The sequence below is a fragment of the Dryas octopetala genome, chromosome 2 (assembly GCF_963921425.1).
Source record: "Dryas octopetala chromosome 2, drDryOcto1.1, whole genome shotgun sequence".
Taxonomy (NCBI): Eukaryota; Viridiplantae; Streptophyta; class Magnoliopsida; order Rosales; family Rosaceae; genus Dryas; species Dryas octopetala.
This window is the reverse complement of record NC_141367.1, coordinates 19,870,149-19,981,900: the sequence shown is the minus strand read 5'-3', so window position 1 is coordinate 19,981,900 and position 111,752 is coordinate 19,870,149. Positions and strand designations below refer to the sequence as shown.

The 111,752-nt window shown below is 34.5% G+C and overlaps 11 protein-coding genes, 1 long non-coding RNA gene and 3 pseudogenes across 15 annotated transcripts; 7 read left to right on the top strand and 8 right to left on the bottom strand.

Moving 5' to 3' along the window:
* Positions 1 to 404: 404 nt before the first annotated feature.
* On the top strand, positions 405 to 2,490 carry LOC147293872 (CASP-like protein 5B3). The gene is made up of 3 exons (XM_086233014.1): positions 405 to 917; positions 1,587 to 1,719; positions 1,831 to 2,490. Exons 1-3 carry the CDS (start codon positions 787 to 789, stop codon positions 2,023 to 2,025), a joined length of 459 nt encoding a protein of 152 aa, XP_086089140.1. The 5' UTR covers positions 405 to 786; the 3' UTR covers positions 2,026 to 2,490.
* Positions 2,491 to 5,602: 3,112 nt separating this feature from the next.
* LOC147293871 (WAT1-related protein At4g08300-like) lies at positions 5,603 to 7,758 on the top strand. The gene is made up of 7 exons (XM_086233170.1): positions 5,603 to 5,851; positions 6,051 to 6,113; positions 6,220 to 6,336; positions 6,426 to 6,657; positions 6,764 to 6,922; positions 7,005 to 7,156; positions 7,356 to 7,758. Exons 1-7 carry the CDS (start codon positions 5,643 to 5,645, stop codon positions 7,534 to 7,536), a joined length of 1,113 nt encoding a protein of 370 aa, XP_086089296.1. The 5' UTR covers positions 5,603 to 5,642; the 3' UTR covers positions 7,537 to 7,758.
* A 62-nt stretch (positions 7,759 to 7,820) lies between these two features.
* Positions 7,821 to 11,459, top strand: LOC147293870 (WAT1-related protein At4g08290-like). 3 transcript variants are annotated; one of them, XM_086233172.1, is made up of 7 exons: positions 7,821 to 7,945; positions 9,241 to 9,498; positions 9,735 to 9,797; positions 10,090 to 10,321; positions 10,455 to 10,617; positions 10,702 to 10,853; positions 11,085 to 11,459. In XM_086233172.1, exons 2-6 carry the CDS (start codon positions 9,290 to 9,292, stop codon positions 10,782 to 10,784), a joined length of 750 nt encoding a protein of 249 aa, XP_086089298.1. In that variant the 5' UTR covers positions 7,821 to 7,945; positions 9,241 to 9,289; the 3' UTR covers positions 10,785 to 10,853; positions 11,085 to 11,459. The 3 variants fall into 3 exon arrangements, with proteins under 3 accessions (XP_086089298.1, XP_086089297.1, XP_086089299.1); XM_086233171.1 differs by having other exon boundaries at positions 11,080 to 11,459; XM_086233173.1 differs by having other exon boundaries at positions 9,241 to 9,508; positions 11,080 to 11,459.
* A 436-nt stretch (positions 11,460 to 11,895) lies between these two features.
* On the bottom strand, positions 11,896 to 14,938 carry LOC147293869 (transcription factor bHLH104-like). The gene is made up of 4 exons (XM_086232061.1): positions 14,580 to 14,938; positions 14,395 to 14,472; positions 14,121 to 14,283; positions 11,896 to 12,291 (listed from the first exon to the last, which is right to left on the bottom strand). Exons 1-4 carry the CDS (start codon positions 14,855 to 14,857, stop codon positions 12,034 to 12,036), a joined length of 777 nt encoding a protein of 258 aa, XP_086088187.1. The 5' UTR covers positions 14,858 to 14,938; the 3' UTR covers positions 11,896 to 12,033.
* Positions 14,939 to 18,854: 3,916 nt separating this feature from the next.
* ETFBETA (electron transfer flavoprotein beta) lies at positions 18,855 to 23,516 on the bottom strand. Its single transcript, XM_086232620.1, has 5 exons — positions 23,314 to 23,516; positions 22,929 to 23,213; positions 22,648 to 22,728; positions 21,194 to 21,288; positions 18,855 to 19,247 (listed from the first exon to the last, which is right to left on the bottom strand). Exons 1-5 carry the CDS (start codon positions 23,380 to 23,382, stop codon positions 19,022 to 19,024), a joined length of 756 nt encoding a protein of 251 aa, XP_086088746.1. The 5' UTR covers positions 23,383 to 23,516; the 3' UTR covers positions 18,855 to 19,021.
* Positions 23,517 to 28,034: 4,518 nt separating this feature from the next.
* On the bottom strand, positions 28,035 to 29,310 carry LOC147293867 (RING-H2 finger protein ATL16-like). Its single transcript, XM_086234170.1, has one exon. It carries the CDS (start codon positions 29,108 to 29,110, stop codon positions 28,037 to 28,039), a length of 1,074 nt encoding a protein of 357 aa, XP_086090296.1. The 5' UTR covers positions 29,111 to 29,310; the 3' UTR covers positions 28,035 to 28,036.
* Positions 29,311 to 36,856: 7,546 nt separating this feature from the next.
* On the top strand, positions 36,857 to 37,471 carry LOC147293866 (ethylene-responsive transcription factor ERF096 pseudogene; annotated as a pseudogene).
* A 2,461-nt stretch (positions 37,472 to 39,932) lies between these two features.
* TDR1 (Integrase-type DNA-binding superfamily protein) lies at positions 39,933 to 40,457 on the bottom strand. Its single transcript, XM_086232386.1, has one exon. The coding sequence runs from the start codon at positions 40,455 to 40,457 to the stop codon at positions 39,954 to 39,956; it is 504 nt and encodes a 167-aa protein (XP_086088512.1). The 3' UTR covers positions 39,933 to 39,953.
* A 13,077-nt stretch (positions 40,458 to 53,534) lies between these two features.
* Positions 53,535 to 53,966, top strand: LOC147293864 (ethylene-responsive transcription factor ERF098 pseudogene; annotated as a pseudogene).
* A 7,601-nt stretch (positions 53,967 to 61,567) lies between these two features.
* On the top strand, positions 61,568 to 62,499 carry ERF1 (ethylene response factor 1). The gene has a single exon (XM_086230843.1). It carries the CDS (start codon positions 61,585 to 61,587, stop codon positions 62,344 to 62,346), a length of 762 nt encoding a protein of 253 aa, XP_086086969.1. The 5' UTR covers positions 61,568 to 61,584; the 3' UTR covers positions 62,347 to 62,499.
* Positions 62,500 to 69,707: 7,208 nt separating this feature from the next.
* On the bottom strand, positions 69,708 to 70,664 carry LOC147293862 (NDR1/HIN1-like protein 3; annotated as a pseudogene).
* Positions 70,665 to 71,879: 1,215 nt separating this feature from the next.
* Positions 71,880 to 72,521, bottom strand: LOC147293861 (NDR1/HIN1-like protein 10). Its single transcript, XM_086231139.1, has one exon. It carries the CDS (start codon positions 72,519 to 72,521, stop codon positions 71,880 to 71,882), a length of 642 nt encoding a protein of 213 aa, XP_086087265.1.
* A 2,312-nt stretch (positions 72,522 to 74,833) lies between these two features.
* Positions 74,834 to 79,778, bottom strand: LOC147293860 (uncharacterized). The gene is made up of 2 exons (XM_086231138.1): positions 78,429 to 79,778; positions 74,834 to 75,577 (listed from the first exon to the last, which is right to left on the bottom strand). The coding sequence occupies exons 1-2, from the start codon at positions 79,757 to 79,759 to the stop codon at positions 75,070 to 75,072; spliced, it is 1,839 nt and encodes a 612-aa protein (XP_086087264.1). The 5' UTR covers positions 79,760 to 79,778; the 3' UTR covers positions 74,834 to 75,069.
* Positions 79,779 to 82,875: 3,097 nt separating this feature from the next.
* On the bottom strand, positions 82,876 to 85,357 carry LOC147293859 (uncharacterized). Of its 2 annotated transcripts, none has more exons than XR_015120707.1 (5): positions 85,017 to 85,357; positions 84,228 to 84,278; positions 83,503 to 83,559; positions 83,285 to 83,394; positions 82,876 to 83,049 (listed from the first exon to the last, which is right to left on the bottom strand). It is a non-coding gene; the product is annotated as an uncharacterized LOC147293859 (long non-coding RNA). The 2 variants fall into 2 exon arrangements; XR_015120706.1 differs by having other exon boundaries at positions 83,503 to 83,576; positions 84,230 to 84,278.
* Positions 85,358 to 102,025: 16,668 nt separating this feature from the next.
* Positions 102,026 to 107,175, top strand: LOC147293858 (serine/threonine-protein phosphatase PP1 isozyme 2-like). The gene is made up of 4 exons (XM_086230740.1): positions 102,026 to 102,642; positions 104,774 to 105,333; positions 105,420 to 105,638; positions 106,558 to 107,175. Exons 1-4 carry the CDS (start codon positions 102,468 to 102,470, stop codon positions 106,579 to 106,581), a joined length of 978 nt encoding a protein of 325 aa, XP_086086866.1. The 5' UTR covers positions 102,026 to 102,467; the 3' UTR covers positions 106,582 to 107,175.
* Positions 107,176 to 111,752: the final 4,577 nt, after the last annotated feature.

Here is a 111,752-nt window from a genome sequence, read left to right as displayed (position 1 = left end):
GGCGATACCGCGATACACTAAACATTTGTTTCTTCTCTGATTTTGATAATTGAAACATAATATGTCACGTGATATAGCTAATTTTACACATTTAATATGGATAGAAGACGAATTTCTGATAATATACTAAATTTCTTTTAAAAAATGAAAATTATAAATTATGAAAATAGTCTCGAACTGGAAGTAAGCTAATGGGCTCATATTGCTGGTCCGTTGACTGTTTAATTCGGCGGGTTGGGTCGATGACTACGTGCTCGCAAGTCGCAAATTCGAAACCATGCGGCGACTGGACACACGTGCCAAGATGGCGCGTAGAGAGGAAGCAATCAATTTAATTATTCCTGTTGCACTTGCGGGTGGAGAGTCTGGAGACCGTGGAGCATGACCACGCTATTTGACTGTAGGCATGTTGGTTGAGTTTGAGAAATGAGAATCCCAGTTTGGTTTAGCTGTTCTGTTTGTCTTAATAATTTATTTAATTTAACTCTCTCTCTCTGTCTTCTCTCTCTGCTTTGTAGTCCAAGTTCTTATTTTTTTCACAATAATCAAATTTCCCAGTTGTAATTTACCACCATTTCTCTTCTGGGTATCAGATTTTTTGGTCTTCTGTGTACTCTTCTTGAATGCTATTCTGAAAGGAATGGTGGGTTAGAGAGCTTTTTTCTCATTAGTTTCTGGTTGATGTGATGTGGTATTAGTTTTTATGATCTGGGAAGATGGGTTTTTTCTCAGACCCATTAAGAATCTGACACTTTCTTGAATTTTGAGAGAGAAAAAGAAAGAGAAATGAAGGATTTTCCTGGGGCGCCTGGGACTTTGATTGGGCTTCTTCTCAGGATTTCACAATGCGTCTTTGCAGCTGGGTCTATTGCTTCCATGGCCACTACTACCAGCTTCTTCAATTTCACAGCTTTCTGGTATTGCTTCCTTTCCACCCCAGTGATTTCTTATTCAATTTTAATTACTAGATTAGGAAGATGGGCTAGCCTGTAGTTTTTATAGAGGATTTGAATGAAAGTGATTAAAAGAGATATGATTCATTCCTCTGCATGAAGGTGAAATTTGGTTGGATTGGTTTGTAACGTTTTTGAGAGGTTTTTTGAATTTTGACTGACTGACAATGACTGATTTTATGGTTTAGATTTCCTAAACATGACTTGACAATTCATTTAGATTTTAGCATTAGTCATTAGAACTTGGAAAGTGCCAAATTTTGTTCCGGGCAGTGCTCTTTATTGGCCTTGTTTGTTTAGAACATAGATGGTCCATTTGGACTCATTGTGCAACAGCAAAGATATCATTCTTGAAATGTTATAATTAGCAGCTCAATTTTGCATAACTTGATTCCATTAGCTAATGGATGAGGACAATATTATTTAGTTATCTCTACCTAGTTGTATATTTCTGCATCTTTTGGTGGATAGATTTAAGCAGTGATGAGTGATGACTTTGTAATTCCATAAAATTGATTCACTACCACTTTACTGCATTGTAATTTCTTCCAGTTATAATACACCACATGCCATTTATTGTCCTGAAAAAAAAAAAAAAAAAGTCCTTAGTTCAAGACAATGCTCATTTTGCAGCTACCTGATTGCTTCAATGGGTCTGCAAGTCATCTGGAGTTTTGTGCTGGCATTGTTTGATGCATATTCCTTGGTGAAAAAGAAGGTCCTCCACAATCCTGTATTGGTTAGCCTCTTTGTAGTTGGAGACTGGGTCAGCCTCTATAAATCTTGAACTTTCTTAATTGTCACATGAAATCTTCTGTGTTCATAGTGCTTGTCATTTAACAGCTTACTTTTTTTTTCCCCAATTTATTACCAATAGGTTACAGCAACACTGTCTCTTGCAGCAGCTTCTGCCTCAGCTGGCATAACTGTGTTGTACTTCAGTGACTTAAGTCACTGCAATTTTGGAGAGGAATGTCAAAAGTACCAGATGTCAGTTGCTTTAGCATACCTGAGCTGGGTAACAATTGCAATTTCTTCTCTAATAATGCTCTGGCTATTGGCAGCAGGTTAGACCGCTTGTTTGTATAGGCCATTTGGATTTGTTACATCTCATTGTGGCCCTTCTCTGTCATAGATATTTCATTTTTTGTAGAAAAAAAAATTGCAATGTCAATAAGAAAGGAAGCAAACATGATAGACAGTACCCAAAAATTACTCTCATTACCTTATCTGAATTATTTTTCCACTGGGGTGGTGGGATTAGATTTGGGAAACAGTTGTATAAAATGGAATTAGAAACTGGATACATGTACTTGCAGAGTTTATTAATGAGAAAAAAGAACTACTTATCATTTCTGTCGAATTTATCCACATTGATGATGATTATACCAATTGGTTAGTGGCCACAGAAGCTCAAACTCCAAGCAAAGTGCTTTCTATAATTTGGGTGGCTATGAGTCCTTACTGCCAACTGACTGAGTTGGTGGGCTACTGTGCTTTTGTAATATTATTAACTGGAGAGAGAGAGAGAGAGAGAGAGAGAGAGAGAGAGAGAGAGATTGTATGAAATTGTATGCTTTTTCCTTCTAGTCTTCCACTATAAATTAGCTAGCAATGATTTAGTATACACAAATCATATAAAAAAAAAAAAGAAGCCAAAATTATATATGTATTATTGGTGTGACATCTTGCTACTACATCTGTAAATTTCTAATGCAAAATCAATCCTTTTGTGTACATAAACTTGTATATGGAGCATTATTCTAGATTGGCAGAGTATCTAATCAGAGGTATGGGGTTTCTTTAGTTTCAAAATAGCAAGTTGCAATAATAAGCACATTGCCATCTGCGTTCAGTGGCCCTCATGTGTCTTCTTGATGCTCCTTTGGGCGAATCCCACTGGAAACATGCTATTTTATATATGAATCTGCAGGAACCAATGCCTCGCTGGAAAAGGCGTGTCTTTTTATATATTAAACTATTTTTCTTAAAGAAGTCTGGTTTAATCTTGCTTATATTAAGCAAAACACTTTGCTTTATGTTGTTGGTTGTTTGTAATATTTTAGTGGTATATTTGTGGGAAAAAAATTTCTTGTCACATTTGTACATACTTATGGTGTCTATTTTTCTTTTCACGTTATAAGTGTATGTATCACATCATAAGTATATATACATGTACATAATAAATGTATATACCTATTACATATGTATATGTCTGCACTCTGCAGAAAATCAACCTTTGTGTATTTCTTAAAGAAGTGTGCTCCGAAACTCATGGACAATATGATTATGGGTTAAGTGACAGCAAGAGAAGTGTCAATAGAATTATGTCAACAACAACAAATGGTTACCAACAGAAGTAAGTGGAATCAGAGCTGTTGGTCTAGTGGTTGGTTGGGGCCCCACTGGCAGGTGAAAGTCAGAGAATCCTAATATCCCATCAGTCACCACTGTAAAGACATTGTTATCTGTCACTTACCAAGTTACCATTACTACTTTATTAGAGTAAGAAAATAAACTCATTTATCTCTCTCTAAAAATAAATTTAGAAGCTATATATATCGATTCTGTATATATCATAATCTAATTCTATAGAGCATCTGCCTAAGAAACGAAACGATTCACACATGGGATAGAATTATTTTTGTAAATCTAAAAGAAGATGCATGTCTGTAGTGTTGTCTCTGTCCTGTGTGGTCCTTGAAAGAGTGAATAGGAATTGTGTCTGTGATACTAGATCCAGATATTAAGGGTTGGGTTGAGCTCAGCAGAAGCTATTCTTTCAAGGTGTGGTGGTGGCCCTGGTGGGGTTGCTTTATGGAGAGCATTCTTTAAGCATCCAATTTTCTGAGCCAAATATGCACACAGAAAACGTACACCAGGATGTCCCTAATCTTAGTCACAACATAAATCATGAGCCAAAAGGCCCAAAACAGGGGAAAATAGAGAGGGCATCTAAAAACATGTAAACCCAATTAGTTTGGAAAATTCTACAATATAAACACTGCATATGTGGATGTTTTTTATTTTAAATATTGACAGATTTACCCTTTTACTACTCGGATATGGATTCCCCCTCATTAGATTAGATGTATTTGTATGAAACGAAGTGACCGTATTATAAATGTTCCTTTATACTCCAAGCTAAATCCGAGCCACCACATTTTGCTCTGTGTAGACATGATGACTAACAGAACAGTCCCCAATTCATTTAATTTTGAAGCGTCCTTACCCTTTTTGATTTGCTGAAAACAATAGAGAGAGAGAGAGAGAGAGAGAGAGAGAGAGAGAGAGAGAGAGAGAATGGTTAAGAGCTCTGTATCAAAACCTAGCATGTTCTACACGTTTGGCCCATTGCGTGAACAAATTCAACCTGGCATCTTTCTAGCTAACCCATGAATAAGCTGTCAACCATGCAATACTTTAGCTATATTCCTCTTGACGCATTGATGAAGTATGTGTCACCAATATCCTTCTCATATGACCAGCAAATCACGTGTTTATAACCTTGAGTTTTCTTTCGCATTTAGTTGACACCTACTTGCCATGCAATGGCTTGGTCATGCTACATATATGTATTTCAATAGAGCTTCTATGTACTCGTATTCCTCTTTTCTTTTGCTGTTAGCTACAAATCTCATATCTTGGTGTAGTTTTCCTATTCAATCTTCTCCTCTTCTAAAATTGGTTGCCGTGAGTTAAAAGAGGAAATGAAGGTGAGTGGTTTATATAATGTATAATAAAATTTCTATATTTTGATAATAAAATTTCTATATTTTGAAATGAAGGTGAGTGGTTTATCATGGATTTTATTCTTTTTATATAACATCTCGTTATTTTTCTCACTGCTCATCTTATTATTTTTTTCAGATGAGTAACTAGATTTCTGATGAGCTGGATAAAAGGTTTGGCGAGGTGAGGTTGATAGGATGAACTTTATGCACATGGCGTGACACCTTAACTAGTAATGTTCAATGCATAAAGTATGAATGAAGAATGATTTATAATTAACCAAATTTATATACATGATAATTTTCAATCACATCAAATCTACCATGCAAAAATTATATTCCAAATGGATGTAATGACATGCACGATTCCTGTATTGTCAAGTAGAATAAAATCAGTGAGCAAACAAATTGCCTCCTTTCACAGAACAGAATACAAAAAATCTCAGAATGATGAAACCTTAAGTAAATTCTATATGATATGTTTATAAGTTTACAGGACAAATGGTAATGGATCAGTATTTAATAACATGTTAAAAGAAATTTTTTTTTTTTTTTTTTTAAAAGCCGCTATTGGCAATCCATTTTAGCTTCATGCCCTTCACCTTGCAAAATTATAAGATATTAAGTTTGGAGTGTAAGAAGCTCAATGAGAAGTGAGAAGTGCTAATACCCAAAAAAATATTCACTAATTATAAGTCAATTTTTAATCTTTAATCAGGGTTTGAGAATATTGGATTAATCGAGTCCTTTGAGCAAATATGCGGAATCTTTTCTTGTATTCCCCGTATCTATTCTGGCAATGAAGAATAGAAGAGGAACCTGATACTGACAACATGCAACAAAAATCAAGACTGAACTATTCCATCATCCTCTATATGAATACATGCATGATGTGCTCCTCCAGCTTGCCAATAACTGAATAGAAGAAGCAAGAAAGAGGAGCAGAGGAGGCTAGGCTATGGGACAGAAGGCATGTTCAAGCCTTTGGAGAATATACAGGAAGTTCAAGCCACACCTCCTCATGGTTTTAGCTCAAATGGGCTACACATTTCTATATTTTATCACAGAAGCTTCCTTTAATCATGGGATGAACCCTCATGTTTACATAACTTATCGCCATATTGTTGCTGGTGTAGTGATGTTGCCCTTTGCCTATGTTCTTGAAAGGTATATATGTGTACATGGAAATGTTCTCATGCCAGACAGTTTGACATGTTCTGTTGTAAGATTGTTAATTTAGACAACATAACATGCCATATACATGGCAGAAGAACATGACCCTATTTGTAAATTTTTGTTTTACACATATTTTCAATCATATATATGTCATGTGTATAACTGTTGATCTTTGATTCTCTTCCTGCAGAAAAGACAGACCAAAGCTAACATTTGCTCTTTTCTTGGAACTTTTTGTTCTTTCTCTTCTGGGGTAAGGATATATAGAGCACACATATATATATATATATATATATATTTATGCTTCTGATAAAGTAAAAAATGAAAGACTAATTAAGCATCTTTTTCAATGGTTGCAGGGTGGGTTTGACTTTAAACATGTACTTTGCAAGCTTAAGATACACCTCTCCGACCTTCCTTTCATCAATGGTCAACACCATAGCTTCCCTCACTTTTGTAATGGCAGTTCTACTCAGGTTAGTATATACCCTCTTAATCCATAAGTCCAAGCATTCCTGTATACCAACTATACTCTGTTATGCACAAGGAATTACTTAATTTTCAGGTTGGAGGTTCTTAATATTCGAAACCCTCGTGGTTTAGCAAAAGTTATGGGAACCCTGGTCTCTTTAGCTGGTGTAATGACCATGACACTGTACAAGGGACCTATTGTGAGAAATTTATGGCCTCCCCTAGTCCATGTTCAAGGAAAATCCTCCATCCATGAGAACTGGTTGAAGGGTTCAATTCTTACTGTTGCAAGCTGCATAACATGGTCTATATGGTACATTATGCAGGTTTGTAAAAGATAAACATGTATATGAATCATATCTGAGTAATTTAATTAGGCTAGAGATGGAGTTTCTGATATTTGATATAGTAATTCTCTGTATAAAATTGCAGGCAATCACATTGAAAAGATATCCTGCACAACTGTCACTGACTACATGGATGAGCTTTATCGGGGCAGCACAATCAGCTGTGTTCACAGTGTTTATAGAACATAGACGAGCTGCTTGGACAATTGGATTCAACATTGACCTCTGGTCCATATTATATGCTGTAAGTAATCAGGATTCTGAAAATGTGAAATGTTGTATTACAAATAGTTAATGGTAAGGTTCTTCTAATGTGGGCTGTGCAGGGAGTGGTGTGCTCTGGTCTAATAATCTTCATTCAGCTATGGTGCACAGAAGAGAAAGGACCAGTTTTTGTGACCATGTTTAATCCAGTTTCAACAATATTAGTGGCAGTTCTAGCATACTTTGTCCTCGGCGAAAGACTTTACATGGGCAGGTAATTTTTAATTTATCCAATCTTATATGCATATACAGGTGATAACACGTATCTGGGTTTTACCTTAGACTTATGCCTGATAAGGGAATGAGTTGTGAGGATTTACTCATTGTCCCTCTAGTTATAACTGCTAGAGTTGGTGAAAAGTGGAGGGAAGTAGTGGCTTGGAGTTCTAAATGTTCATCTGTGGTTTGTTCAGCATACTAGGGGCAGTTATTGTCATTGTTGGCCTATACTTGCTGTTGTGGGGAAAAGAAGGTGATGAAGTTTACATCATCAAGTCCCAAGAGTCATCTTATCAGACATATGAAGATCAGAAGGATAACAAGATACAGAAAATCACTTCAGTGGAAAAGGATGTGTTACATGGTGAACCGTAAAGATTGGATCATTCCCCTCAAATCCACTGAGAGAGGGACATCATGAATCAAGATTCAAAATCAATAAAATCTAAAAGAAGGAAGTAAATTCAACAAGAAATTGAGTGAGCAAAACATGGGAGTGAGAGGAAGAGATGGAATGTATACTTTATTAACTTCTGCTTCAGATTCCGAATTGATCAGGGATAAATATACCAAACTCTCCTTTCCACAAAAATTCAATCTTTTTGTTTGATTTATTTATTTATTTTAAATAAGTAAATAACTGTGAACTATTGAAGTTTGGAAGTTGTATCATTTTCTTTCACATTGCTGTTAGCTCCAAACCTCAGATCTAGCTTGGTGTAGTTTTCCCACTCAATCTTCTCATCTTTTGAAATTGGTTGCCGTGAGTGAACAGGAAATCAAGGTGAGCGGTTTATAATTTGTTATAAAATTTCTATATTTTGATATAAAGATGAAAACCATGATGTTATCATGAATTATAAAATATCTTTCTATTTGAAGTCATACATGTCTTTTTTGTGAAATGTATCTGTTGAGGTTGTTTCATGAAACAAGAGAACTTTAGTTGCACACAAGATGTATAAGACAACGAGGCAAATGAGGGGTTACGTAGGGGTCACCCTCTTAAATCTTAGATGAACCAAGATATGAAAAGACGATGGAATTTGATAGTGTGATTTATATTTTGATACAATTATGATATTTTATAGTGTGTGTAAAACGACATTGTTTGACTGATATATTACATAATCTACTCATTAAATTGTTGTTTGTTTATGTCTCACCTTATTATTTTTTCCAAATGAATAACTTGACTTCTTATAGGTAGGATGAGAGTTAGGCGATCTAAGGTTGATATGATAAATTTTATCTGCATGTATAGACACATGAGATTTATACAAGAAATTGATTTTTGTTTTGAAAAAGTTTTAGTAATCTCACTTCATTTTTTACTAGAATTCAAGAAATTTTATCTCCCGGTCTCAGACATATGTGACACCTTTACTATATAGGAATGTTTAATTCATAAAGTATGAACAATAAGTAACCGTATTTATATACATAGTCATTTTCAATCATATCATTTATAAAGTCTTCATCGCCAAAGAAGATTCTCCAATGGTTCCCAAAATCTACCATGCAAAAATTATATTCAAAGTAGATGTTATGGCATAAACGATTCTTATATTGAGTAAGTAAAATATTACCAGGAGCAAAGAACAGAACACAAAATCGCAGAGTGATGAATCCATAAGTGAAGTCATTATGATATGTCTATAAGTTTATAGGACAAAAGGTAATGGACCAAGTATGTAATAACATGTTTAAATAAAAAAACAAAAACAAAAGAAGTAGCACTATTGGTACTCCATTTTAGCATCATGGGCTCCACCTGAAAATTATAAAATGTTCAATTCAGAGTGTATAAGCTAAATGAGAAGTGCTAATGTCTACCCAAAAACTCTTCACTAATTATAAGTCAATTTATAATCTTCAATCAGGGTTTGAGAATATTGGTTGAATTGAGCCCTTTGACCAAACATGCAATGGAATCTCTTCTATTCCCATTATCTATTCTGGCAATAAAGAATAGAAGAAGAACCTGATACTGACAACATGCAAAAGAATCAAGACTAAATTATTAATTGATCATCCTATACAGCTCTATATGAATACATGCATGTTGTGCTTCTCCAGCTTGCCAAGAACTGAATAGGAGAAGCAAGAAAGAGGACCAGAGGAGGATATGGCACAGAAGGCATGCACCAGCCTTTGGGGAACATACAGGAAGTTTAAGCCACACCTCCTCATGGTTTTAGCTCAAATGTGCTTCACATTTCTATATTTTATCACAGAAGCTTCCTTCAATCATGGGATGAACCCTCATGTCTACATAACTTATCGACATATTGTGTCTGGTTTAGTGATGTTGCCTTTTGCCTATGTTCTTGAAAGGTATATACATGTACATAGAAATGTTCTCTCCCAGCATTGTGTTGTCAAACTGTGAAGTTAGATAATTGGTTTGACAAATTTGTATTCTAATATAAGGTGCCGGATTGACAATCTAACAATATAACATGTCATATGCCTAAAAAGTGAACATTACCCTTTATGTAAAGTTTTGTTTGTACGAATTTTCAATCATATATATGTCATTTAACTATTGATCTTTGATTCTCTTCCTGCAGAAAAGAAAGACCAAAGCTAACATTTGCTCTTTTCTTGGAACTTTTTGTTCTTTCTCTTCTGAGGTAAGGACATAAAGAACCCATATATATATATATGCTTCTGATAAGGCAAATTATATGGAAGGCTATTAAGCCAGTTTTTCTATGGTCGTAGTGTGGGTTTGACTTTAAACATGTACTTTGCGAGCTTAAGATACACCTCTCCAACCTTCATTGCATCAATGGTCAACACCATAGCTTCCCTCACTTTTGTAATAGCAGTTGTACTCAAGTATATACCCTCTTAATCCAGAAATCCAAAGCACTCTTGTACTTCCAACTATACTGTATGCTCAAGAAATAACTTAATTTTCAGGTTGGAGGTTCTTAATATTCGTAACCCTCGTGGTTTAGCAAAAGTTTTGGGAACCCTGGTCTCCTTAGCTGGTGTAATGACCATGACACTGTACAAGGGACCTATTCTGAAAAATCTATGGCGTCCAATTATCCATGTCCAAGGAAAATCCTCCATACATGAGAACTGGTTAAAGGGTTCAATTCTTACTGTTACCAGCTGCATAACATGGTCTATATGGTACATTATGCAGGTTTGTGAAACATAGATACTTACACATGAATCATATCTGAGTAATGTAGTGAGGCTAGAGATAGAGTTTCTGATGATTGATATAGATGATGTTGGTATATGATGTATGCAAATAATTCAGTGTAAAATTGCAGGCAATCACATTGAAAAGATATCCTGCACAACTGTCACTGACGACATGGATGAGCTTGATAGGAGCAGCACAATCAGCTGTCTTCACAGTGTGTGTAGAACATAAACGAGCTTCTTGGACAATTGGATTCAACATTGACCTCTGGTCCATATTATATGCTGCAAGTAATCAGGATTCTGAAAATGTGAAATGTTGTATTAAAAATAGTCAATGGTAAGGTTCTTCTAATGTGGGCAGGTGTTTGGCAGGGAGTGGTGTGCTCGGGTTTAATACTCTTCATTCAGCTTTGGTGTACAGAAGAGAAAGGACCAGTTTTTGTGACCATGTTTGATCCAGTTTCAACAATATTAGTGGCAATTCTAGCATACTTTGTCCTCAGCGAAAGACTTTACATGGGCAGGTAAATTTTAGGTTATTTTATATGCATTATACAAGTGATTGCACGTATCCGGGTTTACCTTAAGACCTTATACCAGATAAGGGAATGGGTTGTGAGGGTTTGTTCGTTTTCAGTTTCAACTTTCAAGCAGTAGTTTTCATGCATATCCAATTTTTAACTGCTGGAGTTGGTGAAAAGAAGAAGTAATGGCTTGGATGCTCTAAAATTTCATCTGTGGTTTGTTCAGCATAGTAGGGGCAGTGATTGTCATTGTTGGCCTATACTAGCTGTTGTGGGGAAAAGAAGGTGATGAAGTTTGCAGCACCAAGTCGCAAAAGTTATCTTATCAGACATATGAAGAGCAGAAGGATAACAAGATACACAAAATCATTCCAGACACGAAGTATGTGTTACATGGTGAACCATAAATATTGGATCATTCCCCTGAAATCCATTGAGAGAGGGACATCATGTATCAAGATTCAAAATCAATAAAACCTAATAAGAGAAGGAAATGAAGTTAACAAGAAAAATGGAGTGAGAGGAAGAGATGGAAGGTATACTGTTTTAACTTCTTCAGAATCCAAATTCATTAAGTACAAATATAACAAACTCACCTTTAATCGACTTTTGTTTGATTTTTTTATTTAATTATTTGGCTCTCATTTATCCAAGTAGTCCTCAGATTTCATCAACTTCAATATATGCACAATGCAGTTAAAAAAATTGCAAACTTATAAACGTATATTGGATCAACTTCATATATGAACCCAACATATCGAAACCTGTAATTTGTCAAATCGCTAACTATATAATTTAGATAATGGCACTGGCATTTGGATTTTATCATATGCCAATATATTTCGAGGCCACAAATTGCATTATCAAAGGCAAATGCCAATGACATAATCTAAATTACGGTCATGTGCATACAAATTCCCTACGTAAAAACCTCAAACATTTTATTAACCAAATAGAAATAAATTCAGGAAATATGGTAAAGACTGCGCATGCATTACTAATTTATTCCCAAAAAGAGAGCCTTCTGGCTATATTTAACAAATCTGCCAAAAATTGCCACCATTTAAATTAAAATCCGGCAGATTGAAATAGTACTGACAAACACCATTGTCAACAATTAATAAAATTGTCTTTAAATGTAAAAGAAAACATCTAAAATTATCCAAATACTTGATAAAATCTAAGCAGCAGGGGGCCTGTCCTCATGATCACGAGATGTATCAAGGACCGATGGATGTAAATAATAACACATTGGGAACATGTTATAGCCAGGATAGCCTGCCATCTTGCCTGCTCCAGTACGATATGCAGCTGGAAATTGTGGGTGGGTTGGCACAAATCCAGAAGGTGAAATTGCCATACCTTTCAACTGCTGGTCCAGCCTTTCTTTGTCTGCTTTCAGTACAAGTTTTTCTTCACGAAGTTCATTCTTCTCTGCCTGTCAAACACAAGAGAAGTAAATGAGTACTCAAAATTTCTCGAGTAAATCTGAAATATGAGAAGTTCGAACCATCCAATCCATCACCTTGATTATTAATTCCAACATAAACCCAAAGAGTTCAAATTAACCAAAAATAACCGTATGCTTCAATTGAAAATTGCGAAGTTTAGCAAATATTCAAAATTGTTTCAATCAAATCCTACCAACACATTAATATTTGAATCTGTATGGTACGAATGAGAATAAAAGAAAGTTTCTTTTTTTTTTCTCCAATAAGTATATTTATACATGGATTTCAAATGATACATTGTACCTAGTATTTCAAATTCAAAATGTTACATTATATCTACCCATTCCCAATACATTGTATTTAGTATTTTTATGATTGTTTCAATCAATGTAGACTTAATATCAAAATTCAAATCTTTTCTCTTCATCAACCAATGGAGAAGATGTCAAAGTCAATGTAAGAACCTGACATAATGTTATATTGAATGAACAAAGCGTACAAGACAATGTAAATTATCAAAATAATGCATTTTTCTGGTAGAATCAGCTTTCGGATGGTGCAAATCAGATCATTGTTGAAATTGATAGATTGTATGAAAACCTTATCTCCCAGGTATCAAATTAAGCAAAATGGATGCTTGGAGTTTCACCCAAGTTTACAACAATCCACATGGAAACAAATAAAACATTAAAATCAATCATCAAAGCCTATCTTGGCTTTAAGATCATCTAAAGCAATATTCTTTCCTTTCAGATCATTTAAATCGATAACACAGATAAGATCTTATAAGTTTAATTGAGGTACTAGATTGAGGAGATGGAAATTCAAAAGGATTAGCTGAAATGAAAAGAATACTGCTTTCAAAATCAGTGTGATTGGTCTTCTCCAGCAATATAATTAGTTGAGTTATGTTTAAAATTCTGTAAGATATGATTTACGTTTGATAGTAAATTCCACCTATATTTTCTGAGCCTACCATCATTACATGCTTATGCTAGAGCCTATAAGTAACACACTCACAGCACATGCTGCTTAAAATTTAATTAATTCAACTGAAAACTATTAATTTTCTGAGAATATAGACTAATTTTTCGCTTATGGAGGTGATTCGTTAATGGACCCATTTAACTGACCCAAGCAGCAAGCAGGAACGGAGGAAATAAAGCTTGCATAGCTGAACCTACATAAACTGACGAATCACTAAAATAATAAACCACCACTAAGAATCCAAGTTTTCATAAAAAAGAAAGCAATTCAACAAGTACAATGCAAAACATGCTAGAATTACGAATAAAGCTACATCACTAGTTCCAGGACCTCAATGGATGGTATCTGTATGTTTAATGCAATGGGGATTGAACTGGTAAGTTCTTATTAAACTCTTTGGTAATGATTCAGACCACAAAGAGTTGATATATCCAGCAAAAGACTTTACACTGGAAGCCGCAAGGGGTACCTGTTGTTTGAAGTTTCTATATGAAATTCTAAACATATGAGCCTTCGCATAGAATTACAGCAGTCCTTTTCAGTAAGGTTTTCATCCAGATTCCAGAGTAATGAAACACAAGCATACAACTAGTCACAAGATTCTGCTGATAACTACAGTCATGAAGTCTCATGCCTGATATATCCATTTCATGGTCAAAAACAATGTGATTCTGCTGATCATCTAAAGCCTATCATGGCTACTTCAGCGTTATTGTGGAGGTTCATACCCTCATCTAAACTATATATATGAACATGTCCATAACACTCATAATAAATCTTTCATATTAAAAATTTAAAAATTACTTGAAGTAAATGAGATATAATGAACCTTTAAGCTTTTAATTTCTTCAAGTAACTTTTGATTGGTTTGTTTGAGCTCCTGAGCTTCATCTCTTATATGAGTCAAAACCCTGATGGCATCCTCAATTATAGCCTGTTTGTCTGTTTTGGGCGGTCTTCCAGGCTCCAAAACATTGCTCAAATCAACAAACCTGCAAACAATCGAGACCAAGACGAACCCAATTCTCAAAATTATTATTTAAAAAAAAAAACCCATTAATTTTTGATTGACACAAAAAATGAGATTAAATCAGATGCCATGCCTTTCGTTCAATCGCTCCCTCCTCTGTTTCTCGCGGCAAGCTTTGGCACCTGACACAACCGAAGAACTGCTTCGCCCCCTATTCATGTATCGAATTTCAACAACCAAATAATGGAGCTTTCGTAACACAGAACGCATTACACTGCTGGAAGATTCACGAAAATAAATAAATTACAAGAAAAATACCTCTTGCGGGTGCTCTCTATTTCCAGCGAGGCAGCAACATCACCACCACCACCACCACCAGACAATTCGAAATTGGGCAAAACGAAATTGCTGGAATGGGTTTCGTCGATGAAGCTGTGTTCATGTGAGGCAGCAACAACGACAGGAGGACCACCGCACAAATCGAAAGGAGGGCTGAGATTGGGCAAAGGGAAAGCAGCTGCTAAGGATTGTGGTTCGTCGATCAAGTCGAAAAGCTCATCTGTATACCATCCCCCCTCTTCTATATTCCATTCCATTGGAGAATGCAGAAAGACTCAGTACTGATTCTATTAATATGAAGATGATGATGACGATGATTCAGATGGCCTTCAGTGTAATTTTCTTTTGTTTTTGCAGGGGTTGTTGACTTGTTGAAGAAGGAATGGGTGAGGAATATGGTAAAAGAAGGTCCAATAAGATATGGCCACGTAACAAATCAAATGGGGGCATCCCGGTTTTTTTTTTTTTTTTCCCTTCTCTGTACCACAAGGTCTCATGTTTTGTATAGAACTGAACTCATGGTCATGGTGGTCCCTGGCCGGAAAAAAAAAAAACAGAACTCATGGTGTCATGTTTTATATAAAATTCAAAGTCTTTACAATTATCTAAATAATATCAGCTTAAATAATTACATCAGATAAAATATTCAAGTATGATAAATTGATAATTATGTCACTCTAGAGCCTGGACTGGTAGCCAATGACAAAGATATTTTCAATAATTAATATGATATGCACATAAAAAATAGAACAAAAACCAGCTACCATGACCCGAACCAAATAAGAGAACATTGGTGGCCGAAAAAAAAAATAGTGCCTAATTTTAAAACTCCTAATCACCTAAAAAATTTGCCTAAATCCCCACCCATCTAGAAACTCTTTCAAAACTCCCTATAACTTATAATCCTAAATTACCCTTCTGACGCGCGCTGACGCACGCTGACATCACTGTAACTGAATTTTGGTGAAACTGTTTTTTTTTTTTTTTTTTTTTTTCTGGAATTGAAGTTTTTGCTAAAACTCAATATTTCGCTAAAACTAAAATCAAACACTGAAATTGAATTTTTGAAATTCAGTTACACTGAAACTAAATTTCAGAAATTCAGTTACACTAAATTGAAGAATTCAGTTATAAATTCACTTACTGAAACTGAATTAAGTGATGAAACAATTACACATTGACTAAAAGACAATTACACCTTAATTAAAAAACAATTACACCTTCATTAAAACAATTACACTTCACTAAAACAGTTACACCTTTACTGAATTCTGTTTCACTAAAAAGAACACAGCAACCTTATAAAAAAAAAAAAAAAAAAACAACAATACAACAAGCCATCGAGATGAGAGAAGTAGCCAACACAACAAGCCATCGATGTGAGCCTATCAAACAACTACAGACTAAATTCAGTTTCAGTCTGAATTCAATTTCAGTGTATTCAGTTTTATTACATTTATTAAATTCAAATTCAGTTCACTGAATGCACTGAAACTGAATTTAGTGAAATTGAATTTAGTGAAACTGAAAACCTAGACAACATTGTCCGATCACCTCACACGCGACGAGTACATGACAGTCATTACTGCCTCGATCTGTTTCTACCTGCAAATTTGATTCATCATATTTCAGAACTATAATTTCATTCAAAATTTATTTAAAACTCATGTTTCACGAACTGAAACTGTTTAATCAATAAAGGAAGTAAATTTGTATATACTTATAAATCAATTAAAAAACCCACATTTCTATCCGATTAATAACAAATTCAATTAAAACAGATTCACAAATTATACATTTCACAAACAATTTCACAAATCAATTTCAAATTAGGGTTTTCAAATTAGGGCTTTTGAAATTCAATGCAATTGAACCAAAATTTGTATACCAGTAGAGAGAGGCTGTCAAGGGGAGAAGAATGAGACCGGAACCACTTCAATCCGCCGCCGGAATCGCCAGCAACGACGGTGATAAGTCTCAGACCTTCTCGGCGTCGATTCGCCGTCCACGGTGGTCAGTTGGAGAATCAGAGACCACCATCACACTCACCATGTCGAGAGGAAGCTTTCTGGAAGTGGAGAGTGGCTGCGACGTCGCCGGAATCGTGATGTCACCGCCAGAGATGACGATCGGACTTCGGGGTGCATTTGGGTTTCTGTGGATTTTATGGGAAAGAAAAGGCCATGGATAGATAGAGGAGGAAGAGGCGAGAAGAACCCAACCGGTCTGACACCTCGTCGTCGCCGGAATTGACGGATCGCCGGCGAGGGAGCTCAGGTTTTCCTAGACCGATCCGGCGTCGATGTTATATTTCGCGGAGAGTGGAGGGCAAGGAGAGGAAGAGGAAGGAGAGGCGAGTGTGATGAGACCGGTCTCGCCGACAACCGTCGCCAGACGGCGGCGCATGCGCCGGCGACAGCAGCAGGGAGAGAGAGAACGCGGAGGGGAGAGAGGCACCAGATGGGAGAGAGAGAGAGCACCCATAAATTAAAAATGAAAAAAAAAAAAGGGTAAAACTAGTAAATTAAAAGATGGGGAGTCAAACTTGGCTGGGTATTAGTTGACTAGGGGGTTTAGGAAAATATTAAGTGTAAGATTGGGGGTTATTGGAGAGGTAGATTTTGGGTGGAGGTTATGAGAGATTTTATTTCTAACTAAGGGGTTTATAATTATTAACATAAAAAAAAAAAAAAAAGAACATTGAAAGTTTGAAACCAAACAGTGTTTTCAATATTTTCGTCAAGACAAAAAATATATATTCTTTTTTGTTTTATACAATAGCAGAATAGCTAGATTAATGGTGCGTTTGGATGAAGTAATTTGAAATTACTAAGGAATTCACAAATGACGGAATTAAAAATGACGTGATTTAAAATTCTAGAATTTGTAAATTCTCTTGTTTGGATAAATGTAATCAGAATGGAATTTAAATACGAAAGTTATAGTAGCTTTATAAAAGAGTGATGGTGATGGTGATGGTGATGGTGGCAACAATAAAAATGATGTTCGTGGTAAGTTGATGATGGTAGTAGGGGTGATGGCCCACGACGACATTGACAGTGATGGTGATGGTGGTGGTGACGGCAACGGCGATGGTGGTGGTGATGGCACTGGTGATGGAGGCGGCGGCGGCTGTGTCAATGTCGGTGATGGTGGTGTTAGTGGTGGTGACGATGCCGGCGATGGTAATGGTAATAGTGGCGGATGTGGTGGTGGTGGCAGCGGGTAGTGGTAATGATGGTGGCAATGTCGGTGGTGGTGGTGGTAACGGTGGCGGCAGTGGTGGTCGTAGTGGTGGTGGCAAAGGTGGCGGCGGTGGTGGTCGTAGTGGTGGCAAAGGTGGTGGTGGCGGTGGAGGTGGTGTTGGTGGTTGCGGTGGTGATGGTGGCGGCAGAGGTGGCGGTGGCGGTGGCAGTGGTGGTAACGATGGTGGTGGTGGTAGCGGCGACATGGTGGTAGTGGTGGTGGTATTGTAATTAATTGGCAAGGTGATGGGTGGACACAGCTTTTTTTATTTTATAAAAATTGGAATTTTGAAAATGACACCAATTTAGGTGGAATTTAAACTTGGAATTTACAGCCTTCAAATCCCAAGTTTTTTTCCATATAAAATTTACGAAATTCTATATTTATGGACCCAAACAAAGAAATTAGAGTATGTAATTTCTTAAATGCTGAGTTTTGTTTAAATTTCAAGTTTTTTTTCTCCATCCAAACACACTATAAGGGTTTGAGTAAGAAAACATTTCTCCTTATGTAAATAAATTCTACGTATCTCCATTCAATTATTTACATGCAATAATGGATCAAGAATAGTCCATCTTGAACAACACCTCCTGCAAAGTAATTGGTACTGCTGATTGGCTCAATTTAGGAGAACCACATACAATATTAAGGCTTAATCTGTCCAATGAGAGCCTGGGCAGGTATCAGGATGAGCCACCAAAATTGCATTACTTGGTTCACAACTTTGTACGAGAATTAGTGAAGTGGTCGGTCTGCAGAGTACACCTTCAAGAAGGTTCTGTTATGGGTTCATCTAAAAAGACAAATACATAGCAACAGAAGCCTTGTTACAAACTTGAATTTCTTTAAAACAATTAGCAACCTGCTCACCTGAACAACTTAAAATATAAGTTCAAACTTCAAACTAAACCACTCACAGAATATGCTTATGCAGAGATTCGTAGATGCTCAAGTATGGTCATTTTCAGTGGGCCATAGAATGATTATGATCTTATTAAGCTTTGGATTAAAAAAAAAAAAAGATACATATATTATTAGACTTGAAGATTACTTTCGCAGTTGACAATTTTCAATCATCTATAGTTCCCAGACCATGGCTGTTACAGTGTTACCATTAGGGGAATCCAATAGCTTGATCAGTACAAAGCTTTTAAGCAAAAAAACTGGAAGAAAAATCAAATGACATGGGCTTCGTTCTTAAGCTTGTCAATCAGCTCGTCCACCGAAGAAACAATAACCCCTGCCTTTCTCTTGGGAGGTTCTGTGACTTGAACCTCCTCTATATCAGATTTGATTTCCACATTCAGCTCTTGTGGAGTGAATTTCTTTATGGCCTTTGATTTCGCCTTCATTATGTTGGGGAGTGTTGCATATCTAGGTTGGTTTAGCCTCAAATCAGTGCTGCAAGAGGATCACAGAAACTAGTATTAACTTAAAACTTTCACCAGAGATCAAGTTCAGCCAAGCTCCCTCCTTCCCTGCCTTCATGTGTGTATGTGCTGATCTATTGGCTGGTTTTCAGTCCATCAGATTAAAAACATTCCAATTTTTCTAATAGAATATGTATAATGATATGTAGTTCTAGTTGCATCACAAAGTAACAAGTGTTCTTAAAATATTAACAAAATTATGTAGTTAAGACACTTCTTTCACATATGTTATTTTAAAGATAAGACCCACAACTATTAAAAATGTTCTTCCATTTTAGTATCATTTTATGCGGTAAGACTAAGACCACTTGCCCCAATCATTTTATGCGCCCAAGTCCCTTCAGAAATTCATTTCCTCATCTCCTTTGTCATGGCTCGGGGGCGGTATAATATTAGTGTGGTGACTTTGGTGCAATAGAGCTTTGTCAAAATTGGGTTTGCTTCTTAATTGAAACCAATTCAAGAACCACTGTTGCTTCTTAATTAATGCACGTTAGTCCTATGTGGGTAGAAGTTTTATAAAGGCTTATTATTTGGTTTACTCCCTGAAAGTAATTCGAATTCTCACATTACCCCCTGATGTTTTTTTCGTCTCACTTTACCCCTTGAAACTGAGACTAATTTTCCTGTATCACTTTACCCCCTATCCAATTTTTATAAATTTTGAAAGTTAATTAAAAATAGCTCCTGACTCAGAAAAATATACGGAAAATTCCTACGGACTCGTCTTGACTAGTACTAATTTACTATGGAGTCAAATTATCAATTTTCCCTCCAACTATATTAAAATTTTAAGACTTAACATTTTGACCCCACAAATTTTCTAGAAACATTCGGAGGGAAAATTTGTAATTTGACCTCATAATAAATTTGTACTAGTCAAGATGAGTCCGTAAGAATTTTCCGTATATTTTTCTAAGTTCGGAGCTATTTTTAATTAATTTCTAAAATTTTTAAAAATAAGAAAATAGTAAACATGGGGTAAAGTGATACACGGAAATTAGTTTTAGGGGGTAAAGTGAGACGGAAAAAACATCAGGGGGTAATGTGAGAATTTGAATTACTTTTGGCGGGTAAACCAAATAATAAGCCTTTTATAAATAAGTCAAGTAATTGGGGAAGCTTTTCTACGTCCGAACCATTCATCTTTTTAAATTTGATGATTTTTTTCCATTCAAATAATCAAATGCATCTGTACAAATAAGCATGGTTCAGCAAATTCGTGCAACTCCACTGGAAGATGTTCTCTACTTTTCAATAATGAAATCATTTTAGGAGTTAATTTATTTAACATGCCAGAGATATATGGTAAGGGTTAGATGAGAAAGAAAATTGAGCAGAGAAAATTTAGAACCACCAACTGGAGATATATGATGGGATTAGATGAAAGGTCTTTCAAGTGTGCTGACATTTGGGTGGCAGGCCATTCCTCCACCAAGCCACAACAAGGGAAATGAGAAAATGACTTTGTGCAGAGAAGGGTTGAGGATAAAGGAAGTGAAGACACACTCCAGTTTCTTTTTTCTGCTAGGAACCACACACAGGGGGTGGATCCTTGTCCATTAGTCTTTTTGAGGTTTATAATGCCATGGAAGCAGAAATTGCTTCTCAGGCTATGCTTGCTAAATGATTTTCCCTTTTCAATACAAAGAAAAAGAATGACAGTCATCTTTTCTTTATAGAGATAACTAATACTTACTTTAAACTCAACTACTTCCCCAATTCAGAAAATAATTTTGAACTTTTTATATCAAGTAAATAACTTTGAACTATTGAAGTTTGAAAGTTGTATCATTTTAGGTTTCCAAAGTTCCAATTACTTAATCATATCAGTATAATTCATTTGAAGGTGAAAAGGAGATGCATAAAGAGTCCTAAGTGTCTGAACATGAATACATGAGAAGATCTGATACTTACGTGATCACTGCTGGTAAATCTAGACACAAAGTCTCGAGACCACCGTCTACCTCTCTGTCCACTGTCACTACCTGCTTCTCCTTATCCAGCACAACCTACTGGAAACATTTAAGTCATAGGAATAAATTCATAAAATATGTTTTATGACAATCAGATTAGAACAAATCCATTATCAATGCATCTCATTCTCTGTGAAGTCTTGGTCAAATGTTAGCTCAAGGAGACAATTAAGCACGCACAAAGAAGTAACAGTAAAGACAAACACATCAGTTCTACCCAACATGTACAATTGTATGTATGTATCTTTACATACAGATTTTAAAATGGACACGCACTTAGGAAAACAAAAGATGATATCTTTGTTGTGGAGTAGAGAGATTTGACATAAGAATTTTTTTTTTTTCAGGAAAAAAAAAAAGCAATTTAGGAATGAAAGGGAAGGATAGATGAGACACAGAAGAAACAGAACCACATCACTCCATTTAATCCACGTACTCGTACTTCAAATACCTAAGTTCCCTGATCCATTAAATTATCGGATCTTATTGAATTTAAATGAAGACTGACCATAAAGAAAATAAATTTTAAATAAGTATATTGACTGAGAGAGAAACTAGATTCTCAGATTGTCAATACACAAGGTGAGTAACATATGGTAACTGGGAATTAACAGCTTACAATTATATGCCTCCAAATATACGCTCACCACCTCAATTAATGTTCTCTACAAACTTGTTCCACTTTTAGAGCCTTTCATCCGCAATTCCACACTGTGACATGCCTAACTAATGCTGACAAAATTCACTTTGACCAATGCAAACAATCTTTTGCAAAACAGTATCCCATTTTCCACTGGTTATTGCCTATGCAATAAGGGCATCTCAGAAGCCATAACGTATCCAGCTGCAAGCATAGAGAGACCTAATCTTAACTTCCTGGATTTTTTACTTTCTTTGTAAGCCTCCCAGCTGCATGAATATTATACTATTGAGTGAAACAATAAAATGGGGTAGTGATTCTAGCCACCCAACCCAGATTTATATAGTACTAAAACAAAGTCATCCTTGCTTCATTCCTACTACCATTTAAAGGATTGTGAACAAAAATCCTTCACTTAGCCTTAAAAACAAAAGACATATTAGAAACTGGTAGTCAGCAGCATCATCAAGCCAATATTAAGTATTAACTCTCAAGTCTCAAGACAGATTTGAAGTTTCAATTTACTGATTAGAAGTCCCAAAATCAACATTTGGGGTTCAAACACAGTCTCATATTCGCCTACATTTTAAACCTTGAAAAAATATACAATTGATGAAATATTAATCGTGTCAAACAAAAGAAAACTAAGGAATCATGGAATTTAAGTATGCAAGTTGTAAGCAGTATATTTCTTCTCTAGTTAAATGAATGAGGACCATTTTCTTATATTTGATGAGTGAACAGAGAAAACTAACCTTTGAAGCAAAGGTCCCTTGAGGCCAGTTCAGCAGCCCTGCAACCATTTGGCCCGTTTGATTGCAATCATCATCAATAGCCTACACATATATATTCAAATGTGCATAAAAGAAATATTTCAAGTAAACTTCTAAGAGGGCAATCAAGAAAAAAAAAACAAAAACAAAAACACACACACACAAACAGAAACACGATTTCACTTCTTTAAACCAATACAAACAATTCAAAACCACAATACCCAAATCTTTAAACTCATAAAAACTAAAAATTTAAGAAAGACCTGTTTGCCAAGAATGAGAAGGCCAGGCTTCTCAACCTCCACGAGCGCTTTCAAAAGCTTGGCAACAGATAACGGGTAGAGAGGGCCACTAGCCTCCACATGAATACCCCTATCAGCGCCCATAGCAAGGCCAGTCCTGAGCGTGTCGACGCACTGTTTCAGACCCATAGTGACAGCTACAACCTCAGAGGCCATGCCCGACTCTTTGATCCGAAGGGCCTCTTCCAAAGCAATCTCGCAGAAGGGGTTCATCGACATCTTCACGTTCTGGGTCTCCACGCCGCTCTGTGAAACGAAACGAAATGTAATGAAATGAAACTGTTGGATTAGAAAAGCTGTGATTTTGAATGAAAATACGATGTGGGTTGGTGCTGGATTGGTTTGCCTTATCGGATTTGACTCGAATTTTGATGGCATAATCGACGACCCGCTTTATGGCTACCATTATCTTCATGCTTGCTGGTGGGTCTGAGAAGAAGAGGGTAATGGTGAATTGGTGATTGGAATTGGATAATCTGGTGAGAAGAGGAGTGAGGACTGATGAGAAGAGACACTTGGAAACGGCATAGCTGTAGTGTGAGCTCTCCTTTTGTTTTTTATTTTTTCTTCATTTGAGTTTGAGGACAATTTTAGAAAAATGCTATTTGCACAACCCCATTTTCTCTCTTTGTACACCATTTTTTTACTTTTTCTTATTTCACACCGCCGCACTTCTCCTATAATTGAATTTTTTCACACACATCCCTTTCAATTATCATAATACCCATATTTTATCTATTTCACAAAATTTTTCACTATAATACACCTCATCAACTCAGACAAAAAAAAAAAAAAAAACACAATTAACCCTTCCCATTCCCTCACCCGACCCACCTAGGCTCTCTCTCTCTCTCTCTCTCTCTCTCTCTCTCTCTCTCTCTCTCTCTCTCTCTCCCCTCTGAACATCCACTTAAAAAAAAAAGTTGCAAGTTCGACGGACCAATGCCAAAATTGGTGGTTTCGTTCGGCACTAATTCACTAAAACTTGTAGTTTCGTTCGGCAGTTGTCCATTGAATAGAACATGATTGTTCGGCGGGTACCTGCCGAACGTATCATGAATGTTCGGTGAACCAGTGCCAAACCAGTTACTTTTTTTTTAAGGTGGATGTTGCGGAGTGGTGTGACGGAGAGAGAGAGGAAAGGAGAGATGGGGAGAGAGGAGGGGAGGAGGGCTTGGCGCGAGGATGGGACGGTCGAGGTGGTCGCTAGAGAGGGGAGAGAGAAGCCGGAAAAATGGGGCAAGGCACGAGGTGGGAGCAGAAAAGAGAGAAGAAAGATGGGGTGTGTTGGCGAGGGCTTTAGGGTGTTTTCACAATGAGACAAATTTGTAAAATCACTAATAAAATGATGAGGGGTGTGCAAATAGAGAAAAAAAGGTGTGCAAATAACAGCACTTTCTTTTATTTTGTCAGATTACAAAATACCCCCAAACTATGACTTGTTTTGCAATTTATTACACAAATTATTTTTTGTGACATTTAACCCCACAAATTAATCCCGTTAAACACTTACTCACATTATGTTGCAATTTTCGTATGTTTTGCATAGGTGGCACCACATGGCTATTTTTATGTGAGCATTATGGGCATTATAGGATGAAAGTAGAATAATACTGAGATCCCCTAAATGTCATCATAAAAAATGGCCATTTGGTGCCACCCATTACTTTGATCTGGAAGTCGGCAATGTTGTTGACTTCCTCTTGCTTCAGGCTGGATAAAGAGGGAGGGAGGGAGGGAGGGAGGGAGGGTTAAAACAAATGGGAATATGGAGAGGAGGGGCTCCCAGGGGTGGATGGTTGTTAGATTTGGGTTTTTGGTTTTTGTTTTTTGTTTTTTCTATAACTGAGGGTAAAACCGTAAAGCTAAAATATTAAGTGAGGTGCGAAAAGAAAACTGTGGGGTTTCTTTAGAAGCTCTGTCAGAAAAATCTTTTGGGCTGGTACTGTATAGGGTCTAGCTTGAAAGGTACCAAAAGGGCCCAGTTATGGGTTTCCTTCCCATCACATAACCTTATATCAAATGTTATGGCCCAACAACTACAATCTTGGGATTCTATAGACACTCGACACGAATTTTAAGATATCACCTTTAAACTTTGTCTCATTTTTCTTTGACAATTTACTCCTAAACTCTGTTTCGTCAAACACATGGCCCTCCCTAACTTGTCAAAAAGATTAAATTCGCCGTCAATTTTGCAAGTGTATTTTCAAACTCTCATTATTAATCCAAAAAACCTAATATTTCATAATTATTAAAAAATTAAAAGGTTGAAAAAAGTCCTCAAATAAAATGCAATATGGGGCCAATGTGGCTACGTGTGCAAAACTGACGATGAAATGAATTTTTTTTTATTTTTTATGGAATAAGGTAAATTAATGATGGAATAAAGTCTGGGTGTCCAAAGCAAAGTTCATAATTATAAAATTTGAGCATGAGTATCCAAAGAAATTAAGTGTGTAGAATTATCCGATTCAAAATGTTACATTATCTAGTTAAGTTCTCTCTATATACTAGAAGTATCGCACTGCATCTTCAATATAATGAAAGTTATTTAATAGGGTCGAAAGAAAAAAAAAAAGTGAGATAATGTATAATTAGGGTATAACTTTGGTTACAAATTCTATTTATTAAACTCTAAGCATACTTGGCAGATATTCCTACATCACAATTGACAAAATATGTTCTCTCAGTAATACTGCTGTAACGTTTGGTGCATATGATATAATTGAATAAAATAAATAGTTAAATTCATATGTATTCAAAGAAGAATATGAAAGGTGTCTTCTAACTTGAAGGAAAAAGATGAGAGTAAGATGAATTATTTAATCCCATCATTTTTTGGGGGATTTGAAGAAATAAGTTTCTCCTTGTAATTAGTTCATATTAATACATCTTATTTTTAATGTTATAAACTTTTTTTTTAGAGGAAATTACAGACTTGGTCAACTTATTTTATACATAGTTCAATTTTGGTCAACGATATTTTTTAAGGTCTGTTTTAGTCCATTAATTGTTTTACTTGTTCAATAGTCCAAATTTGTTTTTTTAAATTTGTCCCGTCTTTTACCCTATCAAATCTCAACCAAATTTAGCAATCATATACTTGTTTTAAAGTCATGCATCTCTTCTTTACAACCATATAAAGATCATTCAAATTGGAGTTCTAAAACTCAAGATAATTTTCTTCAAAGTACGGTACCCGAAACTACCAATTTTTCGTAGAAAATTTTCATATTTTCAAACTTCAATTCTCTTTAATTCTAATACTCCAAATTGGTTCTTATGGATAATAAATGATAAAATATAACTTATATTTCAATTATAATTGAAGAAAACACAACCAAAATGATTTAAAATCATAATTTAAAAAGGATTGTAGACCAAAATTGAACTAAGTATAAAATAAGTAGACCAAATTTGTAATTTTTTTTTAATACACATGAATTTAGTAATTTATCATATCTAATTCTATCATATACACCAAACGAGACATATAGTATAGATTAAGAGAGTTAATTCTAATGCATCTAACTAAAATCACTATTAATAAAATTCTCATGACCTCTTTAATTTTATATGTTATCACGGGCAATTGTTAGAGACTTAGAGCACACTTTGACAAAAATGAAGCCCAACACATGCATCGACCGAGAGCCCTCATCCAAACCCATACACATAGAACATGGCTCTCGGCAAAGTGTTGGCAATCAATCTTATCACATAGAAGCTACTTTTCTATATTTTGAGAAAGGTAGTCTCTTTTTGTCCTCCGATGGTTTATAAACCCATTTCAGTAGACATTAGTACTAACAGTAGACACTAGCTTTGTGATAGTAATTTGGGCATATTCGAAGCCACTGAGACATAGAAGCTGTTTTGACACATTGCCCAACCCCATACAACTTGAGTTAAAAAGCTGTGCAAGTGGCTTCAACAGTCTTGCACATAATGAGGACTAGTCTATCCAGGATTTTGAGAAGAGGTTTGACTACTGTGGCAATTATTGATTGCCAGGAAAATAAAATGCACTGACTGAAGGGAGAATAAAATAATTAATTCAGGATGAACTTTTTAAAAAGTCAATAGTGTAGTATTAAAAAGTTTGCCAGTCACTTAAATTGTATGCCAATTGCCAAATGACACAAAACCAAAAATATAAGCAGATGGGGTCACAATAGCAGCTAGGTTGTGTTCCTATACATATCAAACTGAACCAATGCCTACAGTGGTCACTTGAATAGACCCTGTACTGGGCCACATTGGCCATGGAAGGTTGAGATTAAGTGTCATGCACCAAAATTTTAGGTGGAGCGGTCGTCAAGGATTGGTCTATAAATTATAGAGTACTATTTTGGAACACAACCCAAATTGAATAAATCCCTATATATGTTTAGTGTATGATTGAGATATAATCATTTCAATTATAGGTAAGTAGGCTAATCTTACAGACTGGAAAAATATTAGGCATCATTAAACAAGAAGAACCTCACACCAACCATATATAGTTATGAACGAAACATACCTCCCTTCTACCAGCATTAGAAATATTATTGATCATCACACAAGAGGGTACTTGATTATATGATTAATTCAATTGAAGAGGGCCCATATCTGCCAACATAATCAATGGAAAAGGCACCTTCCCCATTTCACACGCTTTCTAATCTTTGGATTCTCCTAGTTGTTTCAATATCTCTCTCTTTCCTTTGAAATAATTTGATTCGTGTGGTTGGTCTGTCTTTCTCTGATAAGCAACAATTACTCAATTCAAAATAGGTGGGAAAATGTTCTTTAAAAAAAAATAGAGAACAAAAAGTGGTGATTGCAGCAATGATGCTCATAATGAAGGCTTCTAGTGATCATTTGAAACACAATGGACCGACCCCAAATCCCATATAAACCCAAAACAAAATTCAAGTAAAGCGCTATGCAATTTCAAATTTCAATTGAATATGGCTATGTAACATATCCTGTAATCCCTCAATAATGCACCTAAAATGTCCATCTCACAAAAAAAAAAACACTACAAACTTGCAAAAATCCAAAGAAAAAAAAAAAGGCCCGTCTTATGGCTCCAAATACACAGGCAGAATTGCACTTCTAGATCCCCTACCATGGCCAAAAGAAAAGAAAGATCTTCGAACTCTAGCACTACTACTACTACCGCAACCTTCAATGGGACTGACCTCACTGACTTGGCTGTGCTGCTGCACAGCCTCTTGAATTGCCAAATAGAGCTGTCTATCAGCTGATGAGTCCATTGAGAAAGACCTCCTAATGGGTTGAATTGAGAACTGCTCATCTTTGCCTCTAATGTCAAGGCACTCATCCCCCATGCTAGTGACCTTGTTGTGGAACTTTCTTGCTTTTTTGGGCACAACTCTTTGCTCCATGAACTTCCTTGGTGAAGGACTAATAGACCTGACTGATAGCTCCCCTGAATTCAACCTTTCTTGCACGCCAAGCATTGTTTGATCCACCGGATTCTCATCGTTTCTCAATTCGATCACCACGTAGTCCTCGTCCCCTCCAACGAGACTTCCTGCATATGGGCTTGGATCTTGGGGTGAAGAGCTCGGAGCAACAATCCGTTCGAACGGGAACCGTGTTGTGGTTGAAATGCTTGTTCTGCAAAGTGGGCAATTGGCATTGCTCTGCAGCCAAACGTCAATGCAATCAATGTGGAAAACATGACTGCAATTGGGTATGATTCGCAGCTTCTCATCTTCCTGAAACTCATTCAAGCAAACCGCACACTCACAATCTTCAAAACCTCTGTTACTGCCATCTTTCTTGAATTGCAACAATGGGATTGATCTGATCACAGCCTCATCAAGCCCTCTGGTCTCTAGCCCAGGAGAGTAGACCATTAACTGGTCTTGATCACGCCTATTTCGCGACAACGAAAATCGTCCAAGAAGATCAACACGGTGCCAATTGAGGCAGCATTTGATAACAAAGATGTAGTAGCTGACAAGCAAGAAAGCTGTGGCTATAATTCCTATAATGGCAATGGCTATGATGGGGAAACTGGTGTCTTTGTGATGAATGGGAGTCCCAAAGATTGAGCTTCCTGAACTTGCTATTGGAGGAAGAGCCTGTGAGACATGGATCAAGGAGCTCTTGCTTACAAGATCCATGGAAAAAGGGGAGAGGTACGTTATGACCAATCACACCAAATGGGTTTTCTTAGATCTTGAAAGTTGTACAAGAAAAATATGCAAAGTTATATAAAAACATATATGAAACTCATAAGAAATGAGATTGCTTGAAAGAGATAGAAGGAGATTGGTAAAGACTAAAGAGCAAAGATCTCTGCTTTTAGAGAAAACCCGTTTGAACTTTGAGTTGGTGAAGGTAGATTTGGAAATTAGGGAGATGAAATCCAATGGAAGAAGCTAGAAACATGGAGAAGAGAGAAAAAGAGGGAAAACCCAGGTGGGAATGAATGAGAGTGATGTTGAGGGGGACATGAAAGGAGCTTGAAATTCAATGAAAATGTGGAGCTGAAACTTTCACCTTTTAAGGTTGGGGGGGGGGGTCTGGCTCTGAGTACGTAGTTGGTGCGTTTCTCTTGGCTTCCTTCCCACGAGAGAAGTTTTTGGGTAGAAAATGTTTCAAAAGTACTATCTCGATACTTGTACGTTTTGTTTTGTTATTAAATGTTACAGAAACGTATGACGGTATGGGCTACTATAAAAATAGGAGGTTGTATAGGATGGGCGGCTCTCCACCATCACTGATATAGGCGCTTTGCATTGCATTTTTATGCATGAATTATATCTAGGAAACCAACTCATAACATAGGTTCCAACAATTTAAATCATTAGTAAATGACTTAATAATGTATTGATGAGGTAGTTAACACTTAACACATTTTTTTATCATATAGTCTCATCATTCACATATAGATGCAGACATATGTGGACAGTATATGAGCAGCCTTATTTTAGTAATTAACACGATAAATGATAAGTAAGAATGAGAAATTAAGGTATAGAACTTAGGAACAAGAGCTTAGACGTATTAAAAACATAACAGACTATTTGACAACATAATATGATAAACCGTATGAAAAAATTATATCTAATCAATTACCCAAATTGATAGTATGAAATCAGCATAACATAACATTATTTCGCAACACAACATATGTAATAGAAAATTCATATTAAGGAAAACCCATTAATGCTAATTAAGTATATATATCAAACAAATCAATAACTGAGATGAGGATCATGATCCTCGATCTTAGCTATAAGGTTTTGAAGCTAAAGGAAAAACCTTGACTTTTTCATGTAACTGGTGATCCATTCTCAATTATAGTCAATCATAAAGCAAAAAGTCTCACACCCACATGCAACCCACCAATGAATTTCTTGACCAAAGGCCTGGCCGTTTGATTAATGCAAGCAGATTCCAAGCATGTCTGAGTTTGCATCCACACTGTTATATGTTTCACCTGCTATACAAATTAATTTCAAAGCTTGAGCCAAAAGTAGCATGGTAGCCTACACCTTTGAGGATAAATCCAAGTGGGTCCCAATGAAAAAGCTATATACTTTTCTTTTTTTGGTAGGATATATACTTTTCAATAAAGTGCTTATCTTCCGATTGCATGGAGAAGTCAAATCCATGTACAGTATTAAAATATATATACCAAGAAGAAAACACAATAAAAACAGAGCCGACACCCTCCATAGTCCATACTTGCAGTGTTGACAAAGCTTTAGGTGAGACCGTGAGAAAGAGAGGAAATAGTCACTCGATCTTTTTTCAAAAAGTGCTTCTTCATTGTCAAAGGTTGGGGCCTCTGCCAAAGAATTAAAGAAACTTCCCCTAACTTTGTTCTCTAAAGTTTCCAAATTAATACCCACTTTTTGTTCACATCAAGATCTGATCAGGATCACCTAAAATGTTTTAATTAAAATTAGAAATCTAAAAGCCAAAATGCCAAAAGCTAAAAGCTGAAAGCCTCTCTTTGTTTAATCAAGTACTACAAGGATGCTTACTTCACATTTGAGTGAGATTGATGAGGGCCAAATCTATGGATTGGATCAAATATTTTGTTAATCAAAAAGGTCAAATCGTTTCAAACAAGTTGAGGTATGATTCATTTTGTGACAATGTAATGTTTGCATATATATAATTTGTAGTCTCCAAGCACCCTTTATTGCCTTTGACGAATTGATTGGAAATGTACCCACTTCCAACTTCCGAGCCCTAGATACAAGCAAAGACTATAGGAGGCACTAGTGGCAGTACTCACTACTCATATTTTGTAGGGAAATTGAATGCTGGTTAACATGTAAGTTGTAAGTTGCAACCAAGCTAGGGAACAACCTATGACTTGGTTTAAATTGAATTGGTTAATTGTTTATATTCTTGTTAGATTGAATACATTGTTTGTATTGCATACATGATACAATCACCAAGAGAAAATTTCTATCATTTTAGTGATCAAGATTGTGTGCTCCTAAGGCCACCATGTACTTATTAAAATTGAGATAAGCCAATTTCTAAAAAGCATCTTTAATCAGAGTATCAAACAGTTTAATGATTTTTTTATGAGACTATTAATCTGAACATTAATCAGATTGATAGTCATTTAAAATTTGCAGAATATAACATATCAAAATAACTTGATACAGAATCATTAATTGCATTCATTTTCCATACTAGTCAATGATATATGCAAGGTTTTGCGCAAGAATCTCATCTTAATGTTTACGAGGAGCTCATGGTGCCATTGTCTAGCTTGGTCTCCAAGGTGGCTTAGATTTGACCTTTAAATAGTGTTACGAATTATATATATATATATATATATATTCACAAATGCAGTTCATTTGCTAAGTAATTAAACGCCTTATTATTTTCTAGTATCCTGATTGTTGGCATTTCCTTATAATTATAAACTACTAACGATAATGCATACCCTTTGGGTTAATTAATCAGATAGTTGGCATATAGCATATATGCTGGCTGGAAATTTGGACCATCGATGATGGTGAACTGGTGAAGCATACCAAAATATATGATTATTATATAATAATAAGATATTAAATAAAAATAAGTAAATCAACCTACATTGTAATTCATCAGAAATTATAAATGTAGGAATTAAAAAATGAAACTGGGAAAAATAATTGAAGTGAGGGTGCACATGGAACTTGGAAGATGGCAACAGCTGTTGATAAAAGCAGTTTTCTTGGAGGGTGAGTTTTAGATGTCAGGGTTCAGGAGAGATGTGAAATATCCTTAATGTTTTTCAGCGAGAAGTGTCCTTGCTTGTCTGTTGACTCAATCTGTTCAAATCAAAGTCTTTAATATTTTATACCAACTTTTGATCAATTTTATTTAATTTTGTTTGTGAAATAATTGTATCGAATAGTATGACTATTTATATAGTTTTTCGTTTAGCTCGCACACATTTTCTACATATATATACATATTTTCAGTCACAACTCACAAGTCACAGTGTCACACCCATTTGGTCATTTTTAACATAAAAAAACCAAATGCATCAAAGTGTTGCATTACTACTCGTTCAAGCAATTGAGGATGTCATCCTATGATCAAATGGATGTCCTTCTGTCTCCAGCAATTGCAGTTGTGGATTATATATCAAGCTAATTACTTAATTAGTTTGCGTGATGGTTTACTTTGGGCAATCAAACATGCTTATATGTTTATATAAAATATGACTTTAGACTTATTAATGACAGTACTGCAGGTAAAACAATAATGCTTTGACGAATAAGATTCTTTCATGATATTTGGCATCCCATATTGGTTGATAAAATATGTGGAACTTAGGTATAATTTTCCACAAACAAATTCGTTTGTTTTTGTTGTTTGGCTGTTACAAGAATTTCCTAATGTAATATGGAAGTTGCAGGCTCAATGATGATAATTCAGCTAGCGGTCAAACGTTTTTTTAAATCCTAAATTAATTTAGTAATTTTTCTCCTGAGTTTGTAACTCTAATAATTTTAATATATATATATATATACAGACTCATTCTATTGAGGTATACCTCAACTTATTTATGTTGAGGCATGATCTTGTTAGGGCTCACACGAGTCGTTTTGTGTCGATCCGAACCGTTCGCAAGGATCATCTTCATTGATAGATTATCCTTGCAAAACATTAGTCAAATTGGAAATCATTTGTCTATCTAACTTTGATAAAACAAATGGACGGTTTCATCGAAAATATTTAGTTCGTCCATTTATTTGATCAAAGTTAGATAGGCAAAAGATTTCCGATTTGGCTAATTTTTTGCAAGAATGATCTATCAATGGAGATGTAAAAAATGAATGGTTTGGATCGACACAAAACGGCTCGTGTGGGCCCTAACAGGGTATACCTCAACATAAATAAGTTGAGATATACCTCAATAGAAGGACCCTTAAAAGAGAGTAGCTCGAAATATATGAAATGGCTATCACAACCCTTAAAAAGAGTAACCCTTAATTTGAAGCTTACACCACATTGTTGAGTTTGAGCGATTTGAAGAAGAAGATAAAGAAAATGGTACATATATGTGCATGGATTTTGACTTTAAAAAAAAAAAAAAAAAATTGCTACGGATTATCAACTGCCACAAGTAAACTGGGGTGTATCATGTACGGGGTTTATGTCACGTGGGTGCTTACATCTTGGGGGTGCAATCACGTGACTGCACGAGGCTCTCTGCACTCCTTGCTCTGTTGTTTTTCTTACACTTTCACACGAAAAACATAATATCGTGGCATTTAATTACCAAAAATAAGAAAATAGCTGGTTAAACATTACTGGTGCACGTGTCAACACGTGCTTTGAAACAGTCCATGCAAAATTGACAAAATTGGGCATCTTCATTCTTCTTTCTTCTGGTGTAGAAATTCTGCGCAGGTTAATTTATTCATTTATTTATTGGATGAATTGCTTATGTGCATAGGTTTAATTTATTGAAACGATTGACTCACATTGTTAATTACAACACCAGATCTGATTCATCTGAACACAGACTACTCAGTCATAGTCAAATGTTGACAAAATTCAGCATCTTCGTTTTGGATGGAAATTTTGCATACATAGGTTCTTTCTTCTTTCTTCTTTTTTTTTTTTTCTTTCAATAAATATTGCATGGGTTTGAATGGTTGAAACTTCAGATTGACTAGCTTTGTTAATTACAATATATATAGGAGATCCTTCTTAGGTATTTGTTAATTTTGACTAACAATCACCACATTGTAAGAGGGGATTTGACTCATCATAGTATGCTAATTTTAGTTAGAAAAATTGCATGGGATTGCACAAAAAAGAAAAAAAAAATGGAACTATAGCTTATGGTACAAATTTTGTGATAGATCTAAAGCATTCTAAGGATGATGGTTGCTTAAGTTTTAAATCATCTATAAATGACATTTGTCATGCTACGTACATTAATAGCATGGCAATAGCTCACCTTGAGCACTTGATGCAATTACTGTAACATTGTTCGTTTTCTGTTGGTAGTTGGTCCATTCACTTGCCATTGTATAATTTTTGTGGGTCAATGGATATTTGTACACTCCGAAATTTTGGGCAGATCTGCAGGGGCTAACAAACGAGCTCAGCCCAATTTAACAATTAGACATCCTGGAAAGGTAAGTCCAGTGAAAGCCCAAACAAACTACTGAAAACAACGGTGGACTTTTTGTTGAATGAGACTCTGATTATGAGAGCCAATGGCCCAACATCTACACTTCATTTTATTTCGGGTTTTTTACACTCATATCACCCAAACTTTAGGGTTGTCTCACATTGCCACATAGGAAAAAACTGAACTATACTACTACTTGAATTTCAAATTTGTTGCAATGTGAAATTCATGGCTAACTCCATCAGGATTTCCGTCTAAAATATAATTTGCAAGTGATTTCTTTCTAAGGGGTACTTTCATTTTCTTACACATTTTTCTGTTTGTTGCTTCATTTAAGTTTCATTTTTCTGCTTCTTGAAAGACAAAACTTCCTAATAAAATTAGCTAAGATTCTATATTACAACAAATTTTTAATTCAAGCAAATATGGCTCAATTTAATTGTGAGACGACCTTGGGTGGTATAAGGGTAAAAAACACTTTCATTAATTCTTTACCACACACAGATCGAAGACATACAACGAATGACCAAGCAACAAAATAAAAAATAAAAAATTTAAGACATATTACATATTGACGTCGCAGTGATGAACCGTCGATGTCACTGTGATGTGCATGCATCTATGTCTGTATGTTTGGCCCAAAATAATTAGAAATAACAAAAATGACTGGACGACACAGTTTTGGTGATATAATAGAATAACTGAATATATAAGAAGACAAGCAACCACAGTACTATACTTATAATGACAAATTAAAAAGTAAAAAACAATATGTCTGATTTTGACAGTATTGCCATAGCTTTGAACATCATGCATTTTCATGCTTCTAGTCACATTTTAAACCTTAATCTTTCTTTTTTAAAATAACTTATCAGTTTTGAATCGACCAATACACAGAAAATGTGGCAGTAAAACCAGACAACAAGCTAGCTAATTAAAGGAAATAGTATGGTTCAAAAGTGACGTGACATTATATATTGTAAAGTAAAGTTATAACTTCCTGCTCATGAGGTTTAATATATACTAAACACACCATTCATGTAAAAAAATTATTGCGTGGATTTATGAGCTAAACATGTAAACCAATTTATATATTGTGACGTGGAGTATATGTGCCTGTTAAATTTGACACATGAATTGTCTGCTTAAATTAATATATATCATGTATGAATATTTAATTCAAACTAATTAATAATGAGTTGAAAAATCTAAAAATTATATGTTATTATGTAATACAAAAAAATTTCGATGTGAGATTCTAGTCTTAACAGAGCAAATTCATGTAAAGGGCCGGAATGAAAGTGCCGTAGGTTAGAAAGCTGGTTTGAAAGTAGAAACGTATATATTCTACGTACTCACTATGGTCCCATATTCTATGGACACATCGATCTCTCTTTTTGTTCTTATGATCTCCGGTATAATATTTGGAGTCACAAGCATTGCATCTGCAATGTTGTTCGGAGCATGTGATAAAATATTCAAGTGGACAGTCCGATCCATAAACGATAAGATGCTTTTTGTTTGTATGGTTAGCCTATTTCATTTTCGTTCCCTTGTTCTCACTACCCTTAATGGTAAACTTGGTAGAAATTCTGATGCTACACTGAGAAAGAGAATCAAATCCTAGTGCACAAAATGGAATTCATGAACTAACTTGTATTGATGAATTCAATGTTTGGCAGCACCAGCCACTAATTTAATATAAATGGCGACTACATCTAGGCCCACCTAATTAAACATGCCTCCTAATACTATGTACAAAATAACAAAATAATATTAATTTTATTATTTGATATGTTCTGTTATTAGATAATTAATTCTTATCCTTACGAGACAAAACATATTAATAGTTTAAAGTGAAATGACCTGACCGGTAGGACCCGCATACGGATGCCAACGGTTCCAAACGTTGTGACATGCTGAACTGCATTTACCTTTCTCCGTCCCAATCACAAACAAACCCATAAAGTGAGAGATTACAAAACAGGGCTTCTTAGCAATCGAAAGCCATCACCTTGACCATCCGGATACAATGGATTCATGGCTCAATATTTATGGTCATTATGGAAGCTTCTCTTAAACACGTGCCAAGAATTTCTCAGCCATTATTTATGACACGTGGACAAATGTGGATCCCCCTAAAATTTGATACACTGTAGCCCACAACTAGTGCTTCTTTAATTTACCCAATATATATATGCTATTCCCCAGTAGGTTTGTTAGCCATGCAACACAGAGTAGCAAATAATATAAGCACATGGCAGATCAGGACCCCAGAGGAAAGGTCGTGGAAGAGAAGGAAGCCGGAGAGGTCCGGTACCGGGGCGTGCGGAGGCGGCCCTGGGGCAAGTACGCGGCGGAGATTCGTGACTCGAATAGGCACGGGGCTCGTGTTTGGCTCGGGACTTTTAACACGGCAGAAGAGGCTGCTAGAGCTTATGATAGAGCTGCTTATGCCATGAGGGGTGCTTTGGCCATTTTGAATTTTCCCAATGAATACCCTTCATCAGCTGCTGGTGGTTCTTCATCTTCATCATCAGCTGCTGGTGTTTCTTCATCTTCATCATCAGCTGCTAGTGGTTCTTCATCTTCATCATCAGCAGCAGCAGCTTTTTCATCCTCTTCATCTTCAATGTCTGCTAGGGGTCAGCATGGAAATGAAGTTCTTGAGTTAGAGTACTTGGATGACAAGGTTCTAGAGGATCTGCTTGAATATGAAGAAAAGAAGAACAAAAAATAGTGTGACATATCATGACCGGTATTCCTTTTTGGCTTGATGAGCAGTTACCCATCGTCTATTATGGAAGGCACAGCTACCAATGTCAATGATGCCTTTTTATCTTTTCTTGGTTGATATAATTCAAGATTCTGATCATCACCTTTTGCATGCATGCATTTGTTTGTCATTGTCAATTATAAAGAATCTAGAAAAAGTCTAGTGTGCTAAGCTTTTTTATTATGTCGATTTTCAATTTACAAATGTATGATCTGCACAACCCAGAAAATACATTGCAATTAGCTCTGCCTTGGACCTCTAATTTCCAATCCATCATTTATAATTGCATCTAATTGAAGTGTAAGCACGATAGCAGTTGGCTTATGGAAACTGTGCAATATAATATATTTATATATATATAATTATATATATGGTAGTGGCAAAATATATATATATATATATGTTGATATTTCCTTATCAGATAATGAATTTGGACCACACTGAATTTGAATTAATTAATCAAATCAACATGAATATTTTACATTGTCATACTGTTTGACATGAAAACATTTATGTGTATATATGACACCTGCACACATATGAACATCTTTAATTAAGTCCCAGACTCTCACACGTGGGATCTCATTCCGCTCAAGCAAATTGAAAAGCTCTTGAGAAGATTGTCATATTTAGTGAAGCAGATTGAGTGGATTGCCAATTTCTTTTTTTAGTGTTGTGTGTGTGTTTTTACCTTGTTTATTATGATATATACTGCTGCCCAATATTCATATCCGAGAACTAAACCCTAAATCTTAAATAAGCAAATATTCAAAAATAACAAAAGCCTTTCAATTTGTCGTTCTTGAGCGGATAGAGATAGGGTTGAGTGGAAGGGATCCCACATATGGAATATCACTAGAAGTTATATATACATAAAAATGTAATGTTCTTTTACATATTATATTGTCAAATGTCAATTTAGACTATACATTCAAATAAAATTTTTCTTAATCAATGGTTAATAAAGACCACATTGTAAGTTATGCCTACAATGTAGTTCAGTGATATAAACCATCCAATTGTTAGGTTCCACTTCAAAAATCATCCTACAAAAACCTTAATTAGTCATTTAATTATTTACATTAAATAGACAAACACAATGTTATAAATATAGAAAGTCATGATCAATAATAATTAATCATATGGCTAAAATATTTCTGTAGATGGAGCTTCTAAGTTAAATGGTTCACTTTTCGGTTTAGCTTAATTATTCTATAAGGATATTTTTTGAATGCTAATTTAAAAAATAGATGGTTCCAATCATTAATTTTATTGATTGCTACAATTTGCTAGATCCCTGATCAACAAGTATTATGCTTATAGAGGAGTCCGTTTATGTTTTCTAAAGTTCTTATTTCCAAAACAGACTGCTCTATAGAGTTCAAAAAGCTCTAGATATAGACTTAATTTAAATCTCATAACAGAGATAAGGGAAACGAATTTTGACATGGATAGGAAGATACTTGTTAGTGCTCTTCAATCTTGATCATATTGTTGAACAGAACAGTTTATCTGTTTTGGGTCATTCTTGTTTAGGGCTGAAGGAGGTTGTGGCTGTCAACAATCCCAGCATTTGACCACTTGTGCTTGCTTGGGACATTAACATTGTTAAACAACTTCAAGACAAGTGCTTTCAGTTGTCCTATCAGCAGTGATATATATTCTTAGCCTTTATATATAGATCCCCCGTCTGGATTAATGGGATTCCATTACATTACTAGCTTGTTTCTTGGGAATTTAATTACATATGATCTTCATCTGAGAAAGAATTTGATTAAAAAAGATTCTCTGTTTATGTATATCACTTTGAAAACAAGATTCGCTGTTTCCTGTTGCGTTTTGTGAGTTGTACAATTAGCCAAAGTCCTCAACTGTCTCTGCCCCAGATACACTAAATTTATAATGACCCAATCCTCATGCCTTTCACCAAGGAGACTAAAATATAATCTAGATGATCCGCCAACAGACCACCTTTTGGATTTAGAATTAGGGAAGTGCTATTTACACTCCCCAAACTCCCCTAGTAATTTCTAAGAGACTGTTAAACAACTAAACAGTAAACCTTAAACTCTGTTTGTCTAATTATATGTCATATTATAGTTATTACTGAGGGCACTAACAAATGCATTATGACATGAACTAAAACAGCTATTTTATGTTGGATTCTTCTACAATTCCTATTAGTATTGATGTGGGACTTTCTAACCCATCACACTTTTTGACCACATACATCTCTATTGGACTTTGATATCGAACTTTCTCACCTACTACATTTACATTTGTACGTATTATACATGCTTGATAGTCGGCATGTTATGTTGTTTTATTTTTATTAATAAACTGTTAGTTCATGAGATTTAAACTTATAATCTTTTCAAAAGAAACCGAATGTCATCTAATAAACTAAATTATCATTAAGAACGATCATATTATGTTTAGTGATACTAAAAAAATTATGCAAAAGTATTAAATATATAGAAGGGAAAAGGGTTCAACTCACTGAACATTAGGGAAATTCAAACATCAAGAAAAAAAAGAGTTACAGAACTCAATGGCACACATTTGCACTTTCATATATTCATTTATTTCTGTCTTCTTGTGAATCAAGAAGGTCCTCCAACACCTTTTCATCCAAATACTCAAACTCAAACACTTGCCTTCCTTGTCCACCAGATGAACTTCCCCTCTCAAGACCCCCAACAGCCGCAGAATATGAATTCGAAGAAGAAGAAGAGAATGATGATGATGATGATGAAGAAGAAGAAGAAGAAGAAGAAGATGAGAATCTGGGAGGATGAGGAGGACACCCCATGACTCGAGAATAGTACTCATTGGGAAAGTTGAGAATGGCAAGATGACCCCTCATGTTAAAAGCAGCCCTATCATAAGCCCTTGCAGCCTCCTCAGCTGTGTCAAATGTCCCAAGCCACTGCCGAGCCCCTTGCCTCGAAGGGTCTCGAATCTCCGACGCAAACTTCCCCCACGGACGCCTCCGGACTCCCCTGTACCTCACCTCTTCGCTCCCACCTGCCCCCTTGATCTCCTCATCCTTTGCTTGCTTCCCTCTGCGAGGGTCTTCCATGTTTGAGGCCTTGAATATTAATTTACTTAATTCCTCTGTAATTCCTCTGTATAGTTCAAAAGTACCCTTTTGCTTCTGGTTTCAAATTTGTAATCGGACTGATTGGTGCATTTATAGGTGTTTGATGTTGTGAGAAATGGGGTCATATGACATGTATGCATCTTTTACTGTGATTATAATGTGAGTCCACATGAACGTGGGTTGACCAAGCCTAATCCAAGCATTTCTTGGAAGGTGCTTTGATCTTCTTCATATATATTAATTATTATCATATAGGGGGATAGAATGGCGGTGTAAAAATTCGATTCTTCGACTCTTTCTATGAAGAAATTCAAAAAAGGTTTGTGCAAGTAAATCTCTTTTTCTTTGATAGGCATTGAATTCTAGCTTTTCTTGCTCATAATATCATGGGAATAATAGACTCTGGTGGGTTGGTAATATTGTTAGTGGTCCAATGTGAACTGCTATAGTCACTTTGTCATTTACACAAGAATGTATCCTTGATTCCCATATCAATAAGATTGGGAGAGTTGGACCCACAGAATATGAATGCGTAAGTGATTTCATCTTTAGCTTATAAGAATATTACAACCTTTAATAAACCAGACAAACATTTGTTGAAAGGTCAAAATTGGAAACACAGAAACAGTGAGATAAGGTATGACGGTATTTTCTCCTGCTTGATGGAATTTCAGTCGCCTGCTATTGTCTGTCCTTTTGCTGTACTACATATACAGATATACTTAGTAATATGCTTTGATCATTGAAGCGATTAGGATTTGAGATTTTTCAAATCATATCAAATATTCAAATTATATCATATTCAATATAAAGTGTCATATAGTCAATATGAACCAAACATTATGTTAAGAGATCAAGCTAATTAATGATTCAAATTGACAGTTTGACAATATTGTTAATTAAAAATTAATATGTTAATTACAATTGACTGTAATAATTGATACAACAAGTGAATTCACGTTTCCACCTAATATTATCAGTTAATTATGGTTAGAAAAGGTAATCATTTAACATTTTTCATTAAAAAAGCAAAGAAAAGACAATAATTAAGAATAATAAAATGATCTTAGGTATATTATATTCTTTGAAACAATGAAAGAAAATCCTTGAGTATTAAAGAGTGGCATATATAGGATTAAAGTAGGATTCAAATTTTACATAGAACTTGTTCTCCTTTGACTGTCAAGATTTTATGCCCAAATGATCTCTTTTGAAGTCTAAAATTGAATTTTTTTTGTCTTTTTCTTCAACACTTGTATTAATCCTAGCTGATTTGTATTATAAAAAGACTATTTTACTCTTTTTTAGAAATTATAAAATTAAGAAGATATCGAGACTTATAACTTTAATGGCCAAGAACATTCATCCTCATACTTGGGTCAAAGTTCGATCTCTATTTTACTTTGGCCCTTTTTTGTGCAAAGAAAGTCTAGATGACATTACTTATCAAGATGGTGAAGAGAAAAAGGGGAAGGGATGGCAGCATCAACGGTGGAGCTGTCGGTGATGGTGCCGCTGGTCAGAAGTGGTGGATTTGCTGGGCGATGAATGGGGTTCTTGGTTTGTTTAGTTTTTTTAATTTTATTTTATTTTATCAAAGGTGAATTAAAAAAAATTTAAAAATCTCAAGGAAATTAATTTTTTTAGAGAGAAAAAATAAATAAAATTGAACAAGTGTCAAATTATGAGTAGATAGTTGTGTCTCTCAACAAAATGAGATGGCAAGAGACTCCCTACACAAGTTTTTCTTGTATCACTAATAATTTGATACATTTTCAATAAAAATGGGTAAAGATTTGCAATTTTAACCTCTAAATGTAAACGTAAATTATGTTCCTAAATGTTTGGATATCAAAACTTAATTCACTAACCTAATAAATTTCCTACGAGTCAATCCAATATTAAATTTGGCTCTAGTGATTAAGAAGAAATAAAAAAATAGGAGAAAAATATTCTTTCTTTATTTGGCAAAGATTCTTGGTAGAGTTATTTTTCTATTCTTTTCTTTGTTGACTTCCTGGAGGATCTGGGTCCTCACCTCCTGTTTCATCACTGATTACATCCTTGAAAACAGTGGCCCTTAATCCCCGTGCGGAAACCGCGGCCTACAACAGAATTTGTTTTGTTTTCTGTTTTTTCTTTGCTGGCTAATAAATTTGGGCCGGCACGTAATTTTAGTTAAAAAAATTATTGAGTGTAATCGATATATCGTTATATAATGTAATTAATTTAACATGTAAAGATATAATTAGACGATATATTTATATTAGTATAATATAATATTTATAATATTTATCTATATTATGACACGTTGAATTAATAATACAAAGTAATAATATATCGATTACACATAATAATTTATTCTAATAAATCCATTTTCGCTTAGCTGCTTTTAACATGTATTTGCATCATTGAATGAATATAAAAGAAGAGTTCACACAAGAATAACAAAAGAAAAAGAAAAGTAATTGGGCATTTTCACCTATACTATTGTTAATAAAAAAATAATTAGTTATTGATCTAATAATATTTATGAATGAAAATTTTTAAAGCTTATTGGAATGCTAAGTAAATATCTGACTAACTGGGGTAGAAAAAGATGTACTGCCTTGGCAGTTGGCAAGCAACCAAACGTAATTTCTTGTATTTTCTTTAAGGGATAAGGGCAAACTTTGTTTGGTAAAATCAGGGCAGAGCCAAATTTTAATATTTGGGGTACCAAAAACTAAAACACAAAGCATCATTTATGGAGAGTGAGAGGACCAAATGCTTAATTATTGAATTTTTCTCTTCAAATTGATGATTATGCCATATATACATTAAATGGGTTGAAAAATAATGGGGAAACTAATCAAACTATTGCCAATTGTGGCATATGAATAGCTCCGCCCTCGGGTAAAACATCTGAAAGAGGTAGTTCTTAAGTCAAGATTAAAACTTTGCACCTCATTAAGGCCCAGTTTGGTATTAAAGTGTGATCAAACTAAGCAGTTTATTTTAAAATTCTTCAACCCAAAGATATTTGGTAAATAAACTAGAAGCTGTTTATTTTCAAAATTAAAATTAAAACAAGCTGTTTTGAGAGTTCAAAATAAGCAGGTGAGAGTTACTTTTTCTCATAATCGCTTTATTTCGCAGCACTATAAAATTGGCCCTAAGCAATTTAAGTTAATCGCAACCTCATAAGAACAAATTTTTGTCAATAACAATGGCTACAATAACTGTGAGTCCCTATCTTCTCTAAACGAATGTCATGTTTGTTTGGCCGTAATCCAAAATTTGGAATGAGAATTAGATTCTATTCCAAGAAGACTTAATGTTTAGTTGATTGGAAATGAAACAAAACTAAGGAATTGACCCCAGTTTACTGCAAATCAATTCCATAAAAAATGAGGAATAGAAATACCATGAGGGGGGTGGTATTTCTATTCAATAGTTAATTAGTCCGTAATTTTAAACCCCCTAATCACCTAAAAAATTTGCCTAAATTATAATCCCTTATAATCCCCTAAATTTGCCTAAATTATAATCTCCTATAATCCCCTAAATTTTTTTAATTTTAATCCCCTAAAACCCCCTATAACTTATAATCCTAAATTACCCTTCTGACGCGCGCTGACGCATGCTGACACGCGCTGACATCACTGTAACTGAATTTTGGTGAAACTATTTTTATTTTTTTATTTTATAGAATTGAAGTTTTTGCTAAAACTCAATATTTGGCTAAAACTAAAATCAAACACTGAAATTGAATTTCATTACACTAAAACTGAATTTCAAGAATTCAGTTACACTAAAACTAAATTTCAGGAATTGAATTACACTGAAACTGAATTTCAGAAATTCAATTACACGGAATTGAAGAATTAAGTTATGAATTCACTTACTGAAACTGAATTAAGTGATGAACAATTACACCTTGACTAAAATGCAATTACACCTTAATTAAAAAAAAATTACATCTTCACTAAAACAATTACACTTCACTAAAAAAGTTACACATTTACTTGACAAAAAATAACAATTATATCAATTCAGTGTTTCACTATAGACGAAATTTAGTTTCAGTCTGAATTCAATTTCAGTGAATTCAGTTTCATTGCATTCTTTAAATTTAAATTCAGTTCACTAAATGCACTGAAACTGAATTCAGTGAAATTGAATTTAGTGAAACTGAAACCCTAGACAACGTTGTCCGATCACCTCACGCGCGACGAGTACACGACAGTCGCCACTGCCTCGATTTGTTTCTACCTGCAAATTTGATTCATCATATTTCAGAACCATAATTTAATTCAAAATTCATTTAAAACTCATGTTTCACGAACTGAAACTGTTTAATCAATAAATGTAGGCTTAAAGTTCCCTATCCAACTACTGTATTTTCACATTGTACAAAACAAGCAGATAAAAAGCATGAATTTTCATGATACAAACATACATATATACGTACATATATAATTATATAACCCTTATTCCAACAAAACAAGCAAACAAAACAAGACTTAATCTTCCAACAAAACATACATATGAACCAAATGAAACTGAATTTTCATTTTCATGATATTTACAAACACAAATTGCAATCAAAATTCATGCGCATTGAACACAAAAAAAGTTTGTCAGCGACAGAACTACAGAGCACACAATAACCATATAAAAAATGAATAAAATAAGGTTTTAATCGCCACCACTTGCGGCGGAGCAGCCGCAGTGGTCGTGAGGTTTGATTTGGGTTTTCTTCTTTCTTCAACAATTGGACCAATCCAAATACATATAATTGAAGAGCACAACGAGGTGAAGAAGATAGATACCTGACTCGTCGGAAATGGCTACCGAAAAAGGCAGATCGCCGGCGGAGAAGCCGCGACCTTTGTGGCTTCGATCTGTCGCCGTGGCTGATCGGATGGAGAATCCGAGCACACCATCGTGCTCAGGACGTCGAGATGAAGAAGGCTTGGGTGGTTTGGCATTCCAACTCTGCCGAAAAAGGCAGATCGCCGGCGAGCACCACTGATCTGGTCACGGCGATTTGGGTTGTTTGGGCATGAATCGGGGAGAGTGATGGCAGATGGAGGAAGAGGAGAGAGAGACGAAGCTAATGATGGTGGTCTCGCTAGCAACCGTTGCCGGACAACGACGATATCACCAGTCAACAGGCGCAGGGAGAAAGAGTGATGAGAGAGAAGAGAGAGATCGGGTTGGGGGAGAGAGAAAGCGATTTCCAAAATAGCTGGCCTTGATATTTTTTCAAGGTTATAATTGGAATATTTGGAATATTGAAAACAAAAAGGGGTCAAACCTAGCTGGATATAGTTGACTAGGGGTTTTGGGAGAGATTAAATCCTTAATAGGGGGTTTTGAATTAATTTAATTAAGGCTGGAGGTTTTGAATTATTCAAGTTCAAAAGTGGGGGTTTTAAATAGTTTACTAATAGTTAATTTAGAATGTAAAAATTATCATATATATTATTTTATTATTTGGCTATATCTTTAATTTTCAACAATGCTATACTTACCACATTTTTATACCACAATTTCATATCACCTTACATGACATTCATACATTGGACACTAAAAAATAAAAAATAAAACCTAAAAAAGAAAAGGAAATACCCTTCCAGTAAAATAATAACACATAAGGTGAGATACAAATGTGGAAAAAAAAAATGTTGGACAATTAGCATTATTGAGAAAATATAATAGAAAAGATTACCAGACACATAATTATGGTACATATCTTTCCTATTATATTGATATGTCTCAATTACCAAATTAGAAAATATAATAAGAAATATTATCAAACACTAGAATAGAAACAACAAGTCTTCTCTTAACTTTGATTATATTTTTGTTCCAAACATTGGAATATGAATTAAAAACCCATTACATTCTGGAATAGACAAGAATAGGAGTGCAATTATTATTTTTTATTCTAGGATTCCAGTCAAACAAACGGAGCCGAAGAGTTCAAAAACTAGTCTTGTAGTAGACAAAGCTGACTAGCCCTTAATTATTGAGTGTTGTTATTTGCACACATTTTTTTTCTTTTTGCATACCATTTTCTCATTTTTTTTTTCACTTCACACTATATTTTCTCACAATTGAATTTTCTCGTACATACCCTTCCCAATTACTAAAATATCCCTATTTTATCAATTTCAGAAAATTTCTCACCACAATACACTCTATCATCCAACACACCCCATCAATTAAAAAAAAAAAAAAAAACACACCCAGCTAGAGGTGAGCATTTACTACTGAAATACCGAAACCGAACCCGTACCATACCGTACCGTGTCAATTTTATATCGAAAAATAATTTCGATTACATACTGTACCGATACTGTATCATACCGATTCTAAATCGGTATGGTATAGGTATGAAACTTTCAATATCGTAATATACCGTACTGTACCGAATTATATTTAATTTAATTATTTAATATTTTTTTAATTAAGTATTTCCATATTAGTGGCTATTTGGGCAAAGGGAAAGGGAAAATAGTGTAGACTGTTTGGTGATGTTGCAGCCTGCAAATACTAACTAAGTAGTGTTTATTGTTTATAATAACTACTATTGTTTATTTGTCTTGGTTGTTTGTAATAAGCCATAAGGCTTAAGTACTAACTACCATTGTGTTGACTGCTTGTAATAACTAATAAGCCATAAGGCTTAAGTACTACTATTGTTTTTTATTGTTTGTACTTTGTAATAAGTCATAAGGCTTAACTATTTTGGCTTTGAGGACTGTCAGGTTGGGTTTTGTTTTATCTTTTGGTTGGGAAAAAATATTTTTTGTTTGTAAGTTGTAACTGAATAACTCAGTGCACACTGCATTCTATTTTATGCTGTTATTGTTTGTGATTTAATTATATACAACCAAATATTTACAATGTAATATTAGAGTTAGACAATTACTAGCAAATGATTGACAATTAATATGTAAGAATAAAAGTGCAAGGGATTGAGAGTATGTCTTTTTGGTTGTTAAATGTTGTTTTTTGACAAAAAAAAAAAGAAGTTTAAAATGTTGGCACATACCGAAACCATACCGAACCATACCGAACTCATAGAACACTGGTATGGTATGGTATCAGTTTTAAAAGTGTCAATACCGTACCGAATAAAAATTTCGGTATGGTATCGGTATGAGGCTCATACCGTCCCATATCGTACCGTGCCCACCCCTACACCCAGCCGTTCCCTCTCCATCTCCCTCACCCTCACCCCGACCACCTCCCCCCTTCACCCGACCTACCCAACCTCTCTCTCTCTCTCTCCCTAGTGCTATGCATTCCCAGATAAGGCCATAGCCATCCTACATAAGCTAGGAGATATTAGTTTCTAGATTTGCAATTTTGGGGAACTAAATTAAAGTAAATTATTCTGGTGCTTTATCCTTTCAAGTTTTATAGCCAACTTTGTTTGCAAAAGCTAATCGTGCTGTAAAGTTGTTTTTGGATGACAAAAAAATGGTCACGGTAATGAGTTATGTGATACCAATTAGGCGATTTCCCTTTAAATACCCATGGCCAAAAGGAAAAGCCCATACCATTTCAAGAAGCCATTCTAGATACCTTGGTTTGTAGAGAGAGAGGGGGGAGGGGCTGGGTGGGTCAGGTGAAGTGGGGGAGGGAAAGAAGGAGGGAGGGAGGCTGGGAGCTTCAATGTTGGGGTGGGAGTTTCTGATCGGGCCAGATAGACAGAGAAAGGGAGAGTGGAGAGAGGGAAAGTGAGAAAGAGATGAGGTGTGTGAATTGTCCTTTTATGTCTTTTTACATTAAGATAATTTTATAAATTTACTAATTAAGTGACGAGTGTGTGCAAATAGCGACACTTTAATTATTTTACCCTTTTAACCTGACTGACTAGCACACGTTAGGCCATACGCAATTAAGCACAAAGGAGAAGGGAGCATATTACATATATGATGAGCTCAGATCCAGCACATTACTTGTTTTTGGTATTGGGGATTAATTTTTAAAATTGCTTTTAAACCGTGTTTAGTAGGACCAAGAAGCTAGCTAGCTGTGGAAAATCGTCCAACACTCGTAAAAACAAAACTTGACATTTTCATAATAGAAGGGCCCCTTTGTTACCAAGGAATTAAATTTCGAATTTCGATGGAAATTTCAAAGATTTTTAAATTTGGACAAAAATTAGACGGAAACGACAGAAATTACTATCAAAATATGAAAATTTTTAATGAAACTTTACTATATGTTTATTTAACATATTATCTACTAAATTGATAAAAAAATATTGAGGAAATCAAATTATATAGTAGGTTTCATGTGATATAAGATGAATATAATGCGCGCTGGAGTAAATACTGTTAAATAAAATTAGTATAATGAATAAACAAAATTAGTATATTCTTTATACTATATAATTTAATTATACACTAAAATATAAACCTTAATACTCTATATATTCTATATACCCTAATACTCTTTATACTCTATAATCTATACATTAAACCCTATATACTCTATATTCTTTAGGATATTAGGTTTTAGGCTCTTTAGGATACTTTTAATTATTTTTTTATATTGAAATATATTAAAGTTTCAGGTTTAAAATAACTAAATGAAATCTCAAATTTTTTTTTTCTTTCCAATTGCCCGAAGGCCCCAAACCCCCCCTCCTTTTTTTTTTTCCTTACTTTTTTTCCTCGTTCCTCTCTCTTTAGTCTTTTTTTTTTTTTTTTAATATTTCCTTCCTTTTTTCCCGTGCCTCTTACCTAGCCAAGCTTTGTCTTCACTAAGTGTAACAACCCAAATTTTGGCTTATGGTAATTTTGTTACTTAAATTTTTCAAATTTGTTTTAAGGTTTGTTTAAAGGAATTAGAAATTTCTTTAAATTTATTTTAACTAACTTCGACCTTTGGTTGTGGTTCTAGAGCTTAGTTGTGTGGAAATGAATTTTAGAAAATGAAAATTCAAAAATTTGACGATTATTTTTTTTTTCAGTATTAAATTATAAGAGCAGGATTTTTCATAATTTTTTTGAAAGGAATTTGACAATTTTCAGGTTATAGGAAATTAGTACTCATCAATATGAGTCCGTAGAATTTTTCGGTGAATTATTTGGAATCTCGAGCTATTTTTTGTGAATTTCTGAAGTTAGAAAAAATAGAAAATATGAGAATTTTGATAATTTCGATATATTTCGCTGAAATTTCAAAAATTTCGGCGAAATCTTCTCGAAAAATTATTAAACATGTGTTTCGATTTCGGAACCCTAAAAAAATGAAATTTTCAAAATTTAATACCTTGTTTATTACCAACTCCAATTTTAATATTAATTGAAAATTCCAAAAAGAGAAGAACCATTAAGTTTAAAAAAAAAAAAAAAAGCAAACAACCTGCGCTCACATCTAGTCCAATGATAAAAGAACAAGTACGTGGTGAGCATATATATATATATATATTTAGATGTATAACCTATATACTGTTGTGTGGTGTAACTAATTTACGAATTGTAATATTATGATGAACGACGATTTTATATATGTAAGATATAATATTAATAACATCAACATAGATTATAACACATGAATTAGTTACACTATTATTTCAGTTATACAAAATAATTATTCAAATGATTGTATATATTTATGTTTTATCTTAATGCCTTGTACCTTATATAAAAGTGAATCGTTAGAGTTTATATTATTCTAAAAAGTAAAAATGGCAAATTAAGAAGGAGATAAATTTGGTGAGACATCCAGATCAAAATTTTCTAGTCCAAATCTTCATGAGGGCAAATTAAGAACATGCACAGGTATAGGATGAGCATGGTATAAGTTATAAATTTAGATGTTCTCACCCAAACCTTCATGAGTGCAATAAATAAATAAAAAAAGTCAAATTTTACTTGTTATACAAGTAATTACATATTTTGAGTTTTATCTAATGCTTTTATGCTCAATCAAAAAAAGTGGATCATACATAGAAAGTTTTCCTCGTTCAAAAAAATAAAGCAAAGAAACATGACGTACAAAGAAAATTGGGTTCAATGTCCTAGAACATGGCGACCAGAACAGGACTCCCAATCCCAACTTTGCGATCTAAACGAATTTACTGTTGATGAAACTTTGTATTTAGGCAGTTTCAGTCCTATGAATCAATTTACAAATCCATAACCTTTTCTTGGATGTCCCACAAAGAGTACTGGAAATTAGTTTCATATGAAGATAAATATTATATTGGTAGTTGGAAACTTGGAAAAGTGTTTCAAAGTTTGATTAGGACTCCTTAATAATGGTTTTCTGACCCTCCATATATAATTCCAATTAATTCTTGTATATATATTTTAATTGGAAATTAGCATATGCACCTTTCTAAGAACAATACTTGAGTCACCCCTTAGGGGTACCTCAAGGTCACCTCACTCCCCTCAAATCATGATTTCGGCAATGTCAGTGCATAATCGGAACCGTTCACTTTTTAGATAACATATTAAAGATCATCTCTGCAAAAAATCAAATCAATCGGAAATCGTTTGATTATATAACTGTTGTCAATTAAATAGAAAAAATAGATGGTTTTCAATTAAAGAGTGATTTTTTTTATTTAATTGACAACAGTTATATAACCAAACGATTTTCGATTGATTTGATTTTTTGCAGAGATGATCTTTAATATGTTATCTAAAAATTGAACGGTTTCGATTACGCGCTGATATTACCGAAATCATAGTTTGGGGAGATGGAGTAACCCAAGTATTGTTCCCTTTCTAATACAAACAATTGCTAATTATATATGTGCTTACGTCTTGATCATGGAGCTTTTAAAAAAGAAATGTTAATTAGATGTGGTTGTTTTTTTTTTTTTTGGCCACTAGATGTGGTTGTTTGAAACTAAAGAAATTAACATGGTCTTGGCTAAAAAAAAAAAAAAAAAAGAAATTAACATGGTCATGCAAAAACCTAGCAAAGAGATAGACCTGGCAAAAACACACACAACCAGATAACACGACACGACACCAAATTTATGGGTTTGAGTTAGATGTTATAGGATCGGGTTGATATCAGTGTTACCCGTTAGTGAGCCGTTAAGATAACGGGTCGGTTCGAGTCAATTCGCAGTTACCCGTTTCACTCATTAAAGAAAGAGCATTTTAATAATTATATTAAGACCATATCCTATACCCTACCACATGTAATAACATTCACACACCCACACCTTAACTTAATAAAAAAACTGACCTTTATTTCACTTCCAAAACCAAAACTACGCTTCCACCTCTCTAGTTCTCTCTCGGGTTCCCCTCTCCATCAATCGTCTATCTTGGTCTATTCTCTCCATCGTGTCTCTCCTTTGCATCGCCACTCTCGGTCTCTCCTCTCCATTGTGTCTCTCAGTCTCTTAGTCTCTCCTCTCCATTGATCGTCTATCTCTTCTTCTTTTGTTTAGTGGAATCTTATTAAAATAATTATATTTTTGCTTAAAAAATATATTAGGTTTTTTTCGAGTGAAACGGGTCGGGTCAGTTATACCTGATAATTTTCGGGTCGTGTTCAGTTTGAGGTTTTTACCACCCGAACGTTATCGGAGTGTGTCAAGTTTGACCCGAACATGTAAAACACGACCCGTTTGCCAAGTCTACAAAGAGCCAAAGAGTAGTAATGTAACTACATGTGTAAGGATTTCATTATTTTTATTCTAAATGGACAATATTGAAAAGATGTATATTGAGCAAGTACATTGGGCCTCTTGGCCTCTACATGCAAGACGAAAAATCTATGAAAAAAGCTAGGTCTTGATCTTTTGCAGCAAAAGCAGTTGCCAAATGAGAATTTAGAGTTAAGATCATACACTCTACATTGCATTTTCTGCCCAAATGGGTCTATTTAGTTACGCATGAGATGCAGAGTTTATCATGTGAAAATTATACAAATGAAATAATAAATACATAATTTGATGCACTAGCAAGTGGTAGACAGAGTTTTATATGTACAAAGGCCGCATCATGGGTTTGCGAATTTAATATGCTTAAAAAAAAAAAAAAATTAGAACCCCTCATCTTAATTGGGTGGAATAATCCCTCCTACGGCCTTAGCTTGGTTCCAAAGGCTAAGAACAAAACCCAGGCCCATCTTAATATTTTTGGGTTAAATAAGTATTGTTAGTATTTTTTGGATAAGTACCTAGCTTTAAAAGGAAGTTCTGTACGAATTATATGCAAGAAACCTTTGGGGTATTTTATTAACCCAAAACCTTTGGGGTATTTAATAATTAATATTTTTTGTACCTTTTAAAAAATTGTACCAAGTGAAAAAAAAAAAGTGTTTTATATAGAAGAACTTTCTTGTGGCCCACTATTTTTTTTTTGTTATATTGTAGAGAATCAAATTAACCTAACTTAATTCTAACTCATACCCCCACCAAGTCTCATCACTTGAGCTAACCTATAGATTAAGACGGACTGTTTTCAAGGAAGTAATCAGTGATGGAAACGGGAAGTGAAGGTCCAGGTCTTCCAGGAAGCCAACAATTAAAGAAAAGAAAAGAAAAATAACTCCACCAAGAATCTTTGACAAATAAAGAATCTTTTTCTCCTATATTTTTATTTGTTCTTAATCGCTGGCGCCAAATTCAATATTGGATTCACTTGAAGGAAATTTATTAGGTTAGTTAATTAGGTTTTGACATCCTAACGTATGGGGAGCATAATTTACGTTTACATTTAGAGGTTAAAATTGCAAATTTTTTACCCATTTTCATTGAAAAAGAGTCAAATTATTAGAGGTACATATAAACGTACCATCTTGATTATGTGAATGTCATCTTGAAAAAGAGTCGAATTTTTACACCGCCATTCTAGCCCCCTATATAATAATAATTAATGTATGTGAAGCAGAGCACCTTCGAAGGAAAAGCTTGCATTCGGCTTGGTCAACCACTCAACCCACGTTCATGTGGACTCATATTATATATAAACCCAGTAAAAGATGCATATATACATGTAATATGACCTCATTTCTCACAACATCAAAGACTTATAAATGCAGAGGAATTAAGTTAATTAATTCAAGGCATCATACATGGAAGACCCTCGCAGAGGGAAGCAAGCAAAGGATTAGGAGATGAAGGGGGCAGGTGGGAGTGAAGAGGTGAGGTACAGCCTTAGCTTTGGCTTGGGACTTTTGACACAGCTGAGGAGGCTGCAAGGCTTATGATAGGGCTGCTTTTAACATGAGGGGTCATCTTGCCATTCTCAACTTTCCCATGAGTACTATTCTCGAGTCATGGGGTCTCAGGCCTCCTCATTCTCCTACATTCTCATCATCATCATCACCATCATCATCATCATCATCATCATCATCATTCTCTTCTTCTTCGAATTCATATTCTGCTGCTGGTGGGGGTCTTCGAATTCATCTGGTGGACAAGGGAGGCAAGTGTTTGAGTTTGAGTATTTGGATGACAAGGTGTTGGAGGACCTTCTTGATTCACAAGAGGACAGAAATAAATAAATGAAAGTGCAAATGTGTGCAAGTGAGTTCTGTAACACTTTTTTTTTTTTTTTTTTGTTCTTAGATGTTTGAATTTCCCAGATGTTTAGTGAGTTGAGCCAGTTTCCGTTATTTGTTTATAATATTTCTGCATTTTAGTGTCGCTAAACATAACATGATCGTTGTTAATAACAATTTAGTTTAGTGGATGACACACAATTTTCTTTTGTTCTTTATCATAAGAAGTTCTAAATTCAAATCTCATATATAACAATTGATTAATAAAAAAAGAGAAAAAAAAAATAATAACATAACATAACATGCCGATTATCAGTCATGTATGATATATAAATGTATATGGGAAAAAGTGTAGTAGGTCAGAAAATCCGATATCAAAGACCGGCCAATAGAGATTATGTGCTCAAATGTGTAGTGGATTAGAAAGTCCCATATCAATACTAGTAGGAATTGTAGAAGAGTCCTACATAAAATAGCTGTTTTATTTCATGTCATAGACTCATAATGCTTGTGTTAGTTCCCCCAGTAATAACTATAATATGTCATAAATTAGACAAACAAAGTTTAAGGTTTACGGTTTATTTGTTTAACAGTCTTTTTGAAGGGCGAGTTTTGGGAGTGCAAATAGCACTTCCCTAATTCTAAATCCAAAAGGTTGTATGTTGGTAGATACATCTAGATTATATTTTTGTCTCCTTAAAACTTAAACATTTTAAAATAAATAATTGGGCCGGTCGGCCCCGTACAACCTATTATGGGTCGAATTAGACTTGAGATTTTAGATAATTAGTTCGGTCCGATTTGGTCTGATTATTAAATGAGCCGCCCAAGCACATCACAAATCACAAATAGTATTTTAAATAGACTGAGCTAGGCTGGGCCAACCCATTATACACCACTATAGGTGTGTGACAAAGGTTTGAGGCTAAACCATATTTATATACCCTTCACAAATGTATGGAAGAAATTGGGTGCTATGAGAAAATCAATTAGTTAATGAACAAGTCCAACAATAGGAAGAAGCTAAAATTCTTCTAAATTGTGTATATAGAGATCTCCTGTATTGGGCGTCTACATTTTGAAAAAAACATGGATATAGCTTGTTGAGCGATCTAGCAATTAATATAATTTAGTGATTCAAATCATTTATTTTTTAAAATAAAAAAATAGGTGTAAGTCCAATTTTAGACTGTCATTAGCATAAGCACGTGCATTTGGTGTCAAGATAATGCACTTAGAGGCGGCGATATGTTCCTTATTAATTTTTTCTCAATCTAATGGATGATTTATTAACTAATTTAATTGAATTAAGTTGATATGGTTCGGCAATCGACTGCAACAATTTTTCATATATTTTATTGTCTAATCAAATCAAGCTCGACTAGATTTGTCATTCTCTTACAACTTACAAGCAATATTAATTAGGACCCAATAATGACTATCTTGGATGAGAATCAACACAAAAACAAGAGAAAACAGTCCCAGTCAATCACCAAAATGTAGATGCATTGAGCCTGGCCACAATAACCAATGCTTTTGCTTCATCCATGATCTATGTAGGACAACAGAAAAGCCAAGTTTAAGGTGAACGAATGGCACCTTAATTTCTTAGGCATATATATGTTTATAATGTGAACTGATAAAAGGGTTAATAGGTAAATGAGTGAGCAAGCTAGTTTGCAACGAGAGTGAGATTCAAGGGGACCCGTATGGCCTAACAACTCATTAGTAATTTGAGCACCAATATTTGACTTCGTTAAGGTTCTAGATTAATTTACTTTCCAAATATATATTCTGCAATCAATAACTTTGCCACCTAGCTTTTACACGTACAACGTACTATCCTTACTTAAATAAACTTTGTATAGATTCATGTACTAGCTACTTAATTATTTTCTGATTCATGTACCAATTACATATTCTGTACACTTGTAAGGAAATGGCCAAACCCTTTATCTAGCATTTCATGATGATATCTAATTTTTCTCTAGTTTATTAATTTCTTCTAAATAGTAAATATTCCTACCAGACAGTTTGATATACATCTTATAGTACTTATTGTACGTTTGACTGTAAATGATGATTAACCTAATTTTGTTCTTCAATATAACAAAAAAATTAGATTGTTACTTTGAGGGACTTATACATAACCTTGAAAAATCACTTAATAAAAAAAAATTATATCCTTTTATTTCCCATTGTTGGATATAGCACTACTAAATTTTATCTAATACCAATATTAATATATCATTCATAATTTAACCAACTAATTCAAACACATGGTGAAAACTTAATAGACCCAACTTATAAGTAGTGGGTTACTTAACTTATATATACAGATTATTGTGTCACATTTTCTAGCAATGGGCCGGCCATTACTTGGTTTGAAATTTCCTCTAGACTCCTATACGGATGATATTTGAACTATGATTATCGAGCCATACAACTAGAAAGGTATATATTTGCACTTCCTGTAAAAGTGTTAGAATGCAAGAGGCATTATTCAAGCAACAAAACTTGGAGAGTCAACATCCACATGATCATATCAAGTGTAGCAATCTTCCAAATTCCAATCTATCAAAAGATCACTATAATTAATGCACTTCAAACTACAGGACTGAGGAAGCATCTATGATTGATGTGATTCATCAATCATATATTCTCGATATTTGTTATCCAATTTGTCACACCATTGATATATATATATACATACACGGTTATATATCCGTATATATATATATATATAGGTCCATTTCATTGATGCATATTTCATCTTAAAAATAATGAGATATGCCTTAGAAGATATAGGGAGGTGATATTCTCACTCCATTTTTCTATACCTACACTCCTCAAATTAATTTTAATATTATTATATCTTTTTATTTCTTTAATTTCCAAAACTATCCTTTATCCTTTTAATTTTCTATGCCCATTTTAGCTCCACCTACATGTTTCAGTTTTCTACCTCATGTTATCACTCAGTTCGGAAGAATATTTCTCTTGCTTTGTTGTTTGGTCTTTGAATCAATTAAAGAAAAATCTTTTATTGATGATGAAGAAGATGAAGAAGAAACCCTTTCATCTTGGGATTAATACCATTTTGCTCTCCAGACTATTACACTTGTATCAGTTTGCTCCCTAGACTTCTAATTTGAAAAATTAAGGATTGATCCTGACTTTTCAATTTTGCCAATTGAGGTTCTCCCGACAATTTATACATTTTTCATCTAAATCTTTGAGGGCAAAATGATCTCTTCCATTTAGATATTACCATTTTTTCCTCATGCATCATTTTTCCCTCCTTCATTTCTTGCTAAATTTTAGTTGATCATCCCGACATTTTGGATGAAAAATGTGTAAATTGACGAAATAACCTCAATTGGCAAAATTGAAAAAGTCAGGGTCCTTAATTTTCTAAATTAGAAGTCTGGGAGCAAACTGATATAAGTGTAATAGTCTAGAAAGCAAAATGACATTAATCCCTTATGTGCTATCTATTGAGATTAAAATTGCAATAATAACAATTTTAGAAGAAACCTTTCTCTTCCAGTCCCATGATCATAAAACCATGTGCCAAAGATCGATGTTGTATTTGTAGTATAAGAACATGAAGGACTCTTTGTTCTTAATTCTTTTGGTGCAAAAACAAAGGGTCTCTCACAACTACTAGATCCATTTCATCAACTCGTTAAAAACTTCAAATAAAAGTTTTTTTTTTTTTTTGGATTTTAAATGATATTGTGGGCCTTAAAAACATGGGTTCTATGTGAGAATGAAGCTCTCCCTAACCTTGATATTTTGTTTCATCTTTTCCATCATCATCCATGGTTAATCACTAATAAGGAGAACTACTATTAATTAATCCATGAGGTGCAGACAAATGATGACTATGTTAGAAAGAGATTGACAACATAAAATAACATAGAAAATGAAACTAATTAAAGAATCAATATTAAGGGTAGTTTTGGAATTTCAAGTAATAAAAAGAAATAAAAATATTAAAGTAAATAAGAGAAGTGCAAGTGTAGAAAAGTAGAGTGCCAATATCACCTCCCTATATATATATATATATACACATGTCTTTTCCATTGAAGGATTCCTCAAATAATTTTATTTAAGGGATTTCTCATAGGGCTCACTCAATATAGTATTTCAATGATACGAATCGTCTATTTTTGAAGTTTATATTCAAAGATCATCTTTTCAAAAAATTAGACAAATAAAAAACTATTAAGCTATCAAATTTTGATAAAATAAATAGACAAACATAATATTTTTGATAAATACTTGAAATGGTGGCAGTTTAATCAACGGTTAAATGATTTCAAATTAACCTAATTTTTTGCAAAGATGATTCTTTAAAAGAGATCAAAAAAATTGGCGATTCTGATCATCAAAATATAATGTGGTGTGAAACCCACTACACTTAGACATAGCACCCCGCAAGTCATTAAAGGAAAGCCAAATGCCAAACTTCTTTTGTTCTGGAGAGTGGATGTGTCTTCTTCTAAATATACAAATTAATTAATTTATGCATCATTAAGGTCATTTTCTAAAGTTTTTATTTTTGGGTTTTTAGTTAAAGATGAATAAAGGTGGGAAGAGATCATAATTGTGAGGGTGATAAAAGACGAAATACATAGATCGAGTATAGAACATTTTATAAAATACAAATTACAAACAATTTTTAATATAGTTTTATGTCTTCTCAGAGATTTTCATATGGAGAGGAATTATCTAGGTTTACGATCCTCCTTTCACAAAGATTATTTCGGCTTCCAATTTCAGTTTCAATTTTGTAATTGAATAACTTTACCTTTATGCGAAGGTTTGTCAGTTTGATATCCTTTATGGAGTTATTTTTTTGGTTTCACTATGATATTTATAAATACAATAAAGAATAAAATATTTGAAAACAGATTTCCAATAAATACCAAATGCCCATTTAATTCTCATGCACTTCACTTTTTGTTTTTGTTTTTTTGTTATTTAAAAAAAAGAATGTATGCAAACTTTAGTCACTAAAGAATTAATGCTCGAACTACAGAAATTGTTGATGTCACAGTACCAATTCATGTTAGAGGGAAATTTGTAGTAACAAGGGGGCGCAGTCTTGGTCCTGAAGATTTGTATTGTATAAGACTAGGTTGGTGCAAAGGAGAGGGGAGGGTGGGGCATGTGATGGTAGCAAGTTAAATGTGAAAATCTATGAATGGACCATATACTATGAATCTGTAGGCATCATTGCTGGCCTAACTGTTAGTCAAAATAGTAGTGATGAATTTGGCTTTTTTCTTCTTTGGAATCACCCTAATTAATTTGGGTTTTCATTTAATTTTATAGTTTATACAACCTTTTATGGTGGACTGGGAAGTGGTGATCATCAGCAAGGAGTATCAGAGGACCACCACTATTAGCAACTAGCAAAGCAACTCTCACATCTCCTCACACGTGACAAAATAAATGCAGGTAATTAATAAGTTCTTTTTTTTTTTTGGTTTTCCTTTCAAATTTTCCTCATATATGTGTTTTTCTAATTTCTTATAAAAATTAAGAAGAAAGAAAGTTGATGTTGGAATGGAAATAACCTGGCAGTTTCCTAGTAATTCTTTTTCTTATCCTTTTACTTTTCTATATCCGTTCACTTTTTCCAATTTATTTTTTATTAATATGATTAGGTTAGATTTATTATTATTTTTATATTGGTGGCTGGGGTGGAGACAATTCTATTACTAGGGTTGGTGCTTGTATTCACTTAAAAACACCGTAAATGAATTAAAAATTAAGATGATATATGGCTTGGTACTATGGCTAATTAATTGAAAATAAGTAAATAAATAAGCAAGCAACCCCTACGGGGAAGTGTTCTTAAGTACTTGACTGATGACTTAATTGGCACTAATGCAAGCAGCTATGCTTTTCATCAAAAAAAAAAAAAAAAATTGGCACTAATTGCATGCACTTTGCACCCTTGTCCCCCTCGCAAGAAAATAAGAAATGGCAAGAAAAGTCCTTCAAGAAAGGTTAAAAAGCATCAAACAATTTGGACTAAAGTTTGCCAGCACATAATAATTTATATAGTTTGGCATTGGGGATTTTAAGGTTATGATAAATTTTTTTACCATGTTTCTTGATAGAGACATTAAAAAAAAATTATCCCAAAAAGGGCATCTTCCTAGAAGCTCCATCCATACCCATGAAACATTTCAAAGATGCCTTATGGTTGCTCTTTTACAGCAAGAGTTGTCTCTTTCATGCACTAGTATCCATTATTTCTGGAGGACTTTCAAATTTGAACAAAGTATATGTATGGTATCCTAGTTTTGATGACTTTGAAACATAGAGTAGTGAGAGAGAGAGAGAGAGAGAGAGAGAGAGAGAGAGAGAGAGAGAGAGAGAGAGAGAGAGAGAGAGGCTTCAAGGGGGCCTGTATCTAGACCTTTCAAACATCAATTTATAATGGTGTGACCCATTGTTTTGTACAATTAGGATAACAATTTAGAATTTTTTTTTTTTGGATTATATATATCACAATCAACAAGCAGTTCCCAAAGAAAAATTAATTAACCCAAGTTGCAGGTTGATGCAAACGGTCATTCTCATTCGGGTATAACAGCAAAATATGATTTATTTCGCTAATCATTTCACATGAATCCCGATGTTATACAATGGAGAGACGTAAAGAAGATGCAATGGAATCAAAAGATAGTCCTAGCACGATCAACCCCTATTTCATTAAGGTTTTTTTTTTTTTTTGATAAAATGTAAAATCTCTTTTAATCTCGTCACTCCTTTATATTTTAAAAAATTATTATAAAAAATGATCATGTTTTTGGAAGTTATGAATTTGTGATTTGCTCATTACATGCATAAAAATATTTTCAATTTTAAATCGTATGGATGAATCTTTAGTTGAAGAGTAAACTTTTAGTACATTTTAGTCTCTTATCACATATAAATAATGTGATCAAACTATGAAACCCTTGACTTTTCCGTAGACTCTTCTAAAATTAATGTGACTAATTGTTTAGCATAGAAAGCATTTCTTGCTTCCCAAACAAGTTTGGACTTCAAGCAAGGATGCATAAACAACCCAACGGTGTCCCTTAGCCCTTAGCCTTTGGTTGTAAAAAATCAAAAAAATTAAAAAACAACACCCACTCAATGAAAAATGAATTGACATCTCCCAACGGCCATTCAACTACCAATCTGAATTAATTATTCTGTTCAATAGACCCTATGAGAGAGGGAATCAATGACACGTGGACACGACAACAAAAATGAGATCATAGACTGACCTCCCTTCAAATTGGTCTCTTGACCTGGCCGCCATGCTTCAATTGACCCATGTGCCAAAATTCATTCAACTTGTATTGGCTGACGGGTCCCACAATAATACCACAAACAAATAAAATATAGCCACCTCATCTATATTAATACTATTATCCACCTGGCTGCTTTAACCATTTTCACCCTCACAATTTAACATTTTAACCCCTCTCCCTTAGTCATTTTAACCTTGGACCGAATGGGCCCCTATTGGGTCCGTATTGGACCTATTGGTATTGGTCCTATTGGGTATATAAAGGGAGAGAGGCTCCAAATCTTAGCTTAAACCAAGATGGGCAACCACACCTACACCAACACAAACACAATCACATTCCAAGCAGAAAACAGAAACACCTCCCATTTTCAAATGAATCACTCCATCTTTCACTCCCCGAATTCCGATTTGTCGCCGGAATCCTCCTTCGGATCGTCGGAACCATTTTCTTGGGAGGGTCTTAAATTTGGCAACAATTCTCTTCCCTTCAATGAAAATGACTCGGAAGAAATGCTTCTGTTTGGGCTAATATCCACGGCCACCCAAGAAACAGAGTCAGTTTCTGCTGCAAACCCAATTAAGGAAGAGGAGGTGAGTTCGACATCCGAGGAAGAAAACCCGAAGAAGGAGAAGTCATACAGAGGAGTAAGGAGGAGGCCGTGGGGGAAATTTGCTGCAGAAATAAGGGACTCAACTAGACATGGCATAAGGGTGTGGCTAGGCACATTTGACAGTGCTGAGGCTGCAGCTCTGGCCTATGATCAAGCTGCTTTTTCCATGCGAGGTTCGGCTGCTATTCTCAATTTCCCAGTTGAGAGAGTCCGCGAATCACTCAAAGATATGAACTATGCAACTTCAGATTTAGATGGCTGCTCGTCCCCTGTCGTAGCTCTCAAAAGAAAGCATTCCATGCGAAGAAAAATGGGGAACAAGAAAGGAAAGGTGGACAGAGATGTGAGGATAGAGAATGTGGTGGTCTTCGAAGATTTAGGAGCAGATTACTTGGAAGAACTGTTAAATTCATCTGAGGTTACTAGTACCCCTGCCAATACTCCTTGAAATCTTCTCTTCTTTTATTTATTTTTTCTTAATATCTTGATCAAAATCCCTGTGTAATTCTATGAATTACCATAATTTTGAAACCTTTAATCTGTCCCATCTCGATCTTGTTTGTTCTGTAAAGTTGCAAAGAGATAAGGAGTAACGTGTGTATTCAAGTGTGTGTTATGTGGGGGCTCAATTAATTGAACCTTGAAGGTGACTCTGTTCTTTTGATTAGTCTTTGAGATTATAGTGACTACTGAAGCTGAGTCATGCACAAAATGACGTTGCCTCATGCGCACACATTGGTAGCCAAGGAATAAACTCAAAATCTTGTATATTCCATTATATGCAAGTCGTACCCTTATATTATGCAACAACTTTTACAACCGACACTTTCACAATGGATTTATATATTTCATAGTTTGAGTAATTTTTGTATATATCTGGTGCATTGTGTCGGACTCTCACGTATAAGGTTAGAAACATGCCTTTTATTTATATTATTGTATGTGATGACAAAGTGTGTCAGACGTCTATGAACAGTTTTTCTTAGACAAACTAGCCAAATACGGAGATGAATCATTCAAAAAGTTTTATTAAATGCCCTATACGTGTCTTACAAATAGAGCTTTCAAAGTTAATTAATGAACAAATAATTTCTTTGTTTGATGAGAAGGGTATTAATATTATCCTCCAATGAGGGGGCCGGGCTGCCAAAATATCAAGGGTATATAATATGTATATACCACTGTCAAGAGTTGCAACTTGCTCAGTTGCTTGATTGCTACTCAATCGCACCCGAATTCTTTTCTATCATTAAGCATTTTGTCCTTTAACATTAAAGTACTCATCGATAAGTACAGCCACCTGTGATACCTAGTTAAGTAACAGGCCAAAAAAAGTAAAAAAAAAGTCCAATTAAGTAAGCTCGATCGACATGTATGCAAATCAATATCAACTATCACTGCAATAAATATGTATAAGGGCCTCTATTTTTTGTCCTCATAGATGAGAGAGTGTCTATTGACAAATAAGGTGGTTACTAATATTTATTGTTAGTGATTACTATGTTTATGATGGAGATAATAGTTGCCTTAAAATCTACTAATTTGTAAAATAGTTGATTTTTTGGTAGTTCCATAAACATAGTAACCAAATTAGAAAATTAGTAAGATAATTTTATTTTTTCCCCACCCATAATCCAAACTAAATTTATAATAGTGGTTATGAACAAGACCTCTTTTCTTTGAAACTAAAGTTGAAAAAGTGACAATTGACATTTTGGGTTTAGGGATGAATTTATAAAATATTTCATTAAAATTATATTTCTATGAACTTATTTAATTGTTTGTTTTAAAAAGAAATGTTTTATAATTAAATTGGTTTAAGGTTTTAATTTGACAAAATTAATTGTTTAGATTTTAAATGATTTTTTGGTCTAGTTGGATAGGGTTTGGGACTACGAGAGCGTAGACACAAAGAAGACGTGAAACAGAGCTATGACCATCAAGTTTCGGGTATTTTAAGCTAGTTAAAGGGCAATTTTGTAAAATGAACAGTCCGGATCGTTGGAAACACGATCGAGATGTGAGTTTCTAAATATAAGTCTATTATTAATTACTTTATAATGTTATATACCTATCATTGTTTATGTATATATAATTATATATCAATTTATATAAAGTTATAAACTAGTTAGTAGTTTTTTTTTTTCCATTCAACTAGTTATTAGTTATATAGAGTTATAACTTATAAGCTTAAATTGTTAATACCTTAATCATAATGTTTTTTTTTTCCCAAACCCCAATCTAAACCCTATTATTTATGTTAATATCTTAACACCTATCATTATTTATGTATGTATAATTAATATAAACTGGTTTTTTTTCCCCAAACCGGCCCCAATTTGCCCACCCAAACCCCAACCAAACCCCAATCAAAACCCCATTAAACAAAACAGTAAAATGTGAGAACCTGTATTTTTACAATATTTTATTTTGAGGTTATTCCAAAATATTGGGGAATTTATTTGAAAAATAAAAAGGTTTTGGATTAATTTTAATTTTTGTTTTAAATTAAGTTTGACCCAAAATTGACTTTTTGTTATATTGGGCTTTTCGTTTCGAACTTGGACTCGTTGGATAAGTCTCGAACTCGCGAGTTCGTAGACTCGAACCGTACATTCATCGGAGTTACGGATTAAGAGTTATGGGTGTTTGAAGTGAATGGCAGTTTTGTAATTTTGTGACTTAGGGTTTAATGAGTATAAAAGCTTCATTTTCAGACCTTTTCCCTCATTTTTCTCTCCCAGCCGTCACTCTCACTCTCTCTTTCTCTCTGTTCTCTCTCCCTATCTTCTCTCATCTGCAGCCGGCGTCGGCGTGTCTAGCGAAGGATGCCGGCGAGGCCACTACCCAAAGAAACGCCACCTCCCCTTTTGTCTTCCCCAGTGACCCGTTAGCCCAGAAAAACCCCAGAAAAGAAAACCCAACCCCAAATCTGATCCTTGCACTCGCCAGCGATCTCAATTTTTCGGCGGAATTAGATGGTCGGACCATTTGGGTCCTCTCTCTCTTGCCAAGGCGAGCATGGTGGTTTGTTCGGATTGTTCATCGGACCACCCCAACTGGCCAATCGAAGCTAGAGAAGTCGCGGCTGCTCTGGCTGCTTTTCTAGCGAATCCAATAGTCAATTTGAGTCGACTCAAGTATAGAAATCGATCCTCTCAACTTGCTCTTGCTGTTTGTTGGCTCCGATTTGATCAATTATTGAATTGATTTTGAATTTGGGTTTATTTGTGTTCTAGCCTTCTAGTTAATTTCTGGATTTTGGGTTATTTTCTAGACTTCTAGTTAAATTGGGTTCAAAACTCTTGTATAATTAGTTTATTTTCTGGATTTTTTAGGTTCTTGGGTTCAATTAGTTTCTCCTTTATTGCTGCAGATTTATGGTAATGATCAAAATGTATGTTTTCACTTCTATTAATTATAACTTCGATTATGGCATGTTTATAACTCCAAAATATGGTTTTGCTTATGTTCAACTTTGACCAAACAAAATTCATTTTTAACTTTTGTTCATTTCCCTTGTGAATTTATACTTTGTGGTTTTGCTTGGTTGTGATGTAGGACAAGAAGACCAAGAAGAAGACTTGAGGACCGAACCTCAAGGGAGATGACCGGACCTCCAGAAGCTGAGAAGAAGATTGAGGACCGGACCTCATGGGAGAGGACTGGACCTCCAGTAGCTGAGAAGAAGATTGAGGACCGAAACTCCAGAAGCTGAGAAGAAGATTGAGGACCAGACCTCATGGTAGAGGACCGGACCTCCAGAAGCTGAGAAGAAGATTGAGGACCGGACCTCATGGGAGAGGTCCGAACCTCCAGTAGTTTGAAAGTGTGAAACCTCCATCTTCATTTGCACTTTTCTTCTCTCTTCCTTTCCATCCTTCACTTTTTTAATCAACAACCCCATCCTCTTCATTTCTTTTTTGTTCTTTATCTCACAAACCCCACATGTTTAGTATTGTTTTGTTTATTTGAATTGTTGTCTTGTATTCTTCCTGTAAAAGATGTTTGGTTGTATTTGTTAGAATTAATGAATATTGAAGAAAATTGGTTCCAACTTCTGAGTACGTTTTTACTCTTCTTCTTTGTGATTCAAAGAAGGTCTGTCCCTAGCACAATAGCTAGCCCCCTTCCAGCTTTTGCTGCATGGAATGAGTTTTAATGTAAGATTCAATCCCACTGCAGGATATGTTTGGTGGGGAAATGAATTTTGAATTATAATTAGTTAGTCACCAAAATTTATGGAGACATTGTTTATTGCTTATGTTTTAACATCAATACAGCAACCTTACATCTAATGGTGAAGGGAAAAAACCAACTAACTGCAGCATTAGTGAGCAGCTGCCTTGTCAGACTGTCATGGCAGGTTTTGGCAGAAGCTTCCACCATTCTTACATGTGGGTGGCCTTAGCTCCCTTACTACCCTAACACCAACCTCCAACATGCTCTATGGTGACTGTAAGGTGGCAATGGGCAATACAAACTAACAACAGTGGCAGTTGCATCTATTCCTACAAAAAAAAAAATTTGGTTGCTTTTGCTAGATAATGTTGTAGTGATATACGGATTCATATTCTTTATTTGTTCTAAACTTTTAATTATAGTTGCATATTATAAATTTAAGGGTGTGAGTAAAAGAAGAATAAATTCATAATGTTTTTGACACGTGTAATTACATCTATGTATTTATATGATTGAAACAAAATAAAAATAAGTATGTAAGAGAATTCAAATATCAAACTATAGAAGATATACAATATATAAACAAGTCAAATTGATTAGTAAAATAGGAGTGAGTAGTTGACAAGTTGAAGTTGTGTGGAGGAGGGGGAAAGAAAAGAGGTAAGCAGGGACCCAAATCATATGAACCACTTTTGAACACTGTTTTGGTCCAATTTCAAAGGCAAAGAAGCTTCTCTGGGCAATTTAGTCTTGGTATTTTTGATGGTCCAATATCTGCTACTTACGACTTATCTAATTCATCCTCATATTATTATAAAAAAAAAAAACATTATCAGATTTTCTCTTCAGTTAATATATTATCTTCACGTGGGGTCTTTGCTTCTTTTTTATTTTTTTGGCTACTTGGGGTCTTTAATTGCTTCTTTAAACTTTAAAGTATGATAAAATTGTGATCCTCCTAGCTTCCTCTGCTGCTTCTTATTTTTCTAATGATGTGAGAGGGCATGTTTGCATCTAAAGACTGTATGTACCCAAGTTGACCAGTTCTCTAATGATAATATTAATTATGTGATGATAATATTATAAAAATTATTGAGCGAAATACAACAATGGTCCTCGAACTTTAACCTAAGTATCATTTTGGTTCACAAATTTATTTTTTATTTATAGTATGCAAACTTTTACTCGTGTATTACTTAAGTTCATTTTGTCAATTACATCGATTTTTTTTTTGTCAATTCTAATCACGTGTCAGGTACGTGACTCCCTTTTTGAGGGGTAAAAATGACAACCTACCTCTTTCTTCCTCCAACATGATATACGTGACTAAAAATGACAAAAAAAAAAATTGATGAAATTGACATAATGAATTTAAGTGATACATAAGTGAAAGTTCGTAAACTATAAATTGCATAAAATAAGTTTGTGAATCAAAATGATTTTGGAGTAAAGTTTAAAGACAATTGCTGAAATTCGTTCTTTCTTTTTATCATTATCCATTGGCAAATGACACCTATTAGCAATATGGTAATTTGCATGAATAAGTTGGTCGTGCAACGTTTTCATAACCAAAAAAATTTGTCACGTGAATCTCAATTGCAGGTTTCCACCCGGTAAACGGGTGAAGTTGAGGGTCAAAGTCCAGGAGTCAAAATCGAACCAAGTCATTCAAAGGGACTTTGTTTCCATTCCGTTCAGTAAACCTAATAAAATATTGTACGTATTCAATGGAAAATTATGATTAAAATTGATAAATGAGGGTTTTGGTATCATATGATTAAATGAACTTGGCCACCTTTCAAGAACAGAGGTAATGAGAATTTGACAAACCCGATAAGATTCTCAATGCTAACTGGACTTTTGTCAAGACCAGGACATCAATGTTTTTTGTAGTGATCATGTATTGCACTGTATGGCTACATGTATTGCACTGATCATGCTAAAGAATTGGAATCAAATTCAAGGGCAACCTTGTGTCTAATGGAGTTAATTGATGCATGTGACCCGTAATATTAAGTGACATGGATATATTCTAATAAATCATTATAGAATGAGAATGACTTATGTATATTCGACTCTCATTCATTGTAAGTAAACATGACTTAAGATTTCTTTTCACACATTTCCTACCAATCAAATAATAACAAAATAGTACTTACAAAAAGTAAGGAAATTTAGAATGTTGATACATTACCTGAGAGAAATTTGGCACTGCTACTGTGGAACAAAAGCGAGGGGGACAGAGGCGACTGGAAGGGAGAGTGAGTTCAATAATTGTGTGTATATACATCCACATGAAGTTTAGGTGATCAATATTAATGGGGATGCCAAATGGTTCAACGCAAATGCCAAATTAAGGAGATCAGTTTGATGAATATCTGGAGGTTATTTTTGGGTCCAAAGTAAATGAATTGGAAGTAGATCCTAGCTAGTTTTCTTGGACCAGTTCACTTTCTGATGCATACAATCGACCAAGATTTACAAGTGTAAACCTAAAAGAACAAGAACTTTGGAATCCATCAAGAAATTGAGAGAAAATTTCAAAAGTTAAGTTGATAAATTATGAATAATAAATCGTTTAGCAATTGTAAAATTGCTTAAGTACGCTTATAATTAAGGCCCACAGGTAATTACAAACTCAAATAAAATATAAACGAAATTAAATAAAATGTCTGAAAGTTTAAAATGCAAATTTGGGGCCCTAAACGACTTTGGAAGGCCGAAAAAACCCATACATCATAGTGAAGCGATGAGTTTGACTCGTTTCGCAATTTTCTTCGAATCGATATGCAAAACCCTCCAACTAGTAGAAATCATTTTCCGGATTTCTTGGATTTGCAATGATCAAGTTGTTGCATAAATTTCTCCACCAACCGTTCTGCATCACTTTCGGTCAGAGCTTTAATAGTGGATGAAAGGGATAGAGAGATTGAGAGGGAGTGAAGACAACTTTAGAGGAGTTGGTGAAGTATTTGTTTCATTTGGGTACAAAATTATAAATGGTTCTCTTACACCAACTTCACATGTAAGAGGTGCCCAATTAGAGACAAAAGGGCAGAGGACCATGACAAATCAAATTAATGTAAATGGAGATTTTTGATACACTCCAGCTTTGATTTGTGTCATATTCCACTTTGTTTGGTGTGTTAGGACAGCCATTCATGTGTTATCCAAGCAGAGCATGTGTACTAATGTATATCCTAAGTATCTAAAATAACTAAAATCTTAATACAGTACTGTTCTACTGCTTGGTTCATATTTATGGTCTCTTCTGATAAAATTGGCACATTAAGTTCATTGAAATTTCTTGATTGAGCAAGTTATGTTTGCCAACCAATTGTCTGTATGTGGTGAAAACACTTGGTGTACAAGGAGACAATAATAGAATATATTGTACCCCAAAAAAAAAAAAACTAGGAATATAAACATCTATTACACAAACCAATAAATAAAAAGGAATCCTTGCATAACAAGGACTCACAATAACATGCCAATCATCAGAAACGTAGAAAAAGGAAAACATAGTACTTAGCCTGCAAACATAGAATCAGCACTTTGACAAGCATCAGATTCTTAGAAAAAAGAAAAACAGAGTACTTGGTCTTCATCAACATCATCATCAGGGTCTCAAAGGGTGCCAAAACTATGGCACTTGGTAGTCTTGAATTCGAAACCAACTGCAGATGTTTGATTCAAAGTAGTCAAAGGAACCTTCAGCTTGCAGTCGACCGTGTGTTGTGGCTTGTAATAGCTTGAATTGATCGAGGTGATTGCTGAACCTGAGTCTTACTTGAAGAGCAAAATGCACATCAATGCTGCAAACCCCAGCAGCAGTCTCCGAGTTAAACTTGGAAATGTCACTTTCCCAAAACTCCATAAACTGCTGCCCTTTAAGAATTGAATGCAAAAGGGTCGTGTTCTTGTGGCCTTGTTTCTGTATTTGGCAATGTGGATGCTACAGTAGTATATGCCGACCCTTTTGTGGGGGTTTCTGATGGTGATGTTTAGGGCAAGGTGGTAGTGGAGAGTGTTGGTGGTGTTGGTGAAAGTGAATTGGGTTAGAGAGGCATCAGTGACACTGAATGTTGGATCTTGAGAAAGGAGGAAGATCAACCAAAATATGAGCAGGGCACAAGGAGAAGAGGAAGCAGTCACGCCTTCTAGACATGGCTGAGAAAAAAAGCAACAAGAAATGGTTTGAGATGGAGACTTGCGTTTGATTTTGACTGTTTGAGGCACCAATTCTACAGAATAGAAATGGTGGGTTGTGGCGAAAACTTCAATGCAAATGCCAAATTAATAAGTGTTTGGTGAAAAATCTGAAGGTCATTTTTGGGTCCCAAGTTTTTTTTTTTTTTTTTTTTTTTTCTGTTTTTTAACCCTTCACAAAATAAGCCAAGCTTTAAGAATAAACCCATCAGAGAATAAAAGACAGGTCTCCCGTCTCCATGATAACTCCATCAAGGTTTCAATCAGAATTTCACATATTCACTGTTGGCCACAATGAGCACATTTTACTATATTCATACAACAAATTCATGCAAAAAAGCATGAGATTCCAATCCCTCATAATTAAACCGTCATCGCACAATCAAATTTGCCTAAAAAGAAATTCATATTTTAGTGACGAATAATTCCCAAACAGCAAAAACATAACTTGGTTGGGAAGGAACTAGCCTAGCTTGGAGTAATTTTGGAATCTGCTTAATTTTCCATGGCAATTTGTTAGAGTCCAGCCGATGGGACAGATTTCATTGAGAAAATTCTCCACTAATTGTAGATAACTTGTCTCACAAGTCACTTACTGGCAGCTATTACATCAACATATTACACCAACAGCTCCCAGAGGAAGGCTTCTTCAGCCTATGCCTGACTGCTCTAATGGAAGTAATCCCTAGTAGTTTTCAACCAGTTGAGTTTTGGTGAGAGCTTTAATGGTGGATCAAAGGGATGAGAGATTTGTGTGTGGGGACAGGTTTTCATGTGGAATCCAAGCAGAGCATGTGTACTAATGTAGAGACAAAGGTATGTTTTAAGAAAATGATCCTATCCTAAATATCTAAAATAAAGAAAATCTTAATACCCTTTTCGGCTGCTTGGTTCATACATATATATATATATATATATATATATGTATAATATATATTAATGCTCTCCTTTGATGGAAAATGGCACTAAGTTTAGTAAATTTCATGATTTTGTAAGTTATGTTTGCCAACTAGTTAATTGTCTGTATGTGGTGAAAACACGTACTATGAATTAACTTTGTATAATTTGGTGGGTTTTGAGATTTAAAAACATACACATAAATATTAATAAATCTAAATGCACATCATAAAATTGACATAAATAGTACTACTGATCAGTCGGCAATTGATATTGCACAAGCAAGAGAAATTTGAACATATATGCTCAATCAGCAACATAATGACACATGAACAAGCATGAACGATGAACTCAGTTACTGATATTATAGTAATAGGTCACACTAGAACTAGAAGCATATGTAGCTGCAAAACGAGTTGCTGACAACTCTTATTTCTAGCAACTATCTATAGTCATACTGACTTATAAATTTGGATGGATATGTGGTGTTGGGGCTTGTGAGGGGTTCATCATTGCAAGCATAGAACCAGAGCACTTTGAAATTTGGAGAACGAATGAGAAAAAGGAAATTACAGAGCTAGCCAGAAAAAATTATTATAGCACACGCTGTAACCAATTCACCAATTCACCAATTCACGTATTATTCTATATAACCGTAACACTGTCACTTGTGTGGATTAGCAAAATGCACTATCAGAGTCTATAAAAGCGTGGGCGGTACCTATAAAAACTCTCGCACGTGGTAGTCTTGAAACGACCTGCATCAGATGTTTGATTAAAAGTAGTCAAAGGAACCTTGAGCTTGCAGTAGTCTTTGCGTGACAGAAGGTAAATTGGGTAATTATGGCTTGTGTTGACGCTGAGCTTGCCAAACCTGAGACTTAACCAAAGAGCAAGCTGCACATCAATGCTGTGAACCCCGGAAGCAGTCTCTGAGTTAAACTCGGAAATGTCACTTTCCCCAAACACCACCAGCTGCTGCCCTTGAAGAAATGCTGGACGCAAAAGGGTCATGTTCTTGTGGCCTTGGAAAAATGGTGCTGAAGTTAAATCCACCATAGCAAACCTCTGCTTTCTGTAGCTGACAATGGCTTGGATGCGAGTGTAGTAAATGTCCAACATCGTGTTGGGGTTTGTGATGGTGGTGTTGAGGGCAAGGTTGTATTGGAGAGTGTTGGTGGTCTCGATGAAACTGAATTGGGAGAGAGAGGCATTGGTGAAAATCAATTTGGGATCTTGGGAACGGAGGAAGATGAAACAGAATATGATGAAGACTAGGATGGAGCAGAAGATGGGGATAAAGAATAGACGCAAGGTGCATAGCTTTCCAGACATGGCTGAGATTGAAAAAGAAACAAGCAATGGTGGGAGATGAATGGGTTTTGGCTGGTTGATATATATGAAAAAGTTCAATTGCATGAAGATTAGGTGATTAATTAATGGCCGTGCCAAAAAGTTCAATGTAAATGCCAAATTAAAGAGTGTTTTGTGAAAAATCAACTTCCAAGGTTATTTTTGGGGTCTGAAGTTAATGAAGTGGAAGCAGTTCAGTTGAATCAGTTCCTAGTAGTTTTCAACAAGTTGAGTTTTGGTGAGAGCTTTAATGGTGGATCAATGGGATGAGATTTTGAGAGAGAGTGACTAGACGTACGACTTTAATTAAAAAGTTGGTGAAATATTCGGCTCATTTGGGTATGATTTCTCTGCATTCCACTTCATACACCAATTTTGACATGTAAGAGGTCCCATTTAGGGACAAATGTTATCAAGGGCTCAGGAGGACCATGACATTTCAAATTAATGCAAATGGAGATTTGTTTGTTTTGGTTTTAATTAAGATTTATTAGTTAAACGCTCTAAGATACACTCCAGCTTTGATTTATTTGTCTTATTCCCTGTGTGTAATGTTTATGTTTCCCTTTTCTACCAAACGATACCAAAAATGCTTTTGGTTTTTGACCCTTGTGTTCGGGGTTAATGGAGAGTGTATGAGGAAGATCAAACAGTATATGAGGAGAGCTAGGAGGAAGCAGTCATGCCTTGTAATATGTAAACATGGCTGACAAAGAGCAACAAGTAATGGTGTGAGGTGGAGATTTGCCTTTGAGAAGCACCAATTCTACAGAAAAGAAATGGCCGTGATACAATCAAGTAAGGGCCGTAAAGCCCAAAGGCCAGCAACAAAAATAAAACTGGAGCACAGATCATCAAGGCCCAGCCCAACCAATAGAGTAATTAATCCGGCCTGAACACTCAAAATGTTCAAAACTAAAGAACAAGTAGCAACTAGCTTGATCCTGGCATTTCACATGCATGTGTGTATATAATTGACAAATGGTTAGGAAAGTTTGTTGTTTTCCAAAGATTTTTTTTATTTTGTGTCGGGTTTAAATCGTCATATGGTTGAAAAACTGATTTTTCAGCATATATACTAAGCAGAGCATGACTACTAATTAATGATGTAGAGAAAAAGTGGATTCTTCAAGAAATTAAATTATAATAGGGTAACGATTTTCACACTTCAAATTTGTATGTTGCACTCATTACTTTATTTTTATTCATTAACATTTGTACAAATAAAGTAGAGGAGTGTAAGTGTACAAGATAGGAGTGTGAAAATCGTTATCGTTATCATATCATATCGTAATTAATTGAAAATATATAAACAAACTTTTAATACCCGTTTCTGCTGCTTGATTCATATATATTCGTGGTCTCCTGTTGATGAAGTCGACATTACGTACGTTTAGTATTCTAATAGAATGGAATGTACGTAGTCATTCTTATGCTTATGAAATATTTGGTTCACACATATGAATAGGAATGAGCATTCTCACTCCCCCAAAACAATGAGGTGGACATTTCAAAATTAAAGCTTAGTAATGCACATTTCATTCCTAGTTCCAATCCACTTCACTTCTAGGACTTCAAGTCTTAAATGTGTACCCCGGACCCGAAACTCGGGAACCCAAACTCAGAACTCGGGGATCCCAACTAGGATTCGGGACCCAGATTCAGGACCTGGACCATGATATATATTGTTTATAATTACAATTCATAATTGATTGATTCATTTTTGTCAATATAACTTATGTTTGATTCTTAAGATGGTTAACCAAACAATATGATTGGAATTGATCGTTGATCCCCTTCTTGATTCAATTTTTGTCTATTATTCTCTGTATGTTGGTGAAAATTAATTCTGTTTATACATATATATATATATATATCATGTCCGATTTTAATTTGAAATCTCAAAGCATAAACATTATCAATGAAACTAGCTAATTGCACATCATACGTTTATTTTTCAAATGATTCATATCGTCAAGTGTACCCATTCCAAATTTCATTCCAATCAAATGATCCGCAGCTGCCAATATATCTCGCGGTAACAAAAATGTATTGTTCTGAGGTATATCAAGATTCAGTCTTCGGTTCATATTTCGTCGACCAATCCTTCCTAATTCACATCTTTGTTGAAAGAATTTCTTTTGTAATTCCTTACATAAGGATTCAGAAACTACCGGATCTCCCCCTACACAAGCAAATTGTTGATAAAACTCCAAAATGGCATTTTCTTTTGACCCAATTTTTTTTTTCTCCTTATCATTCAGGAAAGACAAGAAAATTTCAGGGTAGCAATATAAAAGAAACATCAATAGTACGTATTACTCGATCAGTTGGCATAATTGATATTGCATGAGCAAGAGAAATTGGAACATGCATGCTCATATCAATTCGCTACATGAGCATGAGCATTCCTTGAAAATAGTAATAACCTAGTCACACTAGAAGTCTAGAAGCAGCAGCTGCAAAATGGTGAGTTGATGAGAACTCTTATTTCTAGCAACTAGCTTGCTCAGATACTAATTAACTCAGTTTAATAATGGATAGGTGGTGTTGGGGGCTTGTGGGGTGGCTTGAAGTATGGGTTTGGTGGCTTCTTGTTATATGGAGCTGGAGGTGGAAACACCCTCCCTTTTGGCTTGTGTGGGATTTGAGGACTCTGCAGTGGAGGGTGTCCAGGAAAGTGACCAGAATAAGGTGGTGGGTTCACCACAAAAGGAGGTGGAAATAGTGGTGGCTTGATTTCAGGCTTAGGTGGCTTGATTACAGGCCTAGGAGGCAGAGTTGGTGGTTTGTAATGAGGAGGTGGCTTCTCTACTCTTGGGGGTAGTGGTGGTGGTGATGGCCTCTTAATCACAGGAGGCTTGTAAAATGGGAGTGGTGGGCTATTGATGGGAGCTACTGGGGGCTTGTAAATAGGAGGAGTAGTAATAGTAGGTGGCTTGGCTTTCTGGTCTTCATGGTATTCAGCAAGAGATGGAGTGATGAGAACCACCACTCCAAGCAATAGCACAACCAACTTTGTGTAACTCATGCTGAGGCTTCAATTCTGATGCTGGTGCAAAATCACAAGGGCCTTGGGGAACCATTTATAGGGTTCTCAGGCCTGTGTCGGCAGTATAGGTGTCAAAATCTGGTTGATTTCGTTTTCATAGTTAAAATTGTCAAAGTAATTAAGATTTCCAAATCGTAAGGGTACTGATGGATTGGTGTATATAATTGATTTTCAGTTGAGATGAACAGTTGAAAGTAGGTAGTGTAATTGCTAAATGGGTACGAACCAGTAGATATCTCAGTCAGATCGTGATTATACAAACGTTTATATAATTAAATGGTTTAATTTATTATTTTCTTATTCAATGACTTCTGTACGTATATTAACTTTAATTTTCCCCCTCTCTAGCTCCTTCCATTATTATTGTTCTTATGATTTGTCTGATTTGTCTCCTTTCGTTATTGTTAATGGTGTCGTTCTAAAGTCGATCCTTTATATGATATCATTTGCTGAAATACACGAAAAGACGTGTTGAAAGAATTTCAAATTAGATAGTTAAAGTCTTGCATAACATAAACTAAGGTTTTAGACCGATTTAAGTATTGCCAATTGCTTCTAGGCGTTGAATACTCTAATTCTTTCATAGTAACTTTGAAAATAACTCAGAAGAAATAAATGCATGGTGGTCGGTATAAAATAAAATCTACCCATTCTCTTTTCTTATGCATATATATAATTGAGCAATGGTCACAAAATTCGTCCTTTTTCAAAGATTTGTTAATTCGTGTGTCTGGTTAAAGTGATCTTATGGTCGAAAACTGAGTGTTGAGCATCATCGTTTCTTGATTTCCCACATAGATTTGGTGACTTTGATGTGTACTTTACTTGTGGACAAGTTATATATCCAAGCATTGAAATATGGTACGTAGCATGTGACTAGCTTCGCTAAGCTCTCTAAGTCAATGCCCGTCACAATCTCAAGCTCTTTGGGCGGGTGGGGAATACGACCTAAAAGGGAAAAAGAGATTCAAGAGAAAAAGAAGAAAACAAAAGGAAATAGAATTTAACAATTTTTCAAACAATTTGGACTTCCAACAATCAATTGAAATGTATAGCTTGAAAGTAAGATCTACGTTTCTCTGCAATACAAGTTACCTTAATTTGTTTGTTTGATTTTCTAACTTGGAGATCGAAAGCAACCTTTCTTAATTTCGGGAAGAAAAAAAAAAAAAAAAAGCTAATGATATATGATTGTGATAACCAAATATGAAGTAAATCATAATTCAATTGTCACGTCATTCTCTTACAAAGATTATTTTAACATTTTATAAATTTTAAATTTTTTTCTTAAAAATCATATAAAACAAAACTAATAATAAAATTAAATAAATAAATACATTCTTCTTCTCCGTTGATCAACATTGTTATTTTTATAAGGGTAATTAATTGAAAGGGTCTTCAGAATCCAAACAATTTGATATTGTGTCATCTCCAAAAATAAGTAGTATTTGTTTTTGCAATTTGTTCAAAAAGTAAAAAAATAATGACATATTTTTTTGACGTGACAGTGGTCAAAGAGTTTTATTTAGAAAAAACAAACTCATAAATTTTTAGTCCAAAATAGAAATATAATAAGGACTAAACTCTAATTTTCTATATTATCTTTTTTTTTAATTTGTTTAAGAGCAAATTACAACAATTTATGGTCCTCGAAGTTCACCCTTAGTATTACTGTACTTAGATCCACGAACTTGTTTTTTGAATTCGTGTGCGAATTTTAATATGTGCATGTATTACTTAATTAAGTTTATTTCATCAATTTCATCCATTTTTTTATCAATTATAGTCACGTATCAAGCATGTGAGCTCATTTTGAAAGGCAAAACTGATAATCCACCTTCTCTTTCTTCTCCTCAATGTAATATACAAGATTAAAATTGATAAAGAAATATAAATGAAATTGATAGAATGAACTAAAGAGATATACAAGTGGAAGTTTGTGGACTATATAATTCAAAAAATAAGTTCATAGCCTAAAGTGATACTTGAGATAAGTTTGAGTGCTATTGCTATAATTCTCTCTTTGTTTAATTACATTAAGATTTGAAACTTGACTTTCTACACACCCATTCTGATAGTTGAGTAGTACTGTGTTGCTAGCTAGCTAGTAATATTCTTCAGGTATATATATTCTGGATCGAGATGAATATATATATATGGGAGTAAATTAATAATTTTTAATTTTTGGGAAGTGGGAAGTGGGTATACAATGCAGTACTAGTCGACTTAAAAAATTGCCATATTGGGTTTAATTAATTGATCAATATTATTGCCTATTTCAACCTAGTACATGCGATGCCCAGCCTGATCACTATAACAATTCAACTCTTAATTGAAAAGTGAGTCAATTGAGTGACGATAGGACATATCCAATGTATATTTTTCTTTTTCTTCCCGCCAAGCATATAGATATATATACATTACTCCCATGCGGCCAACATACCAAATATTATGTGGCGTCTCGGTTTTTGGGTGGGTGTTACTAATTAAGAATCTTATAAATTAATAACTAGAAAAAAAGGTAATTCATATATAATATATAATAGCACAGATGAGATGACACTGGATGCTTTACATGAGAAGAGCACAGCAGTACTGATCCATAGCCAAGAACTAACTACTACAATGGCACTACAGAAATACAAATACAACAAGCTGAACGAAATTAAGCATAGTGCCTACATATATATAGTAGCACATGCAAGCACTAGCTAGCCAATAGTTGTAACCGAGTGACACAAGAAACTAAGGATAACAGCTCTTATTTCTACATATATATATATGAAGCTATAGCATGCAAGCAATCTAGGCATTGATCATGATGATAATTGATCCATCAGTTGGGGAATGGAGGTTTGTGAGTTGGAGGCTTCAATTTCCGAGGTGGCTGCTGCTTCTGTGGTGGCTTCTTTCCCTTTGGAGGCAATTTTCCATCCAACTCTGAGGAGGAGGATGATGACTCTAGCAAACGGCGTCGTCCTGTGTTTTCTTCGTGGGGGGGCTTGTGCTCTGGCGGTGGCTTCTCTCCCTTCTTGGGTGGTTCCCCACCTGGGTATGGTTTGTGCTCTGGTGGTGGCTTCTCTCCCTTCTTGGGTGGTTCACCACCTGGGTATGGTTTGTGCTCTGTTGGTGGCTCCTCACCTGGCTTTCCTGGTTGGTGCTCTGGTGGTGGCTTCTCTCCCTTTCTGGGTGGCTCATTTTGCTCTGGTGGTGGCTTCTCACCCTTCTTGGGGGGTTCATTGTTGTGTTCTGGTGGTGGCTTCTCACCCTTCTTGGGGGGTTCATTGTTGTGTTCTGGTGGTGGCTTCTCTCCCTTCTTGGGAGGCTCATTGTTGTGCTCTGGTGGTGGCTTCTCTCCCTTCTTGGGTGGCTCATTGTTGTGCTCTGGTGGTGGCTTCTCTCCCTTCTTGGGTGGTTCATTGTGCTCTTGTGGTGGCTTCTCAAACAAATGGCGATCACTAGGTTGCTCATGGGGTGGCTTGTGTTCTGGTGGTGGCTTCTCACCCTTTTTGGGGGGTTCATTGTTGTGTTCTGGTGGTGGCTTCTCACCCTTCTTGGGTGGCTCATTGTTGTGCTCTGGTGGTGGCTTCTCTCCCTTCTTGGGTGGTTCATTGTGCTCTTGTGGTGGCTTCTCAAACAAATGGCGGTCACTGGGTTGCTCATGGGGTGGCTTGTGTTCTGGTGGTGGCTTCTCACCCTTTTTGGGGGGTTCATTGTTGTGTTCTGGTGGTGGCTTCTCTCCCTTCTTGGGTGGCTCATTGTTGTGCTCTGGTGGTGGCTTCTCTCCCTTCTTGGGTGGTTCATTGTGCTCTTGTGGTGGCTTCTCGAACAAATGGCGGCCACTGGGTTGCTCATGGGGTGGCTTGTGCTCGGGTGGTGGCTTCTCTCCCTTCTTGGGAGGGTTTTCTGGGTTGTGTTTTGGGGGTGGCTTCTCTCCCTTACCCTTGGGAGGCTCATCATGTGGGGTTGGTGGCTTCTGTCCAGGGAATGTCTCTCCCTTATTAAGGGTAGTTGGAGGCTTGTGAATGGGTGGTTTTTGGTGCTCTAATGGCTGGGTAGGAGGCTTGTGAATTGGTGGTTTCTTCGGACCATGGTCATCAGCAAGAGAGGAAGTGGCGATCAAAGCCACCACTCCCACAAGAAACACTAGCAGGTAATTGGAAGACATGTTTCCTTAGGCTGTTTACGATGTGTTGGGATGGTTCGAAACTAATGGAATTGAGTGCCTATTTATAGTGTTGAGGGAGCAATATCGTCACAACACGTGTCACTGTGCCATATGACACTTTATGTGGAGAAATTATTGTATGTGTATAATAAAGTAGTGTTTAATTGGACACATTAAATTTAATATGGTTTGTTTTTTTGTGTTGTACGTGCAGTTTACAAATGGAGCGGGGTGGTCCCATTTGGGTCCTAGGATCAGTTGAAAAGTTTGACAATTGACACGTTCATACACGGTGGGACCTGAATGAAGTTGCACGATCGAGTGTTCACAACTCACATGCACAATCAGTGGCCGGACTGCTAGCTACTCAGCCTACTCTCACTAGCTAAATTATAGTAATGAATATTATTTTAACTTTTTAAAGGCATACAACAAGCAGAAAAGCATAGCCGATTATGTATAATATCTGTTACTTTTTTTATAAAAATCAAAATCAATTAGTATAGTGAATGGAGAAGCTCAATTCAACAAAATCAGCCCTCTTTATTTTTTCTTGAAAAGCATCCCAATATATGTTCTTTTAACAACAAAATTAAAAATTATTTTTGTCATATATACTACTTAATTGTATTATAGATCACATATCTAATAAAAGTGTGACACGTTATAATAAAGCTATTTATTATAATATGAGTGAAATTCATCTATACCCTTTGATAAATATGGTCTATATGGTACATGAAGCCTTATTATTATTACTTTCAAGTTAAAGCTAGCTCAAATAGATGGTATCAAAAAGAAGATAGATTTTACATCACATGGAACATAGATTTTATATTCGTGGGTCCATAGTTTTGCTTGATTCTAGTGTCTAGTGTGTGGGGGTGGAAAGATCATGATCATGAACGAAAATTTAATTTGTTAGTTTTCTTATTGTTTTTTGTTTTTTATTAACACTACTATAGCTAGCTCGCCCACAATGGTGTTTCTTCTTTTCCCACTTAGGTTGATGACTTGCATTGGATTTGGCTACACAAAGCAGGAATCGAAGCATGATGTGGCCGAGTACAATGCTATCTTATTCACTAGCTAGCTAGTGAAGCAGCTAGGCTTGGTAATATTCATGTTAAACGTTGAGAATTTCAAGGAGATCAAGATGTCATTATAATAAGATGAGTATATATGTATCAAGTTAAAAAATAAGTGCCCTACAAGTTTGGCCAAGAAACACTTGTACCCTTAACGTGGCATCGATCGGTTATACAATTGTTTGGGATTCGCTATATATATATATATATATATTTTTTTTTTTCAAAATAAATTTGTTTGTATTATAATTTTGTATATCATTTTTCTAGTAGAAGTGATATTCAGTTATAAGAAATTTATGTCTCACTTCTACTGGAGAGATATATAATATATTAAATGATAAATGTAAATGCTACAAATAACATTATTCTTTTTTCTTTTATTATAATTAGTTTTTTTATTCTTAATAACTTGAAAGTGAATGTTGAGCCAAATTTTTGTTGGTACATATTTTTTTTCATAAAATATTAAAATTACTGGCCAACACTTTACAAATGCGAATGATCTTTTGTCCTTCTTTTTAATTAATTAAGTGGGTGTGGGTACTGGGTATAGTCGGTGTGTGTGAAAGCACGAAAGAGTTGTATATATGAGCCATGTTGCCTTTGCTACAGATTCCTTTTGTTTTTTCATTTTATTTTTCAATTTATGGGGCATTCTTTTGACTCTTTACACTTCCATGGCCATCATATATGCACCTCAAGTATTAATGCGTTTCACAAAGCATTCTCACCCCACAAAAAAGAAGTAGAAGAAGAAGAAGAAGCATAGTGTAATTAGCACAATGCACATTCACGCATGCCGCTATTCCGTTTTTTTTGGCATCTGTTTCAGGTAGTTCATTAGTGGTCCCTCTGTTGAATGTATAGCACTAGAGTCCACACGTACAGCTCCCTGGAACATAGGATACGAATCATAATTAAATATATCTGCCGACATGCAAAGCATGTTCACTCTCATTCATCTTCAAACATTTCGGCTCCATTGTCTTGAGCAGATCGAGACCCTTAGATCAATGCTTAATTTAGTCATAATGCTAATTGTCCTACATTTTTTTTTTTTTCACATTTGTATCTCATTTTATGTGTCATTACTTTATTGAAAGTGTATTTCCTTTTTTTTTTTAGGTTTTATTTTTTATTTTTTTGTGTCCAATGTATGAATGTTATATAAAGTAGTATGAAATTGTGGTATAAAAATATGGTAAATGTAGCATTACTGTAATTTAGTGCCACGTTCCACATGATTCACTACAAGAAAAAACTTTACAGAGCACCAACTTATATTTGTGTCTTTTTGTTTCAAAAAGCACAATTAATCATGCCATAATGACATTGGTAACGGTGCAGCCACAATTATCATGTTTGTGACCGGTAATAGCGTTACTGATAGCACGGGACACAAATTCAATACTTGTGTCACATGCACAGAGACACAAATACAAGTACTTTTTTGTGCCTCCAATCTGACAATCATTACTGTTCCCACAATGGCACAAATACTACAATCGTGCTCAATGAGTTTATTTTTAAATAAATAAACAACATATATTAGTATTTTGAGTTCTAACAATCACGTTAACAGATGCATTTATTTATTTTTAAATAAATTAACAATATATTAGTAATATGAACTGTTTGCATTACAAGTTATTGGTTATTATTTTGCACTTACACAATACATAAGTAAATGTTATACACTAGAATGCTATCCTACCTATTGAAAGTGTAGTACAATAGAATTGCATTTCAAAATATCATATTTTATTATTATGATTTTTTTTTTTTGTTGTAATACCTCAATTTTTTCTTTATGCTAATTAAATTAATACTAATAAAGTACAGATTCATATGCTCATATTAATTTATTAACTATATGCAAACATGTTATTATATTATACTATTAAATATAGTAAAAACTTACACTACAAGAAATATACTATTCCATGCAGGAAATTTCATAAGTTTCCCTACACTAATTTACAAAAGAATACAACAAAAGAGTAGAACTACACCATGTGACCCTCTTAAATAGAGAACCCCCACATTGCCAAAATCCTAAAGATCTAATGTATACAGAGAAAACAAATTTAGATCCAATGTACACTAGAACTATCACCAACTCACTGACATTTGTGCATTTGTTGGTGTTTAGAGCACTAGATCCCGCTGCCTTCCTCACAGCTTTCCATAATTTACATCCTACAGTTCACAGAGAAAACATAAATAAGAATAAGAACATACTCTAATAGGCGTTGGATACAAATATTACTATATTGAAGAGTATTCTTAAATATGGAAGAACTAGAGTCTTAAAATATTCTAATTAAACTCTACATGTTCATGATACAATGACAGATTATGACAGTGCTCAATAAAGCTTTGAATTAACAAATGAAATAAACTACAAACCACAGTATTGGTTATTAAGCCATACCAGTTCATTAACTCAATTCCCTCAGAAGCAAAGACTTTGCGGGAAGGGAGAAGACAACTCTTGTTATGATTTCCCCTAGCAACTGCCCTTGCATTTATGTGCATTCCAGCCTTCACAGTATTTGAACAAGAAAGAGTAGTCAGAAAAAGGAAATTAATCACATTAGTCCAGAAGCTAACAACCCAATTGTAAGAAGACTCTTGAAACCATCTACTCACTTGATAATCTATGTCAATATCATTCTTTTCAAAGAAGGGCTGCCAAACATACACAACCTGCAAAGAGAGTTCATATTGGCAAATTTTATGAATTTATAAGTCTTAAGAATTAAAAGAATCTCAAGAATTCAAATGAATGCCTATATGAAAAATAGACCCTAAACTCATAAATTTGAACAACTCAATAGTGCAATTATTGAAATAAGACAACAATCAGGCCAAGTATGGGAAGCATCAGCACTGAAAGATTGATAAATATGGGAAAGCATGGATGGCAGCATCAAAACTCCAAGTGTTTAGCGGTTATTGTGTTCATTTGGACTCAACATGACCAATCTTGTGTGTCCTCACTAACAATATGCAAACAAAGACAATATAAAGGTTTACTGAGTTGTAGAGCAAACCTATTATACTTTTCTTATTATTCATCATGAAAAACAACTAGAATCAATTCTGGGTAGGTTCTATTAAAGATTTGTTAAAAAGTTGGATTACTGCAAATCTAAGAAAAATGAGTACAAAGACCATCAAAAATATGTAACTCTCCAATATACAACTAATTGCCTAATGTGGAAACCAACGGACAGAGAGTCAACATTATTTACTATAACCCAATTGGCACAACTCAAAAGGGGAGTTTTACTCACCAATCAGTAGGCAACATAATTTTTCAATATTCTTAAATTTTCAATAGCAAAATCCCAAGAAAAGACAATAAAACTTACATGCATTGTGTGTGTCTTTCCACTACTTGTCACACCATAAGCAAAAACAACCTGCATTGTTGGTAAGTAAGCCATAAGAAATGAAAATTAAAAAAGAGAATTGAATATAATTACTTATAGTTTTTCAACTAAAACTAATAGACTTCAGGAAAAAAGTGTGGCCTTAACACTGCTAATGGTGGATTCCTTTGCTTTTGCAAAGACCAGCCCTATACAACCGTATGTGATTCAACAACTTCAACTACAAACAATACATCAAGAGGAGGTATGTATATATGTCCCTTGTCATTCTCAAACAAATTATAGATCCTTAACTTGAACATGTTAGAAATTTTTATGCCCATTTAATTGCAGACTTGGTGGCTCCACACTTTTTATCACATCCTAGCTACCTAGGTCTTGGACTCTTTGGTTTTGATAGATTAATTGGTTGCAAACACTGTTTATCACATCCTAGCCGCCTAAGCAAAATCAAAACGTTTCTAATAATGCAAAATGAATTCTTTCTTTGGAATATGTTAATTTAGAAGAGCAGTATAGCCTACTATTAACACCTTCCATGAGTACGTGTTTAGCCATGACCTTATGCACCTCTTGTGGATTCGTATGGAGTTCAATGACTTTATCTGCAACAACCAAACCTTCCACAAATCCAACAATTTTCAAAACCCTGTAATTCTAAATAAATGCAAATCAACTTCCAACACATTAACCATCCATTTTCTTTTGCACATCCATAAATTAGCTTCACATATTCAAAATAATAAAAAATAATGATTAGAAAAATACCAAATGCATAGGCTGTGTAGCTGAGTGTACTCATTTCTCATCTTATCACCGTTTGCGTACAAAGTGATCTGGTCGGAGCCGTCGGACTGGGTGGCTTCGATTCGCCGCCGTGGGGCGTAGTCGGCGTGAGGGAAAGGTACCAGAGGGACCAGCTCGACGAGAGGAATGAGTTTTGGGTGGTGGGAAGTCGCGAAGCCGCCGGAGCATAGAGATCGCCGGCAAAGGGCTCGGCTCTGCCCCAGCTCGGGTCGCCGCAATCCTTGCATTTCTGGAAAATCAAAACAGATGGGCAGAGAGAGGAGGGAGAGGCAAGAATTTCGGCGGTGGTCTGGCCTCCATCAGCCGCCGGACGACAGCGATATGGCCTGTCAAAGCATGGCGAGAGAGAGAGAGAGAGAGAGAGAGAGAGTGAGGTCGGGGAGAGAGAGAGAGAAATGAGAGGCGGGGGTAAAATAAAATTTGGTGGGAACGTGTTTTATAAATTATAACAAAGAGGCTTTATTTTTTTTTTTTTTTTTGTCGTTCTATGTAAAAGGGCACATTTGATAACATTTGTGTTTCACTACAAACACAAATAATACACTTGTGTCGATATCAACCATGACTTTAACACAATTATTTGTGCCTATTTTAAAAAGTTTGCAGATGTTTGTTGGCACGTGAAGGATGGTCAATTTGGACATAACCATAGACATAGAAATCATGTCCTATATAATAGGACACATATAAAAAAAACACAATCACATGTGCCTTATATAATAAAACACAAATATATTTATATTTGTGCCCGTATTGTCTCAACATGTCACAAATCTATATTTGTGCCTTCTTTGTATGTGCCTCATGCCCTTTTTTCTTGTAGTGATTCATTGAAAAACTACTACTGTGTTAATGTTGTAATAATGTGGAAAGATGAAGTATAATTTAGCTTGTACTACAATTAATCGATAAATTATAGTGCTAGGGTCTGCTTGGAAGTGTTTCTATAAAAAAAGAAAAACGTTTTTGCTTAGAAGTGCTAATTTTATGAGAAGTGCTTTCGTTAGAAGCATAAAGATTTTTTTATTAAAAATTAAAGTATTTCTTGTAAATGTACTTGAAAGTGCTTCTTGAGGAAAAAGCTGGTAGGTATTTTTTCAAAAAGCGCTTCAAATTGATTTTATAACTTAAAAGTACTTTTAACCTTTTTTTAACCAAACAAAAATAAAATAACTTTTAAGCCTTCCAAAAATACCGTCAAACAAGCCCTAGTCTCCTAGACTTCTTAATTAGTTCACGATCTAATTAACAACTTTACAAGTTACAAATGGATGCTAAATATTTGTCTAAGTCTGGCAAGAGAAAGTTCATGATCATACTTTAACTATCATGTAATTAACGTATATTATTAGCGTTTTTTTCATTTAGCCTCTTATACTTTAGAATGAATTCATGTTTTAAAATATTTTATATATATATATATGGAAGTGCAAGAAGCTGGTTAGAGAGGAGTGACAATTGCAGTAAATAAATGCTAGTTGTTGTTCTAAGTACACTCTTTATCTCTCGTGATATATATTTTATGAGTAGTATTAGGGATTTCATATTTGTATCCTGAATTTAAATCTTAAATAATGTATTAATATTTCATTAATTCATACATAATTTATTCTAAAATTTATTTATTTAAAAATAAATAAAATATTAACACATATATTAATATATCATTTAAAATACAAATTTAAGATATAAATTTGAGATAAAATATTAATAGGGTACGCATGCATCTACAAAATTCCAGAACCTGGCCGGTTTGTCTGTAGAGTAGAAGTTCGAAATTTGACTCTTAGTTGGACCATAAGTAATTAATTACTGTACTATGCAACTCATGACCTGTGTGGGAAAGTTTTCTGGAGTCAATAAGTTTAGATTGAAATGAAACTAATGAAGATATATATAGAAGCCCACTGACTTATTCACTTATCTGTAAAACTGCATTCATTCCTAGGAACAGAAAAAATCTCCTCTATAGACTATATAGCTGCAATGAATGTGTCAGTGCTCAAAAGTCCATGCAATTATATATATAGGTGTAAATGTGTAATCTTATGCTACACTCAGAAAATTAAAATTATATCGGTGTAATCTCACTTTACATTTTACAAATTAACAAAAAAGTATGAATGAGGTTTGAAATTTTGAATCAAGATTTTAGAATTAGAACTTGGACAACTAATTAATCTCTAATATCATACAATTAGGTTAAACAACTACTAAATTTTAAAATTGTCACCGTCTTATTTTATTGAATATGTCATGAGCTAGCTTTCATTAAATAACCCTAAAATATAATTAAAGAGAGCAGTTTAGATCACCTCCTTTAACTCAGGTGTATGCTCACCTCCCATCTAAAATGATGTCATGTGTTTAAAAAACTAACCATGAATTAATCTATTGTCTTAGTCTAAGAAAGATTTATAAAATGGATTGGACTCTAAGTCTGCCTTATATATAACATAAAAAATAATTAAAAGAGTCCAGTCTATTTTATAAGTCTTTCTTAGACTAAGACCGGTAGTGATTTAGGGTTTTTAATTAAGTTTTTTTATTTTTCTTCTTTGACAGCTTTATGTTAGGTATTAACTCCAAGATTTTAGGCGAAACCCAAAATCTCGAAGTTAAAACCTAACATGCAGTCTCTACAAAGCCCACTCTACACCTTAGGAGGGGAAATACCCTTCAAATAAGAGGAAATACCCTTCAAATTAGGGAAAAACTTTATTATGAATTAAAAGGATTTTCTTCTAAATTAAAAGAATTTTATTATGAATTAAAAGGACTTCAAATTAGGGGAAAAACTTTATTATAAATTAAAAGGATTTTATTCTAAATTAAAAGAATTTTCTTATGAATTAAAAGAATTTTCTTATAAATTTTAAAACATCCTCGGTCTTCGTCTAAAAACTGTTTTTCTAAAAGACTTAAGTCTAATTATCTCTATATATAATGATGAGAGAGAAAAATAATTTGACAACTCTTTTCTACTTTTACCCTTACCTTTTATTACTCAACTTTTTGCCACTTTTTTACTACCCATTAATTTTTCTTTTCTCTTTTATTTAATTATTTCTAATTATTTTTGCTTCTTTTGTTTTTTTGCTCTTCTCCAGTACGCCTCCAGTACCCAAAATATCACATCCATTTTTTTGGGTCTTCTCACCTTTATCTATTTTTTTAATTAATTAAAAAATAAAATATTCCAACAACACATTTGCAATTCGAACAAAAAACTCATTTGCAAAGTTTAATCTAAAATGTTGGCCAAACAAAAATCTAAAATAACTCATTTACATACATAGAAAATCCAATAAAAAAGTTACATGAGTTAAAAAAAAAAATTTATGTCGTTGCAACTATTCTTCTCTCTTCAAATGCTGCAACACCTTGGATAGGCCTAAAAATTTGTTTGATATGAAAAAGTCATGTATGAGACAAGAGAGAAGAATTCTTAGGCCCAAAAAACATGTGTTGTTGAAATATTTTTTTAATTAATTAAAAAAATAGATAAATGTGTATACATGTGAAGACCCAAAAAAAATGGATGTGGTTTTTTGGGTACTGGAGACGTACTAGAGAAGAGCAAAAAAAAAAAAAAGCAAAAATTATTAAATGGATGTGGTTTTTGGGTACTGGAAGGTACTGGACTTAAGAGAAGAGAGAAATTAACGGGTAATAAAAAAGTGGAAAAAATTTGAATAATAAAAAATAAGGGAAAAAGTAGAAAAGATTTGTCAAATTATTTTTCTTTCTTATCATTATAACATCAGAAATAATTAAATACAATAGATTAACTCATAGTTAGTTTTTAAACACATGACAACATTTTAGATGAAAAATGAGCATACACCTGAGTTAAAGGAGGTGAGTAAAACTGCTCTCTATAATTGACTCTAACCATTTGGAAACATCTTGAATCCAAACTATGAAAATAAATATAGCAATATTTCATAATTTTTTATAACAACATCTTCAAATCAGACGAGATATTAGATGTGAATATGTGGACGAGATATTTGGAGGGAAAGCAAGTAAATTGACGAAATTATCTCAATTGGCAAATTAAAAAGTCAGATACCTTAATTTTTTAAATTAAAAATCTAACCGAAAAGTAAATTGATACAAATACAATAATTTAAAAAGCAAAATGACATATATCTCTTATACAAAATTTGTCTAGTTAAGACACACACAATAAAAAGGATACCCATAGTTAAGTAGATTTAAAGGATAGTTTCTTCACGTGCAATTGTACCTCCTCTAGACGAATGACCAACCTATAACTCTATAAGCTAAGTGGGAATTGAGTTAAGTGCTAAAGGAATTGTATGAAGCCACAAAACAAAGCTACATTCATTGAACCAACATTATCAATCTATAGATTACGACGCTAACGCAGCAGTAGGGCCACTGAAAATGCACAGCCTCAATTGTCGTTTACTGCTCCATTTTGTAATTACGTCCCGCTACATAAACGTCATGCACCATACTGGGCTGCAGTACACTTATGTTAGGATCGGTTAGTACATAATGAAAATCTCAAACCCAAAAACCAATCAAGGAAATAAACAAGAAAAATAGAGAGACTAAAGATTTAGTTTGGTTCGGCAATGTGCCTACGTTTTCATAGGAAAGCAGTTATAAATATTTTTATTATAAATAACAGTAATGCTACACTTATTATATTTTTATACTATAATTTCATACCATTTTATATGGCATTCATATACTAGATACTACAAATTAAAAATTAAAACTTAAAAAAATAAAATAAAATACCCTTCTAATAAAGTAATAACACATTAAATAAGATACAAATATATAAATAAAAAATATGAGACAACTAGCATTATTATATAAATAATGAGTACAACAAATTAGAGAGTAAAAGAGGAATCCCCGATTCTCCAAGCTACACACGTCTTGAAGTAAAGACACAAAGAACACACTCTCTTTTGTCTTCCTTTATACTCTCTTTTTCTTAATCTCTCACTCTTATATAACTAGAGGGCCCTTCCAATAAAGGATCCCTCATTTAGTGTTAAATGAGGGATCACCTTGTGGGGCCCACACGGGTCATTTTGTGTAAATCTGAATCGTCCATTTTTTACATCTCCATTGATAGATCATCCCTGCAAAAAATCAACCAAATCGGAAATCGTTTACCCGTTTGATTAAGCTGTCAAAGTTTAGGTGTTTATAGAGGAATTTGTTGTTCGTCCATTTATTTTAAACTTTGACCGCTAAACGAACGGGTAAACGATTTTTGATTTGCCTGATTTTTTGCATGAATGATCTATCAATAGAGATGTAAAAAAATGAATAGTTCAGATTAACACAAAACGACTCGTATGGGCCACACAAGATAATCACTCATTTAACACTAAATGAAAAATCCCTTATTGAAAGAGCCCATATATATAACTATATAAGTGGTATACTAATTTAATTGAATACTTATCCAAAGAGATGACTTCACCTCTTTATAATCAGTGTAAAGCTCTAGAAACAAAGCATTAAATTAACTCCACCAACTCCACCGCCATGCATTAAGGAAGCATTGGAAGGCTAAAAGCCTTGTTAATAATCCAATGTACTGACAAAGTGTCTTAGATCATTACACACACTACACCCAAAGGGAATAACCCCATTCTTCTTTCATCAATTAATACAAGACATGCATTAATTGGCATCCCAGCATAGGCTGGAAAGCACGCCCAACAACTTAATCTATATATATATAGGGCCTTCTAATAAGGATCTTTCATTTAGTGTTAAATGAGAGATCACCATGTGTGGCCCAACCGAGTTGTTTTGTGTTAATCTGAACCGTCCATTTTTTACATCTTCATTGATAGATCATCTCTGCAAAAAATCAGCTAAATCGAAAATCGTTTAGCCATTTGTTTAAGCGGTCAAAGTTTAAAACAAATGGACGAACAACAAATTCCTCTATAAACACTTAAACTTTGACCGCTTAATCGAACGGGTAAACGATTTTCGATTTGGTTGATTTTTTGCAAGGATGCTCTATCAATGAAGATGCAAAAAATGAACGGTTCAGATTAACACAAAACAACTCGTGTGGGCCCCACAAGGTAATCCATTATTTAACACTAAATAAAAAATCTCTTATTGAAAGGGCCATATATATATATATATACAGGTTCCTTCTGTTGAGGTATACCTCAACTTATTTATGTTGAGGTATGACCTTGTTGGGGCTCACACGAGTCGTTTTGTGTCGATCCGAACCGTTCAATTTTTACATCTCCGTAGATAGATCATCCTTGCAAAAAATTAGCCAAATCGGAAATCATTTGCCTATCTAACTTTGATCAAATAAATGGACGAACCAAATATTTTCGATGAAACCGTCCATTTGTTTTATCAAAGTTAGATAGGCAAATGATTTCCGATTTGGCTAATTTTTTGCAAGGATGATCTATCAATGAAGATGATCCTTGCGAACGGTTCGGATCGACACAAAACGACTCGTGTGGGCCCCAACAAGGTCATACCTCAACATAAATAAGTTGAGGTATACCTCAACAGAAGGAACCTATATATATATATATATATATATATGAAGCCCATTTACCGATCCCATAAATATATATGTTTAGCCAGCCCAATTACGCTTGAAGTGAGGCATACATAGAGTTTTGCTTATTCAATGCATCCAAGACAAAAATTTCGGAGCTAAATTATAATATAAACGCTGACTAATTTGTGCCGAACATTTGATAATTGCAAAATATTACTTTACTGAATGTTCAGCGTCAAGTACGATGCACATTCGTACCCGAATGAGCTTGAGTTAACTTTATACTAAAATTAACTTTAGAAAAAGGTTGATATATGCCATTAATAAATCATTCAATTGAATTCAAGAAATGAGTGAATTTTCAGGTACTAGTTAATCTTATCAAACTTTCCATTGGACTTTCTTTAATCTTGTACCTATCTTTGCAATTACGTGTGTTTGTGAACCACAAAAAAGTCAGATTAATGCACTATCTATCTGCTAGATATACTATACTTCGTCTAGATACACCAAATGCTAATCTAAATAGTTCTACTTTTTCTCTTGAATTTTTTCATCGTCTCCTGACTCTCCTATTAATGGAGAACAGGAGAAGTAAGACTACTGCATATATGCCTGGACATTAAGGGAGATGCTTGGCTTTGTAATTATGAATTAATATTGCTAAAGGAAATTAATCATCACGTACAAGCATTTTTATTATATTAATCATCAGGTACATCTACCATGCATACATCTACCATGATACATACTGCGTGGTAGATGTATATTTATTATATTAATTAGTTTTTATGACTGAATGTGAAAATGTGATTAATTCTATTAATTTAATTATTTTAATTAATCAACTGTCATCTATAAGATTTGAACTCAAAACTTACTCTAATAAAAAAGACCAAGTGTCACCACTATATTAAAGCTTATTGACAATTAAGAATGCGTTTGGTAACGTATTACAAAACGGTTTTTCATTTTACAAATTCAAAAAATGATAAAAATGCATTTGGTTGCCGTATTGAGAAAACAATTTTTGAAAAACAGAAAATAGAATTTCTAGTTTACAGTTTACAATATAAATTCAGAAAAAGATTAAATGATGTTTTCAATGAATTTAGAAAACATAGAGAACACGGATACAAATAAAAAAAAATTTACAACTAAAAAAAAAATGAAAAAATGAAAAAACATGTGATCTACACCTCCTCCCCACCTTCAGCGGCAGCCCTAACCCTCGCCGTTGCCCACCTCACTCATTTCTCTTCATCTCTCATCTATTCTTCTATTTCTTTCTCTCTCTCTCTCTCTCTCTCTCTCTCTCTCTCTCTCTCTCGATCTCTATCCATTTCTCAAAATATATACTTTGTAATCCCTCTATAGTTTCCAATTATCACTTCAATAAATGGATCAAGACTCCCCGTAACATCCATGGCAGGAAGCTCACAAGCCTTAACAACTCTTACATAGAGAAAATACATCCGTTCAACTAGATCATAGATGCTTGCAGTCTTGTCTCCATTAATAATACGGCCACCATCAACTCTTTCACCTCTAAGGTAGTCACGTCGGCCGAGGTGGGTTAGGTTTTATGAAACTTCTCTTTTTTTTTAATTATATATTTTATGAAATTGGTTAATAATAATGTATAATTAATATCTTTTGTGAATATAATTATTTGGTTGTAATAATTGGTTAATATCAAATGTATTTTCATTATTTTTGTTTTATATAATTGTACTTCAATTACGCTACCAGACGCCTTCTCATATTTTGAGAATACAAATTGTCATTTTTATTTTATAATACAATTTTTAAAAAATTATTCTGTAAAACATTACCAGACGAACCCTAATTCATCCATTCATTGGTATTAGTCGTATTAGGCTCTAATTAGTGATTATTGTAACTTCCCAAAAATGTGTTCCATTTACAACTTCAGCTAATAGTCCAACTTGTCAACTGGAGTAGGACTGGTTAGTTATAGATGGCCCAATCACCTTTTTAGTTATCCCAACTCCCAAGTGATCAAACATAAAATTTGGTGGAGTGTAAATTTGCTCACCACCTCAAAACTGTATTCATAAACTGACATGTGTCCTTTAAAATAATTCTAGTTAACAATTTTGAATTAATAAATAAACAGTACTTGGGTCACCCCCTGGGATACCTCAAGGTCACCCCACCTCCCAAAATCGCAATTTCGATAATGCCGGCACATGATCGGAACCGTTCATTTTTTAGATTACCTATTATAGATCATCTCTGAAAAAACTCAACTCAATCGGAAATCTTTTGGTTATATAACTGTAGTCGATTAAATATAAAAAATCAATGGTTTGTTAAAAAAATCACTCTTTAATCGGAAACTATTGATTTTTTCTACTTAATTAACAGCAGTTATATAACCAAACGATTTTCGATTGATTTGATTTTTTGCAGAGATGATCTTTAATAGGTTATCTAAAAAGTGAACGTTTTCGATCATACACCGGCATTACCGAAATCGAAATTTGGGGGGGTGGGGTCACCCAAATATTGTCCTTAATAAATTTTGATATAATAATGAGGTAAGAGAAAATTTCTTTCTTCTAAACTTACCTTTTCTCAATTCTCACGCTCTCTCTCCCTTTTATTATTATTTTTCCTTTTTTTTAGTAAATATTTTATTTTGTTTCTTATTTGACACCTTATGTCTTTTCAACTTTCATCTTCTTTAGTAAAAACAAGCTTGGTCGTATACTCTCTTCCCTTCTAGTTTATTTGTTGCTACTGAGTACAAATTTCATTGGTGGGCTGCTGCTATCTTCCATTATATAATAATTATATAGGTTCGATTTTTCTTTTTGAGCAACCGATAAGGCTTAATTTTCTTTCTTTGAGTTCTTTTATGGCTTTTCTGAATAGAACCCATGGCCATTACTTTTTCAATCTTTAATATTTATTATAATTCTTTAATCGTTAGCCCAATTTATAAAAAAATTGATGTATACAGCCGCAAGAAACCATGAACAAGATCAAGATGATCATAATGAGTTTTGTCGCCCAATATAAACCATGTTCTGCATAAACTTGTGCAGCAACTTTGGAGCCATTACACGTCCAAAATCAAAGCCAAGGTACTAAATTACAAGTTGCCTATTTTTGTTAATATATATGGCAATAGATAGGTTCCATACTATCAACCTATAGCAAATCAATATATTCTTGAGCTTGATTGTATTGTTAGGAAATTTCTGGATTTAATATATTTATTATATTTTTGTGCATATTACCAGGAAGAAGCTGCCACAATCTTCATGGAAAATAAGGAAGATAGCAACAGCCCACCAATGAAATTTGTACTCAGTAGCAACAAATAAACTAGAAGGGAGCATGATAGACGACCAATCTTGTTTTTAGTAAAGAAGATGAAAGTTGAAAAGACATAGGGTGTCAATCAAGAAATAAAAGAAAAGATTTATTAAAAAAAAAAAAAGAAAAAAAAAAAAAGGGGAGAGAGAGTGTGAGAATTGAAAAAAGTTGAGTTTGGAAAAAAGAGATTTTCTCTCACCTCATTATTATATAAAAATTTATTAATTTAAAATTGTTAACTAGAATTATTTTAGAAAACGTATGTCAGTCTATGAATAAAGTGGTGATGCTCACCATAAAGGTGGCGAGCAAATTTACCTCAATTTTGGTGTATGGTCAAGAAGGACCACAACCTACCAACAGATGGTGCATTAATTAGTGCACAAACACAAGTGTCATCACATTATAGGCCCCTATCCATTATAAAAGGCCACCATTTCACTACTAGTTTTGCACCATCCGGATATCAATGAAACTCACTTAGCCTAATTAACAATGTCTCCTAAATCTCTGCTAGTGTTGCTGTTTCTTGGTGTGCTGCTTCTCATCACCACTTCTCTTGCCGATGATGACCACCACAAACCACCAATTCACAAGCCAATCCACAAACCACCAATTCACAAGCCTCCTACTTCGGAAGAAAGTACCAACTCTCTTGAACAAGAAGAGTCAGTGACATTGGCTGGCAAGCCTCCCAATTAACAAACCAACACTACTGGAAAAATGGACAGTAGGCACGAATAATGACTCACAGTTATGAGGCGAATGAGATTACAGCATTTCCAAACATGGTTTTGAGCAATCAGTAACTCAAACTTAGTTGTCACGGTGTCAGGGTGAGTAATTTAATAATAGGCACTGGTAACTGTGAGGGTTATTAAATGGGATCGGCTTCGGCTGCGTGGAGCCGCTGCAACGGAGCCGAGAAATGAATAAGTACAACATTCGCATTTACTAAGTCACAGATGACCAAACTGTGACATGTAGTAATTCACAGATTTCCAAACCGTGACATGTACTAGTATTGTTCGGATTTTGTACAAGTTTGGTGGTTATCTAAAGTCTCACGGTTTTGAATAAATTGTGTATATTTAAACTATTAGTCACTGTTTTCATGCAGTGCCTATTCCAAAAGTAATATTTTATCTTTCAGTCACGGTTTACATACTGTGCCATGATCAAAAGTACTATTGCCACTGTCACGGTTTACCCTAAACCCTGAAATTATAAGCAACAGAGAACCGGACCTCTCTTGAGAAGACCGGTCCTCCAGAGGCGATCCATCATTTCTGCTTGAATTAAGAACCGGACCTCTCTTGAGAAGACCGGTCCTCCAGAGGCGATCCATCATTTCTGCTTGAATTAAGAACCGGACCTCTCTTGAGAAGTTTGGTGGTTTTCTAAACTCTCACGGTTTTGGATAAGTTGTGTATATTTTAACTATTAGTCACTCTTTTCATACTGTGCCTATTCCAAAAGTAATATTTTATCTATGAGTCACGGTTTGCATACTGTGCCATGAGCAAAATATTCGATCTCATCTCTCACTCTCATCTCTCCCATTGATTTTTAGGAAACCAGCTGGGCGCACTTCCATTGATTCCACACTTTGAAAAATATTTCACTTTCCCTTTCTTTTTTCCCTCCCAACTATGTTCACTTTCCCTCTTAGACTTCCCCAAAAGTTTTTGACTTTAGCTCCATTGCTTTCTCTTCTCTCTAGATTTCAGTCTCTCCTTCAGCTCGATCTCATGGCTTCTCCCCTTCTCAAGTCTCACCATCTCATCTCTCTCCTCTCTCGCCGATCTCTTTTCCCGGCGATTTCACTGTCGTCCGGCGGCCAACGGCGACGAGACCACTCCGGTTCTCCTCCGCCTCTTTCTTCCCATGGCCATCTCTCTTCCCTCTGACCGCCGATCACGGCGACGAGACCACTCCGGTTTCCGTCGATTCAGGTATCCATTTTAATCCTCTCTTCATTCTCTACGTGATTCTGTAATTGGATTGAGCTGTTGTTGAAAGAAAACAGAAGCCCTGTTTTGAACCCACGGACACGCAACCACTGTTTGGGACTTTTGGTGAATTTAATTTGATTATTGGATATCTTGTGGATGATGAGCATCTGCTCCAAATTGATGAACATATGTTAATGTTTTTCTTGTTTTGCTATGAACATATTTTGGAAACACTTTTGTTTCATCTCACAGATTTCAGATTGCAATTGGGCTTCAGACTTGTCTTGTATTGGTTTTTAATCATTGGTAGGTGATATTGAGCATATTTATAAACTTATGGGTATTTGAATTTGAGTGAGATTTGGATTAGCTTTTTGCTGTTTTTATTGAGATGGGTTTGAGTTTGAGCTCAAGGTTAGACGCACTTGTTGGATTGTTGCTTTAAAGTGTTTGGTGCTTTGTTGCTAAGATGCAGCCTGATCAAATGAAAAAGCCTTCTTGTTTGTTATGTTTCCTTATCAGCTTGAGCTGAATGGTTTCAGATGTGCAACATGAAAGTGGTGATTTTTTTTCACTTTATTTTATTTTATTTGGGTCTGAAGTTGGTTTGGATTTTTAATGGTGATCAATATTGTTTTTAATGAGTAGAGTATTGGTTAGAGAAATGTGTTTTGCTGACAATGGCATGAACTGGAGTTTGTATAAAGTTGTGCCAGGAAATGGGTGTCAAGGTTGTTGATCTTTTTACTGCATTTCAGAAATGAGATGACTGGATGAACACTTGTTTTACGTCAGTTAGCTTGGCCATATTGCTCTCTCTCATTTTTGCTAACGCCATCAAGTTTGACATTTGCATTATGTTGCGTTTAAATCATCAATTGCCCTGCCAAATATTTTAGTTTCCTGATATACCTTGTGTATACTCTTTAATTTGCTAGTGGGTTGATTACTAAAGTGGTATTATATTACTGGAGTGATGATCATTGTTAAGATATCTATGAAATATATTCTTCCCATTTTCCTGGAACAGAGCTAAATGCCTAAATGAAGGTGTCCTTATGAACCTTACCTCCACCATAAAAAGTTATTTAACGGTGACATAAATCTATGAGTTCATTGTTTAGTTCAATTTGGGTTTATTGGTTATATGTGGCCTAAAGCTATTTGCATTGTTTCTGATAAATGTTGTGGGTTAATTTTGTGAACCAATACCTCAATGTTTTCATATTAAAGGTAGACAAAATATCCATTTGAGGAAATTACTTCAACTAAACTTTTAAGCAGTGCGTGGTTTTTGCAGGACCCATCATTTAAACAAAGTAGCTACTGGTGGCATTGCCATATCAGCAATGAGCAATGCCTACCACACCAGATTTTGCAGCTTTCACCATCAAGTAAATTTTCTTTGATCAAATTACTGGTTACTCTTCATTTGCTTATCGACAAGGACAACGCCTCAAGGAAAAGTGAAGCCTTCAAGTGATAAGTCCTTCACTGTTCGAGTCATACATTGTAGGTGATTTGTAGCTTGGTTATTTTATGACTCTTTGGACATTAATTTTAGAAACTCTTCTCTAGACATTTAGTATAATTTTAGTTTTAGTAGTTTGGTATCTTGTAATACTTGACTAATTTACTTAATGAATTTATCATTGCAATTATTATATTCTAATGAATGTGTAATTTTGATAAGTGTTTATATATTTATTTTGCCCTTATATATGGCAAAGGTCATTTAATAAAATAAATACATGAATAATTTGTATATAATATTTATATGTTTTTCATGTCATAGTATGCCATATTTTAATATTATTTAGTGTTTCACGGTTATACAACCATGAGAGCATGAAAAGGAGTGGCTTCTTGATCGTCCAGCGGCTTCTTTCCTTTAACCCACTTTAAGCCACTTTAAGCCACTTGTATATATTAGCTTGGCTGAAGTATGCTAATGCCGAATGGTGTGGGACCCGGTCTGAATGGACTCACGGTTAGGTAAACCGTGACTAAGTCACAATGGATACGCCTCCCAATCGCACCACCGCACAAACCGTGACTAGATGATCAATAGGCACTGCAAACTGTGCCCTTTGAGACTAATTGGCATGGTTTGGTGGGTGTGCCTGATGAAGGATTTTGCAGTAGTGCAATGCCACCACGAAAACACAAGCCCCCCACGCCACTTGATGTGGAGCAAGATTCCCACAAACCACATCCCCCTCACAAACTACCACACAAGCCACCCCACAAACCTCCAGCATCAAACTAAGCATGCATGCCCTGCAGCCTAGCTTAGCTACCTACCTAGCTAGGTTAATATGAGTACGTATGTATAAAAATAAGAGCTATGCATATATATATATATGTGATGTACTATAAAGCCTTTTTACTTCTGCTGGTATTAGTAGGCTATATATGTCATGCTCGATCGTTCACAGTGTTGTTATGTACTTTTATTTACTTGGTGAGACCATGAGCTTGAAAACGCCCTTCACCCTTTTCTTGTTACTGTACTACCTACTATCTATATAATTTGAAATACCATTATGATATGAAATATAATCAAGCTACCATACTGCTAATTAAAATCATTAAATTTATTCACTAAATTTGTTTGTCAAATAGTGTGAAAATACATATACAATCAACTTTCTACTTATTAAAAATAAATAAGGTCTAGAATAAACTCAAATTAAAAAAAAAATACATGACCATATTAATTATTTAATATGTAGTAGTGCTCGATGGAATTTGGGGTACGTACTTATGCTTGATCAATCTTCTTTGAGGACTGTTTTTTTTTTTGTATAGCCTGAGAAAGGACTTGACATTGCCAATTAATTAAGCGTATATATAAATAATGGATCTCCTTTATTGTTAATGGCTAAAGAGAGAACAAAATAAAAGGATATTATACTAAAAGAAGGTGACACTTCGATCTGTAACATCGTATTTTATGTGTAGAACCGAAATCGACAGAGGGTCCACAACACAATAACTGAGCTAACCCAACTCAATTCAATTCGGGTTGGGTTGGCCAGCCCAATTTTAGTTTTTCGATCCTTTGTTGCTCGAGCCCAATATTTGACAGGGTTGGGCTTATTCTTCAAGAGAAAGAAATCAAGAATTAGATTTGTAAATTGTTCAGATTGGGACGTTTACAAAAACCATGAGTAAATTATAGATTACTAAGTATACAGTATACTTCTACACAAAAAGTACATAGTGCAGATTATAAATTGAATAACAGCAAGATAGTTAGTAGCTAGTGGGACAAGACAATCTAGTGGTTATAGCCCATTCCTACATGATTGTTTTCTAGACTTATAAGCTCCATGACCCTTTTATAATTGTCCAGGAACAAGGGGAAAAATGAATAAGATAAACCAAATTTAATGTGTAAAAAGGTAGTCTATCAGTCTATTTAGAAATCAGTTAGCACTTAGCTCCATAAATTAATAATATTTACTCCAGCACTAGCTTACTGAAATCATGGGTCTCAATAGGTTTTCTTATTGTACATACAAATTAAGAATTAATGAAAAATAGAAATTAATGGAAACAAATTATAATTAAGATTGTTACAGTACGTCTAATTTGAAAGACATTCTAAAGAAAGAATGAGAGAAGAAACCTCAACGCTACAAAATGGTGACAAAATTTGGGATTATTCCAAAGCGTATCCTTTTACTGTCCTCATCTCTACATGTCAACGTGTATAATGACAATGAGTAATTATTTATCAATTTTCTAATTCGAAAGAAAATAAAGAAATTAATAGATAATTTTCTTGGGAGAAGGTGAAGAAACTAAACCAAAATAGCAAAGAGAGAATGGGGAGACAAGCTGGTCATTCTTTTATTTGTAAAAATGGATGAGAATTGGAAAATTAACTTATTTTTGTTTCTATTAAAGACTTTTAACATTTTTTTTTTTAATTTTGTAGAATTTTGAACTTTAAGTAGTGCTTGAGGAGTGTTTGAGCATTTTTCGAAAGGAGCTCGAGCACTATACTTGAGGGTCAAATTTTTTAAAAAAATTTTTAAAAGTCAAAAGTCTTTAGTTGACTTAAAATTAAAGTTAGTTTTCAAATTTCTCCATTTTGGAGAGAGAGAGAGAGAGATTGAATGGATGTAATTTTTTTTTTTTTAAATTCTAAACTTTATTTGGTTGGAATGTTTGCTACTTTGCTTTATATAACATTTATATAATAGACTAACTTCTTAGCACGCGCTTTCATAGCACAACAACATATCACTTTTCTTGCATAAATAGATACTGTGAAAATAATAAGGGAGAACCAATTTAATGACTAAATTGATAAATTCTTTTTTTACCTAATTCAATGGATAATTTTTTTTTTATTTAACTAAATGGATAATTCCTTTTTATCTAACTGAATTGATCATTTAAAAAAACAAAACTAATCAACTGCTTAGTACTGTTTGTTAATTGGTTATTTCTTGTTTTAAGGAACATGCTCATAGTTTTGTTATTTTAATTTTTAATTTAACATATTAGTTTTTTATTATTTTATCTGTTATTAATTAAAAGGTTAATTATTAATACCATCCCTATATTATGCCATGTTTGACACTTTGTCACTTAAACTAAAATTTTTGACACTTTACCTCCCAAACTTAATTCCATTAAACTCTCAACCCAAAAAACATCAAAATTTAAATTTTTCGTCAATTTTGCACACGTGGCGATACGTTGGCACCACATGACTCTTGCCTTAGGGCATTTAGTCATCTCTCTGTCAGCTTAAATTGATGATTAACACAAAAATGCCCTCAAGCATAAGATCACATGGTGTCAACGTGTTTAAAATTGACGAAAAAATTGAATTTTTAATGGTTTGGGAATAAAATGTTAACGAAATTAATTTTATGGGATAAATGTCAAATATAGTATAATTTGAGGCAGTAGCTGTAATTACCATTAATTAAATTGTGTTTCCTAAAATGTGGTTTGGCACTTTGGCCAAAGATACTATTGGATTTTTTTAAAATTTAACCAAAAGAACAGAGAGAGACAAAAAACAGGTCTGAACTTACCGGCGTGTATGTGAATTTTGTATGTGAATTTTCCTGTGGGCTGCCACCCACACGGAGTTTCAAAGTTCTCAAATTTGGTGGTCTCTGCATCATCTCTGAGAGGTTTATTGGGGGTCCATGCTCCGCACTCACAACCCACTTTAGCCCCTCATTCATTTCTCTCTCTGAATTCCACTTTCGTCTCCAAAGAACCAAAAACTTTGAAGAATATATTCCTTGCTTTTCAATTCAGTGTGCACCATTCGTTTTTTCTAAAGCTCCAGAAAGAAAGAACCCAAAATCCCCCCTCCATATCCGTTTGATTTAAAGCTCTCTCTTTCACAGTCCCTCTTGCTTTTCCCCCCTAAGGAATGAAAGTCTTCGCAGCCCAACAAGGCCAAAGCAGTGTTATTTATTCTTATATTCCGCCTTTTCGTTCTGGGTTTGCTTTGTTCTCTCCTCTGGTTGCTGTTTCACTCTGAAAGATTGATTTTTTGTTTGGGGAGGGTCAAGGAGGAACTTGGGGATGGAGCCTGCAGTTCTTGATAGTATGATCAATAGGCTTCTTGAAGTTAGAGGGAGACCAGGGAAGCAAGTGCAGCTTGAAGAGGGCGTGATCAGGCAGCTTTGTCTTGTCTCCAAGGATATTTTCTTGAGGCAGCCTAATCTCTTGGAGCTTGAGGCTCCCATCAAGATTTGTGGTATTTTTCTTTAAACCCCATGTTCTCTTTTATCTTACTTTTCTTTTAATTTAAATTTTTTTTTTTTTTATGTGGGTTGATCAATTTTGAGTTTGAATTTGAAATTATCTTCTGGGTATGGAGTAAATAGAATTATGTTTATGCTAAGGGTATTGACCAAATTTGTTGTCGAATTTCTTTATACTTATGCAAAGGGTATGTATATTTTTTGTTAGCTTGAACTGGGTTGTGATCAAATTTGAAGACGATATACGGTGTGTGGCATCATAAAGTGATTAACAACCATGCTAAAATATGTCAACTTTATGCTTCTCTCGAGTTGAACTTGAGAAATGGGCTGTTTCTACCACAATTTCCATTCTACTCATAACATGTTGACTCCAACCTTTAATTGACTAATGAGAAGAAGCACGTGGCTATTAAGGCCTTTGGGCTTTGGCAACTCTGAAAACTTATTTTCGTGTTCATATTGGATTGCAGATGCATACGACACTATCAAATACCTCCACTTTGTGGGGATATCAAGTCCTTTTACATAAAAATATATGATAACTCGGCCGATCAGATCTACTCTCTAAAGAGGAAAGGAATAAAATTGTTTTTGTTGTTTTGTTATTACTGGGAGACAAACAATTTGTAATAACTGGGAGATTCTTTGTGGCTTGCGGTGGTACAGTCTATTAAATCATCTTCTTCAATGGTTTGGTGCATCACTATCTTTACTAGAGAAGTTGAGATACGATTTATAAGCCAAAGACAAAGTGCTGGAAATAAAACAAGTGATCAAGCAACCACTGAGCATTATTTCATACATGCATATTTGAGAAATTTGTTCTTGATTCCGTTGTTATGGTTAGATGACAGGCCATTTAGTTTTATGTATATGTTATTAATGGCCAATGGCATGGAGTGATGCATAATAAGGACATGAACCTTTGTTCAAGCCTGGTGGTAGCTTTGGGATTGGGGTTGCTTTGTGGTATCACAAATCCATTAGCTAGAGATCGAAAGTTTTTATTTCATTTCCCATTTGTAATGTGTACTTATGCACACTATAACTTGAAAGAAAATGTTGGGTTGGACATTGGATAAAAGTAGCTTTGTCTTCTAGATACTTGCTGCCTTGCCATTCTTTTCTCATTCTCTGTGAGTTTTTCTTTTTCCTGTGGAACTTTTTCTTCTATCTACTTTATTCTTTTGACAAAAGTAATTTGGTGTAGCAATGAAACTAGGAATTGTGTTCTAAATCAATTAAAATATTCTTTAGAGTTAGCTCAGGTCTTGACCTGAAGTCGATATGAAGCCTATTGCAAAAATACTGTACTTGATGGATGCACCAACAGGGGCTGAACAAAAAATACTGTACCTGGGGGCATTAAGGGCGTTGGCAATATTTGCTAACCTCAAGTTAAACATAGCAGACAATCAAAACTAGAATGAGAAACCCATTTTTTCAATTATTTGGGGTAGTCAGTACGCATTGAAATATGGCCATCATGCTTTAAGTTTATAAGTTATGATTAGCTCTCAGCCTGATGCGAATGCCATGTAAGAAAACACAAGTATTGAAACAACAACTTGACTAATAGATTTCGGCTGGTGTAAGAAGTAAGTTTCTCTTTCAATTACGTTTATGAAGTCATTAATATCCTGAATTACTTTACTAGAACATGTCCTTCTTGTTCTTCCACCATGAAAACCAAGTTTCTGCAGTGGTAAATAACGTCAAATGCTTTCTTGTGGACTATTTCTCCTATTAACCATAACTCTAACTTCAGTTTTTTATGCTTTCTAGTAACCACTTCACTTTTGGAAGTATAGAGATGTTGTGGGTCTTCTCCCTGGAAAGTAGAGCTCTAGATGAATGTTATGTCTCCACCACTGGATTGTGAATGCTGAAACTCCGTGCTTGTATCCCGCACTGGAGTGTAATATTAAATCCTCCTGTATAGAATTGTTAAATTTCTGGGGTGTGTCTAAAATCATACATCCAATACTGCCTGAAAGAGATGAATTCTTAATAATTATAGGCTTAATCTATTCATTTATATGTAATGCTTACATTTCCCTATTAAAAAAAAACACTATTCTGGTATCTGTCTTCTTATATGAGTTTCTTTATGTCACCCAGGTGATATACATGGTCAGTATTCAGATCTTCTGAGGATATTTGAGTTTGGTGGATTGCCTTCTCACTCCAACTACTTATTCTTGGGAGATTATGTAGATCGTGGGAAGCAAAGCCTAGAAACAATTTGCCTTCTCCTTGCATATAAAATAAAGTATCCTGAGAGTTTTTTCCTCCTGAGGGGCAACCATGAATGTGCTTCTATAAACCGAATATATGGGTTTTATGATGAGTGTAAACGAAGATTTAACATTAAACTCTGGAAATTATTTACAGATTGTTTCAATTGCCTTCCTGTAGCAGCTCTCATTGATGAAAAAATTCTCTGCATGCACGGTGGACTTTCTCCTGATTTAAACAATTTAAATCAGATTAAGAGTTTACCGCGACCTACTGATGTTCCAGAAAGTGGTTTGCTATGTGATCTTCTCTGGTCTGATCCTAGCAAAGACATTCAAGGTTGGGGATCGAATGATAGGGGAGTTTCCTTTACCTTTGGTGCTGATAGGGTGGCAGAGTTTCTTCGGAAGCATGATCTAGACTTAGTCTGTCGAGCTCACCAGGTCTTAATATCTTTGAACTTGAGAATTGCCAAAATCATGCAACCTAGAGTTCTTTCTACTGATTGGATATTTATTTATATTTGCAGGTTGTTGAAGATGGATATGAGTTCTTTGCTAATAGACAACTTGTGACCATATTTTCAGCACCCAATTACTGTGGTGAATTTGACAATGCTGGGGCAATGATGAGCGTAGATGAGAGTCTTATGTGCTCTTTCCAGATATTAAAGCCTGCAGATAAGAAGCCAAAGTTTGGCTTTGGGAGTAAAGCTGCAGCTAAGCCGGGCACTCCATTAAAAGTCAAGGTATACACATCCATCTCACCAAATGTATGAACCTTATGTTGGAGCATATAATGATGGCAACATTTCATGCATTCTAATTGGTTGGCAACTGATACAAGAGGAATAGAAAATTATTTATAATTATTTTCCAACTACCATCCATGCTGATTTGAGTACAGAAAGGCATCGCAAAATTATAGATGAATGCATCATTGCAGTTTACCGTATTGTAGCACCATGGATCTGTTACTTCCACTGCCAAAGAGACCCCTGGGAGAATAAAGCATAAAAAATTTCATGGTTTCCAAGGAAAAATTAATATTTTCATGTTGGACCTGAGAAAATTGGCCTCTCAGGGCTAAGGCATGGTACTGATGTGATATGGCATCTTGAATTGCAGTGGTAGATTTGTTGAGTCATGTTGCTGTAGAAACATTAAATTTACGGTATATGTTACAAGAATTTAGGCATTTCTGTAGTCAGTGATGCAAGTGTGTGTTTAGGTGTTTGGTTTTAGCAAACTTTATGAATATGTCACATTTATTAAAATATTCAATATCTTTCCCTTTATGGCATACTCCAGTGTCATGCAACAATGTATCTGAATTCGAAGATAGTTAATTATGGATTCTTATATTAATATTGGAGTTCCATGCCTAATTAATGAACAATTTTTTAATGTTTTGGGCTGCATTCAAGTTTTTTGTTCTTATCTAAACATTGTCCCAGACATATTTATTGGTACTAATGTTCTTGCAAGTGTCTACACTTGCTATTTATCAAAAGGTGGCTATCTCATTTTAGGAGATTTTATTATTTTCCTTTATGTTTTGCCTTTTTGTCCTGGACTTTGATATCAATACATTTATGAACCTTCACTCTATAGTTGACACTTGCAACGCCTTGTTAAAATGTGCATTCTTTCTTATTTTCTCTTCAGTCATTTCTTGGTGCAATGGTGTAAGGACTTCATTGTGATGGAAGATAGCTGAAGAAAATATCTGCCTTGGATTGGACAAAGGTAACGTAGCAGTTTTAAGAAGTCTTCAAGCTGCTTTCAATACAAGGCAAGAATACAAATTAGCAACTTCCTCCAGCTAGGGAGAGTGCAAAAGATTTTCCCTGGACAATCTCTTATATGGGACTCACTCCATGTGAGAGAGTGAGAGAAAAAGTTGGAAAATAATACCAGTTTGTAAGACTGGGTCTCATTATTCCATTGTATTTTCTTTGTTCAGTCTGCCCATTCAGATATATATAATCGTAGAACCAAAATAGTTGAGGGTCCATAGAAGATCTTTTGAGAATTGAATTGTCTCCTTGTAAGCACTCAATGTTACATTTGAGATGAGGCTGTTGTGTGGCATCAGAGTTCTTTTATTTTTTATTTTTTCTTTCAATTACTCTGCTTGTTTTAAATCTAAATCAGCCTTACCTGTGAAGACACGTGTAATTGGTTGCCACATACTTACACGCGCTTTGCACTTGCAAGTGCTAAATTTTTTATACTTCATTTATCTTCCCATTTGTTCCTTCTTGTGAACACATCTATGATCAATTTTGAGTCTCCTATTCTTTTTACATTTTAAATATGCCAATGACATAGAGATGCATGTAATTGCTTCTATTTCGCTAGGCCATACCAGGGATAGAAGAAACAAAAAGACAAAAATAAACAAAACGCCACTTTAATTCATATTTATGCTTAACTTGGAGTATGTGAAATTTGAAATGGAACCAATTGGGTTGGCCCGATTATTTGGGGCTGGCCCAATACAGATAGTTAATTGGGCAAGAAGAATAATGGGCTGCTTGGGCTCATCATGGTTTTACATAATTGGCCACAGTTTAGAGAAAGTAATAAAGAACTATGTAGCCATTAAACCAAAAAAAAAAAAACCCTCATTCTTGTTGTTGTTGTTGTTATTGTTATTTGTTTTTAGGAAATAGTGCTTTCGACCTTTGCATTGATTATTATCATCCTTATCGGCACACATTATTCTTGAAGTTGGACCTCACAAAATTGTGATCAAAGTCTTGTAGTAAAGACTAAAGAGTCCATGATTCCTTGATGCATGGACCACTTGAGAAAATATGAACCATTAATTCCGAACTAATTAATTGTATGCTTGGAGCATACCTATTTGACTTAATATTGCAGGTCAAGTAAACTTGACCATAGTCCCCATATTGGCTTTGCTCTTATCCTCATTCATTCATTCATTGCTTTTGGCTTCACATTTATATTCTGGCCAAATTGCCAACTAAACGCTTCCAGAAGGCCAAGATCTTAGCGGTCCATCCTGATCAAACTCCAGAAAAGGCACAATTTTAGTTCTTTCTTTTCGGCCTTGATCGACTTAAATGGCTAGCCTCCATTTGCCCAAAAAAAAAAAAAAAAATGGCTAGCCTCCAAGGTACTCATAAATGAATTGTCAGTGTCATGCATGGCATTTTGACTGTGGTTATGTGATTGATGATTAGGTACATGATTCAGGGTTTGGAAATCAGCATTGATTGATTTGATGTGGCAGTACCACTGTGGAATTGGATTTGGACCTAATTAAAGGGTTGGAAACTAAGCCCAAAATTTTAGAATAGGGAGTTTGCCTTGTTGGGATTGCATAGTGGAACTTTTTGGGGGGTCGAATCTTATCTCCATCGCATACTATGCATCTTTTTGGTGCTTTGGGTGCCTAAGGATGTTACGTTTTTATAGAAAAGTAGATTGATTATGGAGCATTGTAATTGCCACACCTATATATATAAGACTAATATGCATTTTGTAGATGTGGGAAGAATAAATCGCCATTGAAGTTGGACTGCCAAGGAAAAAGATTGATAACCCTATTCATAAGGATTTCAATTGTTGGTAGGATAATGATGAATTATGTAAGTTCTTTTCATTTTACTCGCTAACAATTAAGAGGGACGCAATTTCAAATTATGAATGTATGTTGTTAGAAAAATTATTTGGTTTTGCCAACGTATTGCATATGTCAAATTCTAATAAAAATAAGTCAGATTTATTGTTATATGATGAAATTCTTATTAGAATCTGACGCAATACGCTAATAAATTGATAATAAAAATTGCTCTTACTAATGGAGTTGACTTATAATTTCTGCCCACCAACTGTGGATGCTTTGAGGGGTATCAGATGATCATGCTTGATCATGACACTAGAGCATTTAAAATCAAAATGTTCTTAACACTTGGATTATGAATATCGATAAACCGCCTAATTAAGCCAATGCTCATCATAAAGTGAGATTAACTTGTGCATGTGCAGGCGTGTGTGCAGTGTGCCACAAGATATGCATGCTTTCAAACAAATTCGATTGTAATGTCCTCAGAGATAAGCTAGACACGTGTGTGGCTGCAAAACCCTTACGCTAAAGCACTCATCTTTTGAAATTTGAATGGCCGGCCTTTACATTATCATTTTCTCTGACGTCAAATGCAAAGTCTTATTCTTTTTATTTGTATCTTTTTCTTTTCAAAGTCCAAAGGGCAAAGGATATAGGAAAATCACATACATACATCCCTTTGGACTTTCAGATACAGACAGATAATATTGTTCATGAGATATATGAGAATCTGGCCTTGCGTATAGAGGTTAAACATGTAGCTGTAATGCAGCTGTATATAATACCACACTTTTGGTACCACCTTATATACCACTTCTTATAGAAGTATGATTCACAAATATAAATAAATTTTACCTCTATTAGAGAGGTGGTGCACAAAGTGATATAAAAAAATAGTATACTGTATACCTAGCATTATTAAAGTCATTAATATTTACTTTTGCGGTTAGTTCAAGTCTTGAGAGTGGATGGGGTAAAAGTTAGTATTAAATTAGGTCCAGAGTTTGATTTCCTCCGATATAACAAAAAAAGTCAGTAATGTCTTTCAAAACAATACTGTATCAGGTCTCCCATTTTTTGGGTCGATGTATCGGGTCTACATATAAATGAATTTTCTATAATGGGCACCCAAATTTGTCTCAATCCTGTGTCCTTTTGTGTTTTGTTTAACATCCCATCATCATGTTTTTTAAATATAGATGATAGTGACAATGTGGATTTCACACGGTATGTAATAAATAAACATAGAATAAGGAGACAATTTTAGGTAGTCATGAAAACCTCTTTGAATAATGAATATTAATTAATTTTCTTAATTGAACTTTGAATGTTAGTTATAAATTATATATACTAACCGTATGCATATACTCTAGGAAGTTTGAAATGAGGTATACCTCATTTGAGCTATATAATAAAGTGTCACTCTCATTACTTATTCTATATTGTATTCGATAGTCCAAGTTGTCTATTGTACAAGTCTTTATTCAAATTAATATTATCGCTACAAAAAATTAAATAATTTGAAAATCACTAAAATAACTGTGATCTAATAAATAGATGAAAATAGTGACTTCGGTAAATAATTTAAATGATAACTTGATTTCCAATTTGTTTAATGTTTTGCACGAATAATCCTTGAATGAAAACTTAGAAATTCAATCGCTCCAATCATCAAACAATAATGCAAAGTAAATCTTACAAGTAATATCTCACTATGGCTCAAATAATGCAATCCTCATTTGAACCTTCTTGTGCATATACTTGTCTTACTAGTTCAAATACGTTAGTGGAATAAATTTCACAAAATTATGTGCATTACAGAACAATACTGAAACCACATGGTTGCTCTTTCATGTTTGAGAATTTACACTCCCCATAACTGTAGTACATAGAACATTAATTTACTTCGACAACTTCAATAGAATATTAGAGCTATTTTTTTGGTACAAATTTTAGAATCATTTTAAATAAGAAAAAATCTAACACGCTATTTTTTATCTTTGTATATTGTTGGACTCACTCTTTTCCTATTAAAATATAGATTTTTTATATTTAAAATGAGATGCATCACATATAGTGTCGCTACCGTACATATTCTCTTTAAATAAATCGAAAGAAGAAAAGAAACAAGTGATCCCACACGTTAAGTGGATCCCATTGTTTCTTGGCAGGTCTATTTGGCACTACACATAGACTTGACAATCATGTATGGTATATTGGTATGAAACAACCCTCCTTAATTTTACGCGCTTTAGGATTGCATGGCCCAGTAGCCAGATTGATTGAGCTTTGTGGCTTTGTCATCTATCAGACTATCATCTCACAAAATATGAAAATTCGAACGTGTTGTTTTTTGTAAATAGCAAGCTAGCTAGTAAAACCTGCTTGCTGCAATCTCATCCATTTAGTCTCTCATTATTATTGTTATTATTATTATTATTATTTGTACATTATTTGTTCTTTCTTATAGGGAGTTTTTGAATAGACGATCCATTAATTTGGTAAGAATCCAAATGTTTCTTGCAATTTATCAATTTGGTCTGCAGAACTGAATGACTTATAATAAATTCCATTTACCTAGAAGTTTTCATTGTAATTTCGATTAAGATTTCGTAGGTCTATATGATTGACCAGATCGCAATGCAAAGGTTTGCACTTCAACATTTTCTTGTGGTTGTCATTCTTTTATTTTGCTAAAGATAAAGAGTTGATTTTGGTGCCACCAATTTTAAATCCACTTAAAAGATGTTGAAGAACATTAACATATTATATATTTTGACTTTTACCATGCACCCTGAACCAAAAAAACAGAACACAAAAGGGCAAAATGCTTCTGACTTTCAATATCCAAGTGATCTGTACGTCAAGGACAGATATTTCCCAATTATTTTGCATGTGACGTATTCAGTGATGCATTGGTTCAAGCTCAACTCAGCAAAAATGATAAAACAATGTATTGCTTCAAAGATGATATGCTGACTAACAATGGGGATAATTAAACTAACAACACTAGCTAGAAATGTAATGTAACGTTTGCAGCACCACAAAATGTATATGATCATATTCAAATTGACAACAATTTGTGTTATGACTACTTTGACAAAAATGTGACTTTTAAACTTACTTTATATGTGTATGAATCAGACATTCGAAGATAATGATCGAAAGTTTAAAACCCTAGCTAGAAATTAACTATTGAACACATATAGTCCTTATCAACTAATTTGCTTAATGAATAATGAAAGTGATCGAGACATAAACACAT

Coding starts and splice junctions, on each gene's coding strand:
- LOC147293871 (XM_086233170.1), top strand. CDS start 5,643: ATGGGACAGAAGGCATGTTCAAGCCTTTGGAGAATATACAGGAAGTTC. Junction 6,337..6,425: donor GTAATGGCAGTTCTACTCAG/GTTAGTATATAC, acceptor CTTAATTTTCAG/GTTGGAGGTTCTTAATATTC. Junction 6,923..7,004: donor TCTGGTCCATATTATATGCT/GTAAGTAATCAG, acceptor TGGGCTGTGCAG/GGAGTGGTGTGCTCTGGTCT.
- ERF1 (XM_086230843.1), top strand. CDS start 61,585: ATGGGCAACCACACCTACACCAACACAAACACAATCACATTCCAAGCA.
- LOC147293860 (XM_086231138.1), bottom strand. CDS start 79,759: ATGTCTTCCAATTACCTGCTAGTGTTTCTTGTGGGAGTGGTGGCTTTG. Junction 75,578..78,428: donor AAACCTCCATTCCCCAACTG/ATGGATCAATTA, acceptor TCAGAATTGAAG/CCTCAGCATGAGTTACACAA.
- TDR1 (XM_086232386.1), bottom strand. CDS start 40,457: ATGGAAGACCCTCGCAGAGGGAAGCAAGCAAAGGATGAGGAGATCAAG.
- LOC147293861 (XM_086231139.1), bottom strand. CDS start 72,521: ATGTCTGGAAAGCTATGCACCTTGCGTCTATTCTTTATCCCCATCTTC.
- ETFBETA (XM_086232620.1), bottom strand. CDS start 23,382: ATGAAGATAATGGTAGCCATAAAGCGGGTCGTCGATTATGCCATCAAA. Junction 23,214..23,313: donor TTCGAGTCAAATCCGATAAG/GCAAACCAATCC, acceptor TTCGTTTCACAG/AGCGGCGTGGAGACCCAGAA. Junction 22,729..22,928: donor TTCTCATTCTTGGCAAACAG/GTCTTTCTTAAA, acceptor ATATATGTGTAG/GCTATTGATGATGATTGCAA.
- LOC147293870 (XM_086233172.1), top strand. CDS start 9,290: ATGGCACAGAAGGCATGCACCAGCCTTTGGGGAACATACAGGAAGTTT. Junction 9,798..10,089: donor TTTGTTCTTTCTCTTCTGAG/GTAAGGACATAA, acceptor CTTAATTTTCAG/GTTGGAGGTTCTTAATATTC. Junction 10,618..10,701: donor GTCCATATTATATGCTGCAA/GTAATCAGGATT, acceptor GGTGTTTGGCAG/GGAGTGGTGTGCTCGGGTTT.
- LOC147293869 (XM_086232061.1), bottom strand. CDS start 14,857: ATGGAATGGAATATAGAAGAGGGGGGATGGTATACAGATGAGCTTTTC. Junction 14,473..14,579: donor ATAGAGAGCACCCGCAAGAG/GTATTTTTCTTG, acceptor ATACATGAATAG/GGGGCGAAGCAGTTCTTCGG. Junction 14,284..14,394: donor AGGGAGCGATTGAACGAAAG/GCATGGCATCTG, acceptor GATTGTTTGCAG/GTTTGTTGATTTGAGCAATG.
- LOC147293872 (XM_086233014.1), top strand. CDS start 787: ATGAAGGATTTTCCTGGGGCGCCTGGGACTTTGATTGGGCTTCTTCTC. Junction 918..1,586: donor TTCAATTTCACAGCTTTCTG/GTATTGCTTCCT, acceptor CTCATTTTGCAG/CTACCTGATTGCTTCAATGG. Junction 1,720..1,830: donor TCTTTGTAGTTGGAGACTGG/GTCAGCCTCTAT, acceptor TATTACCAATAG/GTTACAGCAACACTGTCTCT.
- LOC147293867 (XM_086234170.1), bottom strand. CDS start 29,110: ATGGATCTTGTAAGCAAGAGCTCCTTGATCCATGTCTCACAGGCTCTT.
- LOC147293858 (XM_086230740.1), top strand. CDS start 102,468: ATGGAGCCTGCAGTTCTTGATAGTATGATCAATAGGCTTCTTGAAGTT. Junction 102,643..104,773: donor GGCTCCCATCAAGATTTGTG/GTATTTTTCTTT, acceptor TATGTCACCCAG/GTGATATACATGGTCAGTAT. Junction 105,334..105,419: donor TAGTCTGTCGAGCTCACCAG/GTCTTAATATCT, acceptor TTATATTTGCAG/GTTGTTGAAGATGGATATGA.